Consider the following 144179-nt stretch of genomic DNA (forward strand, 5'->3'; position numbering starts at 1 on the left):
GTTTCTAATGCACTAAATAAAGGATATTGTAGCGTATCTTTTAGAATGCAGGGATAAACTAGTAACTTGTAATAAATTACAGGAGCAAAATTATAAATTTTTTCTATTTTTAATCAACCATCTATACTTCTGTACGACATATAAAAGTGGGACTGAGGGGAAAATAATGAGATTATCGATATTGTCTTTGTGAAATTTAACATATCTTAAAATAACATTAGTTTTAGCCAATTAAATAAATTTTAACCTATAAATATATATAAATAATTAAGCATTTCAAAAATTTAAATTTTCACTATTATTATTTAAAACGACCATGAATTATTTTTTTAAAACTTTTTCATTTAAAAAATCCAAATATTAATTTTAACTAGTTATATTATAGGACATATTACATTTAAAAATAACAATATTAATGTTTTGTGAATTATTTAAACAAAATTCTAATAATACATACCTTATTTGCTAAACCAAACCTATGAATTAAATTAAACCATTGGAGAAACCCATAAAAGAATCGAAAATCACACAACATTCATGATTTAAATCGAACCAAAACCAATTCGAACCAAATCATCCACTAAAACCCAATCAATAACACTCTAGAGCCCATCTCTTCCCATTAGCATCAACCTCGATCTCCTCCCCCTTCCACTTTCAATTTTTCGATCGCCACCCTAGTCGACTATCTGCGATTCTTTCTATCGCCGGTGCTGCCTCTCCACCGCTCTCTCTCCCTCTCTATTTCAATCGATTTCAGCGCAAGTCGATTGAGAAACAAGAGGGTGTGTAATCGCCGATTCAAGCTCCACCTGTGATTCCAACCACCTGAGTTCGATTCGCGCCGACCGAGCTCCTTGCTCTGTCCCTTTCGCTATTCGTTTTCTCTCTCCTTCTCTTCCCGCGAGCGCAGCAAGGGTGAGCTCCGATTTCTCTTCGATCAATAGTCCCCTTCAATGCTACCCTCTGCTCCTCCGCAAAAATAGCCAAGGACCGGCTGGTTACACTTTCCAACATCTCTAGTAACTTCATCGGCCATCGTTCTCATCAGCTCTGACTAATTTACTGCTGGCAGAATCAATATTGATCGTTGGAACTGTTTCCAGTCATTTTAACCAGAAATACTCAACTATTGATGCAATCTAAAGCTTGGTAAAATGATTTTAACCCTCTTTCAATATATATTTCATGAATTTTCTAATTTAAGGGTGTAGGATTTAAGGTATTAATGGAGTTAGAGTTGAATTAAGCCTAGATGCTACTGTTATATAAACTCTTAAAGAATTTAAATTAATTTCTCTCTAACCTTGATTAAAACATATTTTGATAAATATATTAGTATGACTAAGGCCATCTTAGTTTAAGAATGAGTAACACATGATTATGACAACAATTATTATTGCTAAAAGGAAAAAAAAGCTAAATTTGCCTCCTCAAATTGGCATGAATATTCGAAATGTTAGGCATGGCCGGTTCAGTGAACCGCCGGTTCCGGTTCACTGAACCGCTGGTTCGAGATGTTTAAAATTTTGAACCGGAACCGACTCTTGAACCTTCAGTTCCGGTCCAGTTTCGGTTCCGGTTCCGGCGAACCGAAGGTTCGAATTACGGTTTCGATTCGGTTCCGGCAATACGCAAATTTTTAAAAAAATAATAAAATTTTGATTCTGAATTCATAAATAAATAATAATTTTAAAATGTTTAAATTTTATTAACTAAATAAATTATTATAAAATTTTAAAAGAAAAACTTCTATTAACTAACTTAAAACTATTATTACATTAAATTTACAAATTTTGCTAATTCACTAATATAGAAAACTATAAATGGAATATAAAATTAATGGAATGAGTTGGAAATTATTATTTTCAAATACTAAGAAAATTATTAAAAAAATCAAATGAAGTAAATTTGTGAATGGAAAAAATTGAAATTAGAGAAAGAATTTGAAATTGGATGTAAGAAAATAAAAAATAAACAATAGATAATTCCAATATTAAGGAAATTAAAGCAATAGAAAAAATAATGAACTATGGAAATTTGAGAGAATTTTGATTGAGAATAAGAGAAAAGTTAAGATATAATTGGTTGTGAAATAAAAAATCATCAACTTATTATATTTATACATGTTTCTCATTTATTAGTTTTCCAAATTGTCCCTTATAACAGAAAAATAACTGCTATATTTTTGGATAATTTAGTAAATTATAGTAAATAAATAAATAAATGATTAAAAAATGAATAAAATTTATTTACCAAAAAATAAATAAAAACACATATCATATCAAAAACTATCTGTTACACTCTTTTTTTTACACTTGAAAGTATTTTTTTTAATATAAATCAACTATTCATGTACCATTTTTTTGTATAAATTAAGTCAAAAAATGTGTATTTTTTTCACCACTCTTTATAACTTATGTACCGTTGTACTTCTCTTCACCAAAAATTAAATCAACTACAATCAAATCAAGTGATATAAATTTTTTTATAAAAATTTTAAGATAATTTTTTTGTGCATCCGGTTCCGGTTCATATTTTAATATTTACATGAACCTTAACCGGCCCTTGAACCGCCGGTTTGGGTTCAAAATTATGAACCGCCGGTTCTGATCCGATTTCAGTTCGTCTACAGTACGGTTCGGTACCGGTTAGAACCGAACCGGTGGCCATGCCTACGAAATGTACACAAAGCACCTTGTTTGGCTAAAACCTTATGAACTTGCGATTTTTAAATCAAAATACCAGTTTCTCCCGCTGGCCTTTGTGTAACATCCCTTCCCGGTCCACCCATAAACCCGAATGAACCGAGTCGAGATGCTACAAACTGGTTGACTGTATGGTCTGACATGCTGAAAACATACTGTATATTGAATATAATAACATGCTGGTACTGTTTACAAAAATAATGTAATTTATACTTACAAAACATGATACTAGTTTACAAAAATGAAATGGGCCCAACTGAGTGCCCTGTACATGCCATAGAAGGAGAGACAAAAGGTACACATTAAAATGAGTAGCTACCCTGAAGACTGAGTCTTCTACAGATGAACTGCAGCAGTTGTAAGCCGACTCTCTATGGTCCAATCTCAAAACCTGCGAGTTAAACAGGTAACTCGCTGAGCAAATAATGCTCAGTGGATTTCTCAACATATAAAGAAACAAATAAGCACATACATATATAGAAAGAACCAACCATGTAAACATATATGGCACATATAAGCTCACACATTATGATACTTTCATGATACCTTGATTATCTTTTGTACTGTTTATAATACTGTATAATTCATGAAATGTTATGTCAAGATATCTGTATGGCTCCATAAGGTTATAGTGAAACCGAAGTGATAAGAAAAATTGTATGAAACTGGATGAATACTGTATGCTTGGCTGCTATGGCCCATATAATCATATCCACTCAACGGCCTGTAGCCGGAGTACCAAACTGTATGAGGTGCAGATCTGCTATCCTATGTCGCGACATAGCCTTATCTACATGGTTTCTACCTAACCTCAATGGAGCATAATGTTGGTATAGCAATAATATAACACAACATCACATTAATAGTTCATAACTTCATTTGCATCATAATGTTTATTTGATTTCACATCATTTGCATGCTTGAATGTTGTTTTGATACATGTTCTAATGTTGTATTTGATGTTAAAATGATTGGAGGCATATAAGTGAAGCAAAGAAATACAATTGCATTGAAAAAGAAATCCAAAAGTGCATGAAAACACAAGTCGCGAGCGCGTACTTCAAAGTCGCGAGCGCGTAGAATGCAAAATGAGAGACAGTGAGTTATCGGGCACAAGTCGCGAGCGCGAGAAGTGCCAAATGAGAGACAGTGAGTTCTCAAGCTAAATTCGCGAGCGCGCTATGAAGGTCGCAAGCGCTTACAGGCCAAGGGCCAAGTACGCGAGCGCGCACTTCACAGTCGCGAGCGCGAGATGTGCCAAATGAGAGTCAGAGAGTTTGCGAGCACAAGTCGCGACTGCGTACTTGAAAGTCGCGAGCGCGAGATGTGCTAAATAAGAGTCAGAGAGTTTCAGGTGAAAGTTGAGAGCGCGTAGGTCAAATTCGCGAGCGCGAGAAGGCAACGCGAACTCATCATGCAATTCGCGCGCGCGCTTCCAGCCTGCACTGTCTGTACTCTTTTGGTCATATCTCTCAATATACAACTCCAATTTGGATGATTCAAAAACCCATGTAAAGCTAACACATAGAGGAACAAATAACTCTTCTATGACACTTCCTAATTCCATCAATAAATGGGGTCAAAATCAAGATGAAGCTACTGGTAAAATTTCCAGCAAAACCTGTTTCAACATAAACTCTACTCTTTACTTCATTTATTCAATACCTCCCCTGTTTTCCCCTGTTTTCTCACCATTACCAGTCCTCCCACTCAACATAAAGCAAGAGTGTCTCAATAGCAACACACCACACAATTCTCATGCAAAGAAAATAAAAAAATAACAAGAGATATCAAACCTTTACTCCAAAAGCTTGAGTTCTTCCTTAGCTTCTTTTCTCTACACTCTTAGAACTCCCTTCACCTATAAATAAGAATTCTTATGAATTCTAAAATAATAGCACCAAATGATTCAATTATGAACTTCAAGAAAGTTTACTTACTTGAATAAAAGAGAAGTTGAAGTTAAGGCTTAACTACCATGAAAATTGAAAGTAAGGTGGAAGAGGAAAGGAAGAAGATGAAGATAAACATGAAAATGGGAAAGTGAAATGGGTATTACGGGTAGGCCATCAAAAATCAAAGGATTTGTGTGTAAAAGTTCTAAATGGTACCTCAATTGTTAACAGGCTACAACTTAATACCCAAGCTCAATCTTTTAATGCAAATCACTCCTCACCTATATGCTTTAATCTTTTTCTCTCACTCAAATCCACTTACAATCTCATTCTACCCCAACCGGGTTTGGTTCAACTCGACTCAACTCGACTACTCAACTCTATGCTAAGACTCGACTCGGAGTAGGATGTCACACTTGGACCGTGTATCTCGTGCGGTCAAACTATATTTTTTATTCAATTAAATACTTTGAAAATAAAAAAAGCCCTAATGATATTGAAATCCCTAATTCCTTAGACCACTTATCCCTCTCCTTGCAAAAATCCTCTAATACAAATACCAACTCCTCACATCGCATTCCTCAAATTAGTAAACAAAATCTTAAGATTGGGATATGAAAGGTGAGGAATCGAGCATGAATTCATCAAGTCATTCTTTTTCTTACGTATTTGCGAGACAACGCAGAAATTCTCCTCAAGAATTTAATTATGAGGGGCTACCAAAGTTCTGAAATTGTGGATTAAAGGCACCAAGATGGTTTCATGGAGCGAATCCCAGGAAGAAGATTTTATTCATGTCAATATTTTAAGGTAATTGAATATGTATATTTTAAGGTATTCTGAAATTTTTATCAGTTTCTGTTACTGATAAATTCTCATTTTTTCTTCCAAATGACAGCTAAAAGGATGTCATTTCTTTGAGTGGCACGATAAGAACATGAGTGAGAGGGCTGGGAATGTCATGAATGATTTGAGGGAAAATTTTTTAACTGTCAATGAAAGCAATGCACATTCCTATAAATTGATAAGTGATAGATATGATATTCGTGCACAAGAAGTGGAGGTTGAGATGCAAGCTATTTTATGTGATTTGTACGAGCAGAATAATGAATTTAATAAGCTCAAGGGAAGATTATTTTGGTTATGGGTTCGTTTTGGGTTAATGTTGGTGTTTTGCCCTTTGCTCTGTTATGGGAGATATATATAGAGCATGTACATGTGCTTAGCTTGTTTTATGCAATTTGTTGCTCTGTTAGCTGTGCATAGCTTGTTGCAATGTAAGTAGATGCAAGAACTTATTATGTAATATTGAATTTTGATTTCAATGGGAATGAGAAATACTGGAAGTATTTTTATCAAATCTCATAACATAAAACTATTAACAAGTAAAGAAGGAATGAAAAACAAATAAATTGAATTAAAACCTGCAAAGCTAAACTGATTTGCTTTAATCATAAAATGAAAAAACTTGATTAATGATATTCTTTACCCATTGCTCCATCATTGTAATCAGAATTTAATAAAAAGTACTTGTTGCAGTACTACTAAAAAGAAGCTGCTGCTACATCTATATAACTTATAACCAAAATTTCATTTGTATTGCAGTAATAACAAAAAGAAGCTACTGCTACATCTATATAACCTATAACCAAAATCCCATTTGTATTGTAGCAATACCAAAAAAAAGTTGTTGTCTATTCAATTTGTATAACCCTATAACCAAAACATCATATGTAGCTTATTCCCAAGAAAAAAATAAATAAATAAATAAAAAAAATAAAAAAAACTGCAACTGCTAAACTAGAGTATGAAATGAAACAAAATTATCTAAAATCTTCAACACAAACAAAAAAAACAAAAATTGTTGAATAACTTCAATATTTCATGGCTTCCATAGAGGCCTAATTGGCTGCATTTTTGCCTTTGAACCCTTTGCCTGGTCTGCTACGCTGCTGGCATCTGCAAATCACCATCAATTGAAGTACTATTTGTAGGATTGTTTCCTATGAGAATACTTTCTTGTGTTTGAATGTTTTCTTCTTCTCTACTTGGCATTTGAGTGAATTGGGACTATTGGGATGAGGTTGCAGAGGCTGGGATGTTTGAAGATCCTGCATTTGATGAAGCTTGCATATTTGTTCTTCTTGTTATATTACCGATCGCTCTTTGCTGTTGTTCAGACAATTGTCCTGTAGTGACACATGGAGAAGCATTCCATTGAAGGCCAGCTGCTTGAAAATCTCCATATCTGGGATTACGATCATATACGTTCATAGGGGGTCTGCTGTAACTTCTCTGTTTTTTAGTAGGAATTGGATGTGAAGACCTTAAGGTCATCTCACTCCACATGCCAGGCTGTTTTAAATAGCAATGAAAATCAATAATATACTTTGCATAAAAATGAAGTTCAAAGCTAAAAGCATTGCACTTGGATTCCATTAGACAGCTCCAGTAACCTCATCATAGTGAAGCTCAAGGCTAAAAGTGCCCTTTCTCTTCTTGTTGAATTTATTAGTGCTTGTTGAATCAACCTTCTCCTTTCCCTTTTAGAGCCATGGGTGGATTTTGGGGTCTCATAAGGCCATGGGAACTCAGTTCTTCAATATGAATACCGCCTAAATTTTGGGTAGGAGCAACATTACCATCATTTGTAGTGTTTCTTTTTCCCTACAGGACATAAGTAAATCAATTCACCTGTAACACCCATTGCCCAATCCCGAGAGACCTGACGACGGGTACCACATTCGATGTGGAGATACCTTCTTAACTGACATATAGATCATATAATCATATTATGAATTACAAATGACTTAGTATTTACAAATTTAGCAAATGATATATTGTTATTAAAATGTATATTTATTTTATAAAAAAACAATTTGGGAAGATCCTACAGAAAAACTGCAAGAGTTTCCCTTAAAAACTTGGCTCACCAAAATGTGAATACCAAAACACTCCCAAATTCAAACTCCAAACTCCCAACAACTCCAAATAAACAACACAACACAACTACACTTCTATAACCTCTTAACTATATAAATCCTCAATAGCATTTTAATTATTATCAATTGAATACTTACATTATATATATATATATATATATCAAGTCCTAGTGAACTAATCATGCGAACTATCTTTAAAAAAATATTTTATATCCAATTATAAAATAAGTCTATGTTTATCTCTAAATATATACACCAAAATAATCTATAAAACATACTTAAATTATAATTCAATACCATAATCATCATAAATGTAATACTTATACATGCCATAATTCTTAATTACATAAAACTATATCTATTACCAAAATAGTCTCTTCTGCTCTGATGCTACTCTTCTGGTCTTCAAGCTGCAAACACAGTCTCCAACCTGCGAGTAGTAAAATCAACGTGCTGAGTATAGAACTCAGTGGTGCTCATAAATCACAAAATCACCAATGTTGTGATGATAACATACTTAAAACATAAATTATAAAATCATTTACCATCATAAAATCATAAAATCTTCAACACGCACTTATATTTATAGAAAAAAAATATATCAAGTAAACTAACATTTGCTATCATAAATAATTTAATCCTTTCATAACATAAGTCCATTACTTAGACATTTATCATATCAATAAATATGCTAATTATTTAAAAACCATGTACTGAAATATCAAGCTTCGAAAATTCATTTAATAACATAAGCATCTAGTTCTAAACTAAGATTTACTAAAATAAGATTATCTCATTATTTTAATTTCCTTAAAAATATTTTCCAAGGGGCTCCATAGACTTAGGAAAAAACAAGCAGATAAGATTTCATAACTTATTCATAGGGGCTGCAAGAGCCTATCATACATATAGAGCGCGTCGGTCCTAACATAAGACACTTACGTCCCTAGCATATGAGATCATAGCTTCTTATCATAATGGCATCAAATGCCGCGCATGCTCATCTTACATAATTAATCAAATCACGCATCAAATTCACATCAAATATATTAGAGCCCAAAAATATTATTTTTATTTCTTAATTCATAACACTTTTCATAACATTCATTTTCTTTAGTCTTCTTAAAATCAATATGTAAGCTTAATTTAGAATTCAAGTAATTCATGCAAATTCTCATATTTAAACATAATTACTTAACATAGGAAAAATTTCTCATAAACTCATTTTCTTTTTAAACTTTCTCAAAGTCATAATGAGATTTATCACAAATAAATTCTTATCAATTAAATCATCCTTTCCTTATGCAAAATTCAAAGCATAAACACTTTAAGCACTCATTTCTCATAAACTTTAATCATATGAAAGTTATCAAATTTATCATACTTATGTAATATTGTCACGACCCGTTTCCGTGGGCCGGACCGGCACTAGGGCCCAGGTAAGCTTAAGGCCCCCGAGGCCGTAGTAAGCTTAAATTATCCAATCTATCTATCTATCTTTTCCAATTTCATCAAAACAGTAAGCCCATATACAAACATCTGGCCCAATCTCAAATAACACATAATATATAACTAGGTCCTATTCACAATAAACTATAATCACATTATGAGCTTACTGGTTCACCTGCAGCTAATTACTAATTATGTAATATTTAATTTATAGCGTAGTGCTAACAATAAGTCCAATATTAATACAGAACCCTATAACTGCGGAGTTCAATAATCATCTGATAATGGAATAATTTATACATCCAAAATTAAGTAACAGAAATATAAAGTTTACATTTATAACTCTGCGGAGAAGATTGCAGAGCTTCAGTCGAATCAGCTGCTTCCTAGTACCTGAGAGGTTTGTTGGGGGGGGTGAGTTTTGCAACTCAGTGAATAATAATAAATAATACACATCACAAACAGTCACACAAATGCACCCTAGAATACTGGATGTACACACAGCAGTCAATCATATAGCATCACATCAGCACCCACAAACAATATCACCTTCAAATAATCACATCATGTGGAAATTAGTCAGTGGAGTCACCGAAACTCCCGACGAGCCGTACTCTCACACGGCCCATCCTCTCAGATTATCAGTTTCAGGATCCATATCACAGTAAACAGTATATCAGTATTATGGATCCATATCACAGTAAACAGTATATCAGTCGGATCCATATCACAGTAAACAGTATTTCAGTATTTCGGATCCATATCACAGTAAACAGTATATCAGTCGTATCCATATCACAGTAAACAATATATCAGTATTACAGATCCATATCACAGTAAACAGTATATCAGTCGGATCCATATCACAGTAAACAGTATTTCAGATCCATATCATAGTAAACAGTATATCAGTATTATGGTTTCCGGATCCATATCAAAGTAAACAGTATATCAGTTGGATCCATATCACAGTAAACAGTATTTCAGTATTTCAAATCCATATCACAGTATATCAGTATTACGGATCCATATCACAGTAAACAGTATATCAGTCGGATCCATATCACAGTAAACAGTATTTCAGTATTTCGGATCCATATAACAGAATCAGTCTCACAAACCCGTGGTGACCCACTTCATCCCAATTCCACACAAACAAGGCACAATAAATGCACAGCACAATTAATCAAACAATTCTTTCAACGTATTACACCAAATCCATCCAAATATACAGTTACACAACATAAAATAAATATGAGTTTTAATATAAAAGTATATATAAGGTTTGTAACAAAAATGCTATGCAAATGCATGTTGATCTGCATTATTTATTATTACTCACAGTGGTGGAGAACGAAGCTCTAGCTTTGATTTTGTCTGGGAGGAGCACTAGACGGACCCGGGCGATCCCAAATATAATTTTTCTTGTCGAATTTTGCTAGATCGAGATTTATGCGTGCCGGATCGCACACTGAGACTGCAAGCAGGTGGCCGGAGTTGTGCTGGAGCGGCTGGATCACCTGAGATCGACGCAGCAGGGGCTAAGCTACAGTAGTGGCCCGAGTGATGGAACTGGCGGCTGCACGACAAGGCTGAGCTCGGTGGCACTGGTTTCCTTTGATCACAGACTGGGGAGGGATGGCGCGATGCAATCTGTCCGAGGATGAAGCAGAACAACTGGCGGAGCTACTGCGACGTCGAGCTACAGTAAGGTGGTGCGCGAGGAGGTCCAATCGGGCTGAAGGTGGAGCGCGACTCTGCTGCTCTGTCTCGCCAAGGACGTAGACGCAGTGAAGAAAAGAAAGAAAAGAAAGAAAAGAAGAAGAAGAAGAAGAAGAGAGGAGGTGGTGGTGGCAGTGTCGGTGGTGCTACGTGGGTGGTCGAGAGGCGCAAGACTGAGTGAGTGCGGGAGATGAGCGTTGAAGATAAAAGGGGAGGAGGTGTTTCTAGATGGTTTGGGCTGGTTTGGTTCGATTCCGGTTCAAATCAGCCCAAATCTTGGTTTTGCTCGATTCTAGATTTTTCCAGTTGATTTTTGGTTCGGTTTATCACTGTACGAATTATTGATTTGCATTTAAATAATTAAATACATTTCCAGGCTGTCAGTTTATTAAATTTAATTAGAAAATCTAATTCGGGTTGTTTCAAATATATATATATATATATATATATATATATATATATATATACATCACTTAATAAGTAATAATGTAAGCATTCCCATCCTAGGGTGGTTCGGCCTCTTTATGGAATTAAGGGGAGAAATTTTGCTCCTTCAATCAAGCTTGCTAATATAACTCTTATGCACCCAAATAACCATTTAGTTCCTCATCATGCATCAATTAAATCAATTCCATATTTTTCCCCAAAATTTCCAATAATTTACTCATAGGAAAAATTACTAAACATAACATATGTAGAATTTAACTTTAGTATCCATTAAATATATTCATAATAACACATTTAGAGCTTAAATCAAACATTAATTGAAAAGAAAAACTCACGCCCTTACCTCACATATGGTTTGGCCAACATGAGATAATAAGGGAAGGAGTTTCTCTCAAGCAATTAATCATTCTAACAATGTTCAAATACACCCAAGAGCACAATTATACAACCAAAGTTTAAGAATTTAATCAATTCATACAAAATTTCCAAATTATCACATAATAGCATAAAATCACAAAATCAAAAATTGAAACAAGGTAAGTGTATTTATGAACACTAGCCTTAAAACATGCTTTAACAAGCTTAAATTAACACTCTTTAAGCCTTAGCTTTGCCCTTCTCTTTGGTAGAAGGTTCTCCACCCTCTACATATAAGAAAATCAAAATCGAAATAAAGAAAACACATAAAAGAAGAAATTGGAGAATGAGTAAGCATGTATATGCTAAAAGAAGAATCTAAACCCAAAAATAAGAAAGTAATCATCAAAACACTTACTTGGCTTAAGTAGAAATTCTCCAAATTTCTTGATAATAATCACCACAAATCATTTCTCAAGCTTAATTCTCTAAGATTAATTACTTAAATCAAGTTTAATGGAGTGAATTTGGTGGATTTAACAAGCAGGAATTGAAGAAAAACAAAGAGAAGAAGAAGAAAAGAGTAACGCCGAAGTGGAGAAGAAGAAGAAGAAGAAAGAAAATGGTTGCTCAATAATTGGAGTTGACTTATATAAAGCAACAAAAGGGTATTTTAGTCTTTATCCACTATTGAGTGGCTAAGATTAAGTCAATGGTACTCTAATCCGATAGCTAAAAATATTTTCCAATTAAATTCCTTCAAAATATTATTATCTCCACAAAATTCTTAGATTTACTCCATAAAAATAATTCCTTAAATTTACTTAATTAATATAACACCATAATTCACTATTTCTCAAAATAAATTCATTACTTACTTTCTACTCATAAAAATCATGCAAGCATGCTCCAAAAATATTAAATAAAATATAAAATATAAATAGTAATTTTTTTTGGACTGGTAGTACTATTCACAGACCGGTGGTACTATTTATAGACTGGTGAACTACTATTTTAGACACAAGAAAAATAAGGTGTTACATCACCATTAGGAGTAACGTTGCCATTATAAACATTATCAAGCCAATATGTAAGTTAGCACATTTTCAGTGTTCTGATTTTCAAGGAAATGTGCAACTTGTTGAATGACATTAGGATCAAGAGGGGGGTTCCACTACCATGTTCAGATGTAACTTGCCAAAAAAACAATTGTGTTCAGAATAATATTTCATCATAAGAACCTACAAAATAATTTGTGTTTAAAACAATATTTCATCAAAAGTGAAACAAATGAAACTCACATTTGCATTTGGATTTGCATCTGCATTGGCCATGCCCTTATTTTTACATCCTTTCTTGTTGTGGCCTTTCTCCTTGCACAATGAGCATGTCATTTACACACCTCTCCTAGATAATTTACCACTTTTTTTTGTTCCTCTAGATTCTTAACCCTATTCCTCTTTGGCCTTCCTGGCATTTTAATATCTTCAGGTGGTAGAATTTTCAATTTACCTATTCTTGCACATTATTTTTTCCCTCTAACTGGCAGCAATGGATAATGGTAGGCCATCAAAAACTTCTCTTTGCTATATCATTTATCTACAAGATCAAGAATGTTTCCATTCTTCAAGTACACAATGCATATACTATGTGGACATGGATTTCCATTGAGATTCCATGATCTACAAGTCCATATCTTTTGAGTATGTCAACTGAGTGGCTATCACTACCTTCAGAAACCTCATACCCATTTTTACCATTAAACTCAACATGACACTTAGAAGCCCTAAGCATATCCTCTCCGGTTTCTCTATTGCTGCAAGACTCACATCACATGTCTTTAAGCATAATTATAATATGTTTAGTCCTGTACCCCAATTTATTACCATAAATGATTCACATATGTTGTTGTATACACAATTTGATTTGCTTCTAGTTGTGAAATAAGAGGAGGTAGTTTAGCAAGTCAACAACACTGCCAAGGGCCAAAGCTTCAAGAACCTTCAATTGATCTTCAAATTCTTGCCAATAAGTACTTTTAGAGCCTATCCAAAACTGTCTACTTAGTTCACTCCCTTTCCACTTCCTTTGTCATCTGCTGAATATGTGCATTGCACACCATCTGTGCTCAACATTTGGTAATTGTGTCTTCACAGCATCAATTAGTCCTTGTAAATTATATAAACAATTAGTAAATGTCATTTTCCACAATTATTTGAATGTTTATACCTTTTGCATTTCTGTAATAATTACTAAATCTCTACAATCTTCAATTTCAAGATCTTGTTTTACTTGATTGAAGAACTAGTTCCAAGTTGCAGTGTTTTCTACTCTCACAACAACCCAAGTAATGGGGTACTATTGTTCATTAGCATCGCTACCAAAAACTGTTAACAACTCCCCCGTACAATTAGTTTTCAAGAAGCACCCATCAACTCCTATAATTGGCCTACACCCTACCTTCTAACCCCTCTTAAGTGCATCAAAACACACATAAAATGCCTCAAATTTCTTTGTTTCCCTATTTGAATGTACCAATACTGTACTGCTAGGATTGCTTAACCTAAGCTCTTCTGCATAGTCCTCCAACATTGCATATTCTTGTTTGAAGTCACCTTCAAATTCCACTTTCAACTTCTTTTTAACCCTCCTTGCCATACTGTAAGAAATATGAACTCTAAGAGTATTCATTACATTCTCCATCATATCCTTCAATTTTATCTTTGGATGCAGCCTAAGATTCTCTCTAAAATGACCCACTAGGAATTTAGTGGTAACCCTCTTGTTCACATAAGTCCTAAAGATTTATGATTGTGATTGTATGTTTTGACAACTATATCCTTTGAGTTACCATCCCTAGAGGCAAACATTTGCCAAGGACATCCATCAAATGTGCAAGTAGTCCTCACTCTATCTTTCTCATTTATACTAAAATCAACCTCAACTCCTTTTATTACAGCATATTTAGTACAAGCCTCTTTAAACTTTGTAGCATTCTTTAACACCATTCTAACAAAAAAGCAGGAAATTGGCAATTTGGATCATATTCCACTCTCTTTTTTGGTTTCCTTCTCAAGTTCCCATGTCCCTCATCTTCTGACGACTCTTCTACCTCACTTTTATCATTAGAATCATCACTCTCACCCACATTCCCTTGCCGCAATTCATTAGCTGAAACTTCACTAACATGCCCATCATCTGCTGCTTCACCCTTATCTTCATATTGCTCTTTACCCTCATTCTCATTTTGCTCTTCACCCTTCCCTTCGTTGCCAATGCTATCTTCATCATCAATTGAACCTCTATTTGAAACAAAAAAAATTTCTTACTTGTTCACTTGCTCTATGTAGTTTTTTTATTGCCAGACTGATAGTCAGGATCCATTTCAATCTCTTTATACTCACCATCCTCAGTTTCAATACCAATAGTGCTTCTCTTAGTACCAACTTTAAGGGCTGGACTACTATTTCTATTTTTGGATTGAACTCTTATTTCATTATTGCTTCCAATCACATTCTCAATAGGTTGAGCTTCGGGATTGTTACTTCCAACCTCAGTTTCAAAGACACTAGGAGCTTTACCAACATCAAGCTCTGTTTCCTGAAATCCTACCCCATCTTGATTTGAAACATTATCTCCCCCATCCTCTATTTGTATATGATTTCCTTCATTCCTTGCATTTTCAATAGTAGGCAAAAACTGCACTTCACTTAGAACATTAGGTTCATCAACAAAATGCTCAACATATAAGTGGATGTAATCATTTTCTTCATAACCAGATGTTAACATGTGATGAACAGCAACATCATCCTTCACCTCAATTAACCCTTCATCTTGTACACTACTTCCTTTCGGCAACCAATAAATCTTAAAATTAGGTCCATAACCACAAAGGCCTGCCATTTGATTAGTCTCCTATAGTGTAACGTATCAATGTCAATGACATTAAAAGATTCAACCTCACCTCCATTGTAATTGACTTTGCCTTCTGTTACTTTAAAAACACCCATATGATGAACTATAATTGTGACACCAGTCTTATACGACATGTTGATCACAAATAAAAAAGAACATATAAGAGGTTTTCACATGCAAAATATTGAGTGTAACAGAAAAATCGTTTTCCCAATACTGTTATATAAATCTAATTCTTTTCTCCATTCAATGTAACAATCACATAATCTACCATTCTAAGCTTTTTATGTAAATATAAGTGAAAGTTCGTTACCTAGAGGGGCGATACAGTTGATAGAGAATGCGACTTCTTAACTAGAGGGGCAATACAGTTGATAGAGAATGCAACTTGAAATAGTTCTAGGTTTTTGAATTTTCTTAATTCATACTGCAACTTAACCAAACAGCCCCAATACAGAGCTTGTTATGAGAGATTCTGGTGTGATTTTCTCTCCTAAACGTTATTGAGGGAGGTCAACAGTTGCCCTCGCTAACGTTCGACTCCCAAATTGCAATTCCAAACGCTTTTTGTTCGGTGTCTCTCATGCGCGCTGACCCATGGGGAGAAACAGGTAATTTGATTTAAAAATTGCAAGTTCATAAGGTTTTAGCCAAAAAAGGTACTTTGTGTACATTTCGAATATTCATGCCAAGTTGAGGGGGCAAATTGAGCTTTTTTTCCTTGCTAAAACTTGAGTTAATATTCTGTTATAAACCAGATGGAATCGCAAGTCGAACTCTTGATACTATATGGGGTATTTGTATGTAGTGTATGAGGCTAAGTTAAGGAACATATATCTCTTTGGCGGGTAGCAATTATTTCGAATATCTTTTGTTCTTTTTAAATAAATTAACATGAAAATGGATATGTATATATATATTTGATGTTTTTATACTTGTTCAAATTACAAGTTTGTAAAGGCGTTTTAGAAACCTAGTGTCATCGATTCGTACTTTTATATATACTAGTCTTTTTATGATGTGTATTGCAAGTTGACTATACTCGTTATTCGTATTCGTTCAATTTTTATGTCATTGCTCACTTTTACTTGTTATTTTTACTTGTTTTTATTTTTTAATATTAAATATTGATTATAATTTTATCTTATATTAATTAGATTTTTATAATATTAAAATAAAATTTCATATAAAATTAACATGAATATAACGATTAATTAATAAAACAACAATTTGTTTATATATACACACTTTTCAGTTCAATTTATATTTTTATTTATCTAAAATTCATTATCACTGTACAATTTTATAATATCAAATAAATACATTTCAATATATATATATATATATATATATATATATATATAATAAAATATTATATATATTTTTAAAATTAATATTTTTAATTGCTCGTCATCTCACACACACATATATTTATTTTATTTAAAAATAAATTTTAAAAAGAAAATATTCATAAATTTTAAAAGGCTTAATTATGTATATTCTATTTGAAAATTATTTTTAAAAATATATATCCAAAATTATACAAATATAAAGAAAAAAATTATATTTTTTTGTTTTATCTCTCTCTTAAATACAATATTTTAAATTGCAATAAAATAGAATAAATATTTAAAAAATAAAATATAAAATTTTCAAATGTCTCATTATCATATAAATTTAGGGTTTTTGATAAAAATAATGCTTTTCAAAAAACTATTTCCCAATCTTATATCATTTCAAAACTATTTATCTATCTAATATTTGTCCTGCCATGGAGAGAAAGTGTTGCACTAAAACCACCAATTTGGTGGTTTCAGTACAATAAAAAAAGTAACTCGCACGGATAAACAGTCGGTAAAAAGTAATTATATGAATAAATAATAATTTTTATTTTATATTGAGATCACCAATTCAAATTGGTGGTTTCAATACAAAATAAAAATTTTAAATTTTTAAATTGTCATTTTAAGATGTGACTACTAGTGAGCAAAAAGCACATGGAAAAATAGTAATTTATTAAAAGTCAACCAAGTTAACTAGTGGTTTCAATAAAAGCTGAAACAAAGAGAAATCTGGAGACTTTATCTCCATTCAATATTCTATTTTTCTTTTTTTCAGAAATTTTTGAATTTTCTACAATTTGATTGGACCATTTAAAATAATTTTAAATTTAAAAATTAATATATAGCATTTAAAATGGATATGACAGTGAAGCTTCACTTTGTCGAGATAGTTATAAGAGACAATAGCTCCTTCCAGAAATTTGATGTTTATGTTTGTGAATAAATATGATGCTATTTAATCTGCCTATAATATAGGATAGGATGGTAAATTAATATGTTTCATTTATTCAAAAAATAATAACAATATGTTTTGTAGAATCAGCATGTATGGATGTATATGATAAGAAAGATTCATTGTCCAGGCAGTTGTTAGTATTCAGGTACTTGAAGAAGAAGATAAATAATTGAAGTCTACCTAATTCTAATTGTTCATAATTTTACAGAAATAAAACGGATCCAAAATTATAATCCATTTGGATATCTTAAATTAGATATGATAAAAGACGAGGGAGCAGAAAACATCAATTTGACATTTAAAATTATTTTTAAATTATTATGAAACAACAAATTCAGATATGAAAAAATTTAATCAATAAAAAGATTACTAAACTTAAATTAAAAAATTAATAGTTTTAAAAGAATTAATAATTATTACTAATGAATATTTACTACAACACTTTCAATTATTGCACACGAAGTCATAATTTTATTACGATTTATTTTATGACGATTTGATGGAACTTTAGGTACTTTTAAAAAAATTATTTTATAATGATTAATTAAAAATTTGATATCATTAAACCAAAATTTTTTAAAATAATAATATAATTCAATAAATAACATTAATTTTAAAATATATATATAAATACTTGCGTACCAGCGCGAAATAATAATTAATTATTGATAAACAGTAACAAATAGTAGTAAATATTATTGTTCTAAAGACCAGAACGGAGTGACTAATTTGACTGTCTTAACCGAAATCGAACTATATGATCCGGTCCGAATTGCATAAGAAAACTGATAGTTCTAAAAACCGGTATGAACTAGTAAAAATTGGATAAAAATCGGCTAAAAACTGGTGAACCGAACCGCTAAAAAATGGTTCGATTCAAATTTTGGGTTCCTAAAAATATGGGTCATTTTTAAAATTTTAGCCTCTTAAAAATTGGCCTACTTATTTTTTTAGTTTTTGGACCTCTTTATTTATAAACCCAAAGTCCTAATATGTTAATTAAAATAATAAACTTCCCTAACTTTAAAGCCAAAATGTGAAAAATAATATTATATTTTATGGTTATTAAATAATTTTTTTAGTATTAAATTTAGTTATATTTTAATCTTTATATTTAAATTTATTTATTATTTATTTATTCTTTTTATAAAATCCAAATTTAAGACTGTTTTTTATTTGATGCCAAAGTTTTTTTAACCTATATTTTCAATTTTATTTAATAATATATTTAAAATATTATATATAAAAATTCGATTGAACCATATTAAACCCTGTTGAACCCTTCAATTCAGTACATTCCTCACTTCATCGATTCATTGACCGATCCGATTCTCAGAATAACAGGTAAACATACATCAACACATAACATAGATATTATAGATAGATATTATAGATAGATTGATAAAGAAAATTTATTAATAATAGATAGTAAATAAAGTTATTTATAAATATAAAATCTCAATCTATAATTTATTAATATAATTTTTAATAAATAAATAATGAACAATTTGTTATGAAAGCAGCGGATGTCCTATATGAACTAAAAGTCTACGTTCCTAATCTATATATCTGTATAAAAGCTGAAATAAAGAAAAAGTCATTGAACATTTTATTTTTCTTTTTAGAAATTTTTAGAGTTTTTCTTTATTTTTCTGTATTATGATAGGCCACAATTTATATTAATAGTTAGCGATAAGATTATCTATAAAATAGATAAAGTTTTTGATAATAATTAAAACTTTTAAAATTTAAACATACTTATGTATATTCTATCTTAGGTAGGGGAGACTTGATTTAAATATATAACTCGATATTATTTTCTCCTTCTCTCTCTCAAACAACGTCTATTGCAGGTAATTTTAGCCGCTATGAACTCTCTAGCTCTTTTTGCATGCACACTCTCTTCTCTGCTGGTAATTTCATTTATGTGCATGCCCATGTAAAATTGGATTATTCAACCAAAGAAAGCAGTGGAAGAAAAGACTACATGGGTTCTATTCTTCTAGACAAGGCTTTTGGGGGTAAAATAACATATGACCACCAATTTTACCATATTTATGCCTTGGTTGTTAAATAAATATTTTGCATGAATGTAGACTCTTTCAAGTGTAATTTGCAAAGACTAGGTTAATGACAAATGTCTTTATGAAGCAAAAAAATCAATTGAAGTTAGAATGTTAGGACTTTCAGTCCAGTCATAATTTATTTTTAAGATGCTTCGAGATGATTTCAACTTGATATGCCTATGACTCTACAGGTTCTTGATAAGTGTGAGTAGCACAATCCTAAATAAGTTATTAGTTAATTGTTCGTTATATATAGAGAGAATAACATAATAAAAAATAATTATTAAAATAACTATCAACAATTAATCAAAAGAACTAAGTCACACCCAACCAATCTTGGATGGTGCTAATCTCTGGGATGTTGTCAAGGAGCTAGTTCGGGAGTGTAGAGAGACATAAGATTATGTCTCTGACAGGATCGCACTTATTAGCTAATATTTTGGCTGCAACTTTTCCACCAAAATTCAAGCTTCCTACTTTCCAATCCTATGATGGATCTACGGATCCTTGGAGCCATTTACCTTAAAAGGTGTAGCCCAAGAGTGGCATCATCCACTCAAAATAGGATCTATTCACTCCTTCTCCTAGTTGGCCACGACATTTCGAGCTCGTTTCATAATATGTGTACCATCTAGGAAAATTTCATCTGACTTGGTGGATTTAAAAAGAGAGAAGGGAAAGACCCTGAGGCAATATGTTCCAAATATAAAGAATGGCAATGCCAGCGGAGAACTTGAATGACGAAATAGCTGTTAGCACTATGGTAAAAAATTACAGGTATAGTAGATTGTTTGAAAGTTTGAGTATAGACCGTCCCTTGACCTTCACCGAGCTTGTGGCTCGAGCCCACAAATATATGAAATTAGACGAAGCTTATGAGGCTCAACAGCACAGATCGCCCAGAGATGAGAGATATAAATACAAGAGACATTCATCACCGGTAAGGAGACGATTGCCCCAAAGATCGCCTATTCGACTCCCACGAACTAATTACTCTATTCGAATCCCATACTCAAAGGATAGCAGACCACAACAAGATCGGGAGTTTACCCCTTTGAATATGTTGCGCTTGAAAATATTATCTTGGGTAAGAGAACAGGGTGATCAAATTTAGTTCTATTATCCTAGAAAGAAGGAGGAGGATACCTCAAGCCATCGAGATAAGAGCAAGTATTACGAGTTCCATAGGGATGTAAGCCACGAGATTGAGGCCTGTTGGCAGTTGAAGAAAAAGATAGAACACCTTGTACAAAGAGACGAACTGAAACAATTTATTGGACGAGCTTAGAGGGACAGTGAATAGAAGGACAAATCGAAAGAATGTCCCAACCTGGGCACAATCCACACCATATTTGGTGGCTCATTGGGAGGTGATAGCAATTCAGCCAGAAAAAGAAGAGCCAAAGAGATCTATTCCATTCTACCCCAGTAGAAGCCACACACCAGGTCGTCCATATCATTCTCTAAAGCCGATGGCGAGTTTGTACATGCCCGACACAATGATGCCCTAGTAATTGAGGGGATTTTGGTAAACACTCTAGTAAAAAGAGTGTTGGTGGATGAAGGTAGTGCAGTGAACTTGTTGACCATGGAGGTATTCAATGCTTTGAAACTAGACCAGGCGAGGCTTAAACTTGTCCGAACCCCTTTAGTTGGCCTAGCGGGAAAACCTATGCAAGTGTCTAGGTCCATAGACATAACCCTAGAGCTTAGAACCGAAGTCTCATCAAGGAAACTCAAATTGAAATTTATGGTGGCGAACATCCACTTTCCATACAATGTTATATTGGGTAGACTAGCCCTATATGAACTTGAAGCGACCACTTGTATTAGATATCTCACCATGAAGTTTTACTTTAATAAGGGCGAGGTCATTGCTATTAGGGAAGACTAGAAGGTAGCTCAAGAAGCACACATGATAGCACTAAAAGGGTTGCTTCTTGCCCTACCAATCATGTGGATGCCAAAAGGCGAACCACCCATAAAATCAACCAAACACCAACCCTTTGATATCCCCAGACACAATGTAAAATCTAGCCCAACACCTGCGGGCGAGCTGATTACATTGGAAGTGAAATAGAGGAAGAACTTGGAGCTGAGAGCCGATCTACCAAGAGAGGTACAGGATAATATTAAGGCAATTTTAGAAGATAATGTTAACAGCTTCGCCTGGACCGCGGAGGACATAGTTGGCATTGATCCTGATACCATATCCCACAAGCTCAGCATTGACCCAAGCTTTAAACCGATAAAACAAAAAAGTGGAATCATGGTCCAGAGAGGTGGCAGGTTATAACAATTGAGGTAGATAAACTTTTGAAAGCAAGGTTTATAAAAGAGGTGAACTATCTAGAATGGCTGGTGAACGTAGTTTTGGTACCGAAGTCCAATGGAAAATGGAGGTTATATGTTGACTTTATCGATCTGAACAATGTATGGCCCAAAGATCCATACCCTCTGCCTAATATAAATCAGCTGGTAGATTCAACAGCCAGCTATGAAGTGTATAGTTTTGTGGATGCAGCAGCTAGATACCATCAGATAAGAATGAACGAACTAGATGAGGAAAAGATGAGCTTTATCACCGATCGGGGAATTTATTATTATCAAGTCATGCCGTTTTGACTAAAAAACACGGGTGCCACATACCTGAGGTTGTTCAATAGCATGTTTTGAGACTAGAATAGGTGAACCGTAGAAGTATATGTAGATGATATGATAATAAAGAGCACCCGAGCTACTGACCATCCTAGAGACCTACAGGAAGCATTTGAAATCTTGAACAGATTTAATATGAAGCTCAACGCAAACAAATGCACATTCGGAGTTAAGGTAGGGAAGTTCTTGGGTTTCATGATATCACAAAGGGGGATTAAGGCAAACCTAGAGAAGATCAAGGCAATTCTGGAGATGCAGGCACCCAACAGCATCCATGAAGTTCAATAGTTGGATGGTCGAATTACAAACTTAGGGCAATTTATCTCCTCCTCGGCCAAGAGGTGTATGCCCTTCTACCGAACCCTAAAACAGCTGAAGGGTTTTCAATGGGATGAAAAATGCCTGCTCGCCTTTAAAAAGATTAAGGATTTCTTATCTTCCGCTCCCCTTCTGAGCAGACCCAAGAAAGATGAGCCCCTATACTTGTATTTAGCTGCTACTGAAAATTCGATTGCTTTGGTATTGATCAGAGAGGAAGAGGGCAAATAGGACCTTATTTATTACATTAGCAAAGTCCTTAGGGGCTCCAAGTTGCGGTATCCAAATGTTAAAAAGTTAGCATCCGCCATCCTGACTTCGGCGAACCGGTTGCGCCACTACTTCCAATCTCACACTATAATCGTTTGAACTAACCACCCCCTGAAAAAGATCCTACACCGAGCTGAAACTTTTGGGAGATTGGTGGAATGGTGGATCAAGTTAGGAGAATTTGATATCAAGTATGCCCCTCGTATCGTACTGAAGGCATAGGTACTTGCAGACTTTGTGGCTGAGTTTCTGGCGAAGATGAGAAGGGCGAGGCTGAAGCTAAACTACCGAGCCCCAATTATAATACTTAGCAGTTGCACACAGATGGGGCCTTAGGGAGCTCGGGGGTAGTAGCAGGGGTAATCCTACAAGGGCCAAGGAAGATCAAAATACAGTACGCCATGCGTTTGAACTTTTCAACAACTAACAACTATGCCGAATTATGAATTTTTAGTTACAGGGCTTAAGTTAGCCCTCGAGGTACGAACTTTAATTCTCCATATTTTCCTAAACTCACAGTTAGTAGTCAAACAAATTATAGGTATATTTACCACTAAGGAGTTGAACCTAATCAAGTATCATTCTCTAGCCTTGTCTCTCTTACACAAATTAGAGAAAGAGGGTTGTGTTTGGAAGATGACACAAATAGAACGGGCAAACAATAAGAAAGTACATGCCATAGCCAAAGCGGCAGCTCGGGACGATGATTTTTCCAAGAGGAGTGATGATTGAACACCAAACTTGCCGAGCTATGAGACAAGAGAAGTCCTGATATCTCAACTTGGCAGCAATTGGATGAGTCCAATCATTAATTTCTTACAGAATGATGATCGGCCAAGTGATAAAGAAAAGGCGATCAGACTTTACAGTAAAGCGGTGAACTATGAATGGAAAATGGAGAGCTTTACAAGAGATCAAAATCACACCCTTGGGCGAAGTGTGTAACTGAAGAAGAGGGCAATTATATCATAAGGGGGAAGCGTGAGGGTGTCTGTGGGGCACATGAGGGCTCGGATGCTATACTTACAAGGATTCTGCTATTAGGATACTATTGGCCAACAATGAAGAAAGAGGTTCCCCAACACGTTCGCCATTGTAATACTTGCCAAAAATATGACCGGGTTCCTAGAAAGCCCTCCTCAGAACTACAACCTTTAGGTTAGACCTGGCCTTTTGCTCAATGGGGGATAAACATTCTAGGGCATTTTCCTACAACAACTGGGCAAAGGAAGTTTTTGGTAGTTGCAATTGATCACTTCTCTAAATGGGTAGAAGCCGAAGCCTTAAGCCCCATTACCCCAGCTCGGGTTATCAGTTTTTTCAAGGAATAATATGATATTCCGGTATGGCGTGCCCCCATAAGATTGTTACTGACAATAAAAAACAATTTGATTCAGGAGCCTTCAAATATTTTTGTGAAGACTGGCATATTAGACTCCACTTTACATCAATAGCTCACCTACAAACCAATGGCCTTACCGAAGTCACCAATAGAACTATCCTGCAAGGCTTAAAGAAAGAGGTTGGATGGAGAAAAGGCTAACTGGGCGAACGAACTAAACTGTGTACTATGGGCTTATAGAACTACACCTCGGCAAGCAATAGAGCAAACCCCTTTCTCCTTACTGTACGGGACGAAAACAGTAGTGCTAGTAAAAATAGGCATTTCTAGCAAAAGAACAAAAAAGTATGAGGAGCTAAGTAGCTGGGCCCGAGCACATATAAGCTGAGGAAGATTGAAGGAGCTGAGCTACCTTGGACATGGAATGCTGATAATCTAAAAAAGACATATTGTGTCTTCACTCAATAATATATAAAGTAGTTTTATATTTGAATAACAATAAGACCTTAGGTTTTTTCACTCAATGTATCATGTCCTTCAAAGGTACAAGGGGCATGATACATTGAGTTTTTCTTGAAGGATCTTACTTAAAATGTTCTTTTTTTTAGCTCAGACATACCTGGTTCGCCCAAGTGACCTAAATGGTCCTATTCACTAAGTCCATAGCTCGGACATACCTAGCTCGTCTAAGTGACCCAAGCGATCCTATTTGCTAAGTCCATAGCTTGGACATACACAACTCGGCCATAGCTCGGACATACCTAGCTCGCCTAAGTGACCTAAGCGGTCCTATTCGCTAAGTCCATAGCTCGAACATACACAGTTCGTTTACGCAAAAACCTAAGTATAAATATTGATATGATAAAGAAGAATACTAATTTAACAAAGCACTTAGAAGAAAAACACAACACATGAACAAAAGAAAACAACCTCTTTGCTTCTCATTAAATAAAAAATGTTGCATAGGTTGTTACAAAAGTTCCTATAATAAGTACAACAAATATATAAACCTATGCTACATCATCATTTCGCCCCTCAGAGGAGACGGCATAGGTGTTCGCATCCTCTTTTGGCCGAGGAGACGAACTCTCCCTGTTCGGATCATGTGGTACATCGTCACCTTCGGCCTTCTCGCCACCTCCATCTTCTTCATCAGCCTCGTCAGGATAAATCTCATCCACCAGTCGCAGTCTACCTTAGGCTGCCTCGCCCTTAGCTTCAATAGAATGTTCGCCCTCAAGCTTAAGCATGCCTTGGCTAAGTCATCCTTTTCGGCTCCTTCCTGATCCCTATACCTTTGCAACTCTTTCTCCATCTCCTTTGCCTTGTTCTCGAGATCACTAACCTTGCTCTCCAGGTCCTTATTTTTGTTAATCAACTTCAGTTCTCCTCTCTTAATTTGTCTATGTCAGCATCTCGAGCTACAATCTCTGCCTTATGTTGAGCTTCTTATTCCTTCATGGCGGCCTCAACATCCTTCAAGGCGGCCTCCATTTGATTCTTCTTGACTTCCACCTCGACATAACTTGAATTTAACTTGGTTATCCGAGCGAACTGTATGCTATTAGCATTAATGGCCTGAAACAAGCATTGGTTCAATAGCTACCTGATCGCCACATTGTCCAGATGCTCATAGTAATGAGCATCGACTGGGAAAAGGTAGTTTCGAGACATTTCCCGGCTATGCCCATCTTCTTAAAGACTACAGCTCGCCCCATACTTATGCATAAAATAGCAACGGATGTCCAAGGGCATTAAAGGAACATGGGGACACAGGAATAAATATCTCCCTTTACTTTTTATGGGTGGCTCCGTTGATGGGCTTGAAGGAGGCAGCTCGGATTGAGTAGCCCTGGTAGTTCAGTCAACACCAGTTGGAAGAGTGTCTAGTACCATTGAAGGCACCTCTCTTCCTAAATTCTCCGCAGTAGCTTTTTTCTTTTTCATTGCCTCGGCGACTTTGGTTAGCTTGGAGCTTTTCGGTTTCTTTGGGACCATATTTGCATCAAAGAAAAAGAAAAAAAGGAAAATTAAAGAATGTTAGTACAAGGGTGATACTTAAAACAAACAGAAGCAGTATATACCAGAAACGGAAGACTGGGGGCTTATGGGTCCACTATAAGGGCGAACTTGGTAGCCCTCGGCAATAATTTGCTTCAAATTCATCGTTCTCAACCCCCTAGACTTTATCAACTCTACACACTTCAAATCATCCGAGGTGCGAAGAAGGGTGGCGCTTTGCGAGTTCGCAAGACCACTGATAGGAACACCAAACCCTCCAGCTCTATGAATAATGAAAAACTTATGCTTCCAATTCTTTAAAGATGATATCTTTGAAGACTTATAAAATAGGTTGCAATCTTTCCTAGCTTGAAGAAAGCAATGATCCTCAGTCGGCCGATGTTGCAATCGGTAAAGTCTGTCCATACCTCGAACCGTTAACATAGTGCCATCTCGACATGCCAACTCGACAATCTTTAGGTTGTTGGGATGTAATTGACTGACAGTAATCCTATGCTCGTTGAAAAATGACCTTAGAGGCTCAGATAAAGGAAACCGAACCCTAGAGCGAAGATCCTCATCGTACAGTATCATAGACTCTTCATCATCCAAAGGGGTGTTGGCTTGCACATCTAGCCCAGGGCGAGTCAATTTGTACTCTGAACCGAGGTCATACTTTGTAGAAACAACAAGGAGCTCGCCCTCACTAATGTCTGAAGGCACATCAAATACTCTGATGTTCTCCACCCTAACCATTGCTTTGCCTCCCTCGGCCTCGTTGGCTTCAATGATCTCTTCTTGATAAAGTTGAGCTAGACTAGGCATCTCCTCATCACTAGATGAAACCATAGTCCCCCCGACAAGCAGGTAAAAAGAAAGACAGAAGAAAGAAACTTACTCTGGAGAAAACCTTAAAGAGAGAAACTTTGAGAGAAGCAATTTAGAGAGAGAAGATCTAGAGCCAGAAAATGAAGTGTTGAAAGCAAATGAAGGCAAAATGACCCCTATATATAGAAAAGGGCAAGATACCGAAAAGTCACACCCATCAAAAGTCTCTTAAATATCCCTCAGCTATATATCTAATCAAATTATACAAGTAAGAAGAAAAAATAATATTATAAAAAAATACTTTTTTCTTTTTTATCTCTCTTATAAATAAAATATTTTAAATTATAACCAAAACATAATCAAATATTTAAAAAATAAAATATAAAAATTTTCAAATGTCTTGTTATCATATATATTTATTAAAAAATAAATTTTAAAAAATAAAACTTAAAATTTTAAAATGTTTAATTATTTATATTTATTTATTTAAAAAATAATTTTAATAAATTATATCTAATCAATTAAGAAAATATAATTTTCTAATTCTTCTCGAAAAAAATATAACTTCCTAATTGGTCATTACTAATATTATTTTAAGATATTTAAATTTCATTAAGGGCACTATTGAAAATCTCATTATTCCCCTTCTATTCTCACATTTATATATAGTTTAGATAGATTAAGTAGACTAGTCTTTTCATGATGTACGTTGCATATTGATTATACTCGTTATTTATACTCGTTCAACTTTTTATGTTATTTTTTACTTTTACTTATTCTTTATATTCATTTTTATTTTTAATTTAAATATTGATTATAATTTTTGTTTATATTATTTAGATTTTTGTAATTGTTAGAAAAATTCATATGAGATTAATATAAAAATAACGGTTAATTAATAAAACAGCAGTGTGTATATACACACACTTCAGTTCAATTTATATTGTCATTTATTTAAAATTCATTATAATTGTACAAATATCACCTAATTGAAATACCCCGAATTTTTATTTTCAAAACTTTGGGATTTTTATTAAATCAAAAATCTGAATTTTTGATAGTATGGGTTGGTAGGATCGAGCAATTTGAGCCCAAAGTTTTACGAGTTGGGCCCAAGCCCAAATAAAATGTCGAAAATTTTGAATCGTAAACAGATAGATTTTTGAGAAATAATACGAAACCCCGTAATTTAACCTGTTATGAATATATAAAAATTAATTATCCTAAAATCAAATACTATTATTATTGTTATTATTGAGTAAATTGAGGAAATGTTCTAGAATCTAACCAAAACAATTAAAATAAATCAAATCAGGCCAGAAAACCAATTAATATCTTTGAAACTGAGTCAAATTACTGAATTGGACCAAACCGGTTCGAATCGAATCGGAATAGTCTACAAACTCAGATTTTCCTCCTTTTTTTTTCCTCTTCTTCTTCCTTTCCTCAGCAGCGTCGACCTCACCCTCGCCCTCTCCTCCTCTCGTTTTTCAATCACTAGAGACCGGTGCCACGCCTTGCCGTCGCTGCTCTCTCGCCGTTCTCTCTCTGTCCTCTTTTCCGTCTGGCAATAGTGCAGTAACGAGAGTGAGCTGCGTTTCTTTCCAAACGAGACAGCCCCTCCCCTTCGTTTCATTTTGCCGGCGACTCCACCACCATAAACACCAGCTCCACCTCTCTCTCCGGTCTCTCTTTCTTTCTGTTCTGGGTTTGTTTAGCAGTAAAGAGGAAGAGTGCGGGCTACGCTTTCCAATCGTCACAGCCCGTGCTTTCTATTTTTGTTTTCGGGCGAGACCAGCCTATTACCGGCCAGTTTAGACCTCCTGCTTCATCACCGGTCCTCCTCTGCCCACTGTCTTTCCCATTTTCCGGATTAGTTGGGGCGCAGCTGCAAAAATAGCGAGAGAGACTTGTGATTGTGACTGTTCATCCTGAAACTCGAGTCCTCCGACGTGTTTTACAATTTAGTAAGTAATTTTCAGCTTCGTTCTTGGTGCTATATGATTTCCTGCGACTAGATTAAAGAATTTGAGCTTGGATTGTAGTTGTGATGAAGTTAGGGATTTTAGATACTATTTACGCAAGATTATTAAAATAAATTCTCAAAATTTATGCTGCCATTGATGATATAAATTGAATTTCTATGGAGTATGATATAAGAATGTAACACTTGTAGAATTTGACTTGAGATTGAACATGAATTTCAGTTTGTAAAGAGCTTTGGGATTCATAAACGCTGTGCTGAAAATAATTCGGGAAATTTTGATATTAATCTCCAATGGAAATATAAGCTGAGGTTTATGTTTATTTTGAAATGGCAGCAAGCTTGTGATAAGTCAATAGGAATTATGAAGACTTCTTAATCATGCAAAGAGTAGTTGATTTAGTATGAGTTTCAAAGAATTTGCTTGGGATTTGACAATTATGTTTTTACATAAAGTAAATATGATGTTATTTAGATTATGAATGCAAAACATTCAGAATGATTGTTATGAATCCAAACGCAAAAGATAAATTGAAATATTTGAAATAGTAGGTTTAATTCTTGCTAGGAATAGTTAATCGGTATATTTTAAGTTGTAAGTTGGATCTCTTAGTAGATGTATTCTTTAGATTTTAATTTAATAGAAGCATTTGTTCTTATTAGCTAATAAAAATTTTTACAAAGGTATAAATATGTGGTTATTATCTTTAAGCAAGAATGAAGAAATGAAAGCTTGCTAAAGAATACTATCATAGTTAGATACTACGAAACTATCAACTGAAAGCAATTGCAATTAACTTAATGATATAAATTTTATTCGATTATATATGTATTAAAGCCTTCGTTTGTTTGGTAATTAGCTATTGAAGCTAGTTATAATTATATGAAGTAAAGAATGATTGCTATTACCATTGGAACATGATTGTTGTAAATTAATGGTTGAGTGTCGATATTGTTGTTTTGGAAGGAGGATGGGATTTTAAGTTGATTGATTGCCCGACGGATGGGCTGTGTGCATTGATTTGATAAATATATGATAATATTGTGATATTTGAGCAGGCAAATAGACCAATTTTTAGGGAAGGTGCTGCCGAAATTTTGATAGAACTTAGACTAATTTTAACTAACAACATAATTAATAAGTTTACTTAGATTAGTTCTATAATTTGGTACATAATAAATATAGTGCTCTGATTATTTATTATCTTTATTATTCATTTAATTATTTACATATTTATTTATTTATTTTCATTATTATTGTTATTATTGTTATTTATTTTATTATTGTTGTTTATTGTCAATACTATTTATTTATTTGCATTGATTTTGGATGTTTAATTGTGCTTTGCATTACGATGTCTAATTGATTAATATGTCTGCATTTGATTGCAATGTTTGATTAATTGTGTTGTGATATTGTTGTGCTTTGTTTGTGTGGAATTGGGATGAAGTGGGTCACCATGGGTTTGTGAGGACGGTCGATAAAGCATGGATCCTGATTATGATAAATTATGAAACTGGACTGTCGGTCAGGTAAATGGGAGATCGGCGCCCCCGTGTGCACCTACCGTTGTGATCTATATGATATGTAAAACCACAGGTTGGCTTCTTTATTGGGCGCACCTAATAATCTAGATCTGATCGCAGCCCGCAGGGTGGCCTCCTATTGTGAGCGCCTGATGATCTAGATTTGATGGAGACGACCGGGTTGCCTCCTATTGGTATGGAAAAGAAAAGAGAGAATGGAAAAACAATGAGAGGGCTGGTCAAGTGAGGATTAGACCGGCCGGCCAGAATGGGGGATCGGCTCCCTGGTGCACACGTGAGAGGATGGGCCATGTGGGAGGACGGCTCATCGGGGGTTTCGGTGACGCCACAGGCCAATTTCCATGTGATGTGATTATATGAAGATGTTAATGATTGTGAGTGCTGGTATGTGCTATTTGTGTGACTGGCTGCGTGAGCATATAACTAGTCGGATGACTAGATTGATATGTTTACACATTTGTGTGACTGCGTGTGTTGTGCAATAACTATTACTCCTTAGAAAACTCACATGTCTTGTTTGATTTTTAGGAAGTAAGTTTTTCTTTAATTCGATTTAGGCTACGTTTCTTCGGCGCAGGGCAATAGAGAAATTTTCCTAGTTCCATAAATATTTTGCTATGTAACTATATGTATAAAAAGCTATGTAAACCAAATAGTTAGTGACTCCGCAGCTGTAGAATTTATTTACATTTAGTCATGTATTATCATAGACGAAATTATTCCGTGAGCCCATATTAAAAATGTGATGTATTGTTAATTGGGCCCGAATTATGGAATATGGTAACTGATAAATTTGGGCCGAGATATAAATAAAAATCTTGAGGTATTTTCCTATAAATATGGGCTGAATGTTTAAAATTATATTGAGATAGTTAATTTTTAGTGTTTCAGGCTTACTACGGGCCTCGGAGGCTTTAAGCTTACCTGGGCTCTAGTGCCGGTCCGGCCCATGGAATCGGGTCGTGACACTAATAAATATGTTTCAATATATATAATATTATATATATATCTTTAAAATTAAAATTTTCATCTGTTACTCATCTCAAACACACATAGGTTCACACACACACACACATATATATATACACTATATATAAATGTGAGAATAGGAAAAAATAATGGGATTTCTTATATCACCCTTGATAAAATTTAAAATATTCTAAAACACCCTTAATGATGGCCAATTAAAAATTACAATTTATGAGTTAATTGGATATAATTTATGAAAATTATTTTTTAAGTCAATCATGTGCAGTCTGATTGTCTTCTTACTTATATGGGGAGTGAGAGGTCTTGAGTTCGAATTCTCTCTACCACAAGTGTTTTCACTAGTCTTGAGTTTGAATCCTCTCTACCACAAGTGTTTTACTAATTTGATTATTATTTAACTCACAGTGTTATTTTAACCCATTAGGCCTCCTAATGAATCAAAAAAAAATATTTTTTAAATGAATACATATAAATACTTAAACATTTCAAAATTTTAAGTTTTATATTTACTAAATTTATTTTTTAATGGATATATATGTAATGAGATATTTGAAAAATTTTTATATTTTATTTATTAAATATTTAATTCTTTTAGGAAATATAAAAAAAGAAAAAAATATATTCTTTTTTTTCTTTATGTTTGTATGATATGATTGGAGTTTTTTTTTTTTTAATTTCAAATAGAATATATATAATATTTTATTTAGGAGAGAGATAAAAAAGAAGAAAAAAATATATTATTTTTATTAATGTTTTTATTTATTATGTTTGTAAGATTTGATTGGATATATTTTAAAAAGTAAATTTTTAAATAGATTGACATAATTAAATAATATTTTATTAATATATTTATATATTCATTAAACGTATTTTTTTTGTTAGGTGAGTTACCAATTTGATTGTTGTGTAGCCCGCAGTATTATTTCGGCCATTAGGTCTCTTAATAAATTGAAAATAAATTAAATAAATATATATATATATATAATTAAGCATTTTAAAATTTTAAGTTTTATATTTACTAAATTTATTTTTAATGAATATATATATGATAATGAGACATTTGAAATTTTTTTATATTTTATTTATTAAATATTTAATTCTTTTAGGATATAAATAAAAAAGAAATAAAATATACGTTTTTTTATTTAATATTCTTTTTTTATATTTGTATGATATGATTGGATATATTTTTAAAAGATAAATTTTCAAATAGAATATATATAATATTTTATTTAGGAGAGAGATAAAAAAGAATAAAAAGTATATTATTTTTATTCTTTATGTTTGTCGTATTTGATTGGATATATTTTTTAAAATGTAAAATTTTCAAATAGAATTTACATAATTAAACATTGAATGGTAGACAGTTGAAATTTTAATTTAAAAAAAATATAATATTTTGCTTATATATATCTATATATATTCAAATATTTTTTTTTCTTGTTAGGTGAGTTTTGATAAAATTTTTTTCTTAATAATAATTTTTTATTTTCTTTTTCATTACTGAATAATTTGCAACTACTATCGTTTTAATTTAGTAAGAGATTATATCTTCCTTGTAATAAATAGATGGCATGTTGATGGTTAAATATTTTTAATTTTCTTAATATTTTTTTCTCTTATATCCTAAATCTGTTTAATTTAAAAGAAAATGGTAGTTAGGAAACTTGAAAAAAAAACTTGAACTATATATTTTTATTTGGGCCACTTTTTTGGATTTCAAGAATTTGTATATATTGATTTCTCTGATACACTGAATAAGTAATACTACCATTATGGTCAAAGTGATTTCCATCATCAATTCAGATCATCTTCTTATTTCTTTTCTTTTCACTTAGCATTAAAAATAATTTATTATTATTCTTCATTATAGTTGTATATAGATATTGATTTGGGGTTGAAGACAGGAGTTGGAGATTGAGTGATGACTTAATTTTCTTTTTAAGCACTTATTATGATTTTAAAAACCTGCATTTATAAATTATGGATTATAGGATTAGGTATAAGGATTGGGTTGAACTTTATTCTAATATCACTTTATTATTTAAAAATAGAATTAAGTACATAATAAGTAGCATTGCAAGTAATTTGTACGACAAACTATAATATAAATTAAATAACTGCATTTATTTAATCAAAACAAAATTTATAATTTAATATTATATAAATAAAAAATGAGTATATAACGAATATAGTTAACCTGGAATGCAGGTAATACAAAAAATTAATATATATAAAATAGATCGATAAATATAGATTTAATGATAAATTATATTTATAAATAAAAAAATAAACATAAAATAAATAAATAACAAGTAACTACGTCAAGAACGCTAATATTTAAAACGCGCACACTAGTACTCGCTTTGGTCGAGCGTCGGTCTCAGATAGTTTCACACTTGCCCAATTTGTCCATCGTAAATCGCCTACGCCTCAAACCCTAGTTCACTGAGCACAGCCGCCTGCTTCTTCTAGCTTCCACTAAAACCTTAATTCGTCGATACTCTCTCTTAGGTCTCTCTCTCTCTTTATGCCTCTCTTTCTACATATTTATAAACGTATTGTCTTTTTCTGATTTAATTTCGTTATTATTATTATTACTACTACTAGATAAAATGAGAGGAAGGAGTTACAGCCCATCACCACCAAGAGGCTATGGTAGAAGAGGGCGGAGCCCTAGCCCTCGGGGACGTTACGCCGGTGGCGGCGGCCGTGGCGGCGGCAGAGATCTTCCTACTAGCCTTCTAGTCCGCAACCTTCGCCATGATTGCAGGTTTTTATAACACGTTTACTCGTTTTGTTTTGGATCTTCAACAGGCATTGAACAAGTTACGATGTGAAAACAAGTAACCCTTGTGTGAGAATGTTGAGGAGAATAGGTTAATCTCAACGGTTGTTGTGTATTTAGTCCCCGTTGATGCTCCATTTCTCATTTTTTTTGCATGTTAATAATACTGTATATCTTGGTTTTTTTCAATTTGTTTCGATCTTGTTGTGATATCGATTTTTTCTTTTGTGAAAAAAAGAGAAATTAGTGTGTATTCCCTGCTTCTCTTAAAGCAATTGCACAGCTGTGTTGTTTTGTAGTATATGAAGTGTGCATAAGTTGATAAAGATGTAGGTAAGCTCTCTGTTTTGTATAATAATTTGCTAGTGCGTTGTATTTCATAGACATGTTGTTTCGTAAACCTTAGCTTATAAAATATGGCTGCGCAATAAAGCGACATCTTGTGATTTATGTTTTGATTAATGTCAATGATTGGTTGATAAAATTAAAATGCTACCTCCTATCCATTATAATTCCTTTGAAAAGTTCAGCAAATGATTTAGAGTTGAATTATTTGTTTTACTGGTGAGGTATTTCTGGACAATGTGTTTGGGAATCTAATGGAATAAAACCACTTTGTTTATTATTATTATATTTGGATGACACAATTTATAGGTAAATGTTTGTCGTACTTTTTTTATGGGATCAAACTGTTTTTATATCACAGTTGTTTCAATTAGAAAGGCTATTTAGTTTTGCTGCAATCTGCAGGCCCGAAGACCTCCGCAGGCCTTTTGAACAGTTCGGTGCTCTCAAGGACATTTACTTGCCTAGAGATTATTATACTGGGTGAGCATGTCTCTGTTAACTATATATGTATACAATTCTGCAAAAATGCCATATGTTTATTCTATTCTTTCCTCGAATGGATTCTTTTCCTTCTCCAGAGGTTATATTGTGGGGCTTCGTGAAGTCAATAACCTTATTTGGCTATCGTTTCCAAAACAGTTCTTTTTAGAAAAAAATGATGGGAGCAATGTAAAACTTCTTAACTTCCTTTTCTATTTATTTCCTCTCCTTTAAGTATGTGTCTTTACCTTCCTTCACTAGAAAAACTTGTAAGTTTGAAGCATCAGTTTCTCACAGCTATTTAATGTTATTATTCTTATGATTTTTTTTTTCAAAAAAAAAAAAAAACTCAAATCTAATTTGGAAATTATCGTGTAAAAGTTTCTGCCAAGCTCGCCTGTCCCTTCTAATATCTGTTATTATGTTGGGACATCCTCTTCATGATTTACTCTCTTGTAATCAAAAGTTGGGTGTGTTAATTCAAGTTCTTGAGATTTAACAGTGAAATTAAAGTTTTGAAGACATCAATCAAGTAATTAGAGTTCTTTTGAAGATGATGTTAATGGTAATGAAGATTGGAAGGAAGTTGGGTTTGAATACATTGTGAAGAAGTTCCAAGTCTTGAAGAATTTCAAGTCATCTTTAAACTGACACTTGCAAGGTCAGCAGCCAAGTGCTTGCTTTCTCATGCTTATCATGACCTTGGGATTATGTTGGTAAATTTCATTGGCAAAAGGTCTATGGCATGCGCTGCCCCTGGCTGCTTCGTTGCCATTATGATGCTTATATTTTCTTTCTTTTTTTTTTTTTTTTAATCTATTTGTTGCAGGGAACCCCGTGGTTTTGGCTTTGTACAATATTCAGATCCTCATGATGCTGCTGAGGCAAAACATCATATGGATGGTAGGGTTCTTCTTGGCCGTGAGTTGACAGTTGTATTTGCTGAGGAGAATAGGAAGAAGCCCTCTGACATGAGGGCAAGGGAGCGAGGAAGGTAGACTTTACCTTTTGCTTCAATTCAAAAAAAAAAAAAAAAAAAAAAACACCATTTGTTTGTGAGGCTTGCCATATCTGCCACATGCATAGACTCAGTTTTCTTTATTTGTTTCCCCAGTCCTAATTTCTTCTCCTCTTCTTCTTTTTGACTTGGATAAACAGAGTTAGGAGGCATTCCAACTTTTATTTTTACTTTCAGTGATTTCGTTTTTGGGTAAATGATTCCTGTGATCATGCTATTTGAATTGCAATTATAAAAAAATTTCCAAATGCTCATATAAATGGGCTGATTTCAGAGTTCGTAAAATATATGGTGAATTCATTTCATGATTCTCATTTATTTGAATCTTGAATCTATAGGGTTATGGTGCTTTGTAAAGCTTAATGTTGGAAAGGAAATAAATCATCTTCTTAGTTTCTTCATGATTATTTTTTAAATGATTTTGAAAGTCTTGTAGTAAATATCTCTAACTAATATTTGGGAAGAGTCCTAGAGGTTCTGGGAAATTTACATGTTGACTTGCTGGTTTTCATGAAGCATGGCAGATTTTTTTTTCTCTATTTGTGATTTTCTTTTTTAATTGTTAAAGTTCTGATCTGGAAGCATAAAACTTTAGTAAAAATGTTCTCATTCTGTTGCAGGGGCCGATTTCGCGATCGTAGGCGATCTCCACCTCGTTATTCTCGTTCCCCTCGCAACTCTCGCTCTCCACCTCCACGATACGGAAGATCTAGGTCCCGTAGTCGTGAATATTATTCTCCTCCTAAGAGACGGCACCACTCAAGGTATGTAAACCTCCTTTACAGCTAATATTTTTTATTGTACAGAACTCTGTTTTCCAGCTACCAAACCACTAGTTCTTCATAAAGATGCCTAGGAAAAAAGAGAACTACTTTGAATTTAACTCTTGAAGAATACAGTGATGCCTTGAGCGAATGTTTATTTATAGCAAAAATCCTTTTAAAAATTTATGGGTTTCTGGGATGAATTAGTTCTTTTCTTGTTTCAGGACCCTTCTAACCCCCACCCCCACTTTTTTTTTTTTTTTTTTTTTTTTTGCTTGAGCTAACAAGTTATACACAAGCACTAGGTTTGATCATGCCTCCAATAAATTATACATATTATTAAGTTTGCATTTGGAAGGTAGTTTTTTATTTCTAAAATCTGCTTCCATAAACTGTTCCGTAGTGCTCGCTAAACAATCTATATGTTCTCTTTTTAGGCATGGTCATTTTGCTTCCTGTTCCTTTATATTCTCTCTCTCTCTTTCTCTCTCTCTCTCTCTCTCTCTCTCTCTCTCTCTCTCTCTAAATATTCTTATGTGGTAATTTTCTCTGAGGTAGATCTCTTTCACCCCAAGAGAAGAGATATAGTCAAGAGAGGTCATACTCACGGTCAAGGAGCCGCAGTCGAACTCCCAATAGGGGTCAAAGCCAGAGCCCAAGAAGCAGAAGCCGAAGCCCAAACAAAAGCAGAAGCCTTAGCCATAGAAGGAGCCGGAGCCAGAGCCCAAATCACGATGAATACCCTAGGGAATCAAATGGCAATAGATCACCTAGTCGGTGAATGAGGTACTAGGCTGGGATGATTGTAATGCTATTGTGTTTTGAATCATGTTTTCCCATCGATGTAGGTGATCTAGGTTTTCTTGTTTGTTGTTCGGATGCTTTTTTGTTCTTGGCAGAAAATGTGTGAGGAAAATTTTAAGCATTTCAAGATTTGCACTACGTTGTTGGCTTACTAATAGATTATTTGGTATTCCTATATAATTTATCTAACAAAATGAGTTAATGTTGGACTAGTTCTGGCGCCATGGAACTCGGTTGTTGTACTTGGTATTTTTTGACAATATATTTTGACTTGTGGAGTTTTTTTAACAAAACGCTATAATGTTCTCTTTTGCAGCAAAATGTAGAACAATGTGTTCAGTTATTTCTATTTTTTTTTTTTTTAATTTTTTGGAAAAAATTTAAGGTTTGGTTTATTTTTTAGACTTCAAATATTTTTCTTAGAAGAACTTCTCTAATTCTCTTTTTTTTTTTTTTGAAAAAATCAGTATGTTGATTTAGGGTAGATGAAAAAGCATTTTAGTTCTGCAATATATAATCGGGAGTCTCTTTGAAAGAGAATTAAGCTTCGTGTTTCTAATATTTGAAGTTAAATTGTTTTTTATTTCTTGAAAATTTAAGATGTAGTTGCATCTTATTATTTGAATTTATCTCTTATATAATAATGATGATGGTGATACCTCAATCTCATCTGTAGTAGTAGTAAGAACATAAAATTCAGTAGAGGGATGAAGGCCATAGTGGAATATATTAATTCCAAAATAGAAGGGTTTTATTAAATAAATTACAAGTGTATGTTTGAATTAATATGAAGTGTTTGGTTTTGGAATACATTTGTACTTTTTTTCAAGAATTGAGAGTCTAATCAAATTTTAAAAGCTGGATGTGCTTTTTGACGTTTACATCTACTTTACAACCGAGCATTTGGCATTTGTTTCTTTTTGGGTGGCAGTAGTGATTGGTCTATTTATTCATATTAAACGTCCATTTATTGACATTAGATTTTTGGTCAAAAAATTGTTTTTTAATAAGTACTTTTTGTTAATCCGTCTGGCCCTCCATTACCTTTTTTATAGATCATAATTACTAACTGTAACTGTATGAAATGAAATAAGAAATGCTAGCCTAATAGAAAATTAAAACTATGACCTGATTGCATCAAGACAGGAGTCTCTTAAAAATAATAAAATTAGGGTCTAAACTTTAGAATTTTGAGTTTTGAGTTTTGAATTTTAGGAGTCAGGGCTTAGATTTTAGAGTTTTAGAATTTAGGGTTTAGGATTTATATGCACTAAAACTTCTCGATTTGTATTAATTGCACTCAAAATGATATTAATCTTTCAGATACTTCAAATAACTTTTTTGTCAAAATTGTACTTCAATTTAATTTGGTCAAATTAGATAATAAAATAATAATATTCATGGGCTCACACCTTTAGTTTGAGTTAGCTAACTCAAGGAATTGGGTTAGCACACATATGATCATATTGCTTTTATCTTCCCTCTTTTCTTCATTGTCGATCTCCTTCCTCACTTTCTCTCTGTATCATCGAATCTTATCTCACTCTTTTGCTCACTCTGTATTATGGAATTCTCTCATCTTTCTATGTTGTGGACCACTGGAAACTTTAAACCCAACTAGAGGTGGCCAAAATCCAGTTTTGTTGGAACCACCGGTTTAAAATCAGTTGAATCCAGAATCGAAATCAAAATCGGACGGTTGCGGTTTGGTTCTAATTCTAAGTTTTTTAGAACCATGAACTGAAGATTCCATAAACTAGTCGGAACTGGAGGTTTTGACAATTGGCCGTTTCAACCGGTTCCAGCACAAATTCTTTTTTGGACCTTTTCAAAAAATTTTATCAAATCTTCAAATTAATCCTCCTAACAACTATAAATGGTTGTATCACGACTAATTTTAAAGGTAGCTATGGAAGTTATATTTTTTGGATTTATTATAAATACGCATTATTTTCATTCTCCTCACACCAAAATTATTTCTTTCTACCATCCAATCTCTCTAAGCTCTCCAATTTATAATTAAAAATTATTGTTAAATAATTTCTCTAATCTATAATTAAGTTCAAGCCCCTTTTTTATTATTTCATAAATGTTTAAATTTTAAACTTTTAACAAAAAAATATTCCCTAACTTTTTGATTTTAAAATTGTGTGAACCGCCTAAAAACCGATCAGAGAATCGTTCGGAACCGTCAATTTTGATCCATTAAAGAACCAAAACTGAAATCATAACCACCGATTTCAAACTGTAACTGGAACTATCAATTTACGGTTTGATTTCAGTTTCACATTTTTTAGAATCGGAACCGTGGCCACCTCTAAGCCCAACAGTGAAAAATGACAGTTATTAGATGACACAATCCAAATGTCACTTTACATGCACTCTATCACTCCTCTCCTTGGACTAAAAACTCTAGGAATGCTCAAATTTACAACACTAAACCCTAACCACCACAGCGATAGTCACCACCTCCATAATCACCACATTAACTATTCTCAAACAAGATGCATGAGATAATGACTACCGTTAATATCAAATTCTCTGTGACAATGTCCCATTATAACAATCTTATGCAAGCTTTCCTTGTAGTCATAACTCTCAACTGCATCGAGGATTGTGCCATCAACAACACTCCTTAGCTAGCATCATGAACATCAAGTTGTGCCCCTTAGCCGCCTAGTTGAAAGAAAGATTGAATCAATTGTTGTTCTTTAACAACTCGAATTCTACAAAGCTAATGACTTGCACGTTGTCATACATGACGTCAAAGGGCTCCTTATTGAGGTGATCACGGTGGAGAGTCACAAAGGTTAAATTCGAATGGAAACATTAATTTTTGAGGGGCGTGCTAATTTCTTGATGGAAATGTACAAGGGTTAAGTGGTCCAACATGCTTATAACCACACATGATATTGTTCTCACGTAGAACAATCAAATTCGTGCCAAGAAGGAATGGTTATAAGATTATAGGAATTGGATTCTTGGTATTGGTGAGTAGTACCATGCGTTTTGAATTAACCCAACCCCTTGGATTAGCTAACTCAATAGTTGATGTGGGGTCCATAAATATTATTTGTTTATTGTTTAATTTTGAGCAATTCGAAATTAGGATGCAATTTTAATAAAAAGGTCATTTTGAGGTGTTTGAGGGATTAATGTCTTTTTGGGTGCAATTAATACAAGTCACAAAATTCAGAATTTATTAGATGGTTTAGCCATTTTAGACTTTAAGATTTATAATTTAAGGTCTATAGTTTAGTGAAATTTTATTATTTTTAAGGACTTCCTTAAAAGGAGTCTCGCCATGTATACTTTCCGTTTTCCATTTCATTAATGATTAATGTTATAAAGTATGAGAAGAAAAGAAATCTGATTTTTCTTATTCTGTAATTTCATATTATACAAGATTATCTAGAAGTTTACAAAAAAAAAAAAAAAAAAAAAAAAAAAAAAAAATAGGAAACTAGATCACTCCTAATAGAACTAAATCACTTTTAAATTTGGTCAATTATGTAATCGAATCCCTTTAGGATTTTGAATTAAGTTTTCTAATCTATTTACAACTCATATAAACTTCAAGACTCCTCCTCAAGCTGAGGAATAAATGTTTTCCATTCCCAACTTGGATATAAGATCATAGAAACTTGAACTATTTAGCCCCTTCATTAGAACATCAGCAAACTAGCATCCTAATGGAACATAGGACATACACACTAATCCTTCCTCCAATTTCCTTAAATAAAGTGTCTATCAATTTCAATATGCTTTGTCTTATTATGTTGTATAGGATTATGAGCAATATTGATAGCTGATTTGTTGTCACAGTACAGCTTCATAGGGCTTTCCCATTTGATTCTCGAGTCATGTAGGATAATCTTTAGCAAAAGTAGTTCACACAAGTGCCCTGAATTCTGATTCTTCAAATGACCTTGCCATAATATTTTGTTTCTTGCTCCTCTATATCAACAAATTACCTCCAAGAAAAGTATAGTACCTAGTAGTTGATCTTCTATCTATTAAGGAACCTGCATAGTCAACATTAGTATAAGTTCTAGAGTAAGAGTATTATTTTTCTTAAACAAGATTCCTTTCCCTAAATTGCCTTTCAAATAATGGAAAAGTAACACCCCTTCCCGGTCCACTCGTAAACCCGAATAAACCGAGTCGAGACGTTACAAACTAGTTGACTTTATGTCTTGTCATGCTGATATCATAATATATATTGAATATAATATCATGCTGATGTTGTTTACAATAATAATGTAATTTATATTTACAAAACATGATACTAGTGTCAAAATGAAATGGGCCCAACTGAGTGCCCTGTACATGCCATAAAAAGGGTAGACAAAAGATACATATTAAAATGAGTAGCTACCCTGAAGACTGAGTCTTCTACAGATAAACTGCAGCAGTTGTAAGCTGACTCTCTACTGTCCAATCTCAAAACCTGCGAGTTAGACAGGTAACTCGCTGAGCAAATAAAGCTCAGTGGATATCTCAACATATAAAGAAACCATTAAACACCTACATGTATAGAAAGAACCATGTAAACACATATGGCACATATAAGCACACACATCATGATACTTTCATGATACCTTGATTATCTTTTGTACTATTTATAATACTGTATGATTCATGAAATGTTATGTCAAGATATCTATATGGCTCCATAAGGTTATAGTGAAACCGAAGTGATAAGAAAAACTGTATGAAACTGGATGAATATTGTATGCTTGGCTGCTATGGCCCATATATAATCATATCCACTCAACGGCCTGTAGCCGGAGTATCAAACTGTATGGGGTGCAGATCTGCTATCCTATGTCGCGACATAGCCTTATCTACATGGTTTCTACCTAACCTCAATGGAGCATAATGTTGGTATGTCAATAATATAACACAACATTATATTAATAGTTCATAACTTCATAATTCATAATGTATATTTGATTGAACATCATTTGCATGCTTGCATGTTGTTTTGATACATGTTCTAATGTTGTATTTGATGTTAAAATGATTGGAGGCATATAAGTGAAGCAAAGGAATACAATTGCATTGAAAATGAAGTCCAAAAATGCATGAAAACACAAGTCGCGAGCGCGTACTTGAAAGTCGCGAGCGCGTAAAGCACCAAATGAGAGACAGTGAGTTATCGGGCACAAGTCGTGAGCGCGTACTTGAAAGTCGCGAGCGCGAGAAGTGCCAAATGAGAGACAGTGAGTTCCCAGGCCAAATTCGCGAGCGCGCGATGAAGGTCGCGAGCGCTTACAGGCCAAGGGCCAAGTACGCGAGCGCTTACAGGCCAAGGGCCAAGTACGCGAGCGCGTACTTCAAAGTCGCAAGCGCGAGATGTGCCAAATGAGAGTCAGAGAGTTTGTGAGCACAAGTCGCGAGCGAGCATTTGAAAATCGTGAGCGCGAGAAGGCAACGCGAGCTCGTCATGCGATTCGCGCGCGCGTTTCGCGTTTTCTAGCCTGCACAGTCTGTACTCTTTTGGTCATATCTCTCAATATACAACTCCGATTTGGATGATTCAAAAACCCATGTAAATCTAACACATAGAGGAACAAATAACTCTTCTATGACACTTCCTAATTCCATCATTAAATGGGGTAAAAATCAAGATGAAATTACTGGTAAAATTTCCAGCAAAACCTGTTTCAACATAAACTCAATATTCACTTCATTTAGTCACTTCCTCCCCTGTTCTCCCCTATTTTCTCACCATTACCAATCTTCCCACTCAACATGAAGCAATATATTGTCACACTAGCAACACACCACACAATTCTCATACAAAGAAATTGGAAAATAACAAGAGATATCAAACCTTTGCTCCAAAAAGCTTGAGCTCCTCTTTAACTTCTTTTTTCTACACTCCTTGAACTCCCTTCACCTATAAATAAGAATTCTTATGAATTCTAAAATAATAGCACCAAATGATTCAATTATGAACTTCAAGAAGGTTTACTTACTTGGATAAAAGAGAAGTTGAAGTTAAGGCTTAACTACCATTAAAATTGAAAGGAAGGTGGAAGAGGAAAGGAAGAAGATGAAGATAAACATGAAAATGGGAAAGTGAAATGGGTATGCACGGGTAGGCTCTAAAAGATCCATAACTTTGTGTGTAAAAGTTCTAAATGGTACCTCAATTGTAAGAAGGTTACAACTTAACACCCAAGCTGTATGTTTTAGTGCAAATAAATCCTAACCCTTATACTTTGATCTTTTTCTCTCACTCAAGTAACTCCACTTATAAACCCATTCTACCCCAACCGGGTTTGGTTCAACTCGACTCAACTCGACTACTCGACTCTATGCTAAGACTCGACTCGGTAGGATGTCACAGGAAAACTCTCTAAGCTACTTGAAGATGAGATTCTCTTGGATCATGCATGAAGTGACTAATCATGCTCACTGAGTATGTTATGTTTGGTCGAGTATGGGCAAGGTATATGAGTCTACCAACCATCCTTTGGTACATTCTTTTATCAATAGCTGGTTCATCTTTAGCTTCTCCTAACTTATGGTTTGGATCCATCGGGGATGAGACTAAATTACATCCAATCTTTCCTGTTTATGTCAATAAATCAATCACATACTTTTGATGAGATATGAAGATTCCTTATGTGGAGTATGCCACCTCAATACCAAGGAAGTACTTTTAGTTCCTTTATCTCAAATTCTTTTAGCAGTTTTTGTTTCAATCCATGCTTCTCTTTCTCGTCTTTTCTAGTCACTATGATGCCATCTACATAGACTGAAAGAGCTATAACTCCCCTTACATCAGAATGTTTAATGAAGAGTCTAGTCACATTGGCTTTGTTTATACACAAATTCCTTCATGATTTTAATCTCCCAAACCATGCTCAAAGAGATTGTTTTAATCCATAAAGGGCTTTTTTCAGCTGGCACACTTGTTACTTATGTTCCCCTCAAATCCTGATGGAATTTTCATGTATTTCTTCATTTAAGTCACTGGGATAAATGTATTCTTAGCCTCATACTTAAGGAGGTGCCAATTGAAGTGGGTAGCCAATGATAATATAATTCTCATAGTATTCATTTTTGTAACTGCAACACAAGTCTCATGATAATCGATCCCATAGGTCTGAATATACCATTTTGCCATCAATCATGCTTTATATCTCTTAAGAGATCCATCAACTTCGTCTTTCAATGTGAAAATCGACTTGCAATCAATAATATTTTTTCCTTTTGGTTTATCAACAATCTCCCATGTCTTATTCTTTTCCTATGCACTTATCTCCTCTCTCATAGCTTCCCTCCATTCTTTTATTGATAATGCCTTAAAAACATTATTAGGGATAACAATGTTGTTTAGACTCGCAATAAATTTTTTTCTGGATCAGTGACAAGTGTTTAAGAGAAACATAATAAGATAATGGATAAAGTGGTCGTTTGATGCACTCTCTAATACCTTTTTTAACAGTAATGGGAAAGTCTAGATCATTTGTTGGGTTAATAGATGTATCAACAGATTGTGTACGTAAAGGTAGGTCAGATCTTACTGTGATCTTATTCCCTGGATAAAACAGCTAACGACTAAAAGTTAATATCTAACAACTAAAAACTAATATAACAACTAACAATTATTACAACCACTAATAGCTAATATTGTCAAAATAGACCCAAAGGATATAAAAAGTAGGAGATGATGAATATTATTGCTAATATGATGAATGTTGAGTTGTATATTCCATGATCTATGAATAAAAAAAAGTGCACATAGTACAGGGTAGAGATATTTATTGTTTTTTTTTTTTTTTTTTTTTGGAAGTAACAACCAAACTAAAGTTACTGCCACCAGTTACTGCGGTGGCAGTTTAAAAAAATTAAAATCAAACCAATTAAATTTTTAGTGGAGATTTAGTTTAATGGTATGAAAGAAGGGAAATTAAAATTTCTAATTCATCAATTAACAAGAAAAAATATTAGTATTATATTAAACATTGAAAATGAATTAATACAAACGAAAGCATAAAATTCACATGCTTTTAAATAGCTGTTCAAAATTTTTAAATTAATTTTTGTACAAGAATTATTTTGAGTATGGTACAAATTATACATTAAATAAGATGTTCCGTTAAGCAATTTATTTATATAGAATTCAAATGTTGATTTGTTTTCTACATTTATTACTAAAAAAAATTATAAAAGCTAAAATTTCATCCATGTATGAAATTATAGTTTAATTACTACCCGATATAAATTAAGTAACAAAAAAAATTATTATCCAGAAATTAAATTGAATTATATATCATTTAAAGGTTTATATATATATATATATATATATATATATATATATATATATATATATATATATATATATATATATATATGTTCGGTTTGAATAGTTTGACTCTAAAATTATAAATCAAATCAAAAATTAGGTTTTAAGTTTGGAATAAGGTTCAATTTGCAATCGAAATTTGAGCACAAAATACAATTTACCCAAAAATTAATTTTTTATACAAATTACCCTTTGAACTTGCACCAAAAATACAAAACGCCCTATCTTTATTTCAAAAAATAAACTATTTGATATAAATCAAATATGATTCAAAAGTAATTAAATATTTAATCTAAATCAAATATATATAATTAAACAAATAATCAAACAAAAAAATAATAAATATTTTTCTAACCAAATATTTCAATATAATCAAATATTTTTTTAATTATATAATTTTTTAAATCAAATACTGTAAACTTTTTTTAAATAATTTTTATTTTCTAATTTTAAGTAATTTTTATTAGTTAAAACTTAAAACTATAAAAAAAATTTCTTAAAAATCTGGCAACTTGTTCTTTTTTCTGCAAGTTCAAGGAATAAATTGTACAAAAAATTAATTTTTGGGTAAATTATATATTATGCCAAAGTTCATGGGTCAAATTAAACCTTATTTCTTTAAGTTTTATAAATTGAATTAAACCACCAACTTTTTAAAACCGTCATTATTGGATTGACTTGCGCGGTTTGGATGGTTTGATAAACACCCCTATTACATGGTGAAATTTCACATAAGTAAAAATCATTTTTTAATTAATATTTTAATAACATGGTTCGTTTGGTAAAGTACTTTTTTTTTTAGTATTAGAAGAGGAGATTCAAATCCGAATATATTGTCAATTCATATATGCACCTACCACTTGAATATCATAGATGTATGATATTGTTAGCATTTGATGCTATAACATAAATGATTTACTTTTTATCAAAAAAAGAACATTTTTTAAGTGGAATTTCTCTGGATAACCCATGATTTATTCAAAATTTATTAAAATAATAAATATTTTTTAGAAAAGGGATCCTATCGATTCTGTATTATGTATTACTTTGAAATTATTAATGAAATCTGAATATATTATATTATAAAAGAATATAAGAACTCAAAAACGTCTGATTAAAAAACTATGAACTCTCTATCAATAAATTTGTTAAACAGCATCCCCTAATCTAAATTTACTTAGCATCCCCTAATCTAAATTTACTTTGTTTAAAATAAATATCCTTTGTGAAAATAAGCTATAAAATAATAATAACTTTAGAAAATAATTTTGTTTTAAAATAGTTTGTTATCTACAACTATAACTCATTTGATAATATCTAGAGTAATTGATAAAGGTTTTTTATTTATATTAAATAAAATAATTATCTCTGTAATTTTTTAAAGGGTAGTTTAATCAAATTAATGCACATTTTGCTACTACATTCGTTCCGTTAATTTGGACACCGTTTTACCTTTCATAAGAATTAAAAAAAAAAATTGAACCACTTAAATCGTAGAAAAAAATAAGAGAATTGATTAAAATATTCTTTAATTAATTATTTATAATTAAGGGAGAAAGTTTGATGGAAATATTTAGACAAAAGTAAAATTAGAATAAAATAATTTATTACTTCCTAATAATAATCTTAAATCAGTGTTTTTAAAACCGAATTAAATGGGTGATCAGACCAATTATCTCGCGAATTAGTAGCGGGTCCGATTTTACTGCAAGCCATATAGCTTTAATTTTAAGTAAAAAAAAGTTAATAAGGTATAAAGATACTCTTTTTGTTTTTTTTTTTTTTAAGGAAAAGGTTGGAATGTTGGAATCTACAACTTTTAAATTAATCCACTAATTCTTTTTTTTTTTTAAAGATATATAATAAGTAAAAGGTCCAAAATTATAAATAACTAATCTAAATTTTTGGATAAAAATAAATTTTAATATGGTGTATTCAATTTTAAAAATAGTTATCCTATAGTCAACAGTTAATTAATTATTTATTTATTAAAAATAAACAATTTAATTTAATTTAATCTTAAAAATATCTATTCAGCAGAATTAGCTGTTTTGATAGCTGTTACGTGAGTTAATTTTACATAAAACACTAGCTTAACTTCTAAAAGTTAATTTAAACACTATATTCATATTACCGATCACTATCAAAAATAGCATTTAGTCAAAACGCTAAAAGCTACTTAAAAGCTCTTATAGTGCAAAATGTTTTTATATTTTGTTGAATGATAAATGATTTAATATTGTAATATTTAAAATTATATTTATTATTTTATTAAATATATAATATAATATTTGATTGTGATAATGAATAAAATAAAAAATTAGTAGTTATAGATTTATATTTGATGATGAATGATTTGGAAAATAATCATACACTTATAATTATATAATACATTATCACTTTTTCTTTATAAAATTATTATTTCGTTAATTTTTTATAAATAATTATAGAAAATAAAAAGTAAAAAATTGCGGTTGAACCAAGTTAATCTAATCAACCCAGTAAGCAGACCAGTTCCATATTTGGTTGATTTTAAAAACATTGGCTTGAACGAGTTAGATCTTTACTCTTTAGACAGACTCAAATTTTGCATTTAGACGGACATTAAAATCCAGTGATTGCACACAACCTTTTCCTATCCTTTACCATAATAAAAACACCTGTTTTCAACCCAAACCGTTTCTCTTTTGACTTTTCAGTTCTCTTTCCAAGCTAAGAAAAATGACTTTTGGAGGGAAATTCATGGAAAAACCTCCAATGGATATATTTCTCTCTGTATCTCTAAACTAAAGTTTCAATTTTGCTTAATGCAAAACTACACTTGATACTAAATGGACGGTGATGATGATCTCTATCTGACCTTTCCAGATTAAAATACCATTTTATGTTATTCAAAAGTTGCAGATAGGACAAAAGAACAGACAAGAAATACTTGCAGAGGTTTATTCCTGCTGGCGACCCACAAAGGACAGCTGCTATTAGAGGGTTCTCATCTCTCTCTGTAACCTTCTAATAGTATGTAATTTGTCTAATCATAGTTTTTCTTTTTAATTATGTGGTGGGGTATAGTTTGAGAGTACTTTCTTTGTATTTAATGGAGAATTTTGCATTAGCTCTACAAAGTATGTTCATTCATTGCACTGTTTTGTGTTTTTTTTTACATACAAAGAAATGCGCTTTACTTTAGTGGGGCTTTGGGTATCTGTATAGATTGTGCTTTGGGTTCTTAGTAATCTAGTTCTCACTGCTCTGTTTCTGGTTTAAGTGCTTTGGTTCTTTGGGGGGTTTTTTCTAGCGCTTTGTTAACTCTTTGGAGGCTGCTTACACTTACAGGGTTGATTTCTTGCTTTCTTTCAGCTGCGCAAAGTTGGATCAGGTACTTCTAGGCTTTATATTCTTACTTTTCTCATTTTGGTATTATGCCATGTGTGTTTTTTAGGGTTTTGGCTTCTGGTTACTCCATTTTTGTTGATTTTATCTTCTGGGTGTTTAATCTCTTTCGCATATTAGGCTACTTATGTTCTGGTTTTCTTTAGTTTTTCAGGTTGTTTGATGTGCATAAAGTTTTAGATTCTTGAATTTGGGTTTAGAGGGACAGAGATTTTATCTCTTAGTTTGCTTACTCAAAGAACTGATAATTAATTCTTTAAGGTTATTTTTCTTTATTGATAGAGGACAAAGCTTATTATATGTTTGCTCTAATATCTCGCCCTAGAATGTGTTTGGTTACCTGAAGTTTGCTACATTTAGAATTCTTGCATATTTACTCTCATTTTTCTGCTGTTTGACTATCGAAATTATTTCCTATTACTGGCTATGTTGATAAGAATGATGTTTGATAAGTTATTGAACTTCAAATAGCTTGGAACTTGAGTTTGCTGTTGAGAAAGCTATTTCCATCATAATGTAATGGAGCCTTTAAGATGACAAGAACTCCCTTCAGTTTATCTGCTTGAATTACTCTATTCTCTTTTTATTATTAAAGCTTTATTTCTAATTTTAGGTGATTACTTTGTGGTCACCGTATTCCTGTCTATGTTCTTTCCCTCTGTAAAGTTGAATGCAAGAAAATTTTCATTCAGATTAGATTAAGAATGCATGGGTGTGCTTCATTTTCTTCGTTTGTCTGTAACTATTCTAGATTACAGTCATCAACTTGAATAGGTTAATTGACCTGGTAATACAAATGATGAAGCCTTTGCAAATAATTTGTTTATGTTTGCAGTAGAGTGAAATTGAAATTTGCATTTAGGAAGGCCATGGAATAACCATTTCAGTCACTGATAATATAAATGCTTTTTCTACTATGTGTCATTTACCTACCGGCTACCGAAGAGGGGTTGTGGGAGATGTGATTTTCCCTGTTAATTGAATGGGAAGGATGGCTTCTGGTGAAAGTAAACGAAAATAAAAGGTATGCAGAAGGAGAAATGACATATGAATTCTTGTGGTTTTATAAAGTGCCTATGTCTGAAAAGCTTGTTGTCTTAATTAAGGAGGAATTGCCAATCATTAGACGTTAATTATATAACAACCATTGAACATGAGCTTACATGTGATTCATAGCTAGTGTTTGGATTCCTGGTGGTCCTCCTTCTTCAAATACAAGTTACTGCTCAATAGAAGGATTCTCATAAGGTATGCAGGATATTTATATAGGTTGTTCTTGATCAAGGTGATTTATTTGTTGATTGTTGGGTTCATGGTCAAAAAATGACGATGAAGGTGTCCCTCATTGATTGTTGGATCCAATGAATCACACATTAAGCTTACCCTGACATGCATTGGCTTCATTGTTTTCACCATTTCATGTGTAGCAACAAATGAAGTGAAGTGGTGAAAACGATTTGTCATTGAAACAACCACTAGAAGTTTGACCCTAATAATGGCTCAATGGAGAAAAATGACCAATATCACCTATCCCCTCCTAGTTTGAGTTGGAGATTAGAATTGAATAGTATCTAACTTGCCAGTGTAGTCACCGGCATGTGTATTGGTATAACTACTTGGTGTAGCATACACCATCGTTTGGAGTGTTACTTATTATATAATTTGAATACTAAATGGTCATTAGATTGGCATATCTACTTTATGCATCAAATTCCAAAGCAATGAAAGAATGAAAATTTTAGGCCTTACTCCTGGTCTTTGTCTTCAAAACTCTTCAAAAGTATGAAATTTTTATTCATCCTGCTTTTTTTTCTCCTGTGAAACTAGGAACAAGTTTCTTCTCTCTCATGTACTCAACACATGTTCACAAGCATTCTAGATGTGTTAAAGATGTTTCTGAATTTGTGACTATGCTTGAACTTTTGGTTAGACTGAACAACTTTGTCATTGCATTTGCTAGAGCCTGAATAGTCTCTCTAATATTGGACACAGTATGGATATGACTTCCTAGTAATCTGTGCTACATATGTTCTTCCCTCTATGTAAAATGTACTTGTCCTTTTGTTAGTTTTCCATTTATTTTTTTAGTAAAGATGATTTAAGCATGTACTCAATTTGCTATTGAAATAATTTCTAGCTCGTTGTGTTTGATGGTCTTTTGCTGAATTTCTTCATGTCAACTGACTTGTATGTTATTATTAGACATTCAGGCCAGTTCTAAAGGCTGTGTTCTTGATTCTTGACTTCATTCCAAAATGGAATTTCTACACTTTCTATTATATTGTCAGCTTCAGCAAGACTTGCTTGTGGCAATTGATATCTTATGTCACGTGAAATGTGTTTCCTGAACCTTTGGCAGTTTAACACAAGCCAAGGATTGAAAAGCAAGAGTTTCTTGGATCGAATGGTGCTCAAAAAACGGCTTGGAAGTCTTCTTTTACTTCTAGTTGGCATGTTCAGCGATGCAATAGGTAACTTACAAAACTTGTTTTGGCATACACTTATACATATACATGTTGAGTTGAAGTTAAAATTAAATAAGCCATTTGGGTCTCCATCTTTCTTCTTATTGTAAGGGTTATAAAAAGTGTAGAAGTTTACATTGTTGTGAAGGACTTTATAAAAAAACTAGAGAATTACCCTTGCTTTGCACGGGAATTATAATTTGTATAATCTTGTATTTTTTCTTTTTTATGTCATCAGTCAAAAGTGCTAGAAACCATTTTATATTGCTATGATAAAACAATCTTACAAAAAGAAAAAGTATTAAAATAAAATCCCACATTTATCTCTCAATCCAAACTATTATTCACAAATGAAATCAAAACACTCTACCAACTCTCTCTACAAAGTAATCTTTGTTGTAACCGAGCTGCACATATAGGTCAATAAATACCTAGGACAAACTTGATAGAACTCTGTTATTTTGAGAATCCGTTAATGTGTAGTGACAAATTGAGATCCATGCATCAAAATCATAGTAATCCCCAACACTTGCAACAATCCTGAAGTTCTTTACAATAAAAATAGATCCCTTAGTCAAGATAGGCTTAAACTTGCCTTTTCGTAATCGTTGTATGCATCAAACTTTCCTGCACTGAAACAACAAAGTCCCAAAACTGGTACACTACACGAAAATAAATCTTGCAAAGAAGAAATTGAACAACGAAACCACTGAGCAAAATGAAACATAACCTTCTCATTCATAAAAATCCTATGTAAACTTATCAAATCTCTATTCTTTTTAAGATTAACCAAACTCTGACATCCTACAAAGCCTCACCCTAATTATTAATCATCTCTAGTAGAAATTTAAGCTCATTAAACAAAGAGTACTATGTAACACTAATCAAAGAACGAAAATGAATATAAACTAAGGAAAACCATACTTCACTATATATAGGATCAAGAAACTTAAGGTTACATAAATGAAATCACTTAACATAAATTATTGAAAAAGGGAGATGGAAATGTAATTTGATAAAGGTAACTAAATAAAGCTTATTTTGTTATTAAAGTTTACTTATTATTATCAAATCTAATTTATCTTGTTATTAAAACATAATAAATAAAATTATTGAAAAAGGGAGATGGAAATGTAATTTGATAAAGGTAACTTATTAAAGCTTATTTTGTTATTAAAGCTTACTTATTATTATCAAACTAAGTTATTTTGTTATTGAAATATAATAAATAAATTTATTGAAACGGGGAGATAGAAAGGCCACATAAATTATTATCAATCTAAATTATTTTGTTATTAAAGCATAATAAATAAAATTATCGAAAAGGAAAATAGAAAGGCCACTCAATTTATTATTAAAACTAGCTTATTTGTTATTAAAGCATAATAAATAAAATCATTGAAAAAGGGAGATAGAAAAGTCACTTAATGGATCTAACTTATGAAAGTTTATTTTGTTATTAAAACTAACTTATTTTGTTATTAAATATTACATGAAAGTTTATTTTGTTATTAAAACTAACTTATTTTGTTATTAAATATTACATCTTTAAATTATTAGGAAAATTTAAAAGCTACAAGACAGAGTGACTTAATACTCAATGGAGAGTGCTCCACATAGAGATGAGAAACTTTTTCCCTGAGCTTTATATAGATATATGGATAGATAGATTCCCGGTTCAATACTATATTCCTGGCCTTTGTTTTATGAATGACTTGATTATCAGAGTTATTTGACAATTGAAATCTTTGTTTGTGCCATATATCTGGAAATATCAGTATTGGTAGTTGAAAGAAGAAATAATTGGTTTTGATGACCAATTGTGGGAACACATTACTGTGGTAATTATAATTAGTTGACAGAGTAAGTTATACTAAAGTTAGCTGCATCCAAGATTTTCCTTTAAAAATAGGGAAATTCCCTTAAGCTGCATGGAATATGATACTTGTATAATTATTTGCTTTTGACGGTTAGGAGATTCATTAGTCTGATCCTATATTGAGAAGGAATGAGCTTACAGCTCCATTTCTCTTGATATATCTCAATCTCTAATCCTTTTAAATAATCATTTCTAACCCCTCGCTTGATGAAATTCTGGACTGATACTAAAACTAACTTATATTACAGTTGGTAAGCACCAAATGAACACCTCTCTTCCCACATTAGATGTTAGTTAGTTCATGGGATTAAACCTTTGAACTTTTCTGGCAGGTGCTATGAGCTACTAGCCCAATGGCACATTTTAAACAGGCTCTACACTTCTTTTGACAGTGTAAACATATTTTTCTTAAAAATTTGAACTTTTTCATTTAAACTTTTTTTAGGTTCTTGTAAGTTATAACTTGCAAACCTCCAAACTTTTGATTGTTTGGGAAAAGAGAGATTTGATTGAGATATGCATCATCTTACCCCTTACTGAATCACATTCTTGATTTTGCAGGTGCATTTGTAGGAATAAACATTGGAACTGATGTTTCCAACCTGCCACCAGCTTCAGATATTGTTGCTATTCTAAAGGCCAATCAAATTACTCATGTGCGCCTCTTTGATGCTGATGCTCACATGTTGAAAGCCCTTGCAAACAGTGGGATTGAAGTGATGGTTGGTGTCACAAATGAGGAAGTCCTGGGTATTGGAGAATCTCCAGCCACAGCTGCAGCATGGGTTAATAAAAATGTTAATTCTTACTTGCCTGCGACTAACATTACAGCCATTGCAGTTGGCAGTGAGGTTCTTACCTCAATTCCCAATGCTGCCCCTGTTCTGGTTCCTGCCATGAATTACCTTCATAAAGCTCTGGTTGCTTCAAATTTGAATTTTCAAGTCAAGGTTTCAACTCCCCAGTCCATGGATGTTATCCCTAGGCCTTTCCCCCCGTCAACTGCTACTTTTAACTCTTCGTGGAATTCTACAATTTACCAGCTCCTTCAGTTTTTGAAGAACACCAATTCATATTATATGTTAAATGCATATCCTTATTATGGATACACTACTGGAAATGGCATTTTCCCAATTGATTATGCTCTTTTCCGACCTCTTCCTTCTGTCAAGCAGATTGTTGACCCCAACACTCTTTCTCATTATGACAGCATGTTTGATGCAATGGTGGATGCTACCTATTATGCTATAGATGCTTTCAATGCTTCTGGGATCCCTATTGTTGTTACAGAGACTGGCTGGCCTTGGCTTGGTGGAGCCAATGAACCTGATGCCACTGTTGATAATGCTGAGAACTTCAATAATAATTTGATCCGGCGTGTTCTCAATGATTCAGGCCCACCTAGTCAGCCAACCATACCCATTAATACATATATCTATGAATTGTTCAATGAAGATAAGAGGCCAGGGCCTGTGTCAGAGAAAAACTGGGGCATATTTTTCACCAATGGCACATCAGTCTATACTTTTAGATTGAGTACTTCCAATCGACTTACTGGAAATTCTTCTGCTGTCTTCTGTGTTGCTAAACAAAATGCAGATCCTGCAAAGTTGAAAGAAGGGCTGAACTGGGCTTGTGGGCAAGGTGGGGCTAACTGCACTCCCATCCAACAAGGGCATCCATGTTTTGCTCCTGATACTTACCAGAACCATGCCTCTTATGCGTATAATGATTATTATCAAAAAATGCGTGGTGCTGGCGGAACATGTGATTTTGATGGTACTGCCACAACAACTACAATTGATCCCAGTAAGTTCTTCCACCCTTTTCTCGTCAGGTCTTGAACTTGGAGTAATGATTGCCTGCTTTTTTTTTTCTTTTGATTCTGAAATAACTTGACATGAAAAGTACTTAAATACAGCTAGCTTTTTCCATGGGCTGGCTCGTTTCATGTTTGCCGAGAACTCTTGGGAAATGGAATTCAAGTGACTTGCTCCATTTTGATGTCTAGACAAACATTATATTACTCGTTATCTGATAAAAAATGATCTCTGGTTCTAAAGTATCACAAAGCAAGTCTTGGAAGATGGAAGTAATAGGATTTTGCTCTGTACTTGCTCAATTGAATGAGTTGAAATAATATTTAGATGAAATATTTTTGCTTTATCTATTTGATAGGGCTAATGAATTAATATACCCCAAACTCTGCATGATTTTTCGATTTTATTATATTTTGAGAATCTCAACTATTTTACCCCTGTTTGAAAACTTGTCTACAATTATATCCCAATGGATAAAAACTTAAAATTGACAAAAAAAAAACTAGAATTTTTTATTCATAAGTGAATAAAAAAAAAATAATTTTCTAGAGTTTCATAATAATAGGGGGACATAGTTGAGTTGTGCAAGTGCAACAAGGGTTTGCGAGAAAGGAAGAGGTTTGGGAGAGAAAATTTAGGATTTTTTTTTTACGATTTTGACCAGTATGGTATAATTGCAGATAAATTTTCAAATTGAGGTAAAACGATTGAGATTCTCAGATTCGAGTATAATTGCAAAAACATGTAAATTTTGGCTAAATTAATACATTAGGCCATGTGTATGGATTGGCATTACTTCAGTATTGCTTGTTGGATGTTCCTTGGAGCATGTTATTCAAAAATCCTATTTCAAAAGGGTAACAACACGAAAAAATGTAAGAGAAGTCTATGAAACTTGTGCATCTGAAAATGCAACACATCTGATGAGTATTCTGCTCGTGAGCTGGTCCTGCTTTCTGGGACCATCTTTCTCAATATTTCTGGTTAGTTGTATACTCATAAAGCAGCATAAAGTTCACCAAACTGAATAAATCTGCAGACTACTGTACACCTTTTGATAAGTTTTTAAGTTGTTAGAAGGTTTTGCCTCTGGCTAAGTCCCTTGCCTGCATATCTTAGACCAGAAAGGAAAATAATTATGGTATTAAAAAATTTGCACATCCAACATTTTTATGGTTATTCCTTTCTAGTATTTATATGGCATCCTTACCGAATATTGCCCTTTTCAGGTTACGGATCCTGCACCTTTACAGGAAGGTGAGAATACAAATCTGGTTATGATTGATCTATTCCTTCGTTTTTATGAAATTACATTTACAATCATTTAGTCATTTTTGTGATTCTAAACTTTTGAATTTATTGGAATAGTTCAAATTCGAGCACGAGCGGAGGAATTTTTTCCCCGGTTGCATTTGGACCTATAAGTCCTCAAGGAGAGAGTGCAGGTGTGACTTTCCAAGCTTCTAAAGTTAAGTCTCTTCTATCAGCAGCATTTCTAGCTCTAATCCTGCTTTGACTTGCAACTTCCATTCATTTTTGCAATCATGTTAGGGGATTCAACAAGTGCAGAAGATTAGTAGCTGAATTGAAGATGGTTAAAATGTTAATTAGTTATTATTCCATTAAAGAATAGGAAATTGTTTAAATATTTGCCTTCCTGTGTCGTCATCATCTTTTTTTTTTTTTAATGATTCATGTCTTTTGTTGGCCATTTTTCTAGTCCCTTATCTTTCACCTCAGCATTTTTGTATTGTGGGGTGTGGTCTTTCAGCTTCAGTCTCTATAAATTTTTATCCAGAGTTTGATTTTTTATGACAATGAAATTGAATTGATTAGGCCTTAACTCTTGCGTGGAGATTGCCTTTCTTGAATTATGTTAGGATAAGACAATTATGTAGTTGGTATATGAAATTTTTTTAGTTTTTTCTAGTTTAGTTTCTAAATTTTATTTTTTTTAGATAAGTGTTTCAATGAATAAATGTTTCTTTACTTAAATATATTTAGTTGAAATTTTTTATCAAAAAATTAAAATAAATAATTTTATTACATATAAATATCTAGTTATTCTTCATTCTTTCATCTTTAATTTTCAATATTATTTTATATTTCACAATAAAATCAATAAAACAGAGAGGATGAAATACCTCAAACTCCAGGATGTTTGGCAATTAAAATGAATTTGAATAAGAAAATCAATACTACGGACTCTGGAGCTAGGAGTATCGAGATGAGCTATAATACAGAAATACGATTCACCTAATAAGAAAATATGAAAACTAAAATGAATTTGAATCTAACTATTTTTTATTATAAACGAAAGTGTGAAAATTAAAATGAATTTGAACTTAATGGTTCATAACATAAACGGTGGTCTATATACTGCATGAGTTTAAATGAATTATGAATGTGTTTCCGAAATTTTTTATTTTGGCATAAGAACGAAAATTTTTTTGTAATTAATTGTTTGAACCATGGAAAATCTACAATGGGGTGTTCTGTACTTAGGTGACAGCCAAAACTTAGACGAAGGACTACTAGATCCTGCGAGTGAAAATTTAGTCAATGGGGGTTAAAATTTACACGTATACGCAAGCTTTAGATGCTCTCTTCCTCTCCTCTTTCTCTGAAGATTCTTTCAATACTGATTAATCTCTTCCTCTCATCTCCTTCTCTACCTATATCAAACTCTCAGAGTGCTAAATAGTCGTTCTTCTGTCTCTTGCTTCCTTGATCTTTTTTTTAGGGTTTTACCATCTTCACCCGCCCAACAAATTCATACACTCAATTGAAGGAAGTAAATTTGAGAGAGATTCAATTTTTACCCAATTTGATTCCCAGAAAATCAAGGTAAGATCTGAGATTTTATACAGTTGAATTTTTTTTCTAAAATGAAGGTTGATGTCCATCTTGTGATTAGTGATGATGAGCTGAGTTGCATGTCCACTTCGACCTCTTGCTTTCTATTTCCATTTTCTTTTTCCACCTATTTTTATTTCTCTTTCTCATCATCTTCTTTTGCAGCAGTGAAACCAATTATAGGAGAGAGAAAGTAATTTGACAGGATTGAGGGGGATGCATGTATCTCTTAAGAGATTCAATATCTTTGTTTTGATATGTATTTAATAATTCAAGTAATTGCAGAGAGATAAATAAGTTTTTCTAGATAACGAAAGGATGATCTGTGTTTTCTTTTCTTTTCCTTTTTTTTTTTTTTCATTTCAAAGCAATTCCCTTTTTCAGTTGATTAGTATTATAGAGCTAGTTTATATATATATATATATATATTTAGTCATTTTCTTTGGAATATATTGGATTTCCAATTAAGAAATTCAGTGGTTTGTTTGTGTAATTTTATATGCTAATATAATTCTATTTAGGCACAGTTTGTTTTCGTAAATTAATTTATAAGAAAATATTTTTCACAATTTTTCGTTGTTTGGAAGCATTCAGAAAAATAAGTCACCGAAAAATAGGAAAATTAAGTCATTTTTAAAAATATTTTCTTGATAAAAGGAAAATTAAGTCATTTTTAAGGAAAATGACTTTCCATTTTTAAGAGCTTAAAACATTTTTCGGATTTTGTCAAACTTATAATAACCTTATAAATTCATATTTTTTTTAATTTATTAATCATTGATAGCCATTACCACCATTCACCGTTCACCACCACCGGCCACAATCACGGGCTATCGGCGACTTTCATGATTTATCATTTTCTTCATGAATTCTCATATTTAATAATAAAATTTTTAAAATATGAAATATATTATTATTATTATTATTATTATTATTATTATGGTCTTATGAGTTAAAAATATTTAATATTTTAAATTAATTTTCAATATTATAATCAAATAATAGAAAATAAGTTATTTGGAAAATATTTTTCACCTTAAAAAATATTTTCCAAAGATAAATTATTTTTCTAGGACAAAACGGAGCCTTAGTGTAATTTGTAACTTAATTTTCTAATCATTCTCAAAACAAATATGGTTTTATTGAAAAATTTGTGGAGAAATTTTTTAGGTTTTTTTATAGATAGGATTTGGAAATGGAATTGCCTTATCATTTTTTTGTGAAGTATCATTTTAAAGATAATTATTAGTAATTTAAAGAAAAGAACTGCGGGTTGGACCCATTCCTTAGGTTCACTCGCTTCTGAGCATTTGAACACGCTTTGGCATTCCAGCGTGGCAAGGGGTCTAATCATAAAGAAAAAAACAAAAAAAAAAAAAACTGTAAGGGCACAACAGGTTGAAAGTGAAGTTTAGGGGCACAAATGGTTATTGAATGAAAGTTCAAGGCAGAAATTATGCATTCGGCCATACATTTAAATTTTTTTTTTTCTTGTATTTGACATGTCATCGACAACGTGACATCTTTTTGTCCTTTATTGTTTAAATAAATTTTGTTATTAAATTATATTACTATTTATTTTGATTAAAAATAATAAAATTAACATGTATTTTTACTCATTTAAAATTAGCGATATAAAGTATTTCTCTCCCATTTGATTAATATACTTTATAAAATAAAAAAATAAAAGGACTACCATTTTAAAAAGAGTGATAAAAAATCAAACTCGTTGAAAAAAAACTATTATTACTCATTAAATTAAAAATATATTTAAAAGTAACTAAAAATTTTGCAATATCTAATTCTATATTTAACATGCAACTATTTTAATCTCTATTATTTCAAGATTTTTTCTTTGCTAAAAAGCTTCAACATGACATAAATAAATGTTAATGTGTAACTTAAAAATCAATGTGCAAAAAATAATATTGATAATAGAAGATCCTATTTCAACTTATAGATATATATGAGATTAAATTTAAAAATTTAAAAATTCTATATATTTATTTAAAAATATTTAAATTTCAAACTAATTATCATTATATCTATTTTAAGAATTAATTTTCAAAAAAATACATCCAATTAAATCATAAAAAAATTAAATAAAATTCCATAAATTTTTTTTAAAAAAAAAGAATAAATATTGAATAAAATAAGAGCTCTTGAATTTTGTCACCATTTTATCTTTAGTATAGAAAAATTGAAAATGAAAATGATAGCAAATATGCCCAATAGCCATTTTTTCATTAATCGAAACTTTTACAGTGTATTTGTTCATAAGATTTTATTAGATTAAAATAGAAAAAACTTTTTTATATGATATTCATCAAATACAATAATGTGTAAATAGTCTAAATAAGTGTACACCATCATCTCCAAAAAAATCAAAGAGAAAGAATATATTTAAAGAATTTTGTTTTAATTTCATTGTATGTAACTAATAGAGTCTAACAGTAAAGTATTTACTCATATTTTAAAAAATTCAGAATGTAATTAATTAAAAATTTAAATTTCATCTTCAATACCTGAATTAAGATTTTCTATTTACCTTCTAAAAAACAATATCACCTGAAAACCTTAAAATCTATTAATTATAAAAATTATTAGACAATAATAATGCGAGATCAAATACATAAAATACATATACATATATATATATATATATATATATATATATATATATATATATATTCTCCAATTAAAATGAATAAAAAATCTAATGAAAAGGATATTCAAAAGAATGAATAGAATCTATTTTCTCCAATTAAAAGAAAATAAAAAAAATATAAACTAAAAAAAATCTTTAAAAGGATAAACAATTTCTCCAATTCAAATTCATAAAAAATCTAACTAAATAGAAATATTAGGAATTACAAATTAAATTAAGGCTATTATAGGAAATTTCATTATTCCTCCCTGTTTTCACATTTATATACAGTACACATTATAGATTATATATTATAGATTAGAGAAATGAGTTTTGAAGAATTTTCAATTTATGAAAATGTATTTTTCAAATTACCCAATTTAAGGAAATAACCCCGAAATATTTTCAAGGAGTTTTTGAAAACGTTTATGAAACGTGAACATCACAGTGAAAGGGAGTCTTCATGCAACATTGATCAGGATAATAGAGTTGTTGGCTGTTTTCCTTCTCATTTTATTCCTTACCTCTTTCTATTTATTATCTGATTGACTGGTGTGTGTCTGCTAGCCAATCAAACACAAAACCACTTTTGAAATTAGGCCAGCAATGTCGCAGTTAACTAGTGGACAATCAATATTATTCTCTCCGTCTCACTTTATTTGTATGGTTTGACAAAATACGCATATTAAGAATTTAATCAATAAAAATTATTTTACCATTTGTTACCTTTAACTCATTGAAATTTTAATGAAAAATTATAAAGGTTATTACGAGAAAGATAATTATTTACATATTTAAATTTAGAAACTTTGTAAATATTTTGAAACATCTAAAAAATAAATAACAAACAAATAAAATGGCACGAGAGAGTATTATTTTTAAAAAAAATATTTAAAAGTTAATAATAAGTTATACATTTACCTTTGATGATGGTGTCTGAAATTTGAGATAAGTAGTTGACAAAATCAAATAAGAGTAAAATACTTATAATTTGATGTCCCTAAGTTATAGTCCAATTAACATTTATGTTCTTCTATAGTGAATCAATAACCACGACATCGTAAATTATTAATCCATCAGATAAGTAGTTCGTTCCATCCAATTTCACTCATTTTCACTATTAAAAATTCAAATAAATTGGATGGGGAAGAGAGAGGAGATATATAAAACTCCAATTTACCCTTTGTTTCATGCGAACCAAACGTAATAAAGGGTTTTTCCAAATTATTTCACAGAATCCCTAATTTGCAAACCAGAAGCCAACGAACCCATATAACACTCGAACCACGAGCCTTACCTAGCTCCTCAAGAACAAGAAGATCTAAAAAGAAAAATAGAATGCTTTATAATTGACAACTTCAATATCAACACTTTGAAGGGAACAAGAGTAGGTTAATTAGTACCTGAAACTTTGAGTTCGTTAAAATCCTTGTGGACTTTCCTCTTCAACTTTGTCTAGTGCATATTTTGATCGATAACGGAAGGATTTGGAATTGAAGTTAGTGTTTGAGAAGAAGGAGATTAGGAGCGGTGAATCGAGTGCCAAGCTAGAAATGATAGAGCCATGGAAGGTTGAGTTAGACAATAATTTTGAAACAATTTACAAACAGAACAAACCTATATAGAGAAATTAATCTCAATTAGGTGAGAAATGATGGGCTCTTTTTTAGTTAAGGGTATTTTGGTCTTTGCACAAATCCTTGATGATGAAAAAGTGTGAAATTAGACAAAAGGACCTATTTATCCGATAAACTAGTAATTTAAGGATGTCATAGTTATTATCTTAATATAGAATGATGTAAGTGTTAACTAAACTATAACTTAGGGATGTCAAAGTATTTTCCTTATAAAATAATAAACTAAGGACCTAGGGATAATAAGGTGAGGACCAAAATATAGATATCTTATCTAAGATATTTATATAACAGTAACTTGGTACATGAAGATTTTATCTCTACTATATTAGGAATTAGTTGTACAACTTAACGATCTCTATTTATAAGATTTGTTTGGCAAAATTAGTTAGTTTTAGTAGGCGTTGACTTTCTTATTAGTTCTCAATTATTTAACTAGTGTTTCATCAAACGTTATAGGAAGCTGCTCCATCTAAATACTAATATAAATGCTACGTTACCGAACACTGTAAATAATAAAAGTAGTGTTTTGACTAAAAGCTGTATGAAAAACTATTAAGATAAAGCTTGTGTTGGACAACAACTTTTTAAGTAATTTTAGCGTTTTAACTAAACATTATTAAAAATAGTGTTCAGTAACATAGCGTTTGAATTAACTTTTAGAGGTTAAGGTAGTATTTTATAAAAAGTTAATACATGTAACGTTTAACTTTTTAGCATTTTATGAAAAGCTACTCAAACAGCTAACAGTTAAACACTATTAAAACAAGCCATAATTATTACCTCAATATAGAACGATATAAGTGTTAATTGAACTATAACTTAGGGATGTCAAAATATTTTACCCATAAAATAATAAACTAAGGACCTAGAGATAATAAGGTGAGGACCAAAATATAAATATCTTATCAAAAATATTTATACAACAGTAACGGATACATGAAGATTTTATCTCTATACTAGGAATTACTTGTGCAACTAAATAATCTCTATTTATAAGGTTTGTTCAGTAAAATTAGTTGTTTTAGTAGTGTTGACTCTTCTATTATTGTCAGTTGTTTAAGTAGTGTTTCATCAAACGTTATAGGAATTTGCTTCTATCTAAATCTAATATAAACGTTACGTTACCAAATTGTAAATAATAAAAGTAGTGTTTTTGACTAAAAGCTATATGAAAAGCTATTAGGGTAAATGTTGTGTTCGACAACTTTTTAATTAACTTAATACTATTTCTTATAATATTCGGTAACATAATGTTTCAACTAACTTTTAAAGGTTAATTTAACATTTTATAAAAAGTTAACCTATGTAACGCTTAAATTTTACCATTTTATGAAAAACTATTTAAACAGTTAACAACTAAATGCTGCTAAAACAACTAATAAATACCAAAATAGCTAATTTTACCGAAGTGACCCAAAATTTTCATTTTATCCAGTTACGATAGCGTAAATATCTTAAATATGATATTTATATTTTGATCATCGCCTCATTATATGTAGGTCCTTAGTTTATTATTTTATTCTAATTCTAGTGATTGATGGTGAAGGGAATGAGATATAACATGAAAAAACATGTAAATTGTAGTTTTTGAATTTGATTCCGATATTGAAAATTAAAACAAATATAAGAGAATTGGAAACAAAACGTAATAGATTAGGTGAACGGGAAAGACGACAACTTTCTTTCTTTTCTTTTTTCTTTTTATTTTTAAATGACAAAGCCATTAGAAAAATAAAAATTACTTATTTTAGGAGGTGTAGTTTAAAAGAATTATTGAGCTTAATGGAATTAAAAGATTTTTTAAGATTTTCACATATTTTACTATAATTCTACATAGAGTTTTATAGAATTGGTGATTTTTTTTTTTAATTATATACTTTGATTGACTCTGATGAAATTACAATGATTTTTATATATCCAATCGAAATTAATTTCAAGACTTAATTGAATAAATTAAAAAAATTTTAGCTCAATTGAAAAACTAAAAAAAATGAGGGACAAAAAATAAAATGCATTATTTTCTGAAAAATCATTCTCTTCTTCGTTAAAACTTTACCACTACCACTTCCAACAATGAAAGATCTGAAATTTCAATGGTATTCAATCTAAATTTTCTCGGATTCTATTAAAATTTTATGAGATTCAATTCAAACTCTCCTAAAATCCATAAAAAGTTGATGACATTCAATTATAACTTTTTAAAAGTCTATACAAATTTGATGATATTAAAAAAATTATTGATTTGAAAATATTCTATAAAATTATTGATTTCATTGGATGTTGAAGTGCTAGATATAAATAAAACAGTCATTCACAAATTTATCTTTCAATCCAAAGATTGTAAAAATCTTTTAAAATCTAACAGAGTCTCAATCCAATACATCCCTTTATTATTTTTATTATTTTTGAATAAAAAGAGGATGAAATTGAATCAAGATAATAAAGTTAAAGTGTAAAGTTAATAAAAGAAAAAACCTTTTAGACTTAGGTGGACTATTTAAAAATTAGAGGACCAAATTCATCTTTAAGCTATTTCCGTAATAAATAGCTATGGTAACATGAGAGTAAATTTCCCACCTCATTTGGCTACCTGGCTTTCCTTACTCAGTCCTCACGTGTCTGAACTTCCAGTCCAGAAAATTTCCACCTACCGTGTCTCCTACCCTTCATGGCTGCCACTATCAATTGCTTTCATTGCAGTCTAGACGTGGTCGATTTGAAAAAAACAAGAAAGAGAGAGACGCTAATAAAGTAGACGCTGGGGAGAGCATAATGGAGAAGAAGAACACAATGTCTATCGATAATGTTGCAGTGGAGGACATAGTGAAAGCAGGTCTATCAATGGAGGAAGCCAAAGAATTTCACAAAATCCTCAAAGAAGCAATTGGATTAGCAAATGGGTCTGACCCAAAAGAGGTTTGGAAAAATGTGGTGTCTAAAAGAATTTTGAAACCATGGCACCCTCATGGATTGCACCAATTGATTTATTATTCTGTTTATGCTCATTGGGATTCTTCTGTCAATGGACCTCCTCTTTATTGGTTTCCTTCCCTGTAATCTCTCTCTCTCTCTCTCTCTGTGATCGTGTTGTGATTTCACTTTTGACCTTGAATCATGGATCATGGTTTTATTTGATGCTTTGAGTTGTTGAAAATGCCTCTAGTTTCTTGAATTTATTGAATTATTTCCTTTGGCACCATATACTATTAGTTTATTCGTAATTTGACTGTTATTCTTTTTTGAAAAAACCGTTGGAATTAGTAAACATTTTCTTTTTTCTGAGTTCGTTGTCTATCCATTTACATCAGACTACTCAGAACAATAACGTGATCTGGTAATTCATGTAGGGTTCAAATTGGAAGGAATCATTGAGAATAGTAAAATTGATTAATGCAAATTTTAGTTGATTGCTGATTTCAATTGTTTTGGTTTGAGGCTTACATTTTGAGTTCAGTTCTGCTAGAAATATAAACTATTCTTGGGCTGTCACCTACAAGCTTGAGCTCTTAGGTCTATTGATTAATGATGCTAAAGTGTGCATCTGCGTGACTGTACCTTATTTTTTTGTCAAGTTATCAATTTGAATAACTTAAATTTACATGTTTTGCTATCTTTATGAAAGAGACATAACCCTAATCCATTTTGTGCATAGGCCCTAGACTAATTGTAATGCTTCATGATCTGAATAATGTTGATCATATGCAACTGGTCTGTGATTTATGTAGTTAAACCTGGTTGAATCAAACACCCTTGAACTTGTTGTGGTTGGTACTTAGTGTGAGTAACAGCTGAAATTGAATGTTACATCTTGGCTTGAGATGTATACTGCTGTGTTATGGTCAAATTGATTTTCTTCTGGATTTTCATAAAATGCTCAGTTAATAAATCAAACATCAGTTATCTTCTCCGAACTGATTCAAAATTCCAACCTTTATCTATATGCCAGACATCAATCAAAAGGGACAAACTTAGGACGTGCAATGGAAATCCATGGGCCTAATCTCTTAGGTCCTTTATACAAGGACCCTTTAACAAGTTTCAACTTATTTCATAAATACTCTGTTCAATATCCTGAGGTAAGCACTCATTTCATCTCTGTATATCATTGAGGTAAGCATATTGAAGTTTTGTATTTTATAAGTTGCATTTTCTACTCAATCTACTGTTTACAAATAATTTCCAGGCTTATTGGTCAATTGTTCTAAGAGAGCTTTCAATTGTATTTCATGAAGCCCCAAAGTGTATTCTTGACACCACTGACAAATCGAAACATGGGGGATCATGGCTGCCAGGTTCAGCTCTGAATATTGCTGAATGCTGTTTGCAGCCTGCAAATCATCCTAGAAAAAATGATGACAGCATGGCAATTGTATGGAGAGATGAAAATGATAATTCCAAAGTGAATCATATGACATTGAAAGAACTTCGAGAACAAGTAATGTAATGCTTCATGTGCTTATCTGATTCCTATTCTTTTTTTTTTGTGCTTTATGCTTCCGTTTTCAATAGGGTAATGAGATGTTATGATAATTGATTTTGTTTACATTGGATTCAAATGGGTGTCTGATTAGTGAGGTTCCAATGTTATCATAATTATATAAAATATGACCTTACTACAAAAGGTTGTTTTTAAACAGTTGAAGAGACAATAAATAATATTTCCATTTTGTAAAATTGTGATAAAAGAGAGTTCTCAGCCATTTTCCATGTAAACATATTGTGTTGCAGGATGGTAGCTAATGCACTTCATGCAATGTTTACAAAGGGTGATGCGGTTGCAATTGACATGCCAATGACAGTCAATGCTGTTGTTATATACCTGGCTATTGTATTAGCAGGATTGGTTGTTGTATCAATAGCTGACAGCTTTGCAGCCAAGGAAATTGCCAGTCGTTTACGTATTTCCAATGCTAAAGCTATCTTTACTCAGGTAATGTGTTGTTTTCATGTTGCAGCGCGTGAAAGCAATAAAATTTCCAAAGGATTTGAAATTAGTTGGTCCAAAATATATATGATTCCTTTATGAGCCTTCTGTGTGCTGAAGATAGGTCTTTTTCCTTAGCATTTGACATGGCAATAGTTTTGGAATTCCAGTTTTTGACTTCTGCTAAACCTCTTAAGTGACTTGGGCTGGTCGAACTTGTGAAAGAGTGGTTTAATATTCATTTATATTGCTCTCTAGTTCAATAAAATCTGTTTGTTGTCTTTGCTGATTGGTTACACCCTTTTTATTGCTTGTCTTTGCTGATTGATTACTCCCTTTTTTATGCTAACCAAATTTTCTACTTCTGTTTTCTATGCTTCTTGCTTCAAATGAGAAATTATCTATAAAATATAAGTAATGAAACTTGTCCTTTTACTCAAACATAAAAGAGAAATTTTCTCTGTCCCTTTGTTTCTCACTTCTTAATATGACCTTATTTACACTTCCTATGTGTTCATTAGTACAGATAGTCATTTGAAATGAATGTGGATTGGATTTGAGCATCAAGAGAAAATCATAAAAAATTAGTAGGTGCCAAATTCCAAATATTTGATGATTTGGATGACTATCTATCTAAATGGACCCATAGCTAATTTTGAGAATTGAATAACTTGCATTTAGAAATGCACATTTTCTCTGAATACATGTGTTCTGTTTCAGTTTGCATATGTTACTCTCTCTCTCTCTCTGTTTTCTCTTTTGGGGGCTTTGATACTTGCTGTTCTTTATTCAGGATTTTATACTCAGAGGGGGACGGAAATTTCCATTGTACAGGTAGCACTTTCTAATTTTGATAATTGTTGTGATGGGGGACCTTGTATCTGAAATTAAATCATCTTAACTGAGCCCTCTAATTTGGATGATGCTGCCACCATAAGGTCCGTGATGCAACCGATTCTCTAGAGATGAAATTGTGAAAAGCTCCTTAGAGCTGTGGATTATTTATGTGTGCTTAACTTCAATTGAATTGTAGAATAAACCAAGGAAGTTATGGTTATATCTGCATCCTTAGTCAACAGTGCATCATTTTTTGGGGGTTCAAATGTGCATCAAAAAGACTAATGTTTCTAAATGCTATTGGCATTAAATAGGTAGCATAGTTACTCAACTCAATTGATTCTTGGAAATCTTAGCTTTTGAGATGAATGGATCAATAATAATGACTTCTGAGTTGCTGTTTTCTTTTATTTAATGATTCTTTGAAACAAATGATAAGTTCCTGATTAAAGCAGAAAACATGTTGCTGGTTGAACAACTATCAGTTTTCAACTGGCCAGTAGTTGAGTTGTCAAAATATTGTATATGTGATAATCTGACCTGGGAAAGTGGTCCGACAAGTGTGGAGAGTGGCGCTAGGGTAAGAGGCCTAAGCAGTGAGCTGCTCCTAGTTGGCTACCTAGTATAGTGGAATGCGAAGCACAAGAATGAATCGAATTTCACATTGAAAATGACGTAACTAATCAACATAGATGCCTTTTGGTGGAATGGCCTGGAGAGTTGACAGAACTTTGAGGTTAAGCGTTCTCATTTGATAGAAATCCTAGGATGGTTGACATCTTACGAAGTTATTCATTCCACTCACGAGACAAAACCGTGAGGATTATGAGTGGACAACTCCTCTAGTGGTTGGAGTTAAGTTGTTACAGATGGTATCAGATTCAGACTATGAACCAAGCGGAAGCTGGTGGGCTTGTGACAATCCAACTGGGAAAGCGGTCCAATGAAGGTGGGGAGTGGCTCCGGGGCAAGAGGTGGGAGCAATGAGCGGCTCTTGGCAGGTTACTAAGATGGTGAAGTTACCTAGGGTAGTGGAATGCAAAGCGCAGAAATGAATTGAATCTCACATCGAAAATGGGCTATGTTGCACGGAAACTTCCTTTAGCTGCCATTTCTGCGTTTCTGAAACGTTTCCTGCGTGGAAACGCTTGCAAACTCCTCGGAAACGTTCAGGGCCGTTTCCGTAAATTGAGTAATTTCGGAACAAGTTTCCACTCTCTAAATACGTTTCCGTAAACTGAAAACTCCCAAAAACTCATTTCCTCTAATTAAAATAAATGTATAAATAAAATACAAATTCATAAAACATGTATTTTTTTATAAGTATGGAACTTGTAATTCTTTTGAATATGATTAAATATTGATTGGACTTGTTGAATATATTTAATGGTTTATAATAATTTATATTTTTTATATTTATAAATATAATCCTATATTTTTCACATTTATGCGTTTCCCAAGTTTTTGTTTTTTATGTCTTTAAAAATATTGTTTCCCCATATCCGTTTTTGCGTTTCCGTTTTCGTGCAACCACTAACGGAGAGGGAGGTGGGGGAGGGGCACCAAACCCCTTGACTTCAGTAAAATTTTCTAATGGCCTTTAGATACTATGAACTCTTTAGCTTAGTGGTGTGGCTCCTGATGTTCAAGTTTGAATTCCAGGAATAAATATTAAAATATACAATATTATTATAAATTTATATTTCAATTGTTTATTATTTGCTATTTAATTAAAATTTAACAAGTTGAAAAAAACTTTAGGATTCTAAATTCATTGAATAAACACATGATATTTAATATATGGTATTTAATTTATTCAAAAAGATGAATTTAATAATATAGTTCATGATTCTATTTTAATAGTTTTTAGAAAAAAATATGAAATTGAATTGATTAAATTTTAAAATCACAATAACATATTTGAAATTTTAAATATTAACATTTATTTTTATTGTAATTTCTAATCTGTAAATTTTAGGAAATTATTTCTTTCCTATCGAAAGTCATTATGTATACTAAAAAATATTATTTTGTTCTTATTTATAGAATTTTCATTAAAAAAATATTTTGATTACATGTAATATATTTGTTCATGTAATTACATTATTTTTAGGCTTTTTTTAATCAGGTTTATTTTTTATTCACTTTATGAAGACAAACATGTTTTCGCCCACCTATGAAAAATTCCTGGCCTCCGTCACTGCGTGCAATACAGGAGAACTAATCATTAGAGATGTCTTTTGGTGAAATAGCCTAGAGAATTGGAAGAACTTCGGGGTCAAATGTGCTCGCTTGAGAAAATTCTTAGGATAGGTGATCTTCTAAGAAGTTTTCCATTCCACTTCTGATAATTTCAGAGCAAAAAGAAACCGACTTAACTATTGTCTTGCTAGGAGGTGTTCTTATGACTATCATGCCCGTACAAGTGATAGCATTTGCATATAAAACTATAGGTAGTTGCTTCTTTATAGTATTAGTAGAGAGGTGATGAAACTCAATATTTTGAAGAGAAATCAATGAGTTTTTCTATTTCAATATGTCTTAGGGTATTACATAGCAACTTATATATATACAAGGTCTAGTTCTAGAATCGGAAACTAAATAGTTTAGGAAGATAATATTTACAATATGCATTAGGAAAATAATCCCTAATAATCAGGGAGCCCTCTGAAATATCCAATCAAATGAGCATCATTACCTTGGTGGAAGCCCTTATTGGAGCATCCAATTTACTAGAAAGGGTACTCTAAATCACTTGTACAGGAACCGGTGGATTTCATTTTTCTTAGATTAGATATGATATGTCTTTAGAAAACTTTCTGAAATTACTTTATTATGAAGCACTTGCAGTGATGGTAGTCAAAACTATCATGTTAAATTCTTTTTTTCTTTTTTTTGAATGGAATTACCATATCTGTTAGATTTACGAGATATGATAATTTTAATATTGCACTGGACTCATTATGTTATGGCTCCTCTCTCTCTCTCTCTCTCTCTCTGTCTCTTTTTTTAATAGTCGTGTTGTAGAAGCTACTCCACATAAAGTCATTGTGCTCCCTGTGATGGGGAATGATGTAGGCATTCGATTAAGGCAGCAGGATATGTCATGGAAAGATTTTCTGTCCAGTGTCAATCACCTTCCAAGGTATTTCCAAATCTCCAATTTTGAAGTTATCTAGTATTACAATTAACAAGGGCCTGATTATTACTATAATTTCCAGTTCATCTTTAGCTATGTCACAGACAATTAAATATGTCAAGACATGATTTTCAGAATGATATGATTTGATTCAATTCTCTCCTTTCGATTCAAATCTACTGGCCAAATCACAAATATACTTGAGTTGAGGCCGATTCGAATGAAGTTTGAATCAATTGATTTGCAAGATTGTTTTCTATTGGATTTGTAGTATCAACATGTTTAAATTCAATTCTTAATCTTACCATAAAAAGATCTTTTACAGGGAAGCACACTCCAGAAGACCATATTATTTCTCAATATTATCGAATATTATCATATTGATATGTGTTGTTTCTTTTACACAGATACATATTATTTTCAATTATTTTTGGAATTTATACTAAATCCTATTGTTCAATTTGATTCTCGATTCAGAAAAAGAGGAGTTTGATTCTTGAGTTAAATTGCAATGTGACAACTGTCTCAAACTAATTTTTCTCACACTTGCATTGCAATCCATGTAAATATAGTGATTTTCCTTTGTTGCAGACCAAATTATTTCCTTCCTGTCTATCAATCAGCAGATTCTATGACCAATATACTCTTTTCATCTGGAACCACAGGTAAGAACTTTCTGAAACACGTGTGTTGATAACTGTACATCGCCTCTCCTGTTAGCAACTGATTTTCTGCTATTGGTCCAAATCAGGAGAACCAAAAGCTATTGTATGGACACAACTTTCTCCAATCCGATGTGCTAGTGATGCATGGGCTCACGTTGATGTTCAAGTTGGTGATGTTTACTGCTGGCCTACAAATTTAGGATGGGTGATGGGACCAATTTTACTGTACTCATGCTTTTTAAGCGGTGCAACTCTTGCTCTCTTTCATGGATCCCCTCTTGGCCGTGAGTTTGGAAAATTTGTTCAGGTATGTCTCCATTGTTTATTTTCCACTGTACTAAAAGTCAACATTATGTTTTCGCATTAAATATTGATCCTTGTGATGTGAAGTTGTTGCCGTTCAATTCAGTGAAAGTAATATATATTTGAAAAATACTTAATTCAACTATGTAGATCCTTTTTCTCCATTGCACTCGGTTTAGCACTAGATTACACCCAATATTATATCTGTTTGGATCCATATCAGGAGATGTGATAAAGCTTTATATTGGTTGCTACCTTTTCTGCAGTTCTCCTCCTTCATTTGGGCTTTGCTTTGGCTATTTGTGCTCAAATAAAAGCTATACTTATAAGTCATACCCATGAGGAGATGCAGTAATATGTTTGAAAAACAATACACTGAAATATAATGTGGGAATCTGGGCCAACAATGGGAGCCTGCTGGTCCTGAGAATATGACCATCAGTATGAAACCTTTTGGATGATGAGTAATCATTTAACTTTTGTTGTGCCAATTTTCAATCAAACTTTGTTAGCCCTCGAAAGGAAAACAGATTCGTAAGTTACTTTTCCAGTTTGTTAGCTTTGCTAGTGGAAACTAGAGAAGACTGCTGTTGGCTTTCCAGACAGTGGAAGCTGTGGTCTAGAACATTATTGAAACCTAAACAATGGGAGAGAAAATAGAAAAGTGTCCTTGTGTTTTCATAGCCATAGGTCCCTCCATGAGTATTAAAAATAAAAGCTTTCAACATATGCTAGCAAACTTCTGCTTTATAATTCTTCTGTTATATTTCTTCAGGATGCTGGAGTAACTATTTTGGGTACAGTTCCAAGTTTAGTGAAGGCTTGGAAGAGTACCAACTGCATGGAAGGCTTAGATTGGACAAAGATAAAGTAATCTTCCTTCTAATATTTGAGAAATCAATATATGATATAGTTCCAAACTATGAAAAAGCAAATGAAAAATATATTTGCAGATCCTTTTGTTCCACTGGAGAATCCTCCAATGTAGATGATGACCTTTGGCTCTCTTCAAGATCTTATTACAAGCCCATTACTGAATGTTGTGGAGGCACAGAGCTTGCATCGTCATATATCCAAGGATGTCAATTGCAGCCACAAGCTTTTGGAGCATTCAGCACTGCATCAATGACAACGGGCCTTGTCATCCTTGATGAAAATGGAGTTCCTTATGTAAGGATTATCATGATTATAAATTCAATGTCTGTTACACTAATTTATCTTTTCTATGTGTGTATCTGATTTCTTTGACCTGTGTGACAGCCTGATTATCAACCTTGTGTTGGTGAAGTGGGTTTATTCCCTCTGTACCTAGGAGCAAGTGATAGAATGCTTAATGCTGATCATTATGAAGTTTATTTCAAGGGAATGCCAATGTTTAAAGGAATGGTATGCTTCTTTTTGTCATCCTTAGACCATGCCTCAATTTTTAGTTAGCGCCACGTTCATTAAATTTTTTTCTTGTCATTTTGATTGCTGATGAAGCTTTGAGAGTAAGCATTATAAAATCTCCCAAGATCTTTTTTTTTTTTTGTCTGGAAAAAAAAAAAAAAGATTCTCTTCTTTTTTTTTTTTTGAAATGAAAAAAAGATTATCTTCTTTATGCTTGGTTTACATCAGCATTCTCCATTTAGATACAAGAAAGGATACACATCTGTCATTACTAGGAATATCATGCCCAAAAAGTACTGGCTCTTTTATGTAGTCAGACATTTCATGCTTTGTTGCCCAGATTACATAATATGCATCCTTTTGTGAACATATTGGTCTGTTTAACCCACTTTGATCTGTTTAACCTGTTTTTTAACCGAGATTAGATGGCCTGCACCTTAGTTTTTGAACCTACTGGCTTCTTTAGCTGGTTTTCTATCACTTATGGAGCCTAAAATTATAAGCATGTGATTAGTCCGGTATTCATGTTCCAACGGTGCCATTCAGCTTCATGGTAATGCCTGTGAACTGATTGGATAATGATACGTTGCTTAGTCAGGTAATGGCACATAAATGTTGATGTCACTTCTGTTTTGCTGTTATATAAATGTTGTAGGCATCAGTTGCATCAAAGCCATCAAATAGCTTAAGTAAAAGCTTCAATAAATTTCAGTTGTTCTGTTAGATCTCCATCTAGCATTTAGTAGCCTGCCCATCGTTGGAGAACTATCAAATCCCTCTAGCTAAGGAAATGTAATAAAGCATTTAACTGCCCATGGCTTAATTGTTATATTTGAGATTTTCACATATGGATTTGCAGCACCTAAGAAGACATGGAGACATCCTTAAGAGAACTGTTGGGGGCTATTTCATTGTACAGGGCAGAGCTGATGACACCATGAATCTTGGTGGCATTAAGGTACAACATCCTCAACAGAAAGGAGTAGTTTTGCTTTTGATACTTCATCTGTTGTATTTAGATTGATGTCTAATTTCGTGAAGCCCATAAATTTTAACTTTTCATTGTTATGTAGACAAGTTCTGTTGAAATTGAGCGTGTGTGCGATCGGGCCGATGAAAGCATCATGGAGACTGCTGCAATTAGTGTAGCGCCAGTAGATGGTGGTCCAGAACTCTTGGTAATTTTTGTGGTGTTAAAGAAGGGATTTAATGGTGAACCAGACAAGTTGAAAATGAAATTCTCCAAAGCCATCCAAAGCAACCTCAATCCTTTGTTTAAGGTTTGGCAATTTAATGTGTTTTCTTTAGTATGCACATTTGGCTCGTGCTCCGCACCACACAAATCATTTTCTTCTTTATCGAGATAATTAATTCACTTAGCTCACAAACTGACTCATTAACTCTTAACTGTTGGTCTAATTGACAAGTGGGTTACTTTCCATTTTTGTTGACCAAGATTCTAATCTCGCCTAATTAGATGAGAGTTATTTTCCTTCTTTGCAAACCTCTCGTCCTACCACAAATGGTCTAACCTTGATTGAACTGGGTAGACAGATCTAGTTTGTTGTTTGAGAATTGGCTTGTGATACTATTGACTACTAAACCACAAAGCAGGAAAGAAATACACACATACCAGTCTGGTGGAAATTAGGGGTATGGTGTAGTATATTTCACATGACAATTAAACTAAATAATTTGGTACACTTACATAGTGGTGCCCGTTATCAAAGAGCTTTATTTTATTTTGAGTTGCTGATGCATTTCGTTCGGATTCTGAACTATGATTGTTGACAGGTGAGCTTGGTTAAGGTTGTGCCTGAGTTTCCTCGAACTGCTTCTAACAAGTTATTAAGGAGAGTTTTGAGGGATCAAATGAAGCTTGAGTTATCCCTACGGAGTAAAATATAGCGGTGGCATATTCACCTAACATGTCCTTCTAAATGGATGAATATAGTGTCTACAAGATGAACAGGTTGTCAGTGAATTTGTCTGGTTCTTGAAACATTTCTGGATAGGATCCTGGAAATAAGGCAATGGTTCTTGAAATTCGCGTTTTTTCCTTCCATTTAGAGGTGGAAAATGGCAGGTGGCTCATGTATGAAAGCATGAAAATTTAAATTTATTGATGGAACTTCTTAAAATGTAAGTAGTAAATATTTAAAGAATTAATTTTCTGAAATTTTTATATGTGAAGGCCTCAAGCATATTCCAGGATGTTGTCTTAATTTCAAGATGTTTGTGGTTTTAACCTTGCTCTTTATTCCAAGATAACATGAGATCATTCCATAAATTTAGGAGTGTCTATAACTTGTTATTAGTAGAGTACTTTGTAAATAATTCAAGTCATTGTTTTGTTGTTTCAAAAGTAATTATGTAAGGAAAAGATTTTCCAAACAACAACAGATCAAGAATGATATTATTGGATAAACATTCAATAATCCTTTTTTTTTTCTTTATAAATAAAAAGACAACAAAAGATTAAGTTCTATGCATATATATACAAATTAAAAAATCAATGTTATATATTATCTTAACTGGAAATCTTACTCCAACGGCTTAATTAGAAAGTTTCAAGATATTCAAACCCAACGAGGCAAAAAGAAATCAAGAATTGCCTATAAATTAACAAAACCAGTCTTAGAACCATAAGCACCTCTGTATAACCGAAAAAAGCTATGGCGGAAAGCTTAAGTTCTACTCTCATCATCTATCTGATATTTATTGCTTTCTTTGTCATTTCTGCTACAGCAGCTAGAAATGGACTGAAAAAGCCATTTTCATTTTTTGCGTTAGACACCAACACATTAGGCAAAAATGATGCTTCCTTTAGTGGGAGTAACTTCACTTATGTGTGTGAACCTTTTTGGTATGCTGCCCTTGGGTTGGACATGGTAAATTTTGCTTTCTGTGACAAGTCCCTTCCCTATGAAGTTAGGGCTAAAAACTTAGTAAACCACATGACATTGCGAGAAAAGGTTCAGCGGCTTGGACATGTTGCTTTTGGTGTGCCTAGGTCAGGCCATTGCAGATGTTGTTTTTGGAAAATACAATCCTGGTAATTGACTGACTAATAATTTTTAATTAAGAAATTTTTTTAATAATTTTTTTATTTTTTTATTTTTTTATTTTGGTTCAGGAGGAAGACTACCACTTACTTGGCATAAAGCTGATTATGTTGATCAACTACCAATAGAGGCCAAATAATGAATTAAGCTATCCAGGTCGAACTTACAAATTCTTTAACGGCTCTACAATTTACCCGTTTGGGTATGGACTCATCTACACTAGCTTCACTTATAAGTTAACATCTCCAAGAACATCAGTCCACATAAAAAGTTCTAACGACTTTTTCATTTTTTCGTTATGTCGTGTAAAAGAATATTTAAGAAATGACATAAATTTAATATACTGATTAAACTTGATTAAATTTATTAATTGTGCCCTAATAAGTTATCATCTATTAAAATTATACTCTTAATCATATAATATTTAATTTAATTACAACTATTATTAAGAATTTTATAATTATAATATATGTAACAGAAAACCTATAGATAATATTAATACTTAATTAATTAGGATGAGATGTGAGTGCATTTATTTATATGAATTCTATTATTTATATTTGAATAAAAAATAAATTTATTATATTACATATAATCGAATATAATTGGCATTTATTATTTGTTTTTGTTAAATTATTCTAACAAGTATATTTAAGGCAACTGTCACGACCCATTTCCGTGGGCCGGACCGGCACTAGGACCCAGGTAAGCTTAAGGCCCCCGAGGCCCATAGTAAACCTAAACCACTCAACTCAAGCATAGCACATCATTCAATAGGAACAGTAAGCCCATACAAGATAGGATATAAATTTTACATAATTCGGCCCAATTTTAATTATCTCAAACAAGTTTAGTTTGGGTCTAATCATAATCAATCACATTCATAATATGGCATACTGGTCCACCTGCATCTAATAACATAACAAACCATACATATAAGGTAACACATACGGCAGGCCCAACTGAAATTACACGACCCTACAACTGCGGAGTTCAACAATGATTCGAAATTAGAGTAGCGCATATAATTAATAATACAACTTTCATCTTATAATAACAAAAAGTTATAAATTTACTTTTGTAGCTCCGCGAGGAAAATGACAGAGCTTCAGTTGGATCAGCAACTTCCTACTACCTGAGAAGTTTGGAAAGAAGGGGGGTGAGTTTTGCAACTCAGTGAATAATAATAAATAATACACACCACATACAGTCAAGCAAAATGCCCCTTAATATTCTAAAATGAGCATACTACAGTCATTCATATGGCACAACACTAGCACCCACAAGTAATGTCACCTTCAAGTAATCAAGTAAGTGGAAATTAGTCAGTGGCACCACCTGAAACCCTAACGAGCCGTCCTCACACATGGCTCGCCCTCTCGTACATGTGCACCAGGGAGCCGATCCCCCATACGGCCAACTGGTCTAATCCTCACTGACCAGTCCTCTCATTGTTTTTCCATATCAACAGGAGGCAACTCGGTGGTCTCCATCCAATCTAGATCGTCAAGTGCTCATAACAGGAGGCCACCCTGCGAACTACAATCAAATCTAGATTGTCAGGTGCGCAACAACAAGAAGCCATCCTGTGAATTTCCATATAATCTAAATCATCAGGTGCACAAGGGGGCGCCGATCTCCCATTTTCCCGGCCGACGGTCAAGTATCATATCATAACCGGATCCATATCACAGACCGTCCTCACAAACCCCTGGTGGTCCACTTCATCCCAATTCCACACAAACAAGGCAACGTATAGCACAGCACAAGTAATCAAACAATGCTTTCAAAGTAATACACCAAATACATCCAAATGTACAATCACAAATATAATTATATAGTAATAGTGACATAATATATATTTAGTAAATAATTACTATGCAAATGCAATGTTGATATGCATTATTTATTATTACTCACAGTGATGGAGAGCGAAGTTCTAGCTTTGATTCTGTCCTGGAGGAGCACTAGATGGACCCGGGCGATCTAAGCAAGGTAAGAACAACACAAAAGAAAATAATTATATCAGACCAATTATTTATTTACCACTCTAAGAATTTTATTTTATATTCTAAATTTTTCTACGTAATTTAATCTTGATATCTAATTTCTTTTCTGTACTAAAATTTTATTTTTCTATCTAACTCTATTTTATTTGTTTTCGTCTGAATTATATTTTATTTCCTATTTTATTTTCTATCAAAATTTATTTTATTTTCTACCGAAATTTCGGCAGCATCTCCCCTAAAAATTGGACTATCCACCTGTTAAAATATCAACAATATATCTAAAAATTCCAAACCACACAGCCCATCCATCGGGCAATCAATCAATCAAATTTATCCATCCTCCATCAAACTCAACATCACCACACATTTAAAAATTATACATAATAACGTTATATCGAAACTACCTTCATTAAATCAACAATAAAATTATAAATCTAGTAACTACTCACAATTACTAAATTAAATTAACTAAATTAATTCACTACAACCAATAAATTTAATTTAATTAACTACTATTACTAACATTAACTTAACTAAATTAATTGACTACAAATAATAAAATTAACTTATATTACTAACATTAATTTAACTAAATTAATTAACTACCAATAATAAAATTAATTTAATTAACTAATATTATTAAAATGAAATTATACCCAATATATATTGTTGCCGGAATTTTTGGTTAACTGGAAATGGAGGTTGGTGGCCGGAGAGGAGGGTGGCGATGGCGGATCGACTGCGACAGCAAGCTGCAGCGGTGGCGCACGGTGGCTGGGTGGCGCGATCAGCTGCTGTCTCGCCAGAAATGAAGACGCAGGCGCAGTGAAGGGAAAAAGGAAAGAAAGAAAGAAGAAGAAGAAGAAGAAGAAGAAGAAGAAGAAAAAGAAAAAGAGAAGAGAGGGAGGAGGGTGGTGGCTGGGGAGGCTGTGGGTCACCGGTGACTGACTGGAAGTGTGTGAGAGGTGAGGGGTGAGCGTTGAATATAGAGAGGAGGGAGTTTCTAGATGGTTTGGGTCGAACCGGTTCGATTCGATTTGATTCGGCCCAAATCTTCGATTTTTAATTGGTTTTCGGCTTTTTCAATCGTTTTTCGGTTCGGTTTCTCATAGTATTCGCACTAAAATATTTATATTAATTTCCAGGCTGTCAGTTCATTAAATTTAATTGAATAACTTTTGAAAATAAAAATTCGGGTTGTTTCAGTCTTCCCCCCTTAAAAAAAAAATTCGTCCTCGAATTTAAGTAAGAAGCAAAATAAGGTTAGAATACATGCGAGTGAAAATACAAATTGTATTCAGCAAAAAGAAATGACTTAATACAATAACGCTTTACATGGAAGGAAAAAGATGAGGATATTCTCTTTGCATTTCAGCCGCTACTTCCCACGTGCATTCCTCCATCGAATGATTTCTCCATAAAACTTTAACCATAGGAATTTCTTTTGATCGCAGTTTACGGATCTGGAAGTCGAGGATTCTAATCGGTGTTTCTTCATATGTCAAATCTTCACCCACCTGAACCTCCTGTGGCTCTAACATATGAGATGGATCAGGAACGTACTTCCGTAGCATGGACACATGAAATACTGGGTGTACATGTGAAAACTCATTCGGCATGTCCAACTGATAAGCTACTTCTCCAATTCTTGCAACTACTGGGTACGGTCCAATATACCTCGGAGCTAGTTTGCCTTTCTTGCCAAAGCGGAGAACGCCCTTCATAGGAGATACTTTCAGAAAGACCAAATCTCCTACTTGAAATGTCACCTCTCTGTGCTTAGGGTCAGCATAGCTCTTCTGTCGATCAAATGCTGTCTTAATCCTGGCCCGAATAATAGGAACCTTTTCAGATGTGATTTGAATCAACTCAGGTCCTACCAGTTGTCTATCTCCTATTTCCCCAACAGATAGGAGACCTGCATTTCCTGCCATATAGAGCTTCATAAGGCGCCATGCCGATACTTGCTTGGTAACTGTTATTATAGGCAAACTCGATTAATGGTAAGTGCGTGTCCCAAAATCCTCCAAAGTCTAATACGCACATCCGAAGCATATCTTCCAGTGTTTGAATAGTTCTCTCAGATTGCCCATCAGTCTGCGAATGGAAAGCCGTACTGAAGTCAAGCCGGGTTCCCAAAGCTTTCTGCAATGACTGCTAAAATCTCAAAGTGAACTGCGTCCCCCTGTCCGAGATGATGGATACCGGAACCCCATGAAGGCGCACTATCTCTTTAACGTACAACCTTGCCAACCTGTCAGCATTATAAGAGGATCTCACTGGTAAGAAATGAGTTGTCTTGGTAAGTCGATCCACTATCACCCAAACCGAATCATAGCCTCCTGGCGTTTTCAGTAGTCCAACCACAAAGTCCATAGTGATCCTTTCCCATTTCCATTCTGGTATCGGTAATTGTTGCATTAATCCAGAAGGTCTTTGATGCTCTGCTTTCACCTGCTGACATGCGAGACATCTGGGTACGAATGAAGACACAGGCGCAGTGAAGGGAAAAAGGAAAGAAAGAAAGAAAAGAAAGAAGAAGAAGAAGAAGAAGAAGAAAAAGAAAAAGAGAAGAGAGGGAGGAGGGTGGTGGCTGGGGAGGCTGTGGGTCACCGGTGACTGACTGGAAGTGTGTGAGAGGTGAGGGGTGAGCGTTGAATATAGAGAGGAGGGAGTTTCTAGATGGTTTGGGTCGAACCGGTTCGATTCGATTTGATTCGACCCAAATCTTTGATTTTTAATTGGTTTTCGGCTTTTTCAATCGTTTTTCAGTTCGGTTTCTCATAGTATTCACACTAAAATATTTATATTAATTTCCAGGCTGTCGATTCATTAAATTTAATTGAATAACTTTTGAAAATAAAAATTCGGGTTGTTTCAGTAACTAAGACAAATAAATTTTTATTTAAGAATAATTCTAAACATAATTTTGTAAAAAATTCAATTGAATTTCTTAAATCAAATTACGACTAGACATACTAAACATGAAAAAAAACATGAAAAATTCATTTATAAATAAATTCTTTCAGTTACGAACTGTTCCCAGAATACATCTTTTACTGTAGCAGCACGGCCCATAATACATCATTTACCGAAGCACAGCAGGCTCTCGATTGCCAGGCTTAGGGACTGTTCCCAGAATACATCGTTTACTCTAGCAATTGCAGCGGTAGGCGCTTGAAAGTTATTTGAGGCCTCCTTCGATGAAGATAAATTCGTGTCCCCATTTCCACCATTCCTGTGATTTGAACTAACCATCATATCGAATTCTTTACCATTATCATTAAACTTTGATTCTCGAGATCTGTGAAATTCGTGATGTGGTACAGCCGTCCTAGCTGAAGAAGGATTCCAATTGGCTTGAAGTGTAGAAGATGCGAGAGTGAGATTTAGATCGCAGGATGAATCGGCCTCATCTGTTGTTGCTGCTGCTGCTAAACAGGAAACTGGACCTACATGCGATTCAGCCGTGTCGATGGTCAATGAATCTGCTGATGGAGAGGAAACTGAGTAAGAGAAGGAATTTAGAGAATAAGAGTTTGTATTAGAGATTGTTGTTTGTTTTGTGGTTAGTGATAGATATAATAGAATATAATTGGCATTTATTATTTGCTTTTGTTAAATTATTCTGACAAGTATATTTAAGGTAACGAAGACAAATAAATTTTTATTTAAGAATAATTCTAAACATAATTTTGTAAAAAATTCAATTGAATTTCTTAAATCAAATTAATACATCATTTACCGAAGCATAGCAGGCTCTCGATTGCCAGGCTTAGGGACTCTTCCCAGAATACATCGTTTACTCTAGCAATTGCAGCGGTAGGCGCTTGAAAGTTATTTGAGGCCTCTGATAAGTGTTAATTTTATAGTGTTTTTAATATAGTTTTTATTAGATTTTGAGAAAGTTTTTATTACTTTAAATCACTTTTAGTATAATTATGTTCAAAAGTTTCCTTGATCTTTAATCCGCTTGATCTAAGAGAAAATTTCAGGAATTTGGCACAGAAAGAACTTTATAACACAAGGCACTTAACTGGTAGCACGCCCTGGCCGTGCTAAAAGGCACGGCCGTGCTACAAGGGTCCCTAGGCATGTCAAGCATAGCACGCCCAAGGCAACTTTAGGCAGACTTCCAGAGAAAAGCACGCCCAGCCCGTGCTACCTGGCACGCCCGTGCCTCAATGCTTCACCAGCCCGTGCTACCTAGCACGCCCCGTGCTTTACTGGCCAGACTTCCAGACTAAAGCACACCCAACCCGTGCCAGGAAGCACGCCCGTGCTGCGCAGGCGGAACCAGCGAGAATTTAATGCGCAAATCTAGCTTTTTCTCACATGGGCCGACCTCGGGGAGTTTCCTAAACACACTAAACAAGACCTGGACCTATTCTTGGGGAAAAAGGAGTCCTAATTAAGAAGAAATCAAGAACCTAAACAGTTATGATCTCCTATAAAGGATTTTGCACTAAATAAGGATTCTATTTCCTAAAAGGAGTCAAACTTGCCTTCAAGAACTCTATATAAAGAGAGGAACTTCTCCTAACAAGAGATCTCTCGTTTTTTAGGCAATTTCTTTACATAATTCGTTCTCTCTCTCAAGGATTTCAAGCATCAAACAATTGTGCCAAGATTCAAGGAAGCCATCAACATAGTTGTGATACAGTTTTTATTCTAAAACTCTTCATCTTGTTTCTTTCTTTTATTATTGTCTTTAAATATGATGAATGTGCCAAGCATGATTGAGTTTAATTTAATTACTATGTCCAGCTAAACTCTTATACTAGGGATTTGATGTAGCTTAATTCGATTCCAGTTTATGATATTAGATTTGTTTTTCTTTGTTCTCGTTATAAATTATTATTGTGCTTAATGCTTCCAGGCAGAAAATTTCCCCTGGATTGAGTTATTTCAATAACTACATTCGGGAGAAGGGTTATTGATATGAAAAAGATAATAATTTACTTGAGAATAATAACTTGATGCGGAAGCTATATGGTTTGACTCAAGGGAGGTTTTCATAAGTTAATAAATTATTAAGTTGTGAACTCACAAAACAACCATAAAACCTAATAATCTGATTTATGTTTAATTTCACTATTAAAGATAGGTAATTGAACTGAATTAGAATAACTAACAATAAATCGGGAGAGCTTGTTAGTGACTTTAGGGTTGTTCTCCTACTTGAACAATTAAAATTGATTAATGAACTAATAGAATAAGCTGGATAGAATTAAGTGAATTCAAATTCCCTAGTAGCTTAATCCTCTGATTTCTTTTCACTTGAATTTTGTGTTTGATCTCTTCTATTTTTACTTTAAATTTTATTTACCTTACAGCGAATCTCCTTTATCGTCGTCTAAATAATAATAGGTTAACATAATTTTGGTAATTGATAAACAATCCCTGTGGATACGATACTTTCTTACTCTATACTACTTGTTGCGATTTCGTACACTTGCGAAAAAAAAAAAAACGCTGTCAGCCTCCTTCGATGAAGATAAATTCGTGTCCCCATTTCCACCATTCCTGTGATTTGAACTAACCACCATATCGAATTCTTTACCATTATCATTAGACTTTGATTCTCGAGATCTGCGAAATTCGTGATGTGGTACAGCCGTCCTAGCTGAATAAGGATTCCAATTGGCTTGAAGTGTAGAAGATGCGAGAGTGAGATTTAGATCGCAGGATGAATCGGCCTCATCTGTTGTTGCTGCTACTGCTACACAGGAAACTGGACCTACATGCGATTCAGCCGTGTCGATGGTCAATGAATCTGCTGATGGAGAGGAAACTGAGTAAGAGAAGGAATTTAGAGAATAAGAGTTTGTATCAGAGAATGTTGTTTGTTTTGTGGTTAGTGATAGATTTGTTGTTGGATGCTGATTTTGGGAACAGTTTTCTTGCTGGAAAACAAAACAATTCATTTCTTCTTTTGTCTTGAAGAGAATCGATGCTAATCCGAAACTTATGGTGCTAGAGCCTAGAGGGTCTTTGATTTTGGTCTTTCTGAGTAATTTCTCATGAACCAACTGTCAAAGTTGGTTGTGGTGTGCCCAGTTAAATGGGACCCATACGCTTTGAATGAAGAAAAAAAAAAAGAAAGAGGAAAATGTTTTTACAGTACACACGTTTTCTTTGAAAAGAATCGGTGGACGCGTTATTTACGCGTCCTTCTCTCCTCTTCAATACACACCAATAAGAAAAAAGAGAGAGAGTGAGAGCAATTGTGAGAGAGAAAAATAAAGAAGATATTATTCAAGAAGAAAAATTAAACTTAATTTTTCTTGAAAGAGTGTTGTGAGTGTATGTAAACACTATTTATTTTTCTTCTATAAAAGATCTGTGGCAGTCCGGAGACGTAGGCAAGATTGGCCGAACTCCGTTATCAAATTGTGTGTTATTATTTTCTTTTGCTCCCTCGTAAAGAGGATTTTGCGTAATTTTTTCTCAACAACTGGTATTATCAGAGCCGAAGGTTTCGGCAGGTCTAGCGGGTCAGATAGTGGTACCGGATCCGTGGATATATTTTGAAAACAAATATACCACGACGATAAGAAAATTACGACGAGTCCATCGGTGCTGTCCGCTCGGAAAGGCATTATAGAATCGACTCAGTGGTGAATAGTAAAACAATAACTCAAAGTTGGTAGTAAACAGTACTATTGGCGTTACTGTTGCTGAGCCCGTTAAACCCAGCACTATTGGATAATGATACGTTGCTTAGTCAGGTAATGGCACATAAATGTTGATGTCACTTCTGTTTTGCTGTTATATCAATGTTGTGGGCATCAGTTGCATCAAAGCCATCAAATAGCTTAAGTAAAAGCTTCAATAAATTTCAGTTGTTCTGTTAGATCTCCATCTAGCATTTAGTAGCCTGCCTATTGTTGGAGAACTATCAAATCCCTGTAGCTAAGGAAATGTAATAAAGCATTTAACTGCCCATGGCTTAATTGTTATATTTGAGATTTTCACATATGGATTTACAGCACCTAAGAAGACATGGAGACATCCTTAAGAGAACTGTTGGGGGCTATTTCATTGTACAGGGCAGAGCTGATGACACCATGAATCTTGGTGGCATTAAGGTACAACATCCTCAACAGAAAGGAGTAGTTTTGCTTTTGATACTTCATCTATTGTATTTAGATTGATGTCTAATTTTGTGAAGCCCATAAATTTTAACTTTTCATTGTTATGCAGACAAGTTGTGTTGAAATTGAGCACGTGTGCGATCGGGCCGATGAAAGCATCATGGAGACTGCTGCAATTAGTGTAGCGCCAGTTGATGGTGGTCCAGAACTCTTGGTAATTTTTGTGGTGTTAAAGAAGGGATTTAATGGTGAACCAGACAAGTTGAAAATGAAATTCTCCAAAGCCATCCAAAGCAACCTCAATCCTTTGTTTAAGGTTTGGCAATTTAATGTGTTTTCTTTAGTATGCACATGTGGCTGGTGCTCCTCACCACACAAATCATTTTCTTCTTTATCGAGATAATTATTTCATTAGCTCACAAACTGACTATTAAAATATCACCGATTAATTTAGTTACCATTGCTATAATAAGCCAAGACTTGGGAAGCCTTAAGCCCAAAGTTGGAGGTTCAAGCCCACATTCTAGAATACTCCAAATTACTCCACCCAAAACATATTTTGTATAATGTCAACATAGTTCTAGAATTCTCCATATAATCTAAACCGTCCATTTTTGTAGACAAATCTTAGCCGTACATAGAGGAGGTGGAAATGCCTATAAATACCACCCCTCACCTCATTTGTAACAGCCAAGCAAACCAAGCAAACACCATGCAAAAATCAAGTAAGTAATCATTTCCTTAAGCTTTGTGAATGTTTGCTTCTTATTAATACAATTATATTTGGTGTTTTGTGTTAGTATTATTCTGGTTGCCTTTCCCGTTATTATTCTTGGTGTTATAAATTATTAATCAATCTTGGAGTTTATCACTGTGTTAATATTCAACAAGTAGTATCAGAGCATTAATCCAACACTGACTTATTAACTCTAACTGTTGGTCCAATTGACAAGTGGGTTTACTTTCCATTTTTGTTGACCAAGATTCTAATCTCGCCTAATTAGATGAGAGTTATTTTCCTTCTTTGCAAACCTCTCGTCCTACCGCAAATGGTCTAACCTTGATTGAACTGGGTAGACAGATCTAGTTTGTTGTTTGAGAATTGGCTTGTGATACTATTGACTACTAAACCACAAAGCAGGAAAGAAATACACACATACCAGTCTGGTGGAAATTAGGGGTATAGTGTAGTATATTTCACATGACAATCAAACTAAACAATTTGCTACACTTACATAGTGGTGCCCGTTATCAAAGAGCTTTATTTTATTTTGAGTTGCTGATGCATTTCGTTCGGATTCTGAACTATGATTGTTGACAGGTGAGCTTGGTTAAGGTTGTGCCTGAGTTTCCTCGAACTGCTTCTAACAAGTTATTAAGGAGAGTTTTGAGGGATCAAATGAAGCTTGAGTTATCCCTACGGAGTAAAATATAGCGGTGGCATATTCACCTAACATATCCTTCTAAATGGATGAATATAGTGTCCACAAGATGAACAGGTTGTCAGTGAATTTATCTGGTTCTTGAAACATTTCTGGATAGGATCCTGGAAATAAGGCAATGGTTCTTGAAATTCGCATTTTTTCCTTCCATTTAGAGGTGGAAAATGGCAGGTGGCCCATGTATGAAAGCATGAAAATTTAAATTAATTGATGGAACTTGTTAAAATGTAAGTAGTAAATAATTAAAGAATTAATTTTCTGAAATTTTTATATGTGAAGGCCTCAAGCATATTCCAGGATGTTGTCTTAATTTCAAGATGTTTGTGGTTTTAGCCTTGCTCTTTATTCCAAGATAACATGAGATCATTCCATAAATTTAGGTGTGTCTATAAAATGTTATTGGTAGAGTACTTTGTAAATAATTTTAAGTCATTGTTTTGTTGTTTTAAAAGTAGTTATGTGCAATGATTTATTCTTTATCTTTCTGTGTTTTGCTTTAACAAAATTTGGATAAATAAAAAATGTTTATGCTTTTATATTTTTGGTCTAATGTGCTAATATAGTTTTTGGTCTAAAAATTAAGTGTTAAATCTCTTTAAATCTTCAATCGATCCATAAATTAGGCAAACGAGATCCAAATAAAAGCATTCAGAGATCCTATTAGCGGATAAATATGTAAGGAAAAGATTTTCCAAACGACAACAGATCAAGAATGATATTATTGGATAAACATTCAATAACCCTTGTTTTTTTATTTATAAATAAAAAGACAACAAAAGATTAGCTTCTACTCTCATCATCTATCTGCTATATGTTGCTTTCTTTGTCATTTCTGTTACAGCAGCTAGAAATGGACTGAAAAAGCCATTTTCATTTTTTGCGTTAGACACCAACACATTAGGCAAAAATGATGCTTCCTTTAGTGGGAGTAACTTCACTTATGTGTGTGAACCTTTTAGGTATGCTGCCCTTGGATTGGACATGGTAAATTTTGCTTTCTGTGACAAGTCCCTTCCCAATGAAGTTAGGGCTAAAAACTTAGTAAACCACATGACATTGCAAGAAAGGTTCAGCAGCTTGGACATGTTGCTTATGGTGTGCCTAGGTCAGGCCATTGCAGATGTTGTTTTTGGAAAATACAATCCTGGTAATTGACTGACTAATAATTTTTAATTAAGAAATTTTTTTAATAATTTTTGTAATTTTGTAATTTTGTAATTTTTTTATTTTGGTTCAGGAGGAAGACTACCACTTACTTGGCATAAAGCTGATTATGTTGATCAACTACCAATTGAGGCCAAATGATGAATTAAACTATCCAGGTCGAACTTACAAATTCTTTAACGGCTCTACAATTTACCCATTTGGGTATGGACTAAGCTACACTAGCTTCACTTATAAGTTAACATCTCCAAGAACATCAGTCCACGTTAAAAGTTCTAACGGCTTTTTCATTTTTTCGTTACGTCGTGTAAAAGAATATTTAAGAAATGACATAAATTTAATATATTGATTAAACTTGATTAAATTTATCAATTGTGCCCTAATAAATTATCATATATTAAAATTATACTCTTAATCATATAATATTTAATTTAATTGCAACTATTTTCAAGAATTTTATAATTATAATATATATCACAGAAACCTATATATAATATTAATACTTAATTAATTAGGATGAGATGTGATTGCATTTATTTATATGAATTCTATTATTTAAAATAAAGTTATTATATTACATATAATAGAATATAAACGGTGTTTATTATTTATTTTTATTAAATTATTATATTAAGTATATTTATAGTAATTAAAGACAAATAAATTTTTATTTAAGAATAATTCCGAATATAATTTTATAAAAAATTCAATTGAATTACTTTACGTCAAACTACAGCGAGTAACTGTTCCAAGAATTCATCGTTTGACTGTTCCAAGAATTCATCGTTTACTCTAGCAGGTACAGCCGGTAATACATCATTTACCGCAGCAGGCTCTTGATTGTTAGGCCGTTCAGTTAGAAACCGTTCCCAGAATAAATCGTTTACTCTAGCAATTGCAGCGGTAGGCGCTTGAAAGTTATTTGAGGCCTCCTTCGATGAAGATAAACTATTGTCCCCATTTCCACCATTCCTGTGATTTGAACTAACCATCATATCGAATTCTTTACCATTATCATTAGACTTTGATTCTCGAGATCTGCGAAATTCGTGATGTGGTACAGCCGTCCTAGCTGAATAAGGATTCCAATTGGCTTGAAGTGTAGAAGATGCGAGAGTGAGATTTAGATCGCAGGATGAATCGGCCTCATATGTTGTTGCTGCTGCTGCTACACGGGAAACTGGACCTACATGCGATTCAGCCGTGTCGATGGTCAATGAATCTGCTGATGGAGAGGAAACTGAGTAAGAGAAGGAATTTAGAGAATAAGAGTTTGTATTAGAGATTGTTGTTTGTTTTGTGGTTAGTGATAGATTTGTTTTTGGATGCTGATTTTGGAAACAGCTTTCTTGCTGGAAAACAAAGCAATTCATTTCTTCTTTTGTCTTCGAAGAGAATCGATGCTAATCCGAAACTTATAGTGCTAGAGCCTTGAGGGTCTTTGATTTTGGTCTTTCTGAGTAATTTCTCATGAACCAACGGCTAATACAAAAAGTAATTAAAGTAAGTGGTTAGTGGCTCATATTTGTTTGATTAGGTAATTTGTCAAACCGATGTTTTAAAAAATTGAATGGTACCGGTGGGTCGCATCAATCTGAATTTACTTGAAAAATCAGATTGATTCTATACAAACCGGACAAATCCAGAAATCGGGAGAACCGGCAGAAACGGGTTTTTGGGTTCTTCTCTGCTAAATCTTGTTCTTTACTCATCATTACTGATGAAAATTGATTGCGTGCTTCTATTATTTTCAATTGCATCCGCATAAGATCTGGTGCGGTGAAATGGAAGAATGGAAAGAGAGCTGGATTAACAGAGAAATAGAGAGGGAGAGGGGGTATCTGGTGCAGTGATCGGATGGGAATATAACCACGATATATGGGCTGGTCTGTGGGCGGAGCTTCAGCTTTCCGTTCTCCGCCCACTGCGGTAGCTTGGTAATTTAAGCACAATTAGTGATAGGAGTTGGATACCTTTGGGTTGCCTATTGGCGCTCATGAAACCCAACTCCAATTGGATCACGCCCAATGGCCCCAATTGGACCATTCTTGGCATTTCCTTAACCATGCTTGGTCCCATTTTTCTATTAAGTCATAATGAAATGACAAAAACACCCTTGGTCATTTTAACTCGAGCTTGGTCCCCTTTTTACTCTCCTTTGCTCCCTTTTGCGCCATTTTATCTTTTGTAGCTGTAGTGCCTGAAAGTACAACAATATATTAAAAAAAAAAAAATGATAAAATCAATTAAGAAAAAGATACCCTTTAATAACCAATCAATCAGTTTATTAATATAAACATAAAAACAATTATAGAACAAAGCCAAATAAATAACAATTTAAGAAAAAGAAAACAATTGAATATTGTAATCAACCACAAAACCCATTAAAAACGAAAAGAAAAAAAAGAAAAAAAGAAACGAGGCAACGAGGAGGAACCTGGAGGACCCAAAAGCACGCCAAGTGAGAGTACCCGAAAGAAACGAAGCAGAAACGGCCGAAAGAGAGCCCAGTGATTAAAATAGAAGATCCCTCCACCATCAACATCCCCACCTCCGCCAACTTCTCCACCGCCGCCTTCATCATCTCCACCTCCACCATCTCTGTGTATTTTTATTTATTTCTCTTCTCCAAAGCTCGAATACATCCTTGTCATGGACAAAAAGACTGCAAAATCTTGGCTAAAGGCACATGAGAGTGTTTTCTATGGTTGTTTTCATAGTGTCAATGTCCATGTGGTGTTTAACGCCAAATACGCAGTGGACTATGGTGTTTGCCTCTGGGCGGCTGGAGTCAGTGGCTAGTCGGGGATATTTACAGGTGAAGCCATTTTTAATTAGGTAAGAGAGTAGGATTATTGTTTAGTTTGTTGTAATAAAAGCTTCTAAAGGATATGAAGCTGTTATGTTGCATATATATTAAGTACAGGGAAAATAATTAATTTGTCGTGAGTCCACTGTTACATGGAAAGAGGGAAGTTGGCAAATCTGCAAACTTGCTCGAGCTTGTGGCAGAAGACAAGGGTAAGTTTGTCAAATTTATATATTTTTTCTCACCTCTCTCTTATTATTTCTTAATTTTACTCTTATTATTTCTAGAAAAATGTTGGAAAAAGTCTACTGTCGGAATTAGTAGAAATTTTCTTTTTTTCTGACTTAATTAGGCTATCTATTTACGTCAAACTACTGAGAATTATAACGTGATGTTGAAATTCATTTAGGGTTCAAAATGAGAGCAATCATTGAGAATAATAAAAATTGATCAATGCAAAATTTAGTTGATTGCTGTGGCATCAATTAGTTTGAACTTTTAAAACCAAAATCGACTCAAACCTAACTGGGTCAGTCTGTTTTTAGTTAATTTTTCGGTTCAGTTTTAAAGTTTATCATTTTGGACTTCATGAAACCGAAACCGAACCAGAGCAATAAGATGCTCAATCAATAAGTCAAACACTGGTTATCTTCTACTAACTGATTCAAATTTCCAATTGTTATATGTATGTCAGACGTCACTCAAAAGGAACAAACTTAGGACGTGCAGGGGAAATCAATGGACCTAGGTTCGTAGGTTCTTTGTAACAAATTTTAACCTCTTTCAGAAATACTCTATTCAATATCCTGAAGTAAGCAATTACTTCATCTGTGTATATCATTTTAGGTAAAACTAAGAGAATGAAGTGTTTTGTCTTTTGTAAGTTGCATTTTCTACTCAATCTGGTGCTTACAAATGATTTCCAGGCTTATTGGTCAATTGTTCTAAGAGAGCTTTCATTTGTATTTCATCAAGCCCAAAAGTGTACTCTTGACACCACTGACAAATTGAAACATCGGAGAACATGGCTGCCAGGTTCAGTTCTGAATACTGCTGAATGCTGTTTGCAGTCTGCAAGTCATCCTAGAAAAAAAGATGAGATTGTAGCAATTGTGTAGAGAGATGAAAATGATAATTCCAAAGTGAATCATATGACATTGAAAGAACTTCAAGAACAGGTTATATAATATTCCATGTCCTTGTACGAATCTAATAGTTCTTTTTTTTTTTTTTTTGTATGCTCTATGCTTCGGTTTCAATAGGGTAACATGATAGAATGATAATAATTTCGTTAACATTGGATTCAAATGGGTGTCTGATTTATAATTCGGTTCCAATTCTATCATGGGCTGTTTCTAAAAGAAGTTAAAGAAACTATAAATAATATTTTCACTTTGTAAAATTGTGACAAAAGAGAGTTTTTACCATTTTCTACTTATACATGTTGAGTTGCAGTTGGTGGCTAATGCACTAGATGCAATGTTTACAAAGGGCGATGCGATGGCAATTGACATGCCAATGACAGTCAATGCTGTTGTTACATACTTGGCTACTGAATTAGCAGGATTTGTTGTTTTATTGATAGCTGACAGCTTTGCAGCCAAGGAAATTGCCAGTGGTTTGCATATTTTCAATGCTGAAGCTATCTTTACTCAGGTAAGTTTTAGTTTTCATGTCGTAGTGCTTGAAAACAGTGAAATTTCCGAAAGGATTTGAAGTTACTTGGTCTACAGTATACATGATTCCTCTATGAGACTTTTGTATGCTGAAGATACATCTTTTTCCTTCGCATCCTAAATGGACCTGTATCTAACACGTGTTCTGTTTCAGTCTGCATATGATACTCTGTCTCTGTCTCCTCCTTACTCTTTTGGGGCTCTGATACCTGCCTAGAGGAGTACGAAAATTTCCATTGCATAGGTAAAAAGCACTTTCTAAATTTTGATAATTGTTGTGATGTGAAACCTTTTATATGAAATTAAATCGTCTTAACTGGGCCCTTTACTTTGGATGCTGCTGCTACAATAAGGTCCATAATGCAACAAATCTTATGGAGACGAAATTGCAAAATGCTCCTTTGGAGCTGCATATTGTTTTTGTGTGATTAACTTGAATTGAATTGTAGAATACACCAAGGAAGTCATGGTTATGTCTGCATCCTTAGGTAACAGTGCATCATGTTTTTTGGTGGTTCAAATGTGCAATCAAAAAGATTAATGTTTCTAAATGCTATTGGCATTTGCGAAAATAGATAGCAAACTGAATTGGTTCTCAGAAATCCCAGCTTTTGAAAAATCGACTTTTTGAAACAAATGATGACTCCTAACGAAAGCAGAGAACATGTTGCTGGTTGAACAAGTTTCAGTCATCAACTGACTAATAATTGATTTGTTAAGATTCCATAAAACCTTAACATTGCTTCAGATAAGCACAGTTGATCTGAGTCAAAAACAATTAACATGTTTTGTCAAGGATAATGTCAGGGCAAAGGAACTGACTTAACTATTGTCTTGCTAGTAGGCCCACGTAAGTGGTGGCATTTGCATATAAAACTACTGATTGTTTAGTTTTAGTTTTAGCAGAGAGCAACCCCTTATAAGAGTTCATTCAAAGTTTGCTTGGAGAATGATCTGCAAGTAGCAACTGAATGGTGTCACTGTCAGGTATGAGAAGTGAAGTAAGCAATTGATTCTGCCCCAAAATGAGATGGGATGAAAGTATCTCAGTGCCTATCTGTCTCTGGTTGAGTGCCTCCCATTTTTATGTCATTTGGGTTGAGCTGAGGCTGGCCTCTAAAATATTGAATCAAATGAGCTTCATACCTTGGTGGAAGCCCTTATTTGGAGCACCTAATGTCATAGAAACGGTATTAAATTAAGTAATCTTAATTTACTCGTGTTATTATGCTTGTGAATCAGCTAGAAGAGAGGACTAACTCCTCTGTATTGCTATTATATAAACAGGCTCACTTGTACTTTTTCTAATACACTGAAATAAACATTCTCATAGAATTTCTTTCCTTCTAACTCCCTTCTTCATACTTATGACACGGATCAATTAAAACATGAACTGAAGGTTGCTGTTGCTTCAATTTGAATTGACTTAAAAAAAATCATAAGTGAAATCGGATGAACCGGAGAAATCTAGATATTAAACTATTTGGGGCCACCACAATCATTTTCAACTCACTGCATTTAGGGAAACACAACATATTCACAATTTTTTTGACAAATGCTTTTATAATTAAGATATGATCTGATTTTTAACCACACCCTTTCCTATTGTTGATTCTGATTTCTCTTCTACACAGATCTTCTTATCAGATGCTCGTTTTGCAGAGTTACAGCTATCAGTGGCTTTCTACTTGATGATAATGATGAGACTGATGACAAGTTACTATGTTTAGGCTCATCTGATTGGGGACGTTGATTGACAACCATTGGGGGAAGGTGGTGGCTACAGCTCGGAGTCCTGATATGAATTGGTCGACGATGGCAATGACAAGCTTCTGAGGGAAAGAACGGCACTACTAGTTTTCTGCTATTCTTCCACTGAGAAGAACCAGACCAACCAACATCTAGAAATTTTTTTAAGCCTTGCAAAACATTTTCTTTTTTTTTGTTTTGGCCCCCTTTTAATTATTTTTAAAATTTTTCCTCATCCCCCTTAATTATTTTGGAGTATCCTTCATTGATGATCTTTCTCAAATACCTTTCGTGTCCCTCAATCCGTCGCTGAAGGGCTTTTTGTACCTATGTCAAGCATATTCAAATATATTTTTTGGATGAATATTGCATTTGGGAATAGATATCTAAATTTCAATTCCTGGTAATTTTTTTAATTCCATATATGTATATACCCTGTTCATTTGCCTTCAGTTAATACAAAGTATGGCATACCTCAAGTTGTTCATGCAACCGTTTTTGAACTTCTATTTGCGAGCGCATAGCCATAGCCTCAGCAATATGATTTGCACTGCGACAAGAAAATACCAGGAAAAACAAACATCAACTCAATACTCTGAAACCGTAACTATAGATGATCCCAAAAAGGGTTGATGCTACGACGGCACGACAAAAACTAAAATAGCCTATTTCTTTATATTTACCTCAGAAAATCCGAGGATACTTCCAAATCCCGGTCCTGGGGTACATCATTTGTGACAGGCCCTTGATTACCATTTCTGCCATCAGAAATAACCAACATATGAAATTCTTTACCATTATCATTAAACTTTAGTTCTGGAGATTTGGGAAATTCCTGATGCGGATCAGGCATCCCAGCTGAATAAGGACTCCTATTGGCTTGAAGTGTAGAAGGTCCAAGAGTCAGATTTAGATTGCAGGAAATATGCCTATCAAACTCGTCATTTGAAATCGGACATGGCGTCCACCCGAAACGCGGCCGTTTCTGGATAGTTACTGACGGACCATCGCCGGAATTCTGTGCCTCATATGTTGCTGCTAGTGCACGAGAAACTGAGCCCACACGCGATTCAGCCGTGTCGATGGTCAATGAATTGGCTGATGGAGAGGAAACAGAGTGAGAGAAGGAATTTAGAGAGAAAGAGTTTGTATCAGAGATCGTTGTTTGTTTGGTGGTTAATGATAGATTTGTTGTTGGATGCTGAATGTCAAAAGAGCTTTCTTGCCGGAAAATAAAGCAATTCATTTCTTTCTTGCTGCTAATCAGAATCTGCTACTGTGTCTTTGATTTTATTAGTATTTATAATCAGAAATTTGCATTTTTGCAATTCTACTAAATTCTAAAATATTCACCATAAAAAATAATTTCTTTTTCTTTCCTCTCTTTCGTTCCACCTTCGTAGACTGGACAAAAACAGGTTCTATATTGTTAAGAAATTTCCAAGAACCCATTAAAGGTACGCGCTTATTAACCCATTAGGATTTAGGGTCTTTCCAAGTAAGTTGGTGGCCCTTTTTTCTTTCATTTTCGTCTTTCTAAGTAGTTTCTGTCAACCAAATGTAAGCCATGGATTAGGTCAATGACAGGCTTTTTCGCAAGTGTACGAAATCGCTACAAGTAGTAAAAAATAAGTAGAGTATCGTCCCATAAGAATTGTATACCAAATATCAAAATTGTTTTAACTTACTATTATTCAGATGGCAATAGGGAGAATTATTTTAACGAAATTCTAAATGAGTAAAAGAGAAATAAAAGAAATCAAGTAAGGCAATTCGATGAAAAAAAACCAAGGATTAAAAACTACTAGAGATTTTGATTTCACTTAATTCTATTCAATTTATTTTATTAGTTTGTTAATTAGTTTTAATTGTTCAAGTAGGGGAGATAACTCTAAAATCACTAACAAGCTCTTCCAATGTATTATTAGCTATTTTAACTCTGTCTAATTACCTATCTTCCAATAGTGCAATCAAACATAAATTGAATCATTAAGTTTTATAGTTTGTTTATGAATTGATAACCTAAGGTCGTTAACTTATGAAAACCCACATGAGTCAAACCATATGGATTCTGCATCAAGTTATTATTCCCATGTAATTTATTACATTTTTCATATCAAAAACCCTTCTCCCGATAGTGATTAATGAAATAAATCAATTCAAGGGAAAACTCTGCCTGGAAGCATTAAGTTCAATAATAAATTATACCTTGAACAAAGAAAAGCAAATCTAATATTATAAATTGAAATCGAAATTAAGCTACATCAAATCCCTAGTATGAGAGTTTAGTTCGACACAGTAATTAAATAAAACTTAATTAAACTTGTAAATAATCTCATAAAGAATAATAAACAAAAATAGAGTTTAGAAGTAAAAACTAGTCAACGATAGGCTTGAACGGCTTCCTTGAATCTTGACACCAACTTGAATACTTGAAGTCTTGAAAAGAGAGAAAATTATGTAGAAAACAATAGAACAAGAGATGGTATATACAATGAATGGATTTGACCCCTGATCATGGCTAGTCTCTCTCTTTATATAGACTTTCTGGAATATCTTCGTATTCGTTTAGGAAAGCGAATCTCTATTGAGTAAGAAATCTTTTGGAAATAGGAAACTATTTAGGCTTTGTATTTCTTCCCAATTAGGACTCTTCCAGCATTTAAATAGGATTTAAACTTGATTGGCACGTCAGAAAAGCATCTCATATGGGTCCATGCAAGTGGCACGGGCTAGAGTTATCGTTTTCGGCCCAATAAGAAGTCAGGCATTCAGCACGAGCGTGCTATCTGGCACGGCTTGGGTGTACTAGACTTTGAACCTCTATTGAATTTATCTTGAACATAGCACGGGGGTGATGGATAACACGCCCAAGGCGTGCCAACCTTTTTGCTTAGGTACACTTTCTGTATTTTTGGCTAGTTTTCTATAAAAATGCAACAAAATTCCCCAACATCAAGTAAAATGTGATTCAAGGAAGCTTTAAACAAAAACATAAATAAAATTAAATAAAAACTAATTAAAGTAATCAAAAAAAAAATAAAAATCCTAATAAAAACAGTATTAAAAATACTATAAAAATAACACTTATCAGTCAATTGTAAACACATGACCAATTACTAAATTGACTTAAAAAAAACTAGATAACACCGATGGGTCAAATCAAATTGATTATGTTGAACTTAAGAATAAATTTTATTAGTTATACATGGTAACTAAACTAAAACTGAAAATCAATCGGTTTTCTAAGTCCAAACTGATCAGTAATCAAATTTCTAGAATAATTACCTGAATCCTCATCCGAGGCAATCCATTTTGACAAAACACAAATATCTTAGCTCATCTTAGGCAGTCCATTTTGATCTCTTTTCTTTTCTCTTCTCTGCATTTGCCCACGGTCTGACATATCATTCTTTATGATGATAGTCTATCGACCAGGTTTAAAATTTTGTTTTACCATAGCCCACGGCCTAAAATATCAGCTGTAGACTAATATTCCTTCCTCCGAGCTTAACTCTTCCTTAACATTGCCCACGGCCTAAAATACCAAATGCAGTCTGGTATTCCTTCCGCCGAGCTTTTACATATTTCAACATTGCACTCGTGAGCAGCTTCCAACTCATTTGGCAAGCTCTCCTAACAACAATCACATTATCAACAACTGACTCTTTTGGTGTTCTATACCCCCATCTCAAACGGCAAGATCAAATCTCATCAAATGTTTAACAAGCAATCACTGACATGCTCAACAAGTCTTTCACAAATACATCACCAATTTTCTGTGTTTGAGTCAATTTAGTTCAATTTTTAGTTGAGAATAGAGTATTGCAAGGCCACGTTTAGTACACATCAAAAAAATAAAATATGGAATGGAATGGAATACTAATAGGTAATAAGATTCTTGATCATGTATTTAGTAAAAGAATGGATATGAAATTAATAAAAAGACTGAAATGCCTATATCAACAATTTCAATAGAATTTGATTTACTCAATGAATTATTTAATTAAAAAAAGGCATATTCTTTAGATTAACTACATGTTTACTTTTAATATTTGTAAAATATTGTGAAGGAAAATTATTTCATAATTCCTATTTTTTATTCTTAATAAATTTTCAAACATGTAATCCTAAAAGGGCTTAAATTTACATTTTTTGGCAAAATTTTATTAAAAAAAAATATTATTTTGCCAAAATCAATAAAGTTGGAGTCTAATAAATAAAACAAATTGTTAACTATTGGAATTGAAAATTAGCCCTTTGCTATAATTGATTTGGGAAAAATATATTAGAAGAGGAGTAATTATATTGGGATAAGGATAATAACAATCCTATGTTATCTGTTAGTTAGAGTTTATTTAGGAATTTAAGATTTGTATATTAATCTTTTGTATATATTATTATTATACATTATCAGCAGTCCCCCTTATTTATTTGGTCATTTATGTGCAAATATTATTATACACCATTTATTTATTGATGGATATATATTTCTTATATATATATATATATATATATATATATATATATAATTTGATTTTTTTAAAATGTTGTTTGGGTATGGGTCTTTTACCCGACCCAATATTTGAACGGCTCTTTTTTAGAGAAAAGAGGTGGCATTACATTTCTCTAGAAGGGACTTCATTAAATGGAAGTGACTTTTCAGTATCTACCTCCTCTATATATAGCTTCCTCTTCTTCTCATTTTCCTTACTTGCTTGATTTTAATCTTCAAAGCGTCTCTCTCTAAAATTATTCTCTTCTTTTTCTAGCTTTCTTCATTTCAGTAGGTTTTGTAACTTTGCTCATTTCTTCTATTCTTCTGTCATTTCTTCTATTTTTTTGTCGGGATCAAGGGTTCATCTAGTGATGAGGATATTCGAGTTTTGGCTGTTCGGTCTGAAGTTTCTTCTTTTGGTCGTGTGGAAGATAATGTTAAAGTTACTGAATCCAAGGCTGGCGAAGTGAATTGTAGTAAAGAGAATATTAGGATCGCTAATGTCCCTTCTGATATTGATGAAGGCGAACTCCTGGATATATGTTCTATGTACAATCTTGCGCCGGAATACAAATTAACTCGCCTTTCGGAGTATATGAGGGTAAATGAGCCTCTGGATAGTGATTCGATTATGTTATATTAGTAGGACTTTCGTTCTGGGGTTCGTTTACCTTTGTCCGAGCCCTTGAAATCTTTCTTTAATGATTATGATATCACCATCAGTCCAACTCTATCCCAACAGTTTAAGGCTTTTATGTGCTATAGTAGAATTAGCTCGCAGTGACGGGACTGTCCTTACAGCTTGGGGGTATAGGAGCTTTCTCACTTGTGTGATCGTATTAACGAGGAACACTACTTTCTTCAGGCAGAGAATAATTGCAACATTTTCAACAAACAATCCAAAATTTCTTCCTTGAAGAATTAGAAGCAGAAGTACTTTATCTTACAGTATCATAGGGGGCTCGGAGTATTGAACCAATGGTCAAATGATCCTACCAAACACCTCCCTACTGTGCCAACTCCTGAAGATCAGCAATGTGTAGAGCTTATTAAAGCTAGAGGACTAAGATTAGTGGATGTGAAGCGAGTAATAGCTGAAGGATATCCCGTTTACTTGCCTAGCAAACCCATGAGACCGAACCCATCTCCATCTAGTATGCTTGTGCATATTGGGTAATTGTCGTTCAATTGTTTTGACACCTTTTAATTTTTTTTCTTTCTTTTATGTAGGTATGGCTCCTGAAAAGGTTAAATTTTCTAAGATAGCTGAGGCAATGAAGAAACAAGCCAAAGGAGAAAGTTCGACTAAGGAGACACCCTTGGTGATACTTGATCCTCCAGCCTCTACTATTGCTCCTTACTCAGAGCTTGTCCAAGTTGTCGAGGCAACACAACTCCGCAAAACTCGACTATTGGGAAAAATAGAAAAAGTCCTCGTGAAGTTACCGTTTCTGTACCTCCTCCTCCTTCTAGTCATGGCGAAGTGCCTGATGTTCGGGCTCATTTTTAGAGGAGCTATGGACTAGGTGTTAGCCTTTAGAATGATTAGCCTAGTCATGAGATGTCTAGGTATTGCTTTTTTCCTGCTGATCAGAATTACTATGAATGTTTGGATGATTTGGGAGTGAGGGACGTTGCCAATCAGTGTCTCTTCCATGTACTACCCTTTTTTTTTGCTTCGCCCTTTGCCTCGCTTTCTGTGTATAAATTTTTTGTTTTTTGTTTGTAGGCTATAAATGCTAACTCCATTAACTATGCCCATATAAAGAAGTTAAAAGGTAAAGTTACCGAGCTTGAAGTGAAGAAAATGGAGTTGGAGGACACATTGAAGAGTTTGGATGCTATTATGACTGAGCAAGCATCTCTGTAACATTTGTTCCAGATGAGGTGCTAGCTTGAGATGTTAGCTTACCTTAGGCGAATCCCTCATCGGCTAAGCATAACGTGGAAGTGATGTATATAAGAATGAGTAAGCTTTAGACTAGCAAGAGGTTTGAAGGTGATGGATTATCACTCCCAAAGAATAAATCTATGCAGGCCTGACTGGGTTCAGCCCAAAGCAAATAATATCTTGCTAGCCTGGGATGCTACAAACTTGGTATCAAAGCCAAGCCTTGTCCTTATAGTTGGTGGTGGGGCAAACCTCAGCGAGGATGCTAAGTCCCTAAAGGGGGGGGGGGCTGAAGTGGGTTAAGATGTTAGCTTACCTTACGCAAATCCCACATTGGCTAAGCACAAGGTAGAATTGACGTATATAAGAATGGGCAAACTTTAGACTAGCAAAAGGCCTTTTGAGGGTGATGGATCATTACTCCCAACAACAAATCCGTGCAGGCTTGAGTGGGTTTGGCCCAAAATGGACAATATCTTGCCAGACCTGGGATGCCACACTCTTAGCATAAGGCAGAATTTGATGCTTTGAATATAGAGCACTTAAAGCTTTAGGAAGAGGCCAAAATCCGAGCTGAAAAGATTGAATCCTTGGAGGCTAAAAATCAGGAGTTGGAAAACGAGCTGTGAAGTTGATGAGGATATCAAGAGAATTCAAGGGAAGCAAATTTGGCTCAAGTTTAACTTAGTCTTAGGACTAACATTTTAGCCAAACTAACGCTCAGAAGCCTGAGGGAGACTAGAGCTTGGTTAATGAAGTGTACCCATGGTGAAGTTGATGAGGATGATGAACCAATTGATGATGCTCCCAATCCTCAGGATTCTTCTTTTATTTTTCCAGTGCGCTAAGATCTCCTTATTGGCGTACCTTCTACTCAAGATCCTTTAGTTACTCTTGAGATCGGCCAAAATCCTCTTGAGGTATCTTTAAGCATTTTGGTAGATCCTGATATGGTTTAGGATTCAAGTATTGAGCCTCTATTGGAAGGAGTCACGGAATAGTTTTAGTTGAACCTTTTGTAATAGTATAAGGACGTTTTTGTAACGCTTGTTTGGAATATTTAATGAAAAACTCTTATTTATCTTTCTCTCATACTCTTTGTTTTTGCTTTAACTTTTCATGGTTTGATGTCTGAGTGTTCACATGAATTTAGTTTAAGTGTTTGATGGATACTTGGATGTGCATATGGTCAAAATTCTAAGCTAATGGATTGCTTAAATCTAAGCTAAAAGAAAGCTTACATTAGAATTAAAAGGACTGTTTAAATTTACAGTGGTAGATATGTAAACCGAGGAAATGAACTGTGGTAGTGACTGCTTAAGTCCGAACTGATGGACTGCATAAGTCTGAACTCGAGGACTGCATAAGTCTGAACTCGAGGACTGCTTAAGCCCGAACCCGTGGACTACTTAAGTCTGAACTACTATGTATGGCAAAGGAAAGAGCGAAAGAATTTGAAAAGTAGCATCAAAATTCTAAGTAAAATCTCAAGAAAAACTTAAAATAACATGCCTTCTTAATCTTCTTCCAACCTAATAAGTAATGATCCCGAGGCATGATATGTTACGTGAAAAAACCTCAGATTTCTTTTTATTATTTCCTCCTAAAATGATTTTAAAATTTATTTTATGGATATACAATATGCCTTCTTCAAATTGTCTGAGTTCCATGTTTGGGATAGCTTGGTCCCATGTTCTTGAGCTTGTATGTGCTTCGTCCTAGCTAGAAGGGATCTTAGAAAATTTCTTGATAAAAAGGATCTTAGTGGACGATGGAAACGCAATTAACTTATTGGCAATGGAAGTTTTCAAAGCTTTAAGATTAGACCAGGTGAAGTTAAAACCTATCTGAACTCTCTTAGTTGTACTAGTAAGAAACCAGTCTCAGTAGCTAGATCCACAAATATAGCCCAGAGCTCAGAATAGAAGGTATCACGAGAAGGCTTAAAGAGGAATTCATGATGGTAGACCTATATTTTTCATACAATGCTATACTAGGCATACCTGCCTTATATGAGCTGAAGGCAGTTTCTGGCATTAGGTATTTAACCTTAAAATTTTACTCTGATAACAATGAAGTTATTGCAGTTAGGGGTGATCAGAAGATGGCTCGGGAAGCATACGTGATTGCCCTCAAGGGAATCCCACTCGCCTTACCCATAATGTAGATGCCAAACAAAAAAGAAAACACAACTCAAGACGAACATCTTCCTTTTGACATACTAAAAGAGAGCTCGAAATTAAATCCAGCATCTGTAGATGAACTCACGAAATGGGAAATTGAGCCAGGGGGACATTTAACCTTAGGGGCCGAACTCTCTCTAAAGATACAAAGCAACATCAAAGAGGTACTGAGAGAATATTCAAGTAGCTTTATTGGACCGCCAAAGACATAATTGGGATATATCTGAACACTATGAACTATAAACTTAGCATTGATCCAAATTACAAGCCTGTCTAGTAGAAAAAACGCAGTCATGGACTTGGAGACAACAAAGCCATAGCGGCTGAACTGGACAAGTTATCACAAGCAGGATTCATAAGAGAAGTTCATTACCCTAAATGTCTGGCGAATGTAGTTTTGGTCCCTAAAGCGAACAGAAAGTGGAGGCTGTGTGTGGATTTTACCACTCTGAACAAGGCGTGTCCTAAAGACCCTCATTCTTTGCCTAATATTGATCAACTAGTAGATTCAATAGTTGGTTATGAAGTATACAGCTTCTCAGACGCGGTTATCGGATACCATCAAATTAGAATGAACGAACTAGACAAATAAAAGACAAGCTTTAACACAAATAGATGAATTTACTGCTATCAGGTGATTCCCTTCAGTTTAAAAAATATAGGAGCCATATACTAAAGACTAGTCAATGGCATGTTCCAGCACCAGATAGAGAAGACAGTAGAAGTATATATGGATGATATGATTATCAAGAGTACTCATGCCTCAGACCATCCTAGCGTTTTAAGAGGAGCGTGAGATTTTAAACAAATTCAATATGAAGTTGAACCCAGATAAGTGCATGTTCGGATAAAAGCAGGTAGGTTCTTAGGTTTCATGATATCACTACAAGGAATAGAGGCGAACCCTGAAAAGATCAAGGCGATCTTAAAGATGAAGTCACCAACCAACGTTCATAAAATACAACAATTGAACGGTCGAATTACAACCTTAGGATGTTTTATCCCATGATCGACCAAAAGGTGCATGCATTTCTATCAAGCCTTAAAATAGTTGAAGGGTTTTAAAATGGAACGGCAAGTGTCAGGACAAGTGTCAGTTTGCCTTTGACAAGAAGATCAAGAAATTTCTTTCCTCAAGCCTGCTCCTGAGCAGAGCCACGAAGGATGAGCCCTTGTATCTATATTTGACTGCTGTCGAGAGCACAGTAGCATCCCTCCTGGTTAGAGAAGAAGACGGAGAGCAATACCCAATCTACTACACTAGCAAAGTCCTCCTCCGAGGATCTGAATTGAGATATCCTAACCTTGAGAAGATAGCATTTGTTATCCTTACATCGGCAAATACGTTACTTCATTACTTCTAGTCCCACATTATATTTGTTAGAACTAACCACCATTTGAGATAGGTTTTATACTGAGTAGAAACCTCAAGAAGGTTAGTAGAATGGTCAATCAGGCTGGGAGAATTTGATGTCAAGTACATACCTCGTACCGCCCTGAAAGCACAAGTGTAGCTGAATTCTCTAAGGAACAAGAAGAGGGCGAACCAAAGGCCAAGGCAGATACTCCGAACAGCATGACTTGGCAATTATATATCGATGGAACCTTAGGAAGTTCGGGAGCCGTCGTAGGCATCATATTGCAAGGGCCCTAAAGACTAAAAATAGAGTATGTCATCCACTTAAACTTCCCTACGACCAAAAAAGACATTGAGTATGAAGGACCAATCACGAGATTGAAACTATCTCCTGAGGTACGCGCCTCTATCCTCTACATCTTTCTGGACTTATAGTTGGTAGTGAACCAGATACATGCGCATTTACCACCAAAGAGGCGAACATAACCATGTACTACATGTAACGCCCTATTTTTCTGTGTCTGAAATAGTAGTTTCCTGGTTTGTGAATAGTACTGTCGGTCTGTGAATTGTACCACCTGTAACACCCACCGCCCAGTCCCGAGAGACGCGACGGCAGATGCTACATTCGGTGCCGGAGACACCGTCCTAACATAACATATGAATCATAAAATGGCTTTTGAATTAAGAGTGATTAAGTATTCACAAAGTTAGCAAGTAATTTTTTTTCTTTATAATATATATTTAATTATGAAAAACGATTTGGGAAAATCCTACAGCAAAATTGCAAGAGTTTCCTTTAAAAACTTGTCTCACAAAAAATGTGAATACAAAAACACTTCCAAATTCAACTCCAAACTCCCGTTACTCCAAATCATTAATACAATACAACTACACTTCTATCACTTCTTAAGTTTATATTTCCTCATTAGCATTTTTATAATCATCAATTAAATGCGTTCGTTATATATCAAGTCCTAATGATCTTAATCATGCCAACTATCTTTAAAAAATGTTATATACAATTATTTAATAAATCTTACACTTATCTCCAAATATATACCACAAATAATTGATAATTACATGCTTAAGTTATAATTCAAATAACATAATCTCCGAAAATGTAATAATTATACATGTCATAATTCTTAATTACATAAATCTCAATCTACTACTACCACAATAGTCTCTTCTACTCTGATGCTACTCTTCTAGTCTTCAAGCAGTAACCACGATTTTTAACCTGCGCATGATAAAAATCAACTCGTTCAGTTTAAAACTCAGTTGTGTTCACAATTCACATACTTACCAAAGTTACGATGACAACTTACTTAAAAAACAACTTTCATAAAAACATTTGCACTCATAGAATCATTAAATTTCAACATGCATTAACATTTATAACATAGGAAATACCAAATAAACTTACAATTAATAACATAAATAATTTAGTTCTTTTACACCATAAATCCTTTACTTAAACATTTAATCACCATAAATACTTTAGTTCTTTGCTTAAACATTTAATCACCATAATTATGCACCAATACATCATGCTTTGGAAAATCATTTGATAACATAAATAATTTATTCTAAACTAAGATTTACTAAAATAATGCAATCTCATTAATTTCATGTCCTTAAAAATATTTTACATGGGCTCGCATATACTTAGGAGATAAAAAAGCAAATAGGTTTTCACAGCTTATTCATAACGGCCTAAGGTCGCCATCTTATTCATAATGGCCTTAGGTCGCCATCTTATTCATAACATATAGAGCGCGTCCGCCCTAACATAAGACACCCATGTGCCTAGTATATGCCGAATATGATCATCTTATTCATAATGGCCTTAGGTCGCCATCTTATTCATAACATATAGAGCGCGTCCGCCCTAACATAAGACACCCATGTGCCTAGTATATGATCATAGCTTCTTATGATAATGGCATCAAATGCCGAATATGCTCATCTTACATAATAAAATCAAATCATGCATCAATTTCACAACAAGTATATTAGAGCCCAAAAACATAGCTTAATTTCTTAAGTCATAACACTTCTCATAAAACTTATCTTATTCTTTAGTCTTCTTGAAAACATAATGTAAGCTTACTTTAGAACTTAAGTAACTCATGAAAACTTCATACTTAAACATAATTACTTAACATAGGAAATTTCTCATGAACTCATTTTCTTTTAAAACTTTCTTAAAGTCATAATGAAATTTATCATAAGTAATTTCTTATCATAGAAAATCATACTTTCCTTATTCAAAATTCAAGGCACATACACTTTCGGTACCCATTTTTTTCATAAACTCTAAACATATGAAAGTTATCAAAATAATCATACTTATGTCATATATATAGCATAAAATAAAAAGCAATTAAGTAAGCCTTACCACCCTAGGGTGTTTCGACCTCTTAATGAAAACCAAGGCGAGGAATTTTCTCCTTAAATCAAGCATGCTAACATAACTCTTATGCACCAAGGTATCCATTTAAACCCTTATCATGCATTATCTAAACCAATTCCAAATTTTCCTCCAAAATTTTCAACAATTTATTCATGGGAAAAATTAGTAAACATAACATATGTATAATATAACCTTAGTATCCATTTAAACATATCCATAACAACACTTTTCAAAATTATGTCTTAATTTCGTCAAATAAATCCTAAAACATACAAATAATGAAGAGAACTTCATCACACATGATTCATACATACCTTTATCCAATTAAACCTATGATTCAAGACATAGAAAATTTCCAGCATTAAAATAACCTTGAGTTATAGGTCTCCAAATTGAGTGAAGTTAAATTCATTAGAAAGCTAAGACAAAATATTACAAATGTTATGAAGGGACCACAACCCAGATCAATCTGTAAGATAGTTAATAAAAGCTAGGAACACAAACCAATAGTCCAGACCTGATTCAGCAGAACCAAGTCCAATGTTTATTAAATTCCTACTTATCCAAACACTAAAATTAAACCAATCCAAAACTAGGAAAGTCTTAAGATATAGGGCAGCAACAACTTTCATGAAGAACTCAGAACATAATCTTGCCATTATAGTGGTCAAAATGGGCAATCAATTCAAAGATGCATGTGGCCTGGCATAACAGAGTCAGTTTGGGTTTTTTAGCCATAAGTTGAGCTATACGTATCCAAATTGGACATAAGAGGATGGGTTGGAAAGCTAAGAAGTAGACCTACAACTTTCATGAAGGACTCAGACATAGATGGAGAATAAAAAGGATCAAAAATAGTCCTCAATCACACCCAATAACATATTTTCCCAAATTAGCTTACTTAAATCATAAAAAAGAACATGAAAGACAAAAGATACAAGGTAGAGATTTCTACCACATACTAAATACTCATCAAACATCACCCAAGAGCATGTTTATACAACCAAAGTTCAATAATTCAATCATTTTATACAAAATCCCTAAATATACACATAATAGCATAAATTCACAAAATAAAAAACTGAAGTAAGGCAATTGTGTTTATGAACACTAACCTTAAACACAAGCTCTAACAAGCTTAAATAAAACTTTTTAAGCCTTAGCTTTGCCCTTCTCTTAGGTAGAAGGTTCTCTACCCTTTGGATTAAGTAGTAACTCTCCAAATTTCTTGAAATAATTCACCAAAAATCAATTCTCAAGCTTTAATCTCAAGGATTAATTACTTAAATCAAGTTGGGTGGGTAAATTTTGGTGGATTTAACAAGTAAGAAGTGAAGAAAAATAAAGAAGAGAGGAAGAAGAAGTTGGCGTTGACATGGAGAAGAAGAAGAAGAAAAAGTGTTGCTCAAATAATTGAGAAGTTGACTTATAAAGCAACTAAAGGGTAGTTTAGTCTTTTTCCAAAATTGGATGGCTAAGATTAAGTCAATAGTAATCTCATCTATTGGCTAAAAATATTCTCCAAATAAATTCCTTCAAAATATTATTTATCTCCATAAAATTCTCAAATTTAATCCTAAAAATAATTCCTCAAATTTCCTTCCTTAATATAACACCATAATTCACTATCCACTAATTATCTAAATTCTCCAAAAATATTCCTTACTTATTTTATACCCATAAAAACCATGCATACATGCTTCCAAAATATTAAAGAAAATATAAAACATATATAGTAATTTTTTCGGACCAAAATATTACCGACTCCCGGACCGATGGTACTATTCACAGACCAGTAAAACTACTATTTCAGACATAAAAAAATTAGGGCGTTACACCACCGATCTAGGAATCGATATTATTTCGGTCTGAAAAAATTACTATTTATATTTTATATTTTATTTAATATTTTTGGAGTATGCATACATAGTTTTTATGGGTAGAAAGTAAGTAAAGAATTTATTTGGAGAATTTAGATAATTGGTGAATTATGAATTATGGTGTTTTATTAATTAAGAAAATTTGAGAAATTATTTTTACAGATTAAATTAAAGAATTTAGTAGATATAAATAATATTTTGAAGGAATTTAATTGGAAAATATTTTTAGCCATTAGATTAGAGTACCATTGACTTAATCTTAACCACCCAAATGTCACTTTGTAAGGAAGTAGTGGAAAATGACTAAAATGCCCTTAGCGACTATAAAAGTCAATGTTTATCACTTGAGCAACAACTTTTCTTTTTCTTCTTTTTATCCTCTCTTAGGCGTCATCTTCTTCCTCTCATTCTCTTTGTTTTTCTTCAATTCCTACTTACTAAACACACCATTTTCACTCCATTAAACCTTAAATAAGTAATTAATCTTGGAGATTTAAACTTAGGTAGTGATTTTTGGTGATTATTTTTAAGAAAATTTGGAGATTCTCTACTTAAGCCAAGTAAGTGTTTTGATGATTTTCTTTCTTATTTTTAGGGTTTTGATTTCTCTTTTAGCATTTCCATGTCCATTCATACTCCAATTCTTCTTTTATTTATTTTCTTGATTTTGATTTTTAATTTTCTATTTATGTAGAGGTTGGAGAACCTCCACCAAAGATAAGGGGAAAGCTAAGGTATAAAGCTTAGAGGGCTTTAATCTAAGCTTGTTTTAGAGGCTAGTATTCATAAATACACTTTTCCCTCTTTCCATTTTTGAATTTTGAGAATTTATGCTATTATGTGAAAATTGAGAATTTTGTATGAAATGTTTGAATTATTGAATTTTGATTGAATAAATATGCTCTTGGGTGATTTCTAAGTATGACTACATGTTTGATTGAAGAGGAAAACATTTTCCTCTTCTTCTTCCAAGAGAGGCTGAACCTACTAAGGAAAAAGGGCCTTAAGTTTTTCTTGTTTTCTTTGCTTGTTTATGCTTTTAAAATGATGCTTGATGAGTATTTAGCATGTGGTAGAAATTTCTACCTTGTATCTTTTGTCTCATAATTTTTCCATGACTAAAGTAAGCTAAAATTTAGGGATTTGACATGTTAAGGTCTAAAGAGGTGAAATGATGTTATGAATGTGCTACTGAGATTAAATGCATGATGTTAGAATGAATAGAGAGTTGATTTGCCTAAGTAAATCAAATATGAGAGTTTTTCCTACTTATGCCATAACATAGGAAAAGTCATCTTTTGGGATTATAACATACCTTTAAATGATAAAATGCTTTTGTTTGATGGTAAATAATATATGTGTGAGAAATTTGGATAAAATGCTATGCTATACCTTGAGAAATGAGGAATTTCCTATGACTTGAATCATAGGTTTATTTGGATAAAAGTATGTATGATTCATGTGTGATGAAGCTCTCTTGATTATTTATATGTTTTAGGATTTATTTGATGAAAATAAGACATAAGTTTGAAAAGTGTTCTTTATGATAAGATATTATGCTTAAGCATGAAACTTTATTGAATTACTTGAGTTCTAAACTAATCATATAATATGATTTTAAGAAGACTAAAGAAAATGAATTTTATGAAAAATGTTATGAATTAAAAAGAATAAAGATACGTTTTTTGGGCTCTAATATACTTGGTGTGAATTTGATGTGTGATTTGATTTATTATGTAAGATGAGCATGCTCGGCAGTTGATGCCATTATGATATGAAGCTAAGATCATACGCTAGGCACGTGGGTGCTTTATGTTAGAGCGAACGCTCTCCATATGTTATGATAGGCTCTTGAAGCCCTATGATTATATTGGCATATAAGGCCATTATGAATAAGTTTATGAAATCTTATCTGCTTCATTTTCTCCTAAGTGTATGCGAGCCCCTTTAGAAAATATTTTTAAAGACATTAAATTAATGAGATTATATTATTTTAGTTAATCTTAGTTTAGGAATAAATGATTATGTTATCAAATGAATCTTTAAAGCATGATAATTTGGTACATGTTTTTAAAATAAATAGCATGCTTATTGATAAAATAAATGTCAAAAGTAATGAACATATGATATGAAAGGACAAAGTTATACATGTTATCAAATTGTAAGTTTCGTTTGATATTTCTTTTGCTATAAAAGCATATGCATGTTGAATGTTCAAATGATTTTATGATTGTGAACTTTTCTATGAATTTAGGTTCTAAGTATATTGCCATCGCAACATTGGTAAGTATGTGATTTATGAGCACTAATGAGTTTTATACTCAATGCGTTGATTTTTATCACATGCAGGTTGAAGACCGTGTTGTTGCTCGAAGACCAGAAGAGTAGCATCAGAGCAAAAGAGACTGTTTTGGTAGTAGTAGATTTAGTTTTATGTAATTAAGAATTATGGCATATATAATTATTATCTATTTGGAGTTATTCGAGTTATATAACTTAACAATTATGCTAAATTATTTTGGTGTATATATTTGGAGTTAAGCATGGGACTTATTTAATGATTGGATATAAATTATTTTCTAAGTTAGTTGGCATGGTTGGAATACTAGGATTTGATATATATAAATGAATGCATTTAGTTGATGATTATTTTGATACTAATGAGAGATTCTACAGTTATGAAGCTATGGAAGTATTTTTTTGTGTTGTGTTGCTTATTGAAGTTTGATGGAGGTTTAGAGTTTGAATTTAGGAGTGTTTTGTATTCACATGTTTAGCGAGTTCAATTTTTAGGGGAAACTCTTACAGTTTTTCTATAGAATTCTCCCAAATCATTTTTTAAAAAATTATTACTTGCTAAACTTGTGAATACTAAATCACTTCTAATTCATAACCTGATAATTTGATTTATATATTAGTTAGGAAAGTGCCTTCGGCACCGAATGTGGCATCCGTTGTTTGATCTCTCGGGACCAGGCGGTGGGTGTTACACTACACTCCAACACAGACACTCTGTGCAAGCTAGAAGATGAAGGGAGCACCTTGTAGATCGCTCAAATTAACCGAACAGATAATAAAGAAGTAGATGTCATATCCAGAACCATAGCACGAAGAGAAGAATTGATAAAAGGAGTAATGTTAAAACAACAAATTCAGTCAAGATATGAACAAAGCGAAATTCTTATGTCTAAGACTGATAACAATTTGATGAGTCCAATTATTGATTTCATATAGAATGACATTTGACCTAACAACAAGCAAGAAGCCATCAAACTCTATAGAAAAGCTGCTAACAGGATCAAAGATGGAGCATTGTATCGAAGATCAAAAACACACCCTTGGGCGAAATGCTTGACTGAAGAAGAAGGCAATTACATCATAAAGGAAACTTATGAAGGAGTCTCTGGAGCCCAAGAAGGTTCAAATGCGATGATAAGGAAGATTTTACTCTTAGGATATTATTGGCCAATGATAAAAAAGACATTCGCCCGTATGTTTGTCACTGCCTCACTTGCCGAAGATACAAATCCGTGCCTAGAAAACCCTCCTCTGATCTACAACCACTTGGCTCAGCTTGACCCTTTGCTTAATTGGGGGTGGATAAGGGCCTTTTCCTATGACAACAGGACAATGGAAATTTGTGTTGGTAGCCATCGATCATTTTTCCAAGTGGGTAGAAGCCGAAGCACTTAACACTATATAACACTAGCTTGGATCATAAACTTTATAAAAAATAATGTAATATTCAGGTACGACATAACCCCTGAAATTATTACTAATAATGGTAAACAGTTTGATTTAGGAACCGTTAGATCCTTCCGTGAGGACTGACACATCGATCTTCACTTCACCTCGCTGGCTCATCCCCAAACCAATGGTCTCACCGAAGTGACGAACAAGAATATATTATAAGGATTAAAAAAGAGACTAGATGGTGAAAAAGCTAACTGGGCAAATGAGCTAAACAATGTATTATGGGCATACAGAACAACACTTAGGCAAGCAACAGGCCCAACCCCATTCTCATTTGTATATGGGACTGAAGCAATAGTTCCAATTGAAGTAGGCATCCCAAGTAAAAGAACAAATGAACATGAAGAGCTTAGTAGTAGCAAAAGCCTAAAAATCAACTTATACCTAGCCAAAGAGCTTAGAGAAGAGGCCGTAGTTCGAACTGAAGCATACAGACAAAGGATGAAATATTTCAATCGTCAAGTCTAAAGCAGATAACTCAAAGAAGGGGAAGTTATGGATAGAGGCTAAAATAACCAAAAGGCTCGGCAGGCGTAGGCAAGCTTGGATAAAACTAGGAAGGTCCATACGAGATAACAATGACCAAAGCGTCATTGTATGAGATATGCACGAGTTCGCCATCTACTTCTGAGATTGAGATTGGTGGTCTGGTGATCGATCTTGTTTGGGGCATGACTGAGTATATTTCCCTGTCCAACGAACTCCAATTGTGGAACCACTAAATATTGTGTTAATTGTACCTAGAGAATTGCATTGTATTGCCTGTCTTTCTTTCCTTTGGGACGGTTCAGTTTGTTGCTCTTTTCTAACTTGTCCAACGAACTCTCTTAGTTTGCCCCTCTTTATAAGGCACTCAATCTCCTTTTTTAGTTGCCAACAAGCCTTTGTATCATGGCTGATATCCCTATGAAACTCACAGTACTTGCTCTTGTCTCTATGGCACCTGATATCCTCTCTCATCTTTCTGGGATAATTGGTATGAACTTTATTTTCGTGCTCTCTTATCCAAGATAATATTTTCAAGTGTGGCTTGTTCAAAAGGGTGAACTCTTGGTCTAGGTGTGATCTATCCTCTCCAAGGTATGGCATTTTAATAGCATAGCTTGTCCAAGGATGCGGAAGTGGTGATCTCTTGGGCAAGCGTCTTTTGATCTGGGAGGGGTATCTCTTGTTCCGAGGTCTATCCTCCTTGGGTGATCTTTGATGCTGGGCCTCATAGGCTTCGTCGAGTTTTGTGTATTTGTGATCTTATGCTATAAGTTCTGCAAAAGTTACAGGTGGGTCTATACTAAGACTTTCAGATAGCTTGTTATATTTACAATTCTTTGCCATAACATTGATAGCTACTTCATCATTTAGGTTCTCAATTTGCATTGCCATCCTCTGAAATTTGGAGATGTATTGTCTTAATGTCTCGCCATCTTCCCTTTTCAAGTCTACCAGGTTGGATGAGATTTTTGTGGATGGCACACTTATTATGAATTGTGCTCGGAATGTAGTTGCTAATTATGAGAATGATTGGATGAATCCTGTTTTGAGAATTTGATACCATTCTTGAGCTGCACCTTCAAGGGTAATTGGGAAGACTTTGCACATGAGGTCTTCAAAATTAGTTTGCAGGTACATCACAGTTCGGAAGGTTTCTAATTGACTTCAGGATCAGCAGATCTATCATATGATTAGAAAGTGGGTAATTTGAATTTAAGTGGGAATATAGCCCCTAAGATATTGGCTGATAGGGGTGAGTCTTCCCTAAGGCCGTAATCTCCCACATCACCTATTTCCCTATACTCTCTGAACAGCTCCTTGACTACGTCTCAGAGATTAGCATTGTCAACAGCTAGTTGTCTGTGGCTCAATTTTTGGATGCGGTGAGCAACTAGGCTGAGGTTCATCTCTGACTCTGCTTCAAGTAGTTGCTCAGAGGGCAGGTGTCTCTACCTTTCAGATGATGGCAAAAAGGCATATTAGGTTCCCTTTGATGCTGATTTGCTTGTCTGCCTGAGGGAATTGGCTCGCCACCCTGAGGGGGGGAACTCAAGCAGGCAATTCAGTACCATAGTGAATTGTGTATAGGGGTGGGCTAGAGCTGTCGCAACTTGGGGTCAATTGTTTGTAGAGGTGGCAGTCTGGCATGTTTGCCAACTTCACAATGGTTGTCACCTTGACCTTCCATGTTAGGGAGGCTTATTGATTCATGGCGATATGGTTGGAAAAAAGTTGGAAGTAATGGAGATTGCAGGTGTGCTCCACGCTCACCCCACCACCAATTGTTAACTATTAGAATTGAGAATTAGCCCTCTGCTAGAATTGATTTGTTATATATATATTAGAAGATGAGTTATTATATTGGGATAAAGGATAATAAAAATCCTATTTTATTTGTTAGTTAAAGTTTATTTAAGAATCTAATATCTTTTAATATTTATATATTATTCTTTTGTATATTTTATTGTTATAGATTATCACAATATATATATATATATATAAGTAATATTATTTAATACTTTAAAAGTTATTATATAAAAGAGTTTAATTAAGAAAAGTGCGTTTCTGAGTAAAAATTAATCTAAATTCAAGTTTTCACTTTAAATGTTAAATTCATTGTTTAATTTGTGAAGGACATTTCAATCAATGGACATTTATCTTATCATTTATTACTAAATAAAAATAAACATTTTATTTTAAATAAGAAAATATGATGATTGTTCTAAACTAAAATAGTTTACCTTAAAATTCACTTAAAAAAAATGGTATATCTTAAAAAATATAAAAATACATATTTATAAATTGATTATTCAATTTGGTTTCTATTTAGTTTTAGTTCGGGTCTCAATAAGAACTACAACCAAAATAACACGTAAATTTTTTTTTTTGTCAATTCCAGTACTGGTTCTTATAAAGCAATTCTTTTTCGATTTCGGTTTGAATTGATTCAGCTCTTTAATTTGTTAGATTCTCCCGGAACCATGCACAATTCTATATAAATCTAATGTTAGTTTCATCAAACATAATTGAAAATGGTAACTAGATGTTGAAGGAGACAAAAATACAACAAGCAAGGGTCAAATGCATGTTTTGGACATTGTACTTTTTCAAAGAAAAATTTGTGGCCCCTTATACTTTTCCGAAGATCTATTACATATCTCTTTTTAATTTTTTTGTATCTAGTAAGTACCTCACCTCAGTAAACCAAGCGCATGCAATGCAAACATAATGACATGGAAAAAAAAGATAAAGACATATCTTAAGTGCCTAGTGCAATACAAGCCATATCGACATCTTCTCTTTCTCTTCTCTTCCCTCTTCTACTCTTCCCTCTCACTATCTCAAAAATCGCGATAGCTTTACCTTCCTTAAACCTATAATAAATCACAATTTATTTTCATCTATTTTTCTCTTCTCCTCCTCTTCGCTCCCTCTTATATTGTTACTCTTACTCAATTATAAGCAACGAGAATATAGAAGACCTAGGTTCTAATCATTATTATAAAGAAATCTAGAAAACCCATTTATGGGAATCTGAAAGATTTAGCTTTGGATCAGTCTTACTAGGAAATTGACGCATTGGATGATATCAATCTCATTGTTGTCTGTGGACTCTATTTATGTATATCCTTTTTTCTCTTTTTACCTTTCAAATTCAATTTTGTTGCTTTTTGTTTGTTAGAGTTATCTTGTTCCTTTTGTATTGTGGACTCATTTTTCCAAGCAAATTCAATTTTGTTTCTTTTTGTTTGTTAGAGTTATCTTGTTCCCTTTGTTCCGTGAACTCAATTTTTTAAAATTGATTTTTAGCATTGTGTCAACATATTTTATGAAATACCAAATGCATTTAGAGGCCATCTTTAGAAATGACTGAGAGAAAGAATTCAATGTCAATATCAGCAATGCTCTGTTATAGATTTGCTATGAATACAAGGGTCTCTCTTTGTACTTAGCCTTTATGAAATTATAAACAAATCTAAGCACACATAATGTGGCTATATAAGCATCCTTATTATAGATGAGCAGCTACCTAAATTTGCTTCTCAATGCATTGCATTCTTAGACTTAGTAATTACTATCCCAAATTTCTTTCAAATTTCAGTGTATAGTAATATGATTTTCGCCTTTGGATATATTTTTTCATGGATATAGATCTTGAGCTCCCTTCATGTGAGCAAGAGAAACTAGATACTAGATCAAATATAGTTACAAATATTGATGTTGTGGATAGTCTAGATGGATTGCATGTTAGTAACAAGGAGATAAAACCTCTTGCAAGTGAACAAGTTGTAGAACCATGTGTGCCAAATGAAAACAAGCACTGTACTGCTAGGGGAGAGAATGTTGAATAGAATAGTATTAGAGCTGTTGTCAGTAAACATTTTCTAGGTGCCAACATCGCAATAAAACAAGATTTCGCTCTCTTCACACTCGCGTGGATATTAACGCACTACTTCCAGCATGGCAAGGTACTTATTAAATACAAAATAATAATAATAATAATAATAATAATAATAATAATAATAGAGGTACCTAATAGGTCTCCTATAAAGTATAAGGGCCACAATATTTTTTTGAAAAAGTATAGGGTCCAAATTATGCATTTGGCCAATAAGCAAGTGATACAAAGATATATGTAAATTAAAAAAAAAAATGGCCATATGAATTAGGGATACAGAGGTTAACTATAAAAGAGAAGACACGTATATTTTTATTACGTCAATGCATTCTATTACATTATTTGTTATTGAACAATTTAATGGGTAATTATATAAAATATAAGGATAAAGCAGTAATTATTTAAGTATCATTTATCAAAGGAAAAATTATAATCGTACTCCTGTGTTTTATCGAAATTAACTACTCTACCCTTGTATTTTTTTTAAATGCACGGCTATACCCTCATGTTTTTAGTCCATTAAACACCGTTCCCCTTCCGTCCATTTTATGCACTTTCAAACGTTAAATTGATATAAAATGACGTCAATGACCCTAACGAAAAGACAAAATTAGTTTTGTTCTGAAATTAATTTTTTGTCTTGCCGGAATATTGCCGGTGCTGTTGCCCGCGGTGGCTGAAAAACTGAGTTATCTCAAAATCTTTCAACTTAACCATAAAAATGATTAGAATATTATGGAAAACTCAATTTTTACATCCATTTCTTTTTTATCAACGATTAAAACTCATATTAAGAAAATTTTTAAACCCCAAAATTTTTAGAGAGAGAACTTGTTCATATTTTCTCTCTAAATTGAAAATCATAATCTTATTATTATTTCAACAATAACAATAAGGAAGAATAAAGATTTCTTTTACTATATTAATCTCTTCTTCTTCTTCTTCTTCTTCTTCTTCTTATTTTAGAGAGATAAACTGGAGAGAGAAATTGTATAATTGGTATTATTCTTAATTTTTGCTCGTTGATTTATGCGCAATAGCTTTGTGTGCCAAAAAGCTTACCAAATTGTTCTGATACAAGCAATTTAGCTCTTAGATACTCTTGCAATGGCCGAAATAGAACTTTCCAAGCTTATATTGTGTCCATATCTAAACTCTAAATATTGTCACTTCTATTTCTACCTTCTGAGTTTTAGCCCATCTCAAATTTCTACAAAGAAAGAATGATTCTGAAACAAAAATCCATTTAGAGATTCTCAAATATAAGTGGTAGTGATTATGGAGGGAGAGAAAATATTATCGAGAAGCCAGAATCTATGGAGATAAGTTTTGAAAATATTTGCTGGAAGAGAGAGAGAAAGAAGAAGAAGGCATTTTGGTAAAAAAAAAAGTTTCTCTCTCTTTAGACCGTTATATTTTCTTTGACTTGTTCTTTGGAAGTGAAAAAAATGAATGAAAGAGGCATTGGGTGTAAAGGACCTAAAATATGAGAGTATAGTAATGTATTTTAAAAAATACAAGTATAAAGTAGTTAATTTTGTTAGATGCTTATTTTGTACAAGTTATGTTTGATCGAGTCATTAATAACAGTGGTTTAGTGGAGTCAATTTGTTTCTTAGTCTTTAGGAGAATTTACAGATTTTTGGTGGTTCTATTAACATGGCATTTTGTTAGCCTATTTTTAGCTAATTCAGTTGATGTATAGCTCTATAAAAGAGCTCTTTATGCTTTGTTGAAAATGCATCACATGCAATACAATTCTCTTTCTTGCCTTCACTTTCTACTTTTATATTTTCCTATTAACAGTGGTATCAGAGCCTGGTTACATATAAAAGCAGCAGCTAACGAACAATGGCTTCCCCAGACAACTATGTACAACCAGCGATTCCGCGCTTTGATGGTCACTACGATCATTGGAGCATGCTCATGGAGAACTTCTTGAGGTCCAAGGAGTATTGGAATGTTGTTGAATCTGGAGTAGCAGAACCAGCAGCAAGAACTACAGAAACACAGAATACAGATTTTGAAGCCTTAAAGTTGAAAGATCTTAAGGCTAAGAATTACCTTTTTCAAGCAATTGATCGTTCAATTTTGGAGACTATTCTTTGCAAAGAAACCTCCAAGAAAATTTGGGACTCCATGAAGAAGAAGTATCAAGGGAATGTGAAGGCAAAAAGGGTACAACTTCAAGGTTTGCGAATTGAATTTGAGACTTTGCATATGAAGTCAAGTGAGTCAGTAGCAGATTTCTTTTCAAGAACTATGGCAATTACAAATAAGATGAGGATCCATGGAGAGAAAATGGAGGATGTCACCATTGTTGAGAGGATTCTTCGATCAATGACACCAAAATTCAATTTTGTTGTGTGCTCTATGGAAGAATCTAAGGATATTGATGAACTCTCCATTGATGAGTTGCACAGCTCTTTGCTAGTTCATGAGCAGAAAATTATCCAGGGAGCAAGCACTAAAAGCAACGACAGAAAATAAATTTAAAACAAGTGTAGGTCGAGGAAGAGGCCGAGGTTGGAATAGAGGCAGAGGAAGTTATAGTCGAGGTAATCAACAATATCCATCAGCATCATGAAAATCAATCTCAAGGAAGAGGAAGAGGACGCGGAGGACATGACTTAACAACTCAGAGACCAAAATCAGCAGACAAATCACATGTTGAGTGTTACTGTTGCCATAGGTATGGTCATTACCAATCATAATGCCAAACAAATTTTAATAAACAAGGTGCATAATTATCTAATTTTGTAGAAAAGGAAGAAGAAGTTCCGCTTTTGATGGTGTGTTATGCAAATGAAGAAACTCAACAAAACTTATGGTATTTGGACACTGGCTGTAGCAACCACATGTGTGGAGACAAGAAGGCATTTTCTGAATTGGATGAAAACTTTCGTAACACTATCAAGTTTGGTGATAACTCCACTGTATCTGTCATGGGAAAAGGACAGATCACTTTGCAAACCAAAGATAACTCTTTTCACACAATTTCTAATGTGTTTTTTTATTCCAGATTTAAAGACCAATTTACTTAGTATTGGTCAGCTACAAGAAAAGGGTTATGAGATATCCATTAAAAATGGATTATATCGAATTGAAGACTCAAGGCTGGGTTTGATTGCTTAAGTTAGCATGACTGCAAATTGCATGTTTCCACTGTAGCTTCACAATTTCAATCCTACCTGCTTCTCTATCAGTATGAAAGATAGAACATGGTTATGGCATTTTTGTTATGGCCACTTGAGTTTTGGTGGACTAAATACTTTGCAACAAAAGAATATGGTCATTGGTCTCCCTTAAATTGCAACTCCTTCTCAAGTTTATAAAGAATGTGATGTTAGCAAACAACAAGGCAATCAATTTCCTCAGGGAAAGTCATGGAGAGCAAAAACTGTATTGGAGTTGGTACATTCTGATCTTTGCGGCCCTATAAATCCATCTTCAAATGGAGGTAAAAGATACATAATTACCTTCATTGATGATTTTAGCTGGAAAACATGGGTGTATTTTTTGTAGGCAAATCTGAAGCTTTTGAAGCTTTCAAAAGATTTAAAATTCTAGTTAAGAAAGAAATAGACAGCCAAATCAAAGTACTTCGCATAGATTGTGGTGGGGAATATAAGAATTTGCAAATTTTTGTGAAAGCAATGGCATCAAAAGGCAACTAACAGCAGCCTATACGCCCCAGCAAAAAGGTGTTTGTGAGCGCAAAAATCGCACTATTTTGAATATGGTACAGAGTCTTTTGACAAAAAGTAGTGTTCCAAAAACCTTATGGCCTAAGCAGTTAACTGGAGTATTCATATTTTAAATAGAAGTCCTACACTTGCTGTAAAAAATATGACACCAGAGGAAGCATGGAGTGGTCAAAAACCGAATGTTGATCATTTTAGAATTTTTGGGTGTATTTGTTATGCCCATATTCCAGACCAGAAAAGAACAAAGCTTGATAACAAAGGAGAGAAATGCATTTTTCTCGGTTTTAATGATTGCTCCAAAGCTTACAAACTATATAATCCTATCACCAAGAAAATTGTCATAAGTTGAGATGTAATATTTGATAAAGAAAATTTCTGGACATGGAGTAAAGCTAGTTCTCAACAACAAATTCCAGCAGACTTTGATGGTCAAGATGAAGTAGAAAATCAACATAGTTCAGATATGTTGCAGGAACCAATCACTGCCCAACAAATTCCAGTAGACTTTGATGGGCAAGATGAAGCAGAAAATCAACATAGTTCAAATATGTTGCAGCAACCAATCACTACCCAAGATGAACAAGTGGCGGCTCAAGACTCACTTGCAGTTGCAAGACAAACAAGAAGTAGAAAGAGGCCAGCATGGATGAGTGATTATGAGGTAATAGGAATTGATAAATCTGAGGATCCACTTGTCCATTTTGCTCTTTTTGTAGATTATGATCCTGTAACCTTTGAAGAAGCAGTAAAACAATCAAAATGGAGGAAAGCCATGGATGAAGAGCTTGCAACAATAGAAAGAAACAATACCTTAGAGTTGAGTGAACTTCCAAAAGGACAGAAAACAATTGATGTGAAGTGGGTTTTCAAGACCCAATTGAAAGAAAATGGTGAGGTGGACAAATATAAAGCTCGCTTGGTCGCAAAAGGTTACAAGTAAGAATTCGGTGTAGATTATGAAGAAATGTTCGCTCCAGTAGCAAGACATGATACAATCAGATTAGTGATTGCATTGGCAGCACAAAATTTGTAGCCCATTTTTCAGTTGGACGTCAAGTCAGCTTTCTTGCATGGAGACTTGAAAGAACATGTATTTGTCAAACAACCTCCTAGTTCTGTTAAAGTTGGAGAAGAATTCAAAGTATACAAACTGAAAAAGGCTTTATATGGACTTAAACAAGCTCCACGAGCTTGGTATAGTCATATTGAAGCTTATTTTTTGAAGGAAGGTTTTTCAAAATGTCCATATGAGCATACTCTCTTTGTTAAAGTTGAAGGAGGAAAGATGATTGTTGTGTGTTTATACGTAGATGACTTGATTTATATTGGAAATGATGCTACTATGTTCGAAAAATTTAAGCAGTCCATGATGCTTGAATTTGATATGTCTGATCTTGGAATGATGCACTATTTTCTTGGCATTGAGGTAGTGCAATCTACTGCTGGTATTTTTATTACTCAAAGAAAGTATGCTCGAGACATTCTTGACAGGTTTGGAATGAAGAATTGTAATCTTGCTGAAACACCAACTGAAGTGGGTCTGCAACTAGTGAGAAATCCAGAAGAAGGAAAGAAAATAGACAGCAGATTGTACAAGCAAATTGTAGGAAGTCTGATGTATTTGCCTACTACTAGACCTGACATAATGCATGCTGTCAGTCTTGTGAGTAGATACATGGAGAGCCCAAAGGAGATTCATCTTTCAGCTGCCAAAAGAATTCTTCGTTACGTGCAGGGAACAATTGATTATGGGGTGTCTTACAAAAGCAGCGACGAATCAGATTTTTGTGGTTTTACAGATAGTGATTATGCCAGGGACAAAGATGATAGAAAAAGTACTTCAGGCTATGTGTTCATGTTGGGTTCAGGAGCTATTGCTTAGTCTTCTAAAAAGTAAAACATTATTACGTTATCAACGACTGAGGCAGAACTTATAGCTGCTACAGCTTGTGCCTGTCAAGCAATTTGGCTCAGAAGGATACTTGAAGAACTTCAGTTCAAGCAAGAAGGAGGAACTGCAATTTATTGTGACAATACTTCAACAGTCAAACTCTCTAATAATTCTGTGTTTCATGGAAGGAGTAAACACATGGATGTCAGGTTTCATTTTCTAAGGGATCTCACAAAGGATGAAGTCATTGAAGTTCTCTACTGTAGAAGTGAAGATCAAATTGCTGATATAATGACAAAGCCTTTAAAATTATCTGTTTTCTAGAAGCTTATGAAGTTGCTTGGAGTTTGTGTTTTTAAATAACTCAATCAAACTGAAAAGCATTCAGTTTAAGGGAGGGATTGTTAGATGCTTATTTTGTACAAGTTATGTTTGATCGGGTCAATAATACTAATGGTTTAGTGGAGTCAGTTTGTTTCCTAGTATTTAGGAGAATTTACAGATTTTTGGTGGTTCTATTAACATGGCATTTTGTTAGCCTATTTTTAGCTGATTCAATCGATGTACAGCTCTATAAAAGGTTATAGAGCTCTTTATGCTTTGTTGAAAATGCATCACATGCAATACAATTCTCTTTTTTGCCTTCTCTTTCTACTGTTATATTTTCCTATTAACAAATTTCGATAAAATATAGAGATACGATTATAATTTTGCCTTTATCAAAAGCTTTAATTTTTTTAAAAAAAAAAATGAAAAATTACCTCCACAGATGGTAATTGGGGATCGAACGGCTTGAAAAGCTTTTGTAGGCACATCTCTCTGAGCTCTCTTTGACAATTATCTTCTTCCTTCTCGTAATGTAAAAGTCTCTTCTCTCTCTCAACTGTAACAGATGGTACTAATGTTTTGACTTCCTTAGCTGCCTATACAAACAAACAAAAATCAACAACAGAGCCGGTAATATAACTCTGCTCATTGCTTGTCAATGGACATTTACCGCTTACCAAGCAATAACAGTACATGACCACATGATTGGAAAAGCCGCTCCTTCAGTTTCTCTTCTCTTTCTTGATTATCAAGTGGCTTAAAGCAAGAATCAAGGTAACCAAATGGGGAAACCCAATTCTTTCTTTATCAATTACTATTTATTCTCTTTTATTTGCACTTTTTTGCAAAAAGAAAATACTCGGTCATTTTCTTCAGATTATGATTAGTCATAAAATTCAATCCATTTCTCTGGAAGAGATTGCTGATTTGTAGGAACTATTATGCGCGTTAGGTGCTTGTGAAATTGCTTAAAAGAGAACCAGACAGAAATCTTGTGAATTGGAAACGCTATTTATCACTTACAATTAAAAAAATTTCACTTGTTACTTTTAAGTTGTTTGATAATACTTTAAAGTTTCAATTGAGCTGAAACTCACTTAAAATCAAAATTTTTAACTTAAAATTTATGATGAATATACGATGTAATTGGACTTCTAAACAATCATACAATTTAGATATTCATAACTTAAAATTCAGTTCTTAAATTTTCAGTAATTGATTTTCAGTTTTATCAAAAGCCAGAAAGAGGAAAAAAGAATTTGCATGGTAATGAACGCATTCTGAGCCAGTCATATTTATAAACAATTATTATTTCCATCCATTTCAATGTAGTGGGGTTTATATATATACGGATTTTAATTTTTGGGTTTTTGACTCTTGCTCATTTACAAATTACTGTGGATAGAGGTGGAGGTGGTTGTGCTGCTGACGGGTGGAGATGAACAATAGTGCAGGCATTTCAATACCAGGGGGAGGAGCAGGAGGATCAGCAGCAGCAACAAGTTCATGGGTGTCACCATCATCAGTCTCAACATCTGGGAAGAGGATACAAAGGGAAATGGCTGAGCTTAGCAATGATCTACCTCCCGATTGCTCTGCTGGTCCCATGGGTGACAATCTCTACCACTGGGTCTCCACCATTGTTGGGCCCCCAGGTTCTGCCACTACTATCTTACTAACTACTATCAACATTTTTTAGCTATTGAGTTCTTGTTCAATTTCTTATTTTTTAGGATTGATCTTTTATTTTCAATCAACAGTGTTCTTCTTTTTTAAATTTTTAATGCTGTGTTTTGTTGTGCTTGCTAATATAGACATTATTTTGTTTATTTAGCTATTTGTTGTTGATTATGAATTCATCATCCAACTTTGCAACTTTAACCTTGTGTACTGGGGTGTATTTACTGCTTGTTTTGGTAAGCTTAACTTAGACCAACTTATCTTACATAGCTATTTTTAAACGGCATCTCTGACAACTTACTTACTGTTGACTGACTGAATAGTGAAATATCTGTATAGAGCTCTGAATTTGCTTGTTTCACATGGGTTTGTTTATCTGTTAGCTAATTGTATTCTTTGGCACCAAAAAACAAATTTGCAAAGTCATGAGGAACTAAAATTTTAAATTTTTACTTTAATGCATCTTCTAACAATATTTAATAACAAACTCTGAATTTTTTTTTTTTTTTTTTTTTGGTTACTTTCATTTTCATTTTTATCATGTATTGCAATGATAACCATAGGAATTATGAACTCACTTTATCTCAAAATTAGATTAAATAAAATATACAAGGATTTCAATTTCTAGCATGAAATTCCTAGCATTTGATATTCCATTTTTTCTTTCTTATCTTATAAAATCTTATAAGATACAAATACAAGAATAAAATACAACTACAAAAACACCAAAGACATAAAAATGAAAGCTTTATCTTTTATATCTTTTATTTGAAATCGAAATAAAAAAAAATGGAATAAAAAATAAAAAATAAAAAATAAATATTTCATGAGCTGGTTTCTGATTGAGTATTCTATTACTCTTGTCCTATTTTTTATTTTTTATTCTATTTTTTTTTTTTAATTTCGATTTCAAATAAAAGATATAAAAGATAAAGCTTTCATTTTTATGTCTTTGGTGTTTTTGTAGTTGTATTTTATTCTTGTATTTGTATCTTATAAGATTTTATAAGATAAGTTTTATTACTTTCATTTTTATTGTGATGATAAAAATAGGAAGTTATGAACTCTCAATATGGAGGCAGACAGTGATAGATGCATTTGTCAACTCGTAGGTAGCTAGGATGAACAGGATCGAGATTGGTTGTAGTATAGGCTCATCTTTTCAGCTGTTTTGTTATAGCATAATTGTAACTTCCATTTGAATTAAATCAACCATTAATAAATAATTTATTGTAGAAACTCACCTATCGTTGCTTGGCCTTGAGAGTTTCAAGTTGAGTCAATGTTTGGAATTACAGCTGATTCTGATTGGATTTCCTCTGTTTTGATATGTTGTTGAACAACCCAAGTCTTTGTAGAGAGAGAGAGAGAGATTAAAGGTGGACTGGGAGAAGCGAGGAGGAAATAATTTTTGAAATGACAGTTGTCCTCAATTAATTTTAAGTGTAAAAGAGGAGATAATGTTTTCTGTCTCACAGTGGAGGCAGGCATTGCTAACTTGCCTAAAAAATGAATAAGTTAGCGACACTTCTGTGCATATTGTAGATATTTATGTGCGTTTCCATTAGTTGGCTAATCCATTGAAATCTAGTTTTGACAAAATTCTGAATATTCATTTTTGTAGGTACACCGTACCAAGGTGGTATATTTTTCCTTGACATAACATTTCCAAGTGATTATCCATTCAAACCTCCAAAGGTAGATTCAACGCATCCAATTTATCAAAAAAATGTGATTTATATATATATGCACAAAGTTTTCCTTATTAGCATAAGATTCCATGTTCATTTGGTGGCTGCTATTGCAGTTTCAAACTTTTACACTATTTTTGGATTAGAGAGGAAAGAAAATAAAGAGTGAAAGTAGTACACAAAATTCAGTTCTCTCTCCTTTGTTATTTTCTTCTCTCTTGTTTGGATGGCAGGAATATATCTATAGTTTTCCTTGTTTTGGAAGTTATTAATTTACAATTCAACGTTATTCTTATATATTTCGAGGCATATAATGTGGAAAGGTGTTGAGGCTTAGTTGTTATTGTATGTATGAATAATGTCATTTTCCTTCCAACCTGCTTCATTTTCTCTCCAATATGGAGAGATTGTATATTGTGGACCCTGGAGAAATTTAGCATATATTTTTGTTCCTTAATTATTTATCTCTTTATTAATAAGGCAAAATGACTTTCCCCTTTATTTTCCTTAATTGTTTTCTTTTTTCCAATATTTTCCTTCCATCCAAACATATCCTTAAGATATATTTTATTAGTGGAATCTTAATTATATAGTTGGGCAATCAGGTAGAATGAAACAGGAGTCAACTTCAATTTGCATATAACGTTGTAGGTCAATAGCATAAGCGTAATGTTTCTAACTGTACTGATGTTATAGGTGGCATATAATGTAAAAACAACTGTACTTCAGCCTGAGCATTGTTAGTTTGTTCTGTTTCTAGCAGCTTCTCTAATGTGAAAAAAAAAAATATCGAGTCTTGATGTGTTCTCTCCTTTTTTTTTTTTTGGGAAGACCAAAGATTTTGTTTCAGTATGTACAAACAACATTGTAGTTGAATGCTAGAACACCATTATAGTTGATGTTCTAGTTGAATGCTAGAACATCAACTATAACAAGGTTTTTCAAGATACATTGATAAGATTATCCCATTGGCATAAATGCCATATTTGTTTGGGAGCAAGGAAATGTATTTTGACTTTCTACTAGTTAGTATTAAATTTCCTCCCTCCAATGTATTTAACCTATAATATTATTGGCTAAATTCATTTCAATCCCACTTTCCTTCCTTCCTGCCAAATATATCCTTTGGTGGAAACTTTAGGTTGTTATAGTTCACAGATTTGATTTTAGGAGATTTACAAGTTCTACTCAAAACACATATTACGACCACGAAGTCCATTATTATTTGATTCTACAATGTCAAGAAATACCTATACTATGCACATTTAGTGGTAATGGAAGGATTAATTAGTCTTTGGTGATTTGCATTTCCATTCTTTTGATTGTAAGATTGCCTTGCAGGTAGTATTTAAAACTCGTATCTACCATTGTAATGTCGATTCTGCTGGCAACGTTAGTGTGCATATCTTGAAAGATGGTTGGAGTCCAGCTCTTACAATTTCTGAAGTGCTACTTGCAATAAGATCAATTTTCATTCACCCTGACCCTTGTAATTCTTGCTATCTTTGAAACACATGGAAATTTAATATTTTGTTATTTTTTATCTTTTAAAATGTTGTTCAATGATATGACCATAGGAGAATGAAGCCTCAAAAGCTAGTGATTGAGGTTGGAGATCCGAAGTTCATATAAACTCCACATTGAAATCAACTTCCCACCATGCTTCTCCCAAGGTAATTTGAGTTACAAGACAAGGTACTGGATCCCACAATGGATGTGTGGAATTTTGATTCGAGGTTTATATGAACTTAAGCTCTCACCTCAATGATTCATCAAAGTCATTTTGAGGCATGGTTCTCCCGAGGTCATATTGAATCATGTGTGTTTATTTGCTCTGTTTTGATGAGCCTGTAGTTGGCTACTATCTTGAATAATCTTGCAATTATTCCTGTTCAAGTTTCTGTTATTTTTCTTTTTTCAGTTCAGTTGAAAGGTTTTATTTTTTGGTGCAAATAAACACAATCGAATAATACCTTTTTTGCTATTTTGACTCTTCAATAATTCTGATTACTTTGGTTAATTTCACCGGAGGAACACACGTTAGTGGCCATTTTGAATTGATGAGATATAAATTGCATTAATCCTGTTTATTTCTTTTATATTGAATCCAAAATCCATATTCATATTAATTTTTGTATTTTTGCTGAGTAATTGATTTACTTAATGTCTGGATATCTTGCAGACAATCCTCTTCTCCCTGGCATTGCCCATTTATATTTGGCAGACAAAGCAAAACATGATGAACTAGCTGCTGAGTGGACGATGCGATTTGCCAAGTGAGTTGTTGGTAAGGAGCCCTTCAGTAACAATTTTTCTTATCTTTACATGCATTTTAATAGCATTTTGTAAATTTTGTGTGGAAGCTTGATGGACTGAACAAACATTAAACATTTGATAATGGCTAAAGTGATCTCATTCCATACATTACATAAACTTAAGTTACAAAGTATGTTTTTCTATTAAGTTGTATGGCATATGGCAGATCTCTTATAGATGCAACATATATAGCAAATTGTATAAGGTATTAGAAATGCATTTGCTTATATTATATTACAATTGATAACGACTTAACAAATGGTCTTAACTTGCACATCAAGGCATAGCCTAGTGATAAGTGCATGTATAATCTGTCAATAAACTCAGGTTCAAGTCCTCTTCCAAGAATTCTCAAAAAAAAAAAAAAGGTCCTAAGTTACATACAAACTAGTCAAAATGGTATTTTCGCGGTTTGCTTAAGGGTTAACATAGGGCATTGTTGCAGCCATGTAAACAACAATGTAATTACTTGAGTGTTTAACCAATATATTATGAGTAAATAATATATCTGATAGATTTGACTCTAAGCTCAAACGAGATTCACTTGAATTTCTTCAAAGTGTTGATGCATTTTTAGTAAAATATAAATTAATTTGGAATTTAGAATTATTTAGAAATGGTAAATTTTTGTTTGTTGCGTTAAATTTATGAAACTCGTATTTTTGTTTTTTCTTAAAAAATGAAAATAGAAAAGCTAAGGGAGTATATTGAATTAGGATTGTGTTAGATTTTAAAAGAATTGATGAATATGATGAAATCGAAGGATTTTTTTAGATTTTCACATATTTCACTATAATTCTACGTAGAGTTTTATGGAATTGTCAGGATTTTTTTTATAGATTTTGATTGATTTTGATGAAATTATAATAATTTTTATATTCCAATCAAAATTAATTTCAGGACCTAATTGAACAATTAAAAGGTTTTGGAACCCAATTGAAAAATTGGAAGTATTAAATTCTCAGCACATGCATTAATTCAAAGCTAGTCCAATAATTAATACATTGTTCTACATTTTAAGGGGTAGTGGTGGAAGTGGTATGGGTATTTTAGGGTACCGTTTCGCCTCGATTCATTTAAAAAAGATATGGTTAGTTATAAATCTGGAACGGATATGGATAGTAAAATTAATATCTATAACAGATCGGGTACAAAAGATATGGTTAGTTATAAATGAGTCTGAAACGGATATGGATAGTTAAATTAATATCCGTAACAGATCGGGTACATGCATAGATCTTTGGATACCCACTATTCGTTAACCACTATATTAAATAGGTTTAATAGTGGGTACCCATGGTAAAAAGTGTATTTTAAATAAGTTCGAATTTGCATTGTTGAAGATTTTTGGGTACCTTGCTCGTTTAAGAGGTACTTTAAATGGCATTTTAAATAATTTTTGGACAGATACGAGTAGTAAAAATTTAAACATATTTGAACACCGGTACTTAAATGGTATATGGACGGGTTTTACAACGGATATGAGTAGTAAAATTTTGAACGGATAGCTATATAAATAGTTTAAAATTCGCGAGAATTCGCCCGCTTCTTTTAAATGATTTTTTAAATCTTTGGGTTGGATATAGGTTTTTGAATGACTTTCTATTCATAACTAGTATTCTAAAATCTAATGAAATCAATAATTTTATAAGATCTTCCAAATCGATAATTTTTTGAATACCATCAAATTTGTATGGACTTTTAAAAAGTCATAATTGAATATCATCAGTTTATAATTTTTATAAAAGTTTGAATTGAATATTACAAAATTTCAAAATTTTAAAATTTTAAAAATCTAGATTCAATATCATTGAAATTTTAAAATCTTTTAAAATCTAATAAAGTTATTTAATTTAATTAATTCGGTTAAATTAACTTTTAACCGATCATCAAAAATTTATTTATTTTTAACTGAATATTTATTCTCCGAATCGAATTGGCGGAATTGAATGAATTGGCTAAATTGGATGCTCACCCATACCGTTGATTTAATATCACGGTTTCTTTATATAACTACTATTTATAACTAAATAATAGCCACATAATCATAGTAAGTTCTCACTTCTCTTATACATACACGTGACTTGAAAAATAAAAAAAAGGGTAAATTATTATTTAGTCCCTCAGGTTTTACATAATTAACCAACTAATCACAGGTTTTGAGAAAATATCTAGCTAGTCCTTCAGGTTTAACTCCGTCTAATTAAAAGGTTCTTCCGTCCGAAAAATTGGTTTTTTTCCGTTAATTATAGAGTAAAAGACTAAAATACCCCTCCCCAGCTGACGTGGACCATAAGGGAAAATTATTATCTAGTCCCTCAGGTTTTACATAATTATCTAACTAATCCCAAGTTTTGTGCAAATATCTAACTAGTCCCTCAAGTTTAACTCCGTCTAATTGAAAGGTCCTTCCGTCCGAAAAGTTAGTTTTTTTCCGTTAATTGAAGACTAAAAGACTAAAACACATCTCCCTAGCTGACGTGGACCAGTATGAAGCGATAAGGGAGGGGATTGTATTAGGCATGGCCGGTTCAGTGAACCGCCGGTTCCGGTTCACTGAACTGCCGGTTTGAGATGTTTAAAATTTTGAACCGGAACCGACCCTTGAACCTTCGGTTCCGGTTCCGGCACGGTTCAGCACGGTTCCGGCGAACCGACGATTCAAATTACGGTTCCGATTCGGTTCCGGCATTACGGAAATTTTTAAAAAAATAATAAAATTTTGATTCCGAATTCATGAATAAATAATAATTTTAAAATGTTTAAATTTTATTAACTAAATGAATTATTATAAATTTTAAAAGAAAAACATCTATTAACTAACTTAGAACTATTATTACATTAAATTTACAAATTTTGCTAATTTACTAATATAAAAAACTATAAATGGAATATAAAATTAATGAAATGAGTTGGAAATTATTATTTTCAAATACTAAGAAAATTATTTAAAAAATCAAATGAAGTAAATTTATGAATGGAAAAATTTGAAATTAGAGAAAGAATTTGGAATTGGATGTAAGAAAATAAAAAATAAACAATAGATAATTCCAATATTAAGGAAAATAAAGCAATAGAAAAAATAATGAACTATGGAAATTTGAGAGAATTTTGATTGAGAATAAGAGAAGAGTTAGGATATAATTGATTGTGAAATAAAAAATCATCAACTCATCATATTTATACACGTGTCTCATTTATTAGTTTTCCAAATTGTCCCTTATATAATTTAGTAAATTATAGTAAATAAATAAATAAATGATTAAAATGAATAAAATGAATAAAATTTATTTACCAAAAAATAAATAAAAAACACCTATCATATCAAAAACTATCCGTTACACTCTTTTTTTTTACACTTGAAAGTATTTTTTTATATAAATCAACTATTCATGTACCATTTTTTATATAAATTTAAGTCAAAAAATGTGTATTTTTTTCACAACTTTTTATAACTTATGTACCATTTTACTTCTCTTCACCATAAATCAAATCAACTACAATCAAATCAATTGATATAAATTTTTTTATAAAAATTTTAAGCTACAATTTTTTGTGTATCCGGTTCGAACCGGACCGGAACCGCCGGTTCCGTGTCATATTTTAACATCTACATGAACCTTAACCGGCCTTTGAACCGCCGGTTCCGGTTCAAAATTATGAACCGCCGGTTTCGGTCCGGTTCCGGTTCGTCTACAGTATGGTTCGGTTCTAGTTCGGTTCCGGTTAGAACCGAACCGGTGGCCATGCCTAGATTGTATAAACTAAAAGACTAAATAATTTACCTTTTTTATTTTTACTCCAAATTACCATCATAGTTTCTTTTTTAGAAAAAAAGTAATAAACATAATTTTCTATTTTATTCATATTTAATATGCAAATTTTATCAAGAAACATTACTATTATCATTGATAAAATCTAAAAAAAAAAAAAAAAACAAAGTATTCCATCTATTCATAAATACTTTTAATGTTTTTATGGTAATTAAGTAAGTAAATTTATTCTTATAAATTATAACAAAATATTAATTAATTTTATTACGTAACCTTAAGTAAGAGAGGAGATGTTATATGATTTTGGAAAATTATAAAAATAATTATTAAATTTAATATAAATAAGAATAAAATTGAAAAAAAAATTAATTACTCATTAATATTCTAAAAAAAAATATATTTGCGGAGAAAACACCAGCTCTAAAATAATAGTTATTTATAGATAAAAAATTAATTATCTATAGATAAAAAAAGTAATTGTCTCTATCGACTTTATATGAAACTCTTCAATTTTCATTTTTAAATTTAGCGAAGCTAATTTTCCTACTCGTGTAATTAAGCTTAGTCTATATAATTCTACATGTGCATAAAATTATAGGAAAAATTATTATTTAGTCTTTTAGTTTATACAATTCCCTCCCTTATCGCTTCATACTGGTCCACGTCAGCTAGGGAGAGGTGTTTTAGTCTTTGAGTCTTCAATTAACGGAAAAAAACTAACTTTTCGGACGGAAAGACCTTTCAATTAGACGGAGTTAAACCTGAGGGACTAGTTAGATATTTGCGCAAAACTTGGGATTAGTTAGATAATTATGTAAAACCTGAGGGACTAGATAATAATTTTCCCTTATGGTCCACGTCAGCTGGGGAGGGGTATTTTAGTCTTTTACTCTATAATTAACGGAAAAAAACCAACTTTTCGGACGGAAGGACCTTTTAATTAGACGGAGTTAAACCTGAGGGACTAGCTAGATATTTTCTCAAAACCTGTGATTAGTTGGTTAATTATGTAAAACCTGAGGGACTAAATAATAATTTACCCTAAAAAAAATGAAATGAAAGGTCGAGACTTTCAAATTTTTATTATTCTTATGATTTTTTATTTATTTTGCAAAAAAAAAAAAAAAAAAAAACTTTTCGTGGTTGATATTAAATATCAATATTTCCTATACACAACTAATGTATAAAATATAATTATTATTAGTCGATTTAGGAGTTCACATTAAGTCAACTGATTCTTAGAATAGACATTTGGAACGGGCGTATGTTTCGGTTCCATTTGTACTTATATACTTCAGTGACTTTCGCACGTCTTAACCAAACACTTTACTTGTGGCATTTACTAACCAAACATAGATTTTTTTTTTTTTTTAAATGAATATTTTCAATACTTTAATGTTGGGATTACTTACCAATTAGTTACATGCAAAATCTATATTTTTTTTTTAAAAAAAACTGCTATATATAATTATAGTGAATTTTCACATTACAAATTCACATTATTCAAATAACGTAGCCAAATGAAGAGTCGAAGTTTCCAAATTGTTGTCATTCTTATGATTATCTTTTCCTTTTATACAGGTAAATTTTCATCTTACATTCATATACAAAATATAATAATAATAATAATTATTATTATTATTATTAGTTGATTTAATTAGGATTATATCAGTTACTTGACCAAGTTATAGATTTGTAAAATATTGTTTTTCCTATATTCTATATTATAAAGAATAAGATGATTAATTAATTAAATAAAATTTGATGGTTTCAGTAAACGAGGGGTTTGGAGAAATTATACACAGTTGCCAGGGAGAAGCAACACTTCCTAATTGCACTGAGGAGAAATGTGGTGATCTGTGCAAGAACAAGTATATAAATGGTCAAGGATTTTGTCATCCTATTTCTCAAGTCTGCACTTGTGTGTGTATCCCTGCAAAAAGGGGTGAAACTGTAGTACCGCAGTTAAAGACGCTAAGACCTAAGTAAAAAACTCTGGAAGGATTCTTTCTACTGTGATCTGACTATTTAATAAAATTCGATTAAGTTAAAAATGCTTAATCTATTTTTTGGCTTTTTATGTTTTTTTTTTTTTACTGCAAGATTTACTGATTCAGCCAACATGAATTATTGTTTTAGTTTGTTTTCCAATATTCCTAAATTAAAGATTTCCATTAAAAAGGACTTTAATGAAAATTGAGAGGCATAGAACCATAATTTTATTTTTGAAGCAGTTCATATCTCGACATTTTCCTTTGAATTGCAGATAAATAAAAAATTGAATATAATTGCAATGGTCATTAAATAACAAATATTAATAATTTTAGAAAAGTGGTGAACAAATTAAAGTGAAAGGATCATTTTAAAATTTTACAACACAAGGAAACGGTGTGCGGGTTCAAAATGAAATGGACTTAAGCCTCTGATACATCACATGGACTTAAACCTCAAATCTATATATATAAACACAGTAGTTTGCGTTATATGAAAACCAAGTGAAAGTAACACAGTTTGTCACTTTGTATTATTTTAAATTATAAAATAATAGATGTTAAAATTTTAACACAGTTTAGCACAATTGTAAAAATTATAAGAATATCAATTGTTTGATGTTTTTAGATAATCTTTTCATCAAGATAATATCTATATAAAAAAAAATTATCTCTAGTATTTGATATATTAATATAAATTTATTTATTCTTACAAAATAATACATAAGTAATCCATACGCTTAAAAAAAGTGTGAATAAACAATATATTACTATTAAATAAATAATATATAAATAAATTCAAAAAATATAAATTGGAACTAAGAACAAGATGCCTTTTATCGATGGAACTTTGTCTTCTCTTCTGCTACATGATCCTATGCAATCTACTTGGGAAAGGTGTAACACAACAGTGCTGTCATGGATCACAAGGTCTCTATCTCCATCCATTGCACATAGTATCTTGTGGATAGATAATGCTACTACTGCCTGGAAGGATCTGAGGGATAGATTTTCTCAAGGTGACATATTGCGTATTTCTGATCTACAACAGGAGATATCTAGCTTCAAACAAGGTGAACTCTTTGTCACAGAGTATTTTACTCAATTGAAACTACTTTGGGATAACTATCTTAATTGTAGACCTATTCCCATTCGTTCTGGTTTTGTAACTTGTTCATGTGGAGCAATTGCAACCTTTAAAAAATACATGGAAAATGATTGTATAATGCGATTTTTTTAAAGGTCTAAATGAGCAGTATGCACATGTTAAATCTCAGATGATGCTTCTAGATCCTTTGCTGTCTGTGAATAAGTTTTTCTCTCTAGTAACACAACAAGAGAGGCAGTTATTATATACAGCTAAAGTTGAATCCAGGGCTTTATTGAACAAGTCCTTTAAATCACATCGCAATCATATTGGTTATGGAAAGAAGAATTATATTAGCAATCAGAATTTTAATCCAAATCATTCAGGATCTTTTGTTCCTAGATCTCAGAAGAATGTTTCAATGAAATTATGTACTTACTGTGGAAAACAAAGGCACACAGTAGAGACATGCTATAGAAAGCATGGTTATTTGCTAGGTTTTCCTTTCATGACAAGCCAAGCCTACTGCAAACTTATGTGAAATTGATTCTCTTGCTGCATAAGGGAATTTGGTATCCCAACCATGCACCAGCTCCTACTTGATTTGATGCTCCATCTGTAAATAGTTGCCAACGCCATTAATGCATGATTTTTTATTCCCCTTTTGCCGGATTTCTTGTTAATTCTAAAATAAAATTCCAAAGTGCTTGTGCATTTAAGGTTGCTTGAGGTACATATTGGATGCAAACTCCCCGAGCCTAATAGACCACTCTATCATTGGTCCTGATGTTTCTACTCTGTGCAATACCTTTTTCAGTGGATAATTAGTCTGAGCATAATTTATGTGTGCTTGAAAGTAGTGTTGTAACTTTGCAGAAGTTATTAACACAGTATATGCTAATTTTTCTAGATAGGAATATCTTACCTATGCTCCCCTTAGCACTTTGCTCACATAGTAAATACGAAACTATATGTTACCTTCTTCTCTGATCAAAACTGAAGCTACTGTTTCTTTTGCAACAGAGAGGTAAAAATACAAAGGCTCACCAGTTTTTGGTCTATTGAGAAGAGGTGGTGAAGCAAAGAAATGCTTTTAATTCTTTAAACTCTTTCTGAGATTCAGCTGTCCATTCAACTGACATAAATCAAACCACAAGTAATCACATGGCTTTTCTTAGTAGTGCAAATTCTCATATATGGATCTTGGACACAGGAGCAACGGGTCATATTTGCATTTCCCTTTCTTTATTCACTACTTACAAAGGTGACAAGCTAAATTGCAAGTGTACGAAATCGCAAACAAGTAATAAAAAATAAATAGAGTATTTCACTTAATTCTATCCAATTTATTTTATTAGTTGGATAATCAATTTTAATTGTTCAAGAAGGAGAAACAAACTTAAAATCACTAACATTGTATTATTAGCTATTTTAACCCAGTCTAATTACCTGTCTTCTAATAGTGCAATCAAACATGAATTAAATCATTAAGTTTAATGGTTGTTTATGAATTCATAACCTGAGGTCGTTAACTTTTGAAAATCCCCATGAGTCAAACCATATAGCTTCTGCATCAAGTTATTATTTCCATGTAATTTATTATCTTTTTCATATCAAAAACCCTTCTCCTGATAGTGATTAATAAAATAAATCAATCCATGGGAGAAACTTTACTTGAGAGCATTAAGTTCAATAATAAATTATACCATCAATAAAGAAAAATAAATCTAATATTATAAATTAGAATTTAAATTAAGCTACATCAAATTCCTAGTATGAAAATTTAGTTCAACATAGTAAATAAATTAAACTCAAATAAACTTATAAATAATTCCATAATAAAACAAGATTAAGAGTTCAGAAATAAAAACTAGTAAACAAATAGCGTGAATGGTTTTCTTGAATTTTTTTCACAAACTTGATTGCTCGAAGTTTTTAAAGAAAGAAAATTATTTAAAGAGTAGAACAAAAAATCTAAGATCCTAATATCTCAATTGTTCTAGTGATCTCTCTTTATATAGAATTCGTAGGGTGTCTTTGAGTCCGAATAGGAAATTAGCTAGCTTAATTAGGAAGAAATATAATTTGATTAGGAAATTGATTTGTCTAGTATTTTTTCCAATCAGAAGCTTTCTTTGACCAAAATAAAACTAGAACTCAAACAAGGCAAGTCTTCTACTAATCTCATGCAGCTCCATGCACATGATATGCCGGGCTTCAATTCTACATGTGCTAAATAGTTAAATTCAGCCCATTTGAAATTTCAACTTCCTTGGAGACATGATCGTGTTATGTGCCATGGCTAGGCCGTGTACTTTACCGACTTGACCATGTTGAGCTTTTATCTTCTATTTTTTTGGCTCCAATCTTCTTTGATGCAAATCTTGGCTATTTTCTATTAAAAACCCTTCTAATCCAGCTTAGTAAAAATCAAGGAAGCTTTATTAAAAACATAAATAAATCTAAACAAAAATTAATTAAAGTGATTAAAAACCATAAAAATCCTAATAGAAACTATATTAAAAACACTATAAGAATAAGACCTATTAAAAAAGAATTAAGCCTATATTAGTCAAATTACCAAATGCCAGCTATATTACTATAAATTACTCTAGGACAGTTTTCTTCAAAGAAGACTTTCATCTTTTTAATGTGCTCTATATTCCGAATTTTCAAGTTTAACTTGGTCTCAGTCTCAAGGCTTATTCATCAATTGAGTTGTAGTCCGCATATTTTTTTAATTCATTGCTATGGTTGAGATACAGTTTAACAGTAGAGTTAAACAAATCAAATCAGATAATGGTCTAGAGTTTCATATGATTGAGTTTTTCAGCAAAAAGGGGATCCATCATCAGACTTCTTGTGTAGGTACTCCACAGGAAAATGACATTGTTGAGAGGAAACACGAGCACATACTAAATTTAGCTAGGGATCTACTCTTTCAATCCCATTTACCTCTCAAGTTTTGGTGCTATGATTTCTTGCGTTCAGTTTTTCTTATTAATAGACTCCCTACACCCTTATTACAAAACCACTCACCATACGAAAAACTTCATTCCAAACTACTTAATTTCCAAGATCTTAAGTTGTTTGGATGCTTGCTTATGATTCAAGTCTCTCTTCCCATAGACAAAAATTAGATCCAAGAGAAAGGAAATTAGTTTTTCTAGGCTATAAATCTGGCATTAAAGGATTCCTTCTCATGGATCTCCAAACCAAAGAAATTTTTCTCTCAAGGGATGCTGTTTTCTATGAAAACTATTTTTTCTTTGCTACCAAATTCTCATCAGACTATACCTTTACTCAGCTCACAGACACCATTAATATCTTATACCCTACTGATGAAATTCCCCCTAGCATTCCTGTCTCAACCACATCACTACCTTTACCAGCCCCCTTATACTTATAAGATTATCACTGTAATTCCATTAGTACTACATCAGGGTTGTCCTCAATCAAGCCTCCATTATCCTTAGTAATTTCATATCACAAACTATGCCCTTCTTATTCCCACTTTATCTATAATATTACCTTTTTTTCTGAACCCAAATATTTAAAGAGGCAGTACAACACCAAGTTTGGAGGGATGCTATGGCTACTAAGCTTAATGCTCTCAAAAACACTAATACTTGGACCTTAGTGTCTCTCCCACCAGGCAAGACACCAATAGCCTGCAAGTGGGTATATAAAATCAAACATAAATCAAATGGAAGTGTAGAAAGGTACTATAATATCCTCAACTTGGTAGTACTAGAAATTCTAGTTATCTTGTTAATTAGCATTATCCGGATAGCTAGAATAATTGAGATTATTTTAATTTTAATATGTCGGACTACTAATTATAAGTTATAATGCGAATTAGAGTTAAGTTAAGTCATCAGAATTGAATTGGAATAAGGTTAAGTGAGCCTAAGACATGGTAATGGGAAGCTAGCACGTGAAGCTCCTCAATCAAACATCTTGGTTTAGTACTTAAAACAATTAGTGTTAATTTTCTAATGTATTTGGTTAACTAAGAACCTACTTGGTAAAATTGAATTATTAGTACTAAAATAATAATAATAATAATAATTTAAAGTAAAGAATTGAAAGAAAAAAGAGAAAACAATAAGGATGAATTGAAAATTGGCGAAGGTGGGATTTAAGTGGGATTTATAAGGAAGCTAAGGATTATAAGCTTAAAAACACAAAAAGACAAAACCTACCTCTTCACTTTAGCTTTATATTTGGCCAACTTTTCTCTTTCCTCCTCATTTTAGTCGAGAACTTTCTTCTTCTTTTTCTTCACATTTGGCCGAACACCAAGAAAGAGAGGAGGACAGTTTTAGGTTGGTTTAAAGAGGAGAACTTGGTTTAAGGAGGAAATCCAGCAAGGAAGTACTAAAGGTTAGTAATTCTTTCCATATTTTATGATTATATAGTTTTAGTAAATTGGGTTTTAGGATTGAATATGTAATTTGGGACTATTGTAAATAAATGATTTTAGCTAGAATCAAAGAGGGTAATAAGTTGTTTGGATTGATTTAAGGATGAACTTATGTTTGAAATTAGAAAAGAGGAAGAGAAGTTATGAATTGGTCCTTTTAATGATTTGGTCAAGTTTTGTAACCTTGGAAGGATGATCCCTAATGGTTGATTATGTAGTCTAATGATAGTAAGATGAACTAATAAAGGTTATCGGATTGAATTTCATGATTGATGGAAGGAGATAACCAAGGTAAACTTATTGAAAGGTTATTACGAGTGAGCTGCTTGGAAATTCAATCATAAAAATTGAATTAGTTAAATAGCTAAATAAACATCATAAAAATTGAATTAGTTAAATAGCTAAATAAAATCTAAAAATTATGAAATTTTATAGGGAACTATGTCAAGATGTTGGGGAGGTTGTGGTATAAGGGCTAGTGCAATGGATAAGGAGAAATGGAGTTAGAGTTAAATGAATACAGGCTGCTTGTGAAAAATTTGACTAAAAATCAGGTACTGTGTTTAGGTTATGTGACTATGACAATGAGCTCTAAAATTCATGAAATTGTATATGGTAATAGCTTGAGATGTGAGGAAGATTCTGTAAAAATTTCAGGACAAATGAATTTAACAAACTAGAGATATAGCCAAAGGAAGGCAAACTACTCATATGATGGAAACCTTGTATTCCATTAGTTTGTAAAGAGTTTAGCATAGTTTTAATATGTTATTAAGTCCCATTATTTTAGTTGTTATTTCTATGTTTCTAGGATGAGATTAAGTGTTAGAAATGAATTAATTCATGCCTAAATGAAGGTCATATGGTAGTTGGTTAAGCATAATGAAATTGAAGAAAAAGCATGAATACTACATTTCAATACTTAATTTACATTCGTATGATAGTATGTGTGTGTTTATTGAGTAGTATGTAGTTAATATGAATATTAATTTCAAGCTATAGTATCTGAAAGGAAGGGATTAGGAGATAAGTCAATAAGTAGAGGAGTAAGGCTAGGAGAGCCTTTCAATTCAGGTTAGTGCAATACTTCTTTCTTGTTTTGTTAGAACAAAAATGTATTTGATGTCACATTCCAAGCTCATAAATGATTTATGAATAAAAGGAAAATATTGGAATAAAATTTTTATAGATTTTGAAAGAGAGAAAGTGACTTGATAACTTATGATTTTCAATGATTCTTAAAGTTAAATTGAAAATCTATTTATTTGAGACAAAGGAGGATGTTGGCCAATTGTTATCTGTAATATGAAGGGTGGCCATGAATGAATGTTTTTAGTAGTATTTGTGAAAAATGGATTGTTGCCTAAAGTGTTCTCAATTATGCTTAATAAATGAAATGATTTATAGTCTCACAGCAATTGATAGACATGGTTATTGTCGATATCACTTCATTTGTTGTAGTTGATATTGTGATTGATATTGCAAATGATATTATTCCCTCCTAGATGAAGTTGAGATTATCCCTCTTCTGTTGAGATGAAAATCACAGATTGAGGTTGAGATAGCTTTATCTTGATGAGCTCATAGGACACTAGTGGCCCTTCGGATTTAGTTTATTTAGATTGCTGAGACTAAACTGGATAATGTCGAATTTCTTGAATTGATGCGTTTCCTATAAATTATGATTCTCTATAATCATTTTCAGATAAAGATAGTTATTGATTTTTTTTAGCAAAGAATTTCTATCATTATTATGGATATACTTTCTTACTAAAGTCTTTACTAAGTTGAAAGAAATATTGGGTTTCGAGAAATTTTAAATGAAAAAGGATTTTCATATGAAGTTTTATTTATGGTTATGTTAATATTGGAAAAATGTGAACACTTGATTTTATATCTATGCACTACTAAGCAATTGCTTAGCGATAGTATTTTCTGTACTATCGTAGGGAAAGGGAAGGAAAAAGTAGGAGAGTAAGTCCTGCTAGTTGCGCGATTCCTTTTTGTTTAATGTAGATAATGAAGCTACTGTTATAGCTATCAGGTGTACTATTTCCTTTTGAAATTTTGTATGATTTATAAGACATTAACATAACAGTCACATATATATGAGCAGATATGTGTAAATAAAGTTTATGTAAACTCCTAATGCTAGTATAAAGTGTAAGTCATATGTCCATATGCTTTTTATTTAGTACTTAAAGTATTTTACTATTATTATTATGCATGAAAATATACATGAAAATGAAATGGATCCAGTATGTAACTATATTTCAATTGGGCTTTTGGATTATGGAACCATTTAAGATGAATGAACATGCATAATGGTAAAACAAATAAATCTATGATGTTATAAACACATTTCCCTATACATACATACATACATACATATATATATATATATATATATATATAAGGAAAGATCTTTGATTGCCATTTCGTTCAAGAATGCACTAACCACATTGAATTAGATTGCCATTTCGTTTGTGAAAAACTAAAGACTAGTATCATTCACCTCTTTTCTATTCTCTTTCATGCTTAGTTGGCTGGTATATACACTAAGTCCCTTCCTGTCTCTGCCTGATATATATTCTCCAACTTGTGTGGGGGGGATATTAGATGAAAGAATCAAAAACCATAAAATGGTGAGCAGCATTGTTAATGAAACGGTGCACACCAAGCAAAACGATAGCACTTCAGCTAGGGATGCACTTAAGTAAAATGCTGTGAATTGAAGTTTTATTTATTAGTTAGGATATTTAGTTTGTTAGTCTTATCTGACAGGGACGAAGCTAGGGTTTAAATTTAGGTGGGACAAATACTTGAACGTGTAAGTTAATGGGGCAAAATGGTGAAGGTGTGTTGTAATGTTTTTGATTGGCCAAGGTTTGATCTTTGCTACGGTAAGCTATTTTTTGAAATAATGTTTATCCTCATTAATCAATGAAAAGTAAGTAAATTCTTCCATTTCAATTTCTCAATAAGAGTGAAGGTTAGCAATAGTGGTGCAAGGTGCAATTAGATACTATAATTACATTCATGATTATTGTATATGATTATTGTGATAGCGTTGATTTTGGAAATTTAGAAGAGAGGATGAATGTTTATGTGTATCTTAGTCATAAAAGAGCCTTCTCTCTCCTTTGACTGCACTTTGTTGCTTTGACTCATGGTAAAATAACAAAAGAATAGACTACACTTTGTTACTTTACTTGCAGTAAAATAGCAAAAGAATAAACGAAAGGACTGAATAATTGAGTGATAGCAAAAGTTAGGGATATAATCATATATTATGGAAAAAGCGAGGACCCACTAGTGTATTTGACCAAAATGTAAGGACTATATAGTAATTCTCCCTTGATTTAAATTGGCTTGTTATAGTCATACCAATAGACCTCAACCTACGCCGAAACTACGTAGTTTTGATGTAGGGTTTAAAGTTAAAGAAAGGGGAAAATAAAAATGCCTCCTTAAATTATAGCCATATTAACACATGTCTCCTTCAACGTTTTAGAACTGACTTTAGCATCTTTAAATTAGCATTCCGTCAACAATTACCTCCATCCGTCCGAAATCAGTCTACTTATTTGTTAGTCTACCTTATAAATTAAGGTTAAAGAAAAGAGAAAAAAAAAAAGACAATTCTACCCTTATAGAATTAGCTAATTAAACTAGTTTGTTGGTTCAAGGGTCAATT

At 33.0% G+C, this 144179-nt stretch overlaps 7 protein-coding genes, 2 long non-coding RNA genes, 1 other non-coding gene and 1 pseudogene across 23 annotated transcripts; 7 read left to right on the plus strand and 4 right to left on the minus strand.

The window, feature by feature from the left end:
• The first annotated feature begins 34093 nt into the window (after positions 1-34093).
• On the plus strand, positions 34094-38078 carry LOC105630031 (serine/arginine-rich SC35-like splicing factor SCL33). The gene is made up of 6 exons (XM_012211712.4): positions 34094-34252; positions 34349-34511; positions 35277-35354; positions 36184-36348; positions 36993-37136; positions 37695-38078. The coding sequence occupies exons 2-6, from the start codon at positions 34354-34356 to the stop codon at positions 37915-37917; spliced, it is 768 nt and encodes a 255-aa protein (XP_012067102.1). The 5' UTR covers positions 34094-34252; positions 34349-34353; the 3' UTR covers positions 37918-38078.
• A 10915-nt stretch (positions 38079-48993) lies between these two features.
• On the plus strand, positions 48994-57660 carry LOC105630032 (O-Glycosyl hydrolases family 17 protein). 5 transcript variants are annotated; one of them, XM_020677739.3, is made up of 7 exons: positions 48994-49278; positions 49597-49639; positions 50599-50677; positions 52013-52124; positions 54559-55806; positions 57047-57074; positions 57186-57660. In XM_020677739.3, exons 4-7 carry the CDS (start codon positions 52058-52060, stop codon positions 57331-57333), a joined length of 1491 nt encoding a protein of 496 aa, XP_020533398.1. In that variant the 5' UTR covers positions 48994-49278; positions 49597-49639; positions 50599-50677; positions 52013-52057; the 3' UTR covers positions 57334-57660. The 5 variants fall into 5 exon arrangements, with proteins under 5 accessions (XP_020533398.1, XP_020533393.1, XP_020533397.1 ...); XM_020677738.1 differs by lacking the exon at positions 48994-49278 and adding an exon at positions 50830-50901 and having other exon boundaries at positions 49392-49639; XM_020677734.3 differs by lacking the exon at positions 50599-50677 and having other exon boundaries at positions 48995-49278.
• Positions 57661-62301: 4641 nt separating this feature from the next.
• Positions 62302-62941, minus strand: LOC110009109 (uncharacterized). The gene is made up of 2 exons (XR_002283936.3): positions 62724-62941; positions 62302-62641 (listed from the first exon to the last, which is right to left on the minus strand). It is a non-coding gene; the product is annotated as an uncharacterized LOC110009109 (long non-coding RNA).
• A 2594-nt stretch (positions 62942-65535) lies between these two features.
• On the plus strand, positions 65536-76401 carry AAE18 (acyl-activating enzyme 18). Of its 3 annotated transcripts, XM_012211720.4 has the most exons (14): positions 65536-66010; positions 66904-67033; positions 67141-67397; positions 67686-67887; positions 68675-68715; positions 71735-71863; positions 72449-72522; positions 72609-72829; positions 73601-73695; positions 73779-73995; positions 74086-74211; positions 75074-75172; positions 75288-75494; positions 76009-76401. In XM_012211720.4, exons 1-14 carry the CDS (start codon positions 65730-65732, stop codon positions 76120-76122), a joined length of 2193 nt encoding a protein of 730 aa, XP_012067110.1. In that variant the 5' UTR covers positions 65536-65729; the 3' UTR covers positions 76123-76401. The 3 variants fall into 3 exon arrangements, with proteins under 3 accessions (XP_012067110.1, XP_089580136.1, XP_089580137.1); XM_089724010.1 differs by lacking the exon at positions 65536-66010 and having other exon boundaries at positions 66902-67033; positions 67190-67397; XM_089724011.1 differs by lacking the exon at positions 65536-66010 and having other exon boundaries at positions 66902-67033; positions 67190-67392.
• A 4218-nt stretch (positions 76402-80619) lies between these two features.
• On the minus strand, positions 80620-85215 carry LOC149494537 (uncharacterized; annotated as a pseudogene).
• Positions 85216-86112: 897 nt separating this feature from the next.
• LOC110009101 (uncharacterized) lies at positions 86113-88092 on the plus strand. The gene is made up of 3 exons (XR_016321813.1): positions 86113-86379; positions 86495-87110; positions 87707-88092. It is a non-coding gene; the product is annotated as an uncharacterized LOC110009101 (transcript).
• A 1548-nt stretch (positions 88093-89640) lies between these two features.
• Positions 89641-91559, minus strand: LOC149494538 (uncharacterized). The gene is made up of 2 exons (XR_016321734.1): positions 91429-91559; positions 89641-91191 (listed from the first exon to the last, which is right to left on the minus strand). It is a non-coding gene; the product is annotated as an uncharacterized LOC149494538 (long non-coding RNA).
• Positions 91227-95632, plus strand: LOC105630036 (putative CoA ligase CCL12). Of its 5 annotated transcripts, XR_005177443.2 has the most exons (6): positions 91227-91829; positions 91918-92012; positions 93256-93456; positions 93631-93720; positions 94383-94666; positions 95139-95632. XR_005177443.2 is itself a non-coding variant. In XM_012211725.4 (4 exons), the coding sequence occupies exons 1-3, from the start codon at positions 91953-91955 to the stop codon at positions 93691-93693; spliced, it is 324 nt and encodes a 107-aa protein (XP_012067115.1). In that variant the 5' UTR covers positions 91232-91952; the 3' UTR covers positions 93694-93720; positions 95139-95632. The 5 variants fall into 5 exon arrangements, 1 of the variants encoding a protein (XP_012067115.1); XR_016321731.1 differs by having other exon boundaries at positions 91229-92012; XR_016321732.1 differs by having other exon boundaries at positions 91229-92012; positions 94464-94666.
• LOC105630035 (uncharacterized) lies at positions 92710-96556 on the minus strand. 3 transcript variants are annotated; one of them, XM_037636741.2, is made up of 3 exons: positions 95909-96556; positions 95700-95775; positions 92710-92883 (listed from the first exon to the last, which is right to left on the minus strand). In XM_037636741.2, the coding sequence occupies exons 1-3, from the start codon at positions 96469-96471 to the stop codon at positions 92710-92712; spliced, it is 813 nt and encodes a 270-aa protein (XP_037492669.1). In that variant the 5' UTR covers positions 96472-96556. The 3 variants fall into 3 exon arrangements, with proteins under 3 accessions (XP_037492669.1, XP_037492670.1, XP_012067114.3); XM_037636742.2 differs by lacking the exon at positions 92710-92883 and adding an exon at positions 94101-94649 and having other exon boundaries at positions 95909-96545; XM_012211724.4 differs by lacking the exon at positions 92710-92883 and adding an exon at positions 94916-95552 and having other exon boundaries at positions 95909-96539.
• Positions 96557-119444: 22888 nt separating this feature from the next.
• Positions 119445-120083, plus strand: LOC149494539 (uncharacterized). The gene has a single exon (XM_089724009.1). It carries the CDS (start codon positions 119445-119447, stop codon positions 120081-120083), a length of 639 nt encoding a protein of 212 aa, XP_089580135.1.
• Positions 120084-123862: 3779 nt separating this feature from the next.
• Positions 123863-129352, plus strand: FUS9 (Ubiquitin-conjugating enzyme family protein). 2 transcript variants are annotated; one of them, XR_002283937.3, is made up of 6 exons: positions 123863-124292; positions 124924-125173; positions 126823-126896; positions 128231-128378; positions 128467-128562; positions 129072-129352. XR_002283937.3 is itself a non-coding variant. In XM_012211727.4 (5 exons), exons 2-5 carry the CDS (start codon positions 124957-124959, stop codon positions 129167-129169), a joined length of 537 nt encoding a protein of 178 aa, XP_012067117.1. In that variant the 5' UTR covers positions 123867-124292; positions 124924-124956; the 3' UTR covers positions 129170-129352. The 2 variants fall into 2 exon arrangements, 1 of the variants encoding a protein (XP_012067117.1); XM_012211727.4 differs by lacking the exon at positions 128467-128562 and having other exon boundaries at positions 123867-124292.
• Positions 129353-144179: the final 14827 nt, after the last annotated feature.

The sequence above is a fragment of the Jatropha curcas genome, chromosome 7, assembly GCF_041381405.1.
Source record: "Jatropha curcas cultivar XTBG-Jc1 chromosome 7, XTBG_Jcur_1.0, whole genome shotgun sequence".
Classification (NCBI taxonomy): Eukaryota; Viridiplantae; Streptophyta; class Magnoliopsida; order Malpighiales; family Euphorbiaceae; genus Jatropha; species Jatropha curcas.

Bases quoted from the DNA above. Each gene is read 5' to 3' on its own strand.
- LOC149494539 (XM_089724009.1), top strand. From the start codon at position 119,445: ATGGCTTCCCCAGACAACTATGTACAACCAGCGATTCCGCGCTTTGAT.
- LOC105630031 (XM_012211712.4), top strand. From the start codon at position 34,354: ATGAGAGGAAGGAGTTACAGCCCATCACCACCAAGAGGCTATGGTAGA. The intron at 34,512-35,276 runs GTTTTTATAACA...TGCAATCTGCAG, and splicing joins AACCTTCGCCATGATTGCAG to GCCCGAAGACCTCCGCAGGC. The intron at 35,355-36,183 runs GTGAGCATGTCT...TATTTGTTGCAG, and splicing joins CCTAGAGATTATTATACTGG to GGAACCCCGTGGTTTTGGCT.
- AAE18 (XM_012211720.4), top strand. From the start codon at position 65,730: ATGGAGAAGAAGAACACAATGTCTATCGATAATGTTGCAGTGGAGGAC. The intron at 67,398-67,685 runs GTAATGCTTCAT...ATTGTGTTGCAG, and splicing joins GAACTTCGAGAACAAGTAAT to GATGGTAGCTAATGCACTTC. The intron at 75,495-76,008 runs GTTTGGCAATTT...GATTGTTGACAG, and splicing joins ACCTCAATCCTTTGTTTAAG to GTGAGCTTGGTTAAGGTTGT.
- LOC105630036 (XM_012211725.4), top strand. From the start codon at position 91,953: ATGGAAAGAGGGAAGTTGGCAAATCTGCAAACTTGCTCGAGCTTGTGG. The intron at 92,013-93,255 runs GTAAGTTTGTCA...GTTGAGTTGCAG, and splicing joins GCTTGTGGCAGAAGACAAGG to TTGGTGGCTAATGCACTAGA. The intron at 93,457-93,630 runs GTAAGTTTTAGT...GTTCTGTTTCAG, and splicing joins CTGAAGCTATCTTTACTCAG to TCTGCATATGATACTCTGTC.
- FUS9 (XM_012211727.4), top strand. From the start codon at position 124,957: ATGAACAATAGTGCAGGCATTTCAATACCAGGGGGAGGAGCAGGAGGA. The intron at 125,174-126,822 runs GTTCTGCCACTA...TCATTTTTGTAG, and splicing joins CACCATTGTTGGGCCCCCAG to GTACACCGTACCAAGGTGGT. The intron at 126,897-128,230 runs GTAGATTCAACG...ATTGCCTTGCAG, and splicing joins ATCCATTCAAACCTCCAAAG to GTAGTATTTAAAACTCGTAT.
- LOC105630032 (XM_020677739.3), top strand. From the start codon at position 52,058: ATGGTGCTCAAAAAACGGCTTGGAAGTCTTCTTTTACTTCTAGTTGGC. The intron at 55,807-57,046 runs GTAAGTTCTTCC...TGCCCTTTTCAG, and splicing joins AACAACTACAATTGATCCCA to GTTACGGATCCTGCACCTTT. The intron at 57,075-57,185 runs GTGAGAATACAA...TTATTGGAATAG, and splicing joins TCCTGCACCTTTACAGGAAG to TTCAAATTCGAGCACGAGCG.
- LOC105630035 (XM_037636741.2), bottom strand. From the start codon at position 96,471: ATGAATTGCTTTATTTTCCGGCAAGAAAGCTCTTTTGACATTCAGCAT. The intron at 95,776-95,908 runs GTAAATATAAAG...TTCTTGTCGCAG, and splicing joins GTATCCTCGGATTTTCTGAG to TGCAAATCATATTGCTGAGG. The intron at 92,884-95,699 runs GTATGCCATACT...CTTTTTTTCTAG, and splicing joins GGTTGCATGAACAACTTGAG to GATGACTTGCAGACTGCAAA.